This window comes from Aethalodelphis obliquidens, unplaced genomic scaffold (assembly GCF_003676395.1).
Source record: "Aethalodelphis obliquidens isolate GAN/ISIS:26980383/991018 unplaced genomic scaffold, ASM367639v1 scaffold41, whole genome shotgun sequence".
Taxonomy (NCBI): Eukaryota; Metazoa; Chordata; class Mammalia; order Artiodactyla; family Delphinidae; genus Aethalodelphis; species Aethalodelphis obliquidens.
In genome coordinates this window covers 11533592-11677770 of record NW_020837985.1, presented here as the reverse complement: position 1 = coordinate 11677770, position 144179 = coordinate 11533592, and the positions used below count along the sequence as shown (strand labels likewise).

General features: G+C 45.0%; 1 pseudogene; it reads right to left on the bottom strand.

Moving 5' to 3' along the window:
* Positions 1-42468: 42468 nt before the first annotated feature.
* On the bottom strand, positions 42469-132693 carry LOC113633692 (eukaryotic translation initiation factor 3 subunit D-like; annotated as a pseudogene).
* Positions 132694-144179: the final 11486 nt, after the last annotated feature.

Genomic DNA, 144179 nt, shown 5'->3' with positions numbered 1-144179 from the left:
TAAAATATGACACAAATGGACTTATCGGTGAAACAGAAACAGACTCACAGACGTAGAGAATAGACTTGTGGTTGCCAAGGGTTGGGGGAACAGATGGGTTGGGAGTTTCGGATTAGCAGATGCAAACTATCATACATAGAATGGATAAATAACAAGGTCCTACTGTACAGCACATGGAACTATATTCAATATCCTGTGGTAAGGGGGCCTCCCTGGTGGTGCAGTGGTTAAGAATCCGCCTGCCAATGCAGGGGACACGGGTTCGAGCCCTGGTCCGGGAAGATCCCACATGCCGCGGAGCAACTAAACCCATGCGCCACAACTACTGAGCCTGCACTCTAGAGCCTGTGAGCCACAACTACTGAGCCCACGTGCCACAACTACTGAGCCTGCACTCTAGAGCCTGTGAGCCACAACTACTGAGCCCACGTGCCACAACTACTGAGCCTGTGCTCTAGAGCCCGGGAGCCACAACAAGAGAAGCCACTGCAATGAGATGCCCACACACCACAACAAACAGTAGCCCCCGCTCACCGCAACTAGAGAGAAAGCCTGCACGCAGCAGCGAAGACCCAACGCAGCCAAAAATAAGTAAATAAATACAATTTTAAAAAACCAAAAAACAAAAAAACACATTCCTAATCATCAACCTAGCAATAACATTGGAAGAAATCTATCCTAGGAAATGCCTCCCTGCCCCCACTGGAAATAAGACAAGCTATGTGCTGGAGTTGTTACATACAAGTGCAAAAATTCTTGGAGGAACATAATGTCTAACAGAAAGAGAAGACTTCATTAAAGTCAGTGGCATGCTAGGTAGGCATTAGGAAATGTTCTTATAAAGATGCTGCAGACACATGAAAAAATTACCACGTTGAGTTTCCAGAGTGAGATGGAAAATTGTATACAGTCTGATTGCAATAGTGTAAAATTATATAGGCATTTGGACAAGCCAAGAAATGAACCTGCAAGAATGAAAATCATCATTTTAGGCTGATGAGATGGAGGGTGATTGGAGGTCTATTTTCTCTTCTGTTGTGACACTATCTTTACTGTGAAGAAAGGGAAACAAAAGTAAGCACCTTCCGCTACTCAAGTTTTGACCTCAGCTTTAGCTAAAGCGATCTCTTCTCTTGCAGGGAGATGGGGCCTGAGTGCCAGGCGATGGTAACAGTAATCAGAACTTTCCCAGGCGTAATAACCCCCTTTTGAGACAAACTCTCTTTCTTTAAACAAGATACAACAATCCTCTAAAGATGACGGTCCTCCCTCACTCTCCTCTTTGTTGCCTCCGGGCCATTTTTGTCACCGAAGCAATCGTTCTAAAGCATATGTCTGGGGCTTCCCTGGTGGCGCAGTGGTTGAGGGTCCGCCTGCCGATGCAAGGGACACGGGTTTGTGCCCCGGTCCGGGAGGATCCCACATGCCGCGGAGTGGCTGGGCCCGTGAGCCATGGCCGCTGAGCCTGCGTGTCTGGAGCCTGTGCTCCGCAACGGGAGAGGCCACAGCAGCGAGAGGCCCGCGTACCGCAAAAAAAAAAAAAGCATATGTCTGATCACTCTTCTCCGGCCACAAGACACTTAGCTGGTGTCATGGGCTTCTGATAAAGTCCAGAAGCTCTCAGGCAGCTCTGCTCCCGCCATCCCACTATGTCCAGTCCTCAACCACACCTGTGCTCTCACCTCCAGGCCTTTGCTCACGCCATTCCTTCTGCCCCAAATTCTCTCCCTCAGATGTCCTCTCTCAAGTTTCATCTTAAAAGTGAATTCTTGACATCTCAGCATGCCCTGCCTTGCCCAACACAAATACACAAGCCAGTGCATGAACCCACACACATGTCCTTTCTCAATGCTCCTGCTATCACGTTTTTCATGGCACCTAATATACACGTGGCAATTAGCTGGGTAGTGGGGTGATATTTTCTGAAACATGAAGGGACTTTCTTCTCTTTGGTATTTTCTTGAAATTATTTCCTACCTATTGAGCCAGAGGCTTCTGTATCTTTGGGGAGGTTTAGAATTGCCAGCATGTACAGGAGGAAAATCATCATGATCATGGGCTCCCACAGTGGGTACCAAGACCTCCTTTCAAAAGGCCACATGGGACCAAGCATAACAGGGTAGCCCCCAGACTGTAGGAAAGACTGTCCAACTCTGGGGCTCTGTACTGAAGTTCCAGTGCCGCTGGAACAAATTACCATAGGGTCAGCGCCCAAAACATACCCACTGATGATTTCACAGCTCTGAAGGTCAGAAGCCTGGAGACAGGGTGGCTCAGCAGGCGCCTCTGTTTAGGGGGTCACAAGGTCAAAATCAAGATGTCAGCGGGGCTGTCTTCTTTCCTAGAGGCTCTGGTGGTCAACCTCCCTCCGACCGCATTCAGGTCACTGGCCACATTCAATTCCTCACCCCCACTGCCTTGCTGAGCGTCAGCAGAGCCAGGTTTTGCTCCTAGAGGTAGCCCACAGCGCTCCACGTGCTCTCCCTGTGACCCCCCTCCGACAACAGTGGGTCGCGTCCTGCTCACACTTTGAATTTCTCTGACTTCTCCTTCTGCTGCATCTCTTTTACTGCAGCCAGAGAAAGTCCTCTGCTTTTAAGGGCTCATGCGATGAGACTGATAACCCAGGATCTCTCCTGATCGAAAGGTCCATACCCTTTACTACATCAGCAAGGTCTCATTTGCCGTGTAAAGCAACACATTCACAGGATGTGGGGGTTGGAGCAAAGACATGTCAGGGGCTGTTCTGTCTACCACGGGCTGCAAAGACCAGAAGATGTTCATGAACCCCTTTCCTAAACAACCACAAGGTCACATCAGCCTCCAACAACAAAGTCTTCTTTAAATTGGAAGCAAGGGATGTGTGTCCTCTGTAAGCCGGAGCGTTATCTGGGCTAAAGAAGCTGTTACAATGTTTCTCTGCATCAGACTCGGACTCGGTTTGCTCACAGAATTGTACCACCATTTTTTTTCTTCTACCCAACACATGCTGGCTCATGAGGAAAAAAAATGAAAACTTTAGTTAAAAGGAATATATCAGTTATAATTGATTGCCTTTAAAGCAAGGCTGATTTTATCAGGCTTCCAAGATTTTGTAAAGAACATATGAAATTATGTCCAAAATAGCCTGACACATCGAAAATAGCTATCATTTAAACTTCTGAGTGGATTTCATGGTAAAAAAGTTCACCATGACCTATAAAAGGAAGGAGGCTTGTGGAGACCCATCCTAGAATAAGAGAGGAAATGATCAGTGGAAATTCTGGGAACTACATTCCTAGAATGTACGTGTAGGGACCACGATGGTGAGTATCCTGGGAGATTTGAGGACCTTTGTCATCTCCACTCCTGGAGAGGGAGGGAAGCATGCCTTTGGTTCTTTCCTATTGATCTTGTCTCTTTACTCATTTGGATCATTAGACAGAACCTTTAAACAAAAGGAGACTCTTATCCTAGCTTTGAAAATATCAGGAAGAAGAAGAAATGGAGAATCTGGGGACCACAGCCCAGGCCAAAGCCAATGTGAGTGAAGAGAAACTCCATGTTTACAGTGGGTGGAGACAGTATCAGGAGTGGAGAATAGACTTGGTCTCCAGGTCGGAGAACTTCTATGAGACAATAAAGGCTGGAGAAGGGTTTGGGACAGGGGAGAGGGTACGGGGATCCCTGGATTTAGTCTTTATCTGACCACTGACTGGCATAAATACACCAAAGACACATACATTTTCCACACTGAAAACAAAGATATTCAGATGTATATTCATTCATTCCTTTTTACCTCATATTAATTCTGAGCGGTTCATCCTATCTCGCAGGGGTTAGAGCAAGCCCATGAAGGGCACTGGACTGGCAGGAGTCTATGGATCAGAACGATTAAGCAAAAGATAGAACACAAAAGAGACACAGTGCTCTCACCCGCCAGGCTGTGTGGAATCATTGCTGAAACCCACTACATGTTTCAAGTGCAGGGACTGCAGAGCTCAGTTCCCCTGAGGCACTATGATTTTTCTCTGTTTGTGAGGGAAAAATGAAGAGTAAGCAAAATTAGTACATTATTTTATATCCAATACATTTAGAATCGTTATGTTGATCAATGGAGGCTAAAATACACTTCAGGCTCCACTTCTGTCGCATTTGCAGGATTTGAATGATGCATAATGACATGGATTCAGGCTCAGAACAACAAAATTCAGGTCGGAGATTAACTGGGTAAATGTTTCACTGTTTGATAGAAAAAGCAGATAATTTGATTCCCAAGTTTCAGTAAAAGGAAGGCACGACAATGAGGGAAGATGGAAAACCCCAGCATGTTTTTTTCTTCTGATATGTTTACACAGCCCCTAGCTAAAAGCAGTGGGTTAACTATCAAAGTCAGCATATATTTTTGCATTATGTGTAAGAACAGAAAGTTGTTTGGGGCCATAAATTATTAACCTGAAGGGGGAAAGCGCCAGCACGCCCACCCCTTCTGCTGGTATTTGCGACGCTCAGAGATTGTGCTATGTACGAACTCTCGGTGTTCCCTCCTTTGCTGAAAGATGTCAGGCTGTGCTGTGGTGGCAAAGGCTGCTGGTTCGCAAACTGTCCCTGGTACATGGAGGGCAAGGAGAGATGGAAGAAAGAGGCAGCCACCCCAGATGAGTAGGTGGCAGGTTGAGTAAGTACAGAACTTGTAAATGAGGCTTGTCTTGAGCTGCAAGATGAGTACACCTCCACACCCACCCGCCACAGTCTTAAAAGTTTACAGAGAGGACTTAACAGGGTTCAGTCACATAGACTGTCCAGAGGGTCTCAACAAAACCTTACTGCCTCAAGGCTGTGCCCTTGAAACAGCTCCTAGTGTGGGAACAATGGGCAGAGCATACATTCCAAGGACAGGCGAGGGGCCAAGGAGCCTCCAGTTGCCCTGGTCTAGCTCATGGGTCAACCATCAGTCATGTCCTCCTCCAGCAAAGACACAGGAGTGGAAGTCCAGAGATGTGGTTTCTCAGGCCAGTTCTGCCAAGTGGCATCACCTTGGGCACATCAGGTGGGACAGGATGATCTCAGGTCACTTCCAGCCAGCCAGCCAGCCAGCTTTCTACACATCCCTTTGCAATTATTGTGCCAGATGCAATGTGAAAGACTGGAGAAACAGAAATCAACAGTCACGGTCCCTCCTTGCTTTCTAAAAACTTACCAACTAGATGAGACACAGACATGGAAACTACCGTACAGTGGGATCATCACGGTTCAGACCAGACTAGCAGTCAACCCACGGAGCTCTGCAGAAAGACTGCATTCAGACCCCAGGAATACACTTACTAGTCTCTGAGACATGAGGCAAGTTACTTAACCTCTCTGAACCTGTGTTTCCCAACTATAAAATGCATGGGAGAGCCAAATGGTCACATTACATTCCTTAGGCCTTTTATGGGGATTGGATAAAATAATACAGGTAAAGAGTTTATCCCAGATGCTGGTAGCAAATGGCAATTACTTATCCTGTTGCATCATCATCATTATTATTATTGTCATTATCATCAATAATAATAGTATCATTTAGAGTTTGAGATCTGCTCCGACTGGAAAAATTTCCTTTTACATTGGCTTCCGGCAAAAATTCTCCTTCCACAGTAAAGAGATCGTGGCTATCAGCTGTTCCTGATGCAAGCAGGCATTTCACAATAAGGTGACCCACTTCATGCTGCATCAGATTGAGGAACCCTGCTCCCTGGGGGCTCACGCTGCTCTTATTGTCCCACCCACTTGGATCATTAAGGTGAAGAAACCTCAGGATTGTTACCTGAGCAGAAGCAAGAAGAACTACAATCCTGCAGCCTGTGGAATGAAAACCACATTCACAGAAAGATAGACAAGATGAAAAGGCAGAGGGCTATGTACCAGATGAAGGAACAAGATAAAAGCCCAGAAAAACAACTGAATGAAGTGGAGATAGGCAACCTTCCAGAAAAAGAATTCAGAATAATGATAGTGAAGATGATCCAGGACCTCAGAAAAAGAATGGAGGCAAAGATGGAGAAGATGCAAGAAATGTTTAACAAAGACTTATAGAAGAATTAAAGGACAAACACCTAGAAGAATGAAAGAACAAACAAACAGAGATGAACAATACAATAACTGAAATGAAAAATACACTAAAAGGAATCAACAGCATAATAACTGAGGCAGAAGAACGGATAAGTGACCTGGAGGACAAAATGGTGGAATTCACTGCCATGGAACAGAATAAAGAAAAAAGAATGAAAAGAAATGAAGACAGCCTAAGAGACCTGTGGGACAACATTAAATGCACCAACATTTGCATTATAGGGTCCCAGAAGGAGAAGAGAGAGAGGAAGGAGCAGAGAAAATATTTGAAGAGATTATAGTTGAAAACTTCCCTAACATGGGAAAGGAAATAGCCACCCAAGTCCAGGAAGTGCAGACAGTCCCAGGCAAGATAAACCCAAGGAGAAACATGCCGAGACACATAGTAATCAAATTGACCAAAATAAAAGACAAAGAAAAATTATTAAAAGCAACAAGGGAAAAACGACAAATAACATACCAGAGAACTCCCATAAGGTTAACAGCTGATTTCCCAGCAGAAACTCTACAAGGCAGAAGGGAGTGGCATGATATATTTAAAGTGATGAAAGGGAAGAATCTACAACCAAGATTACTCTACCTGGCAAGGATCTCATTCAGATTCGACAGAGAAATTAAAACCTTTACAGACAAGCAGAAGCTAAAAGAATTCAGCACCACCAAAGGAACTTCTCTAAGTGAGAAACAAAAGAGAAGAAAAGGACCTGCAAAAACAAAACCCAAAACAATTAAGAAAATGGTAATAGGAACATACATAATGATAATTACCTTAAATGTGAATGGATTAAATGCTCCAACCAAAAGACAAAGTCTTGCTGAATGGATACAAAAACAAGACCCATATATATGCTGTCTACAAGAAACACACTTCAGACCTAGGGACACATAAAGACTGAAAGTGAGGGGAGAGAAAATGATATTCCATGCAAATGGAAATCAAAAGAAGGCTGGAGTAGCAATACTCATATCAGAGAAAATAGACTTTAAAATAAAGAATGTTACAAGAGACAAGGAAGGACACTACATAATGATCAAGGGAGCAATCCAAGAATATATAACAATTGTAAATATATATGCATCCAACATAGGAGCACCTCAATACATAAGGCAAATGCTAACAGCTATAAAAGAGGAAATTGACAGTAACACAATAATAGTGGGAGGCTTTAACACTTCACTTACACCAATGAACAGATCATCCAGACAGAGAATTAATAAGGAAACACAAGCTTTAAATGACACAATAGACCAGAGAGATTAAATTGATATTTATACGCCATTCCATCCGAAAACAGCAGATTACACCTTCTTCTCAAGTGCACACGGAACATTCTCCAGGATAGATGACATCTTGGGTCACAAATCAACCCTCGGTAAATTTAAGAAAGCTGAAATCATATCAAGCATCTTTTCTGACCACAATGCTATGAGATTAGAAATCAATTACAGGGGAAAAAATGTAAAAAACACAAACAGATGGAGGCTAAACAATACGTTACTAAATAACCAAGAGATTACAGAAGGAATCAAAGAGGAAATCAGAAAATACCGAGAGACAAATGACAACGAAAACACGATGATCCAAAACCTACGGGATGCAGCAAAACAGTTCTAAGAGGGAAGTTTATAGACATACAGTCCTACCTCAAGAAACAAGAAAAACCTCAAATAAACAATCTAACCTTACACCTAAAGGACATAGAGAAAGAAGAACAAACAAAACCCAAAGTCAGTAGAAGGAAAGAAATCATAAAGATCAGAGCAGAAATAAATGACATAGAAACAAAGAAAACAATAGAAAAGATCAACAAAACTAAAAGCTGGTTCTTTGAGAAGATAAACAAAATTGATAAACCTTTAGCCAGACTCATCAAGAAAAAGAGGGAGAGGACTCAAATCAATAAAATTAGAAATGAAAAAGGAGAAGTTACAACGGACACCGCAGAAATACAAAGCATCCTAAGAGACTACTACAAGCAACTCTATGCCAATAAAATGGACAACCTGGAAGAAATGGACAAATTCTTAGAAAGGTATAACCTTCTAAGACTGAACCAGGAAGAAACAGAAAATATGAACAGACCAATCACTAGTAATGAAATTGAAACTGTGTTTAAAAATCTTCCAACAAACAAAAGTCCAGAACCAGATGGCTTCACAGGTGAATTCTTCAAACATTTAGAGAAGAGCTAACACCCACCCTTCTCAAACTCTTCCAAAAATTGCAGAGGAAGGAACACTCACAAACTCATTCTATGAGGCCACCATCACCCTGATACCAAAACCAGACAAAGATACTGCAAAAAAGAAAATTCCAGACCAATATAAATGATGAACATAGATGCAAAAATCCTCAACAGAATACTAGCAAACAGAATCCAACAACACATTAAAAGGATCAAACACCATGATCAAGTGGGATTTATCCCAGGGATGCAACGATTCTTCAATATACGCAAATCAATCGATGTGATACACCATATTAACAAACTGAACAATAAAAACCATGGGACCATCTCAATAGATGCAGAAAAAGCTGTTGACAAAATTCAACACCCATTTATGATAAAAACTCTCCAGAAAGTGGGCACAGAGGGAACCTACCTCAACATAATAAAGGCCATATATGACAAACCCACAGCAAACATCATTCTCAATGGTGAAAAACTGAAAGCATTTCCTCTAAGGTCAGGAACAAGACAAGGTTGTCCACTCTCGCCATTATTATTCAACATAGTTTTGGAAGTCCTAGGCACGGCAATCAGAGAAGAAAAAGAAATTAAAGGAATACAAATGGGAAAAGAAGTAAAACTGTCACTGTTTGCAGATGACATGATACTATACATAAAGAATCCTAAAGATGCCACCAGAAAACTACTAGAGCTAATCAACGAATTTGGTAAAGTAGCAGGATACAAAATTAATGCACAGAAATCTCTTGCATTCCTATACACTAATGATGAAAAATCTGAAAGAGAAATTAAGGAAACACTCCCATTTACCACTGCAACAAAGAGAATAAAATACCTAGGAATAAACCTACCTAAGGAGACAAAAGACCTATTTGCAGAAAACTATAAGACAATGATGAAAGAAATTAAAGTTGATACAAACAGATGGAGAGTTATACCATGTTCTTGGATTGGAAGAATCAGTACTGTGAAAATGACTATTCTACCCAAAGCAATCTACAGATTCCATACAATCCCTTCTCTTTGCCCTCCTAGGTTCACCTGCTATACTTTACTGTGAGCATCTTAGGTGACTGCCTTTAGCCAAAGGTGGTGATTCTGGCAGTTGGCAACAGGTAAGAAACGGTGTTTGTGGTATGGTTGTGGAGGTCCAACTATAAGCCTGTTTGCTAAGGAGTGTTGTAAGAAATGAAATTGTATCCATCAGAGTTAAATCTGAATAGCAGAACCTAGAAATATATTATTCAGGGATGTCTGTCTATCTGTCTGTCTCTATCTCTCTGTCTTTCTGTCTCTCTGTGTGTGTCTCTCTCTATATATAGAATACACATATACGGAATTTATTGTATACATCTGAACTGATGCCATTGCAGGTGCTGATAACGCTACTGTTTCGCCGTCTGATTTTGGAGCTTGAGTTCTGCAGACCAGATAGTCAGGGTGAGCAGACAGAGGTAAAATGCGTGAGCACAAACTCACAAGAGCAAGCTGGCAGATCTTGCTGCTGTGAGTGTCCAGAGAAGTGATACCCTTCTTCCCAGAGCACATCTGGCCCAACCGTTGGAGACACTGAAGGAGGACGTGGGACGGTGGAGCAACCCAAGGACCTGATGCTGCTCTACACCAGCAAGGCGAGCCAGCAGGTAAGGGACAACATGTGTGAGCTGCTGCTTCACCTGCACCCTCCCCAATAGGACCAACTCTCCCTGTTTGCCCAGGACTGTCCAGGTTTTTGCACTGAAAATCCCATGACCAGGGAAAACCCTCAGTCCTGAGCAAACTGAGATGGTCAGTCACCCTGCTTTCTAATTTTGCACCAGAATCTGTGGACCACCCTCACCTGAAACATACCAGAAAGAAGATTCTGGACAATGTTATACATTTGGACCCCATTGACTCATTACAAAGGCACCAGAGAAGCTAACCAGTGGTCATCTTTTCTCTCTTTAAATACAATTCTTTATTAAAATCACAATAGAAACAATTTTATTATATACAACATAGTATATAACTAAAGATATGAGAAAAATACTATTAAAAATTAGGAGTAGCCATAAATTTTGTCCCTTACTCTATTTTCAATCTCTACTTAACCAAATTTTTGGCTGCCTCTCTACTTGCAGGAATTGTTTGTAATTTTCTCTCACCTCCTGTGCTTTGAGATTGAAGAGCTCTGGGTCCCAAGACCATTGATAGTGACTGACAGATTTGAGCAACTTGGGCACGAAAGTCCTCGTGGACATTCTTCCTGCTGTCTTTTTCACTGAGCACTGTTGCTGGAATCTTTGTCTCATGTGGATCCCTCTGTCCATTACAGACACATCCAATGACCACATCAAGCTCTACTCCTTGTCATGCACCCCCAAGGACCCCCATTGCCTATTCACCTTCCTCGGTGTGCTGGAGGGGAAGAGACTTTCCTCTCCTAGGTCAGAGTACACATGATGGAGGCAAGATAATTTTACAACTATCATCTACCATCACTACTTATGACCAGCAGGAAGTACGTGTCATACTCAACAAGGAGAACGGAAGTGTTCAATGCCAGAACTATTACAAAGACATAGACAAGGTTAAGGTCAACCAGCAAAGGATGATGAAACACTACGGTCTACTGACGACAGAGAGTAGAGACCGAAGTGGTTAGGCCTGAGAGGCAGGGTGGGGAATGGTTATGGGACCTAGAGAATGCTGTAGTTACCCTACAGCTACAGGGAAGCACCCCTGGTAGGAGCTGTGGCCTCGGGCAGGCACACTCAATGACCAACTGCAGCCCAGGGTGTATAAACCCCTCAAACTCTCTATCCAGCTCTATCTTCCATCTCCTGTCTCTGCTTCCACAGGCTGAATTCAAGCTAGAACAGGACAAAGTGAGGTTGAAGCCTCCCAGGGCACAAAGCAGGCTGGTGAGGCAGGAAGGAACTAAAGGAGAAAATCCAGCGTACACTTCTTACAGTGATGTTCAAACCAACTTTTCCTAATTTCCAATAAGTAAAGGATTATCTTCGCAACAACGTTACTAACCCAGTTGATTAAGCCCTCCAAATACTTCGTCATCCAATTAACATGGTCACATCTTTGTAAAGCCCTATAATTCCACGATGCATTCAGATCAATATGCCCTTACAGGGTTCACGGATTTATTTTCTCTAAATTTTTCTTCTCAAAAAACGCAAGTATGGCAGAACAAATGAATAGAGGCCCTTGCCCTTCCTATCTGCATTCAGAATCTATGCTTTGGGACAATATGGCAAATGAAATCATGTAAAAAGGCGTTACCAATAATTAGCCTAATTGAGCCCCTTGAGCCTAAGAGAGGCTGATGAAGCAGCACAGTGAGGATGGTGGTCGCGATGCCAGGAGTGGGAAGGGGTGTGTGTGAGCCCTGCCTTAGGAGCCTGTGACCTTGGGCAAGTCACTTCACCTCTCTCAATCCTGGTTTCCTCACCTGCTCACAGAAACAGTCAAAACCATTCTTTCATGTGTTGTTATGAATTACAAATAAGAAAACATATATGAGTGCACTTTAGACACTGAAAAATCTATATGAGGATTTATTGACTGTTGATGGACAACTGAAGTTCTTGCAACTGATTGGCAGGTTCTGGGAAGTCTCAAATTTGTGTCCCAGATACGCTTTGGAGAGAGAAAAGGTCATGACGGTAATTACCTTGCAACGTTTCTTTAAAAATTATAGGGAGTGTTCATCATTATCTTAACTTAGTAATAATAGCATGACATTTGGGCATTTGCCTTTTCATAACACTTTACTGTTTTTGCTTGGTTCTCTGAACAATTCTGGGAGGTAGACAGAGCACACTATTTTTTTTTTTCCTTTTGATGGGTTAGAAAATCCAAAGGATGGGTTGCTAATAGAAATCAGAATACAGTACAGATAGCTAAGGGCCTAGATAAATCCATGAGACGAGGTTCATCCAGAAAAACTGGTGTGAAAGCTGACCTACTCTAGAAGTCAATGTGACCCTCATACCTTCCAGGTAAAGGAACTGACTCAACCCCTACCTCTGTTCCCGACCATCTGTAAGTCTGACCATCACCATACCCACCCGACTGGACTGTTGTGAGATTCTGTATGACATTACATAGAGACGTGTACAGCACATTTTCTGGCACAAGCAGGTGATAATCTTAAATGCCATCTGAATCGGGACTCTTATTTTCACGTGAAGATTCTAGGGATCTTTCTCAGGTACCTCGGACTGAGGACCCTCGACCATGGTCTACATTTTATTTTATACTTATTTCCAAAGATAGTTCTAGCTTTAGCCCTCCTGTTCATTAGAGGGATTCCTATTATATTCTCTCATCAACACAGATAGTCTTCATTCATTCATAGTTGTATTCATGCTAAAAACATTGAATGATAAAGTTCCCGTGTACGGGTTGCTTGCCACGTGCCAAGGATGATGCTAAGTGCTATATAATCATTATCCCATTTAATTTACACAGATCTGATGTGTGTGTTGTCATTTCCATTTTAAATATGTGAAAACTGAGTCTTAGGGGTAAGGTGAAGCCGTTCAGTCACTCAGCCGTCCACCGAGCGCCCACACTGTGGCGGTGCCGTGTTCTTCAGGTGAGCAGGACCCGTCTTCATGGATACCACACTTCAGCAGTTTATCTTCTTGCCATTTACACACTGGTCAGTGGTCAAACCAGGATTAAAACTGAGTCACCTCTGGCTCCAAATCCTGTGCTCCAAACCACCGTACCTTACGGCTAATCGTTAGTGATGATGCAGCACAACGAGAGGTCCCTTCCCTTTGTGTCCTCACACACATAGTTAGCCAGGAAGAAGAAAAAGTCCAGAGTGACGTCTGCAAGGTACAATGCAGACGGAATGGCTGCAGGAATGGCTGCAGGAATCAGAAATGGTCACTTGTCCGAACATTAATAGTTTATGTATTCTGAAAACAGGATTTATGTTTACTGAGCTTACTTGCATAGCTTCTTCCTGACTTTGGCGTGAGGGGAGAAGACTGTAGCTTTGTACTTCAGCTTTTGTTATTTGTTTGTTTGTTGTTTATAAATTCTCTTCCTCTACTCAGTCACTGGGAGGCAGCAAGATGTTGTTCAAAGAGCATCCATCCTGGGCTTCAAGAGCCTGTGTTCAACCCTAGCTGTGATGAGAATGACAGTGATGACAAGGGTGATGATGACGCTGACATTCGTTGGTCTGATCAAGTGTGACCTCCTCAAAGAGACTTTCTCTGACCCACCAATCCAGGTAGGTTGTCACTCTCTAATTCCTTACCCTACTTTATTTATTACTGTAGTTATTATCACTACCTAACATTAGATCCTACACATATTTTCATATGGTCTTTTTTTGTTTATGGTCTGTCTCCTGCTGGAATATAACCTACATAGAGCCAAAGACTTTATCTGTTTTATTCTCCCTTGTACTCCCAGCACCTAGACTAGATTCTGGTTTTCCATAATTAATTCACGTTTTTTGAGAATTTACATCTGCCAGGCATTGAGCTAAGCATCCTAAGTACATTATCTTACAGAGTACAGCAACCCTATAGCAAAGCTACTTGTTCTTATATCATTTTAAAAGTTAAGAAACCGAAGCACAGGGAATTTAAGTAACTTGCTCAAAGTCACAGTCTCCAAAGGAGCCAGGGTTCCAACTTGAGCATTTAACCACTTCTCTGTACTTCCACGAAACGACCCATGTAACTTTGGGCGAGTCACATCGCTTCTCTGGGACTCAGATTTTTCATCTGTGAGATGAGGGAGGTTGGCTGTGATTATTTCCAAGTTACCGAGCTGCTCTGACTCAACTGAATTCCACCGTCTTCCACCAACTCTCGGTAATCCTCAGAGTATCTGCAGGCTATGTTTTCTACAGAAGGCTTCACGGACACTGTGAGGTTTGAGCGGATCCCTGAAGGCTACACAGAGACCATCCAAAATAAGAGGAAAACAGATTCTCATTCCAGGGAAATGAGCTTATTGCAAGGACACGGCAACTTGGGGCTGAGGGGCACAGCCTGAAGCTGGGCAGGATTTCAAGGCTCCTAGATGGCTGGGTATCTGTGGAGTTATCTATTTCTGCATAACCGAACACTCCAAAGCTTAGTGACTTCCAATAACGGCCCATTATTTCTCATAATTCCATGTGTGGATCTAGATAGAAAACTTTCTACCATGGCTACAGGTTAACTAAGGGGTAAGCCCAGAGTATGTAGGGCAAGGTACCAAGATCTATAGGCTATTACCTGGAATGGTAAATTGAAGGGTTGCCTGAAGGATGGAAAGAAAACCAAGGCAATTCCAGAAGAATATGACCCACTGTCAAGTCTTCAGCAAGAAGAAGTGAACATATTTACCTTGACAGCTCATTCACATTGGGATTTGCTGTCTGGTAGAAGGGTCAGGTCAGCAGATTTAACGGAGGTGACCTACCATTTCTAAGAAACTTAATCATCTCCGGGAACCGAACTGCCAGGGTGGAAGACAGCCACGTCTGAATCGCATCTCACTCTGGAGGGGACCCAGCTTTAGACAAAGTTTCAGGTCAAAGAAACATTTAAGCATCACCATAATTAATCACTTTGGATGGAAAGCTGGTGACCTAAATGCCGGGGTCTGTATCTTAACTCCCATCTGCAGTATCTACATTAGAGGAACTTTACAACCCTTGGAAATTCTCATCCCAAGAGGGTCCTAGTGCAGAGCAGATGTTTGCAAATCATTTAGCCTGTCGGTGATGAATTAGTTTTTAATAGCATTCTCATGTACTTGTTATAAATCATTAAGTGTCCAACAGACTGTCTCCTGTCTTCAGTCTTGGTCTGCCGGGGTTCCTAAGTAGCAAAAATTCACAGTGATGGGAACGAGGTTGCCTCACCCAGTTGAAAACAGTAATAATCCTCGCTCATCTTCTCCCTTGTCCTTGACATCTGTCCACAGCCCTTTTCTCCCCTCTCCTCCTCCCTCCCTCCCCACTTCCTCCTGTCACCGCCCAATGTCCCCTGCCCTTTTCGACCTCCTCACTCTTCCCTCCATCCTTTCCAGCCTCCCTCACAACTCTCCATTACTCTTATCTCTTTTCTCCCTCCACCCTTTTCCCTACTTCTCTTTTTACCACCCCAATCTTCCCTCGGCATTAAAAATAAAAGCTGTTTTCTTTCGATAAGCCGAGAGAGAGATTCACATGCTGACACCGTATGATTCTTAACACCAGTAATAAATTCATGGTCAGCTGTTCCTGGAAATGCAGGAAATTAGAGTTGGGGTGGGGATAGGGACAGAGAACAAGAACAAACCTGAAAAAGAGAAAAAGAGCTCCAAGTGGGTTGAAGAGCAGATATCAGCATTAACTATATGTGAGACAGCGCACTAATCACGAAAACCAACAACATAGTATTCTATACTGCAGAGTGGTCCCTCCTCTGGAAGGAACACACATGCTTCTTGGAGACACGTGAGTAATGGTTTGAACCTTGGGTGTGCCACCGACTCACCAGGTGACTCTGAGAATTTGGGACATCTCTAGTCTAAGATACCATAAATAGGGCTTCCCTGGTGGCGCAGTGGTTGAGAGTCCGCCTGTCGATGCAGGGGACACGGGTTCGTGCCCCGGTCCGGGAAGATCCCACATGCCGCCGAGCGGCTGGGCCCGTGAGCCATGGCCGCTGAGCCTGCGCGTCCGGAGCCTGTGCTCCGCAACGGGAGAGGCCACAACAGTGAGAGGCCCGCGTACCGCAAAAAAAAAAAAAAAAGATACCGTAAATAAAAGATGGTAGTGCAGAACAGTGTTTCAGAAATAATTATCTTTTCTCATTTTAGCATCTACTTGGGAGTCAGGAAAGATTAGAGAAAAGATAAGTGAAATTCAAATATTGTTAAAAGCAGACATTTATCGATGGTGTATTTACTGAATATCACCATGCGCTAGCCTTGGTCCTGGGTTCAATGCAGGTTCTATGTATTCAGCACTACCACAGGCTTCTAACCCCAATAAAACTGAAAGATAGATAAAGCTTTATTTTGTCATTGTCAAGTTAACCTAATTTGAATCCAAGGCTATTCCTCTTGGCAAAAGCTCTAGACCCTTCCTTCACTGAGATGAAGACTCTGACATTTGAGGACCTTCAATTCCCATTCCCTCCTGATAAAGAGTCTCCGCTCATCACCATCTGTCTGTTCTGCTCCCTTTGTTACCAAAGCCTGTCGGGTTATTCCTACCTGCATCCTCAATGCCAGTCTGAGTGCTCTCTGTGCCACCTGCAGTATCAATTCCTCTCTCTCACCTGTATCTGGACTCTCTTTCTCTCTTGTTAGGACTTTTTGCCTCAGCTTTAAGAAGTGCTCAGGCTTCCCTTGTCTTAAAAGATACAAGTCTCCTTTGCCTCCCCCCACCCCCATTTACTGAGTGACTCTCCTCTGTCCCTTTCACCTCACATCCAAACATCTAGAAAGAATGCACCTCACTAGCTGCCACCGTTCCTGATCAGCACCTTCCTTGAGCTCAGTGCACCTCTGTCATCGATAACATCCTTATTCTTTGTCATTGATTTTCCTTCAGCTTCCATGACCGTCTCCTACTCAGAAGACCTTCAGCACCTCATCCGAGCCTGGAGAGTTGAGTCCGGATTAAGTAGCCCAGCTCCCACATTCCTCCCGACTTTCACAATGCTTCTCCTGTTCTATCTGCCACTTCCTCTAGATCCCACTGTCCCATCACTTGTCTTCTGTCTCTACACAGTCCCGCCCTCCTTGGGAACTCTTTCCCACGCCCCATGCTTTAACATTAAACCCTCTGCTGCTTATACACAAATGTTCGGGTCCAGACAGTTCTCTCTCCTGAATCCCCAAATCTGGAGTACCTGACATCTGCCTGGTAGCTCTATTTGATCATTTTCTAAACTTCAAATGCAATATACCTAGAAATTAATCCTTTGTGTCGCCCCAAACTCGCTCTTTTTCTGAACCTTCCAATTGCCAGAAATGTCACCCTTATCCTGCGGGGCACCCAAAGTCTACAGCCGACCCACCTTAGATGCCTCCCTCCTCCTTGGCCCTGGCATCCATTAGGCTGCTTAGTTCTTTCAGCGCTGACTTCAGAGCATCTCTCATGGAGCCTCACCACTGTCAGTGCTCTTCCCATCATCACCTCTCTAGTCCTTCCTGCAGCTTCTCACCATTCACTCGGGCTATTTCAACAATCCCGTGAATGATCTCCCTGTCGGCAGTGTCTGCCCTCCCCTACCCCTCATCCTGCAGACCGCTGCCAATCTGTGCTGCTGGTACTCACACGTCAGACCGTTCCTGAAATGGTACTGAGATTAGTACCAGCTCCTAACCTCTTGTTCAAATGCCTTCATGTTCTTTCCCAACCCAGATCTTAGCATTTAAGTAGGCACTGTGTTAAGCAATATACATTTGTGCGTGTGCATGTGTGTGCGTGTGTGTGTGTGTGTGTGTGTGATTATTACACTGTCTGACAAATAGCAAGTGCTCATTCCGTTGTGAGATAAATAGTAGCTCAATAAATAGTAGTTGTTGTCATTATTACATTGAGAACCCTGAGTATTTTTCTCATATAACAAGGGAGTGATAATACATAATTCAATGAGTTATTGTGAAGATCAAATCAGAGAATATATTTATAAAGCTTAACACATTATTTACAAAGCACATGGTGATACTCCATTGATACTGGTTTCCTTCCCACCCCCATGAACCTGGGCCTGGTAGTTACTCTCTAGGGCCTTAAAATTGAACTAGAGATCCACACACTGATTAGAGTTTTTATTAGGTTACTGTCATATCAAAAATACACTGTTAAAACCCAAGGGACAGGAAGTAAATGCTATAGAGAAAAATACGGCTTAAGCATAGAAGGAACTTAAAAGTTTAGATGACAGACATGCAGATTTCACTAGAACTAGAGCATACACAAACCTTAAAGTCTTTATTCCAAATAAAACCTTTTATAACCAGAGTGGAAAGATTTTCATTTTAATCAGTCTCCACTCATTTTTGATAGGATAATGTGTTGGACCTTCTTTGCAGATAAAAATGACTAACACTTGTTGATTATTTTGAAACGATGCCATGTGCATTATATATTTGCTCCAGCCCTGTGAGACAGGTAATTTGATCCTTCCAGTTCACAAATCAGAAATGGAGAAGCTAAGAGCTCATTTCTTGCCCAAGACACACAGCTGAAAAAATATAATATTGACACATACTGAGATGACAGACTTCAAGATCTTTTGACTCTACTACAAATACTTTTTATAATATTTGGATTATTTAAACAAATACATATATGCATATGTATGTATGCATATACGTATATGTGTCACACATATATGAGATGCATAGGTATATGCATATATATATATATACATACATATATATACATACATATGCATGCATATACGTATGTTGCTCGGGACAAAAACCAGCACACAGGAAGTGCTGCCCACAAAATATTTCCAGTCCTCCCTCTTTCAGGCACATGGAAGCGCGGCACTCCCCTTAGGGGTGACCACATGACTGGCCTTGGCCAGCGAAATGTGAGTGAAATTGACAGGTCAGTTCCAGAGGGAAGCTTTTACAGTTGGTACCTCCTTCAGGATTCTTGCTTTCCTTATACCACTGACTAACAGAAACAATCCAGATGGACTTCCCTGGTGGCGCAGTGGTTCAGAATTCGCCTGCCAATGCAGAGGACACAGGTTCGATCCCTGGTCTGGGAAGATCCCACATGCTGCGGAGCAACTAAGCCCATGTGCCACAACTACTGAGCCTGTGCTCTAGAACCCAAGAGCCACAACTACTGAGCCCATGTGCTTGCAACTACTGAAGCCCGCGTGCCTAGAGCCCGTGCTCCGCAGCAAGAGAAGCCACCACAGTGAGAAGCCTGCCCACCGCAACGAAGAGTAGCCCCCGCTCGCCGCAACTCGAGAAAGCCCGTAGGCAGCAACGAAGACCCAACACAGCCAAAAAAAACAAAAAATCCACATAATGGCTGTTCCACATGCCTGGGTACTAGAGAGATGGCAACATGAGTCAGAAGCCCTAGAGAACTCTGGGTGGACAAGAAGGATGAGTGAGAAACAGACCTTTGCTGTCTGAAGCACTGCGATGTCAGGGCTGTTTGTTACTGCGCTGTAGCCTAGCCTCTCTCGGCCAGCGTTTCTGCTGTTGCTGCTTCTGCTGGTTTATGTTACTATTATTGGCAGTAGCAGTTGTAAAGTCCTCGTTATTATCATATTTTGCCATCCTCACTCGTGTCTGTGAGGAAAAAGCAGAAATGCCCCATGTGCGCCTGCAGGACTGCATAGATTAAAGCTTCATTATACAGACCGTGGCGTGTGATTCGAATTCCCTTTACCATATTCCACGTGGAGACCCCACATGGCCTCGCGTCAATCCCCAGAGGAGAAGGAGTGTCGGCAAGGCCAAGGCTACTTCATCACACTCATTAACTCTGAGGTAAAAGTTGGATTTATAGTGTTATAAAATGCAAAAGTACTCCCTTGCCTAACTCCTTAGGAGACAGGCCTGAATGTCATTCTTGGTTTATTTCTCTAGGGAATTAACTGCTTGGATTCCTTCAGAGTTTAATTAAATTGTCACATACCACATAAAATAGCAAATAAAACAGGCTTTTCCTATGTCCTGGTGTTAATTTTATGTCATCAAAATTGTTTAGCTTGTTAGCTGCCTAACTCCGGCTTCCCCGGTTGCCAATTAAGGGTTCTGTGCGAGTGCACCGTCCCCATTTGAACACCAGCTCTGGCTGCACTCTTGTTAAACTTTTCATTGCCTTGGGGTTACAGCTACTAATTTTTTAATAGGTTCTTAGTCATTTAAGTTTTATGCTGTGCAGTTTTAGATGGCAGAAGAAAATCTGGAAAGTTTGACTTGAGGAAAAAGTATCAACAAGCTGAAGTGTTGGTAAAAGGGGACTTTACAGACTGACAGCTCTAACCTGCTTGTGATGCTGACCAAGAAACCGAGGCTCAGAGTGGTGACCTGTGCGGTCGTGGTCCCATGATGAAGCAATGGCCAGGGTGAGATGATAATCCAGGAACGCAGATTCTGAGCAGGATGCTTTTACGGATGTATACAGCCACCATTTTCCCTGATAACCTCCTCTCCATTCAGTGACACTTCCTGACTGGGGGGTCTCATCATTTTTTAAGCAGGCTACTGACGTCATCATCTTTCGATTGGCCTTCCTGATTGTAGGCACACTGTAAGGAAGGAACTCTTATCCATCCCCCATCCTTCCTCTTTCTCCCCCTTCCCACAGCTCAGTTTCCATAAGAAAGATGAGGAGATGTCCATTTCGCTCCCGGGGGTGAGGGAGAAGAGTTGGCTTGAGCACCTCAGGTCATCTGACCCCACCTACCCCCCTTGTCCTCCCATGGGAAAGGGAGTGACCCTCATCTGCTTAATGCAGCTTAGAGGCATGACACACGCTGGACCACATGAGCTAAGAGCGGAGTCACTGCCCTGAAAAGCCAGGGCAGACCGGGACAGTAACTGTCTCTGCCCCTCTGCTCTACGAGACAATGGGTGTGTGAACAACAGTATGACCTGTATTCCAAGGGCTGGACCACTGTCCTCCCGGCAGATCGTGCTCTCACCATGTGTCCTCTGTCTCTGTGAGTCTGGGGAGGAAGGAGGAAGCCTCGTTTTGACTTGGGTTCAAACTGCTTTCGTGATTGTAGTTCTGTCGCGGAGCCCTGAACACTGGGGTATAACGGAAGCATCTCACCCAATAAGGGATATTGCGCTCCTATCTCCAAGTCCATTTCTTTTTATTGGAGTATAGCTGATTTTAAATGTTTTGTTAGCTTCTACTGTACAGCAAAGTGAATCAGTTATACACGTACATATCCACTCTTTCTTTAGATTCTTTTCCCATATAGGTCATGACAGAGTATTGAGAAGAGTTCCCTGTGCTATACAGTAGGTCCTTATTAGTTACCTGTTTTATACATAGTAGTGTGGATATGTCAATCCCAATCTCCCAGTTTATCCCTCCCTGACTCCTTCTCCCCGATAACCATAAAAGTTTGTTTTCTACATCTGTGACTCTATTTCTGTTCTGTAAATAAGTTTATTTGTATCATTTTTTATAGATTCCACATATAAGCAATATCATATGATACTTGTCTTTCTCTGTCTGACTTGCTTCACTCAGTATGACAATCTCTAGGTCTGTCCATGTTGCTACAAATGGCATTATTTCATTCTTTTGTATGGCTGAGTAATATTCCATTGGATATGTGTATCTCATCTTCCATTTCTTAAGTCATTAGAAACCCGTGTGAAGGAGGGGTGAGTAGTTGGCATCCTCAAATTCTTCCCATTTATCCTCCCGACTGATATCCAGATATCACGGGGTGGTTAAAACCCTTGAATATGTCCCCAAGGCTTAAACTTGGCATAAAATTAAAACTATTTAGAATAATGATAAAAGATGTTTCTTATATGGCCCTTCTCCACCTATCTACCCATCTCTCTCTCTCATCATAGCCCTCCTTTTAGCCTAAATCTCAGCTATACAAAGCCACTGAGAGATCCCTCTGAAATACTGCAGTTCTGGGCATCTCAGAAATACCCCTCTGGGCTTCCCTGGTGGTGCAGTGGTTGAGAGTCTGCCTGCCGATGCAGGGGACGCGCGTTCATGCCCCGGTCCGGGAAGATCCCACATGCCGCGGAGCGGCTGGGCCCGTGAGCCATGGCCGCTGAGCCTGCGCGTCCAGAGCCTGTGCTCCGCAACGGGAGAGGCCACTACAGTGAGAGGCCCGTGTACAGCAAAAAAAAAAAAAAGAAATACCCCTCTGCATGGATTCTGTACCCATACCTGCCCTCCTCCATCTCCACTTCCACATACACATAATTCATTGCTTGGCAAACGTCTACACTTCCCTCTAGAATATGCTAAAGCTTTACAACTTCACTGAGAAGACCAGATTCCAAGTGACTTGATTAGCCAGGATTTCAGCCAGGGTCAAGTACACAAAGGCCACTTATGAGCGATTTAACATTCTTCTTTCAGTTTCTCTATTCTTAGTTTAAATGTTTTCCTTTTTTTTCAGTTCTGGTAAGAGCACCTCACATCACATCACCCTTTCATCAGATTTTTAAGCGGCAAATAATGCTATGTGCAGTATTACGTACAGGCACGCCAGATCTCTAGACCCCTCTTGCATATCTGAAATGTTATAAATGTTGAACAGCAGCTCCCCGTTTCTTTCTCCCTTGGGCCCCTGCCAACCACCATCCTGTTCTCCGCTTCTGTGGATTCGTCTGTTTTAGCTACCTCATATAATCATGCAGTATTTGTTCTTCTGTGATTGGCTTATTTCACTTCGTACAAGTCCCCCCGGTTCATCCATGTTGTCACAAATGGCAAGATTTTCTTCTTTTATAAGGCTGAATAAAATACTCCATTGTATGTATTTACCACCTCTTCTTTACCCGTTCATTTGTGGACTGGGGTTTGGGTTGTCTCCATAGCTCGGCTATTGTGAATAATGTTACAATGAACATAGGCGTACATATACTTCTTTGAGATCCTGATTTTAATTCTTTCAGATAAATACCCAGAAGTGGGGTTGCTGGATCACACAGTAGTCCTACTTTTTAATATTTTGAGAACCTTTTATAATGCTTTCGATAGCAGCTGCACTATTTTGCATTCCCACCAGTACTGTAAAAGGGCTCCAATTTCTCCACATCCTTGCCAACACTTGTTGTCTTTTGACTTTTTTTTTTTTTTTTTTTTTTTTGCAGTACGTGGGCCTCCCACTGTTGTGGCCTCTCCCGTTGTGGAGCACAGGCTCCGGACGTGCAGGCTCAGCGGCCATGGCTCACGGGCCCAGCCGCTTTGCGGCACGTGGGATCTTCCCAGACCGGAGCACGAACCCGTGTCCCCTGCATCGGCAGGCGGACTCTCAACCACTGCGCCACCAGGGAAGCCCTGTCTTTTGACTTTTTGACAAAAGCCACTCTCATAGGTGTGAGATGATATCTCATTGTAATTTTCATTTGTATTTCTCTGATAATTAGTTATGTTAAGCATCTTCTCATCTGTATATCTTCTTTGGAGAAATGTCCATTCAAGTCTTTAGCCCCTTTTAAAATCAGGTTATTAGGTTTTTGCTACTGAATCACAGGAGTTCCTAATATTTTTTTTGGAAATTAACCAGTTATCAGATATATGGTTTGCACATATTTTCTCTCATTCCACAGGTTGCCTTTTCACTCTGCTGACTGTTTCCCTTGCTGTGCAGAAGCTTTTTAGTTGTAGTCCCATCTGTCTAATTTTGCTTTTTTTGCCTGTGCTTTTGGTGTCATATCCATTAAATACATTTCCAAGGCCAATGTCAAAAAGCTTTTCCCCTGCACTTTTTTCTAGAAGTTTTACAGTTTCAGGTCTCACATTTAGGTCTTTAATCTGTTTTGAGTTGATTTTTGTGTGTGGTATAAGAATCCAATTTTATAGTTTTGCATGTGGATATCCAGTTTTCCCAACACCGTTTGTTAAAGAAACTATCCTTTCCCATTGTGCATTCTTGCAATCCTTGTCAAATCAGCTGATCATATACGCATGGGTTTACTTCTGAGCTCTCTCTTCTGTTCCATTGGTCTATATGTCTGTCTTTGTGCCAGTACCATACTGTTTTAATTACTGTAATTTTAGAAACAAATAGCACCGTCTCCTCTCCCCTTCTATTTCCTGGAGTCAAATTACACCCTGGACCTGAATTGCTTGGCTTATCATTCTGATTTAGTCGGTACTCTATTGAGGCTGAGTAGGGATATCCCAGATTATAATAAAGTCCTTTCTCATGCCTACTTTTGAACAGTAAAGATAATAGCCTGAATGTCATAAAGATAAACTCATGTAGTAACATCATAAATTCATTCATCGATTTTGTTCAACAAATGTTTAATGAACACCTACTTTATGTCAAGCCTTCTGCTATTCCTTGAGGATTTGAGGATGATTAATACATATGCCTGTGCCTATGAAGTTCACAAATTAGAGGAGACAGAATTTAGATAAATGTAATAAAATGTAAGGGAGTGATGGATAGGATTCGATAGGGTCAGAGAGAAAAGCGAACTTCAGTCTCCTTAGGGTAGGTAGGACATTTTCAGAGAGGAACTAAAACTCAGCCTGGGCCTTGAAGGATGAGGAACAATTTGCAAAGCGGAGAGGAGAAGCTAAAGCAGTCCAGAATATGAACATGAATGAATGCTAGCAGGTAACACAATGGGGGGAATGGCTTCAAAAGAATATTCTACAATCCAGTGTCCAGAAGGTTTTGTTAACTGTTCACAGATCCGGTTCTCTACTAGCTAATACGAAGCCTTAGCAAATATCTCTATAAAATGGAAAACCTGTCCTTTTCAATAATTATTTTCAGCAATTTCTACAGTGATGGTGCTAGTAACTAATACTGGAAACAGAGTTCTTGCTGTGTGTCAAGCACTCAGCTAAGCACTTTCCATGTATTACCTAATTTAACACACAGAACCCATCTGTAGGGTAAATACTATTATTCACATAGTTATTTCTTAATTAAAATTCTTGGGTCTTAGTCAACAGCAAATGGGGAATGTCACTGATTGCTGGAGAAATAATAATCATTTGCAGGCTGGGAAGAGAAGCAGAACGGATAAGGGCGGCAGAAGAGGAGTTGCTGTGGACAGCACACCTGCTGTTCAGAAACATGTCAGTAGCTGTGAGAGGCACCTGCCAGAGTGGGCAAGGTGTGAGTATACACTGATTCCTGGGCAGTGGTTAATGGCTTAGACAAATAATCAGGAGCTTGGTAGGCATGTGATTAGAAAGTTAGAGAAAAGAAGGACTGGGAAACATACGTGAATGGATCGATAAAATGAGCTACAAATTAGGCAGATCTTTATGCCTCCAATTAACGTTCAGAGCTCACCTACCACACAGAAGGCACTAAACAGTCATGCGCATGGAATATCCTGTCCCCTCCCTTCAGGCACCCCAGTACTTGTGCAACAGACCCATGAACATGTTGTCTACGGTGGCACATATGGGGTTTATGCACAAACTTAACGGCACAGGTCTCCTCTATCTGGGATGACAGCCACTGACAATGTTGGGTGCCCAACATGCCAGCAGAGATCAGCGCAAATCTTCTCTATGGCATCATTCTTCGGGAAGATAGGTGAGCCCCTAAATGGGAGGTTGATTACATTATACGCTTTCTGTGCTGAAGGAACACTGATTTCTCCTTACTGGAATTGACGCAAACTCCAGATACTAGTTTTCCTTTCCTAACTACCGTGCTTCCTGCAGCACCATTCCCAGGATTTACAAAATGCCTGACCCATGTTATCCCACACAACACTGCCTCAGACCACGGGAGCCATTTAATATATAGAATCAACAATGGGCCCACAGCCATAAGTGTCCCTGGTCTAACTGTGTGTCCCATCATGCAGAAGTCGATTGTCTAAAAGAATCATCGCTTAAAAGCTCAAAGGCATAGCTAAGACACCACCTGGAGACAACACCTTGCGGAGTTTGACTACTGACTTCCAGGATTTGATTTACACATTAAATTAGGAGTCGGCAAACCACTGTCTGCATGCCAAATTTGACCCAACGTCTGTTATGTATATCAAGTTTTATTGAAATCGCCATTTTATTTGTTTACCTATTGTCTGTGGTTGCTTTCACACTGAAATGGCAGGTGTAAGTAGCTGAGAGAGAGAAGGTAGGGCCCACAGAGTCTAAGCTATTTACTAATATTTACTATCTGGCCCTTTCCAGAACAACTGTACCTACTCTAAATCAATGACACCCATGTGCTTCTGCATCCTCAACAGCTAGAGTAAATGGGTCTAGAAACCACAAGCTGCACAGTAGAGTGGGCCCCTCATGCCATCACTTCCAATGACCCACCTGGAAGAATGTATGCTTCCCATCCCTCAATCTTAGGCTCAACCCAGTTTAACGTCCTAGTTCCAAGGGAGAGGACTAGATAGGAAACTATGATGACCACATGTCCTCTCTGGGCTCCCCGTGCCAATAAACCAGCAAGAAAAGAAAGGAGCTATTAACTTTCTGAATGTAACTGACCCTGATTTGCAGGGTTGCTACACAATGGGGGAAGGGAAGAGTTTATTTGGATGCCAAGTATTCAGTCCAGTGTCCCTTGATGCTCTTGTGTACCATTAGTAGTCAACTGGAGTAGTCATGACCTCTCAAGGGCTGAGAATTAAAGGTTCAGATCCCTCCAGAATGAAGATCTGGGTCACTGGGCAGGCAACCTAGAATAGCCGAAGTGCTGTCCAAGGGTGAGGAAAATCTCAAATGAGTGACAGGGAGTAAGATGATGAATATCACTTATGGTTCCAGGATCAGCTGCAGCACCAGGGACTGCAGCTGGGTTTGTTAATCCCATCTTCTGAGGAGACTGCAATTGGCCACCATTTTGAAAAAGTAGATAAATAAGTTCATCTTGTCCTAGTCTCACAGTGTGCGATCCAGTGTTCTCTGACAGCGAGTCGCTCTGAGTGACACAGGAGGTAGATTTACATAACCCAGTTTATATACTTCATCAGATTCCCTTGGCCCACCTGCCGCCCAGGTTTAGATTCTAGCTCCTGCTGTCTCATCTCCTAACCCTGCTAGATGTCTCATCCTAACCTGGCTGAGGGCTGGGCTTTGATACGTCCTCTGTTGCACCTGCCACAGTCCTTCCGAAAACCAGGTCCAAGCCAGCTGGACCCACAGATGACCTGACTCTTCCCACCACTTCTGATTTCAGATGAAAGGCTTCACCATGAGACATGAGTCTGTCCTTCTCTGTGGCTTCCTGGAGAGGTGTAGCCATACCACTCAGAAGTGTAGGTGAGCTAACACTTTGTAGGGCAAACATGGACCAGTAAACCAGGAGATGGGGAGAAGCTGGGAGATAAACATTCCTCCGTCCTCCCTTGGACTGACTGCTCTGAGGTGATGTGCTACCATTTGGCCGGTCTAACAGTGTCCCTCATGCCATTCATGAGCTGTGTGTTTCTGTGACCCTATGACCAGGTTGGTAATGAACCTCCTCTTATGCTTTCCCTCCTTCCGTGTCTCACTTTCTCTCTCTCTCGCTACCCTGATATCATACCTCCCAATAAAGTCTTAACGTGCGATGCTTATTTCAGCTTTTGTTTTCTAGTGGAACAGAGCTAAAACCACCTGTTTGAACATCAATCTTGAATGAGGCTTACCCAAGGAGAATAATCACAGAGGTTATTCAAAGCTTTTCACCTTGGAAGGCATCCAAGATAGCCTTTATTCCCAACTACTGGGATCCTATTAGGCAGAAGTAAATATAAGCTTTGAGATCGGACAGATCTAATTTCAATACGTGGTTCTGCCATCTGCTTAGCCTGGACAGATCACTTATCTTCTCTGCACCTCAGTACCTTTGTCTAGAAGCTGGATACAACCATATCTGTTTAATAGGGCCATTTTTAAAAGGCAGCAAGGCAACATACAAAGAACCAGTATGTCACTTAGCACATGATAGGTAGTCAATAAGTATTACCTTTCCTAGTTTGGGGTCCTGACTCCTAGGTATTGTAAGAACTGTGGATATCCTAAAACCAGAGCTCTCTAGCTTCTTTTTGTTTAAGTTCCATACAGAGAAGCCATATATCACAAGAGACCAGTGGTGGCTGCCTGGGACAATACATTTTCAGAATGGCATCCACATGGAAAGGGACTGACATTTCTGGCACCCAGGTGGCCCATTTCCTCCCAGATGCCTGTCACATCCTAGAGACCTTATGTCATTCGTCAGAACTGTCTTGCCAGGGGACGTCTTCCACGTGTGGCTTCTACCTCTACTCTCCTTTTGGCAGAAGACAAATGAGAAAATATAACTCAGAGCCACTTTCACACAGTACAGAAAAAGCAGCTTGGTATTTCATTTGGCAATCCTGCCCAATGAACTTCTCCTGAATCTTAGGATCAAGTTCTCTGAATAAATTTCCAACCTTCTGTGTGGGATATTCTTTCCCATTCAATCCAGGAATATATCTACATAAGTACGAATATTAACATGCAAATGTATGGAAATAAGGCCCAGATGGGGCTAAATATAGGGTTGTAAAAGAAAATTAACTTGTATATGTGGGCATATAAATGTTCTATATGAAAAAGGCATTTAGTTATTGTTCTCTATGTTTACGAAATATGTTCAGGAGGAAATTGCCTACAACAAGAGAGATCTTAATTAAACACAGGGAAGAGCTTGATTTTCTCAGGGCAGGAAAATAAACAGAAATCTAGAATGAGCTGCTGAGGAAAAGTGTGGCAACTGCGTCCAGTCCGCTTTAGGCAGAACATAGAAAATGTTTAGAGGTCAATACACGTGGAGGCGTGGAGAAGAAGAGGATGGTTTTGAGTCACAAGATGTCAAGGCAGGGAGAGATCTGAACACGTATGCATCCCAGGCCCTTCACTAACCTATGTCCTATGTGAGGACACTAAGGTCCAGAGAAGCGGGTCTTTACCCCTCAGAACTTCTGCTGTCCCCAGGCTGATGGAATGTTATAAAAAAAGAGACAGAGGAAGACAAATATCCTATGATATCACTTATACGCAGAGTCTAAAATAATTTATACAAATGAACTTATTTACAAAACAGAAACAGGCTCACAGACTTAGAGAACGAACTTTTACCAGGGTAGGAGAGAAAGAGAGATTGGGAGTTTGGGATTGACATGTGCACACTGCTATATATAAAATAGATAACTAACCAGGATCTACTGTATAGCTCAGGGAACGCTGATCTATATTCTGTAATAAGCTAAATGGGAAAAGAGTTAGAAAAAGAATAGATACGTGGATATGCATAACTGAATCACTTTGCTGTACACCTGAAACCAACACAACATTGTTAACAACTATGCTCCAATAGAAAATAAAAAATTTTTAAATAAAATACAATTTTTAAAAAGAGACTTGGGAAAAAGCAAAGAGACAGATATGCGTGGGAGCAAAGGGAAGCGAGGGGTAAGGAGAACCCTGTGGGGCTGAAAGTTGTTTTGACAGTTTCACCCTCACGAGGGGAGTGATCGCCAGCCTGCACTCCAGTCTAGGGCTAATTCTTGTCAATCTGGGTCCCAGAGCTCACCTCACTAGGAGGAAATGTCCTGCTGCATCACATCTAGAGCCGGTACAACACCGTGAGGGGAAGGTCAGAGAGATATTCAGAGTGAACCTGCAAAAACACACATCTGATCTCCCCTCCTAGACGGGAAGTTACTTCTGGAGAGATGATAAGGAGCTGAGTCTTATTCATCCAAATTGGCCCCTTGGAACACCTAAAGCAGAGCTTACGAAATAGTGGACTCTTCAGCAAACGCCCCGCACATCCCATCACTAACTCACTCAGCCTTTACTGGGTTTCCCGACATGACTACCAGCCATGCAGAGCCAGCCTCTTTCAGCTGTAAACCACTCAGTATGTCTCACTAGACTTCCGGCCACCAAGGAGGAGGTGTTGTCCGAAGCTGCCCCATCCCTGTGGGCGATACCCCGTCTCCCCAGGCAGGGTCACTTTGCTTCCAGGTTCCCTTCTTTGCCATTTGTCCCGTTGCCTACCAATCAGCTAAGCATTTCCTATCTTTGTGGTCTTCCCATTTAGGAAGCAAAGCGTGGCTGAACTCATCAGAAGCTCAGATGGAGCCTCTGCCTTTTCTCTTCCAGAGTAAAAACCCCAGTCACTTAAAGGAGTGAAACAAAGGCCTAAGTAAGAGAGTGAGTGGGGACTGGAGAACACGGCCAAGTGTGCACCGAATGTGCTTGAAAACGAGGGCCTGCTCACCCCTTCTGTGTGTCAAAGAGGAAATGCTTCTGCTACTTTCAAGTTTTCTGGATGGACTCTGAAGAGTGAGTAGAGTTTGTTAGGAAGACACTAGGGAGGAGAATGGAGGCAGGGGCCCTGAGGTGTGCAGGAGGGGGAGCTGTTTGGGGAGCTCAGCGTGGCGCCCTGTTAATTCTGCTAGGTACCCAGATGGGGTCCTTCAGACGACTTCTCAGAACTGTGGTATTTGAGGCCGACAGGCAAAGAGAGACGGCTGGGTAACAGGAGGGGCCCGAGGCCTCTCTCTCTCCCTCATTTACAAGGGACCAGGAAGAGAGAGCATCTTTCCCATACCTTGGCCCAGAGAAACAGGCCCTGCCCAGCCCTGCTTACTTTCCACGTGGGCACAAGAGGGAGGAAGAACAAGAAAGAGGAACACATGGGCTCCTGCCCCTGCGGCAAAGGAGACCTGCCCCCTGGCCCATGGCCGCCCAGTGTTTGTCTTGGGTTCGGGACCAATCCGATTCTTCCTCCTCTTGCCCAGCGTGGTTGCCAAGAAGTGAGTGGGCAGCTAGCAGGAGCGGACGGCTGGGAGGCCACCTCCGCCGCACTTGGCATCTAGAGGCGGGCAACAGTAGACAATTTCGTACATAGAAATTAGGAAACAAAACAATAGAAATAATAGCTAACATTTATTGCAGCAGCCTCGAAAACTACCTAGCACATTTGACCGATTTCGCATCTATTATTTGTTTCAACCTTCCCCAAAAGTCCGTGATGTCTGCGTGATTAATATCATCTCTGTTTGACAGGTAAGGAAACTGAGACACAGGGAGCCCTTCTAGTCTGTGATTCAGAGACTTACAGAATGTTCTGGAAGCCCATGAAGGTGTGTACGTGTGTGTATGCGTGTGCAGAGGGTCATGTGACCCGATTTAACGGGGACACAGATATACAAGAGAAATAGTGATCGGGGCGTCGTCCTTGACTCCCCCCTTTCTTTCATTTCCCACACGCTATCTCCGAGAAAACACTCAGGTCTACCCTGAACACATGTCCGTGTTCTGACCACCTCTCAGGACTTTCCCTGCTACTGCTCTGGCCCAAGTCCTCGTCATCACCCATCTGGCTCAGAGGCAGCCTCCTAACTGGTCTCTCTGCTTCCACTCTTTTCCTCTTCAGCCTACTCTCAACACAGCAGTCAGAGCCAGCCTGTTAGAATGGAAGCAAGTTCAGATCGCTCTTCTGCTGAGAACCATCTGACAACCGTTGGAAGACGGTGAAGTAGGACCAAAATCCTCAAAACGGTCAAAAGTTCTACAAAACCTGACCTCCAGTTTCCTGTCTGACTGCGTCTTCTATTTCTCTGTGCTTTCTTTTGCCACCTTCCAGATGTACCGGTCTCCTCCCCACTCCTGGAATAGGCCAGGCACGCCCTTTCCTCAGAGCCTTTGCATGGCCTGCCCCCCTCCCTGGAATGCTCCTCCCACAGATATCCGTAAGTCTTGCTGCCTTCCAGTCTTTTCTCGAAAGCGGTATATCACTGAGGCTTTTCCTGAACACCCTGCTAATTTTACCCCTCAGCACCAAGTACTAACACTTACCATGCTTTGGCATTTCTAAGATGATTTTTTTTTTTTTTGGTTTTAACATCTCTGAGATCAGGATGTATTATACAATTGATGGTGAGCCTTGGCATAGGTTCCCCTAAGGAACAGGACTGGGCTTGAGGTGCTACATGCCCACACCCAGACCCGCATGTCATTAACTTCCCCCAATTCAGGGGTATGTCTGTGGTCTCGGCTAAGCAGCGTTTTGTGGCATCCTAAAATCACCATGGTGCTCATAGAAGGTAGGCCTCTGACCAGTACAGGTGTGACCTGCCACAGTTGCACAGAAATCAGGTGACAGCTGGGATCACAGGTGTCAACTACAGCTCATCTTAACTTCTGGGGTATCACTCCTTTCTTACTGGCCCATAAAATGGCAATGCAAATTACAATCAGTATTCAATAATGTCTTTGACCTGATGAAAGGTGGTAATTTTCTTACCTGTTGTGTATCTCTGCCACTAGAAGCCAGTCTCCGTGAGAGCACTGATGCCCCAAGATGGGTAAAAGAAGAACAAGCTGCCCTTTTTGGATATGCCTGGCACACAGTCTTATTTAATAAATTATTATTGAATGAACAAAGCAACTGAATAAATTCTATATGCAAATGCAACTAAATGAACTGTCCACAGGGATCCTCTGTTAAAACTGCAACCACAGAAAAATCTAAAATTATTTAGCAGGATTGTCGAAGTTACTCTGTGACCAGAGGTGGTCTCCTTGACATGGTTAGTGACACTGGTCTCCAAGGAAGTTCCAACACCCCTTACCCAACGTCTGCCAGAGAAGGAGTCTGGATATGGATAAAGTCAAGGATGCTATCTGGCTACCTGGGGAGTGGGCGTGGCTGGCTGGATGTGGAGGGTGGGGCCGGAGGAGAGACTTTGGAGTGAGGAACAAAAGTTTGGTGAAGGCTCTTACCTGTGGGTGGTACAATCTTCCCTCTGGGATGTCTTTTGTTCCTTTAGGATGTATTTTTTCTCTGTTCCTACACTGGGATCTGCTGTAGCATAAGGGGCCAGAAGAAGGACCCTCACCCGTTCCCTGCAATGCCTAGCAGGAAGTGGCCCCGGGGGCGGCAAGCAGCCCTCAACAGGTGTCTGTGGCCGAAGGGAGAAATGGTCTCTTTCCTTCAGGATCCGGGTTAGACCACATGCAATTCGCAGGTATTCCTTTGGACCCAATCCAACTCTGTGTGCTGAAATTCCCTACAGGGAACAGTCACCAGTGGTGATTTTTTCTCAGAGAGCCTCCTCCACCTGCTTCCCATGTGACACTACATCCATTGACCGCTGAGGGGAGAGGCAGGGGTTTGATACGGCTTGAATATATTTTCTTGCATTCCAAGGAAACGATACAAATTCAGAATCCACAAAGGGGCAGACCAGCGAAGGCGCCTCTGAAGGACTCTCACCATCTATACTTCTGTATGTCCAGAATCTATTATGGTGCCCCACAAATAACAGCTATTCACTAAAGTTGCAAGAAAGAGAGTCAAGGGAAAGCTTCATAATGATAAATAAATCAGCACTCACTGGTATTTTGCCTTAAATGTTTCTTTCTGTTTTACATGGGAAAATTAATACACAAAACATGGCTCTGCTTAACACTGGACAAGTCACGTCCCCTTCCGGGTTTCCATTTTCCCATCTATAGAAATAGGGCACGATCCACATTACCCCTAAGGCCTTGGGCTTCCCTGGTGGCGCAGTGGTTGAGAGTCTGCCTGCTGATGCAGGGGACACGGGTTCATGCCCCGGTCCGGGAAGATCCCACATGCTGCCGCAGAGCGGCTGGGCCCGTGAGCCATGGCCGCTGAGCCTGCGCGTCCGGAGCCTGTGCTCCGCAGCAGGAGAGGCCACAACAGTGAGAGGCCCGCGTACCGCTAAAAAAAAAAAAAAATGAAGGCCTTGCTCTGCAACTGACCGGATGTGAGAGGTTAAGGGGATCGGAGGATAAAATCAGCTCCTGAAGATGAGGCTACATGAGCACAGCATCACTACCTGTGCAACATTCCTCACGGGCAAGAAAGTTAACCTCAGAGAATAACACATTACCCCTGGAAATGTGATAAACTAAGCAGCCACTTTATGTGGAACACACTGAAATAACTATGTTAAGGCCACACAACTCGTTAAGCAGGTCTAACTCCCATGTGTCACGCCATTGGCCTTGCTCTTTTCCCTGCATGGCATGTCGTCCAGAAATACCAACTTCAAGTAGGGTCCACGTGAAACAGACTGAGCAGCGGTAGATCAAAGAACCACCCCAGAGGTTTAAAGTACCACCCCAGCATCTGAAACGTTAACACCATTGTTCATCCCTCATTGGCATTTCTCAAGATCAATTGTATTTTTCCCATTTACCAGAGGAGCAAATCCAGACAAGCCTGGAGTGATCATTGATTTGCTCCAATCAGCAGACCATTTTTGTTTATTTAAGCATAACATAACAGCTGTGACCTAATTGATTCCATATGTATCCCCTAGGAATGCTTTTGTCTGCAGGGAACAGGAAACCCAACATAGAATGGCTCTTGGCTCTGAGCAAAGACATTAAATTATCTCATGGAACCAGAAGACCAAAGCTTTTGTTCTGGGGCTTAACTGGGTTAGCAAAGACTCAGACTCTTCCTAATCTTCCTGGCCAACTATCCTTAAGGCCTTGACCTTTTCTTTTTCTTTGTTTATTGCCTTAGGGTCTCAAGAAGACTTCCACAACTCCAGATATCACATCCTTTCAATGATATTTCTCTCAGGAAAAAGTAAGGCGATGCTACATGCTTTCTCTCTTAAGGCTCTGTCTTTCTATTTGGAAATTAAGCCCTTAGCAGACTTCCTCATATGTCTCATTGGACAGAATTGGGTTATACAATAGACCAAACACTAGCAGAGAATATGAGATTTCCACAGCAGCTTTAGATCAATGAAGACTGATTCTCCAGGGACTAGGGTGGGACCTCCTTTCCTAAAAATCACTTCACAAATTCTGCCAGTCAGGCCAAGAGTAGAACTTGGGTCCCCCAAGTCCTCCCAGCAGTGACCACAGCATTGGCTCCAGGAACCTAAGTCTGACCGTAAAACACCACCAGCAAACCGACAGCTCAACTTTAATAGCTGTTTTCATTATTCACTAAATTTTTTTTGAGGCCCATGTTTTACCGTACAAATAGGAATAAAGTGTTCATCTCGGTATGCTTCCGGAAGCCAAACATATCAACAGATCCTCACTCCAGATGAAGGGAAAACAATGGTTTGGAGCATGGCTCTTGGCCTCAGTACCATTTCACAGGGGTCTGACTCCATCCTGAGATTCTCAGCCCCACTCACCATCCAAACCAGACCAACCGTCCCCAAGCACAAGCTGTGCTTTCTGAATGAATCCAGGCTGAGTATCAACAGAAGGACGTCTGAAGAGCCTGAATCTGGAGTCCAGACTGGCTCAATGCCAGGCTGTGCCACTTATAACCTCTGTGAACTGCAGCTGTTTTGCATAAAGACAGGGAACTCCTTCGGGGCAGGGGCTGTGCCATGTTCACCCCTAGCTTCGGGTCATACCAAATGCCTAGTATACGGTTGGGACTCAATAGATGCATTCGTTCATTTGTCCATTCATTCATTCATCAGTGTTAGGTCCTATCTAGACAGCAGAGATTAACAGTGAATAAAACAGATGGATCCCATGTCCTCAGAGCATACAGTACAGCTAGCAGTGATACAGACAAGGAAATAAACAGTTACAATGGAGGGCTATAGGTATCTCTATGAGAGGAGGGCGTCCTGCAGGAGCACATAGGAGGGATAGTAGTTAAAAGGCCAAGAAATCCTCATGTATGAGGGGATGTATAATCTGGGGTCCGAGGCATGAGTTGAAGTTAGCTGGGTGAAGAGGACAGGGAAAGAAAGTGCACCCTGAGGGATGGAATGAAGACTTGAGAGCAAAGGAGAACATAATGCTTTTGAAGAAGCAGAAGTAATTCAAAGTGACTAGAATATAAAGTGCACAGGCATTTAGGGTTCAGAATACAGTGGGGAGGTGGCAACTGGTGTTAGAAGTGTTAGGATAGCAAGACACGGAACTAGAGAAGCAGACAAAAACCAGATCGTAAAGGTCCTTAGAAGCCCTGCAAAAATGCTTGCCCAGTATCCCAAAGGAAAGGAAGGGCTTTCAGCAGGGGAATAACATGATCATATTTGCATCTTTTAAAATATCCGTTTGGTTGCTGTGTAAAGAATGGATTAGAGGAGCCAAGACAGGTGATATGAAGATGAATTAAAAGGCTATTGAAGTTGTCCAGGCTAGAAATGCTGGAATAAAACTATAATATGGAAATGATATTAACTGACCCATCTATTTCATGTGCGTGTTTATTCATTCATTCTCCTTCATTGCCTAGCTCACTCATTCAACCGTGGTTTACTAAATCCCTCCTCAAATGCACCTAATGCCCTACGACAAGGATGGAGAGGCCCCCGTCCTGCCGTCAAGGGTTATCGTCCAGTGGAGGAGAGACCAGTAACCAACCATTGCGTTCACGTGATAAGCGTTGAGGGGAGGGTGGTAATGTGAATGTTTGGCTTGCTGGTTTGTTTTTGGTCATCTAGGTTGCCTTTCCCCTTTTCTCTGGAGAACAGAAGCTTTCTTTCCTGTGGGAAACCCATCCTGCGTGGTCTGGGTGAAAATAAGCAAGCAAACCTGTTCCCTGACTGCCAAGGTTACTGAAGTTTGGACGTATAAACCTACCAGGGACAACCGAGTCCCCATGAGATTCAGTGTATATACACTGAAAGAGAGAGGGTTTCTCTTCTTCAGGGTTGTGACTTGCAAAGACAATGAAGACCCAGCATTGCCAAGGGCCAACTTGCCTCCACCTCAAAGGTCTGGTGAGACTGAAGTTGGGGTAAGCAGAGCTAAAAGGTAGAGAGAGAGGAAGAACATTAACGCCCTAATTGTAACATTTAAGCCATAAAATCATCTCCATCATCTCCTTATCCTAGTTACATAAGCCAACATTTTCCTCCTTCTGACTATACAAATTTGAGCCAGGTTTCTGTCACTTACATCCGGAAGGATCCTAATATAAATAGATTCATGAAAACACAGAGCAAGAGGGGTATACAATTGCTTGTAGAAAAATAAGTTTCCGAGAACTCAATCTTGACCTGGTAAGAGTGATAAGAGTACGTCAACCAGGTGGAAGGAGTAGAAGAAGACGACACTGCAGGCAGAGAGGAATGGACAGAACCTGAAGGCATGAAAGCACAGGGAATATCCAGGGAACCACACAAGTGTCTATGGGCAAGTGCACAAGTGTCACAGGTTGGTGGGGAGGGGAGGATGGAGCCTTAGGGAAGGTCCAGAGATGCTTCCTCCTTCTCCTGCATCCACACCTCCCAAAACTCACATATACCCGGACTGGGGAAATGTTTGCTCTAAGCTGTTCTTATTTGATATGTACTTTAGGATCATCTGGGTGTATTGTCCTCTCATCCTTCTACCCACAATCTGTTTTTACGTCCTGAAGCCTTGCTTATGGCATCCCCTAGATTTTCAACTTTCCTTACTTCTCCTATTCTCTGAAATCCTTTAGGACTTAACTTTGAGAAGCCCCTCTTGATTTTACCAGGTGGAATTTGTGCCTCTTCCCCCGAGCTCCCACACCCTTGGCGTGTGCCTCTTTTAAGCACTTAGTTCATCCTACATCCTATGGAACTAATTTTTGAATAGCCCCAGTCTGGTGAGTTCTTTGAGAGCAAGGACCTTTACTTATTCATCTTTGAGGAACCTAGCACAGTGCCTGGCCACAAGAGTTGTCAAATACATGTTTTGGAAAATGTTATAAGTGCCAGCAATACAACCTTAATCAGTTAAAAGTGTTTTGGCGTGAGCTCAATAGCAACACCAACGATGAAAATCCAACGCCGAAGAACATATTTGAATTTTCTAGGTTGGGAAATAGTTACAAATCTTCAACTTCTGAAGCTTTTCATTAAACAAGAGGAAAGAAGTGTGAGACCAGTTCTGCTTACAATATTTTAGCTTGACAGTTTCTGGGCTCAGTTGGACTCCATGAAGGAATTTAAATAATGGAAAAAGCCCACCCACAACATCTCTTGGAGCAAGAAGAGAAGTGGGGGAGCCTGCCCATCTCACTTCTGGGATTTGGGGACGATTTTTAAAGTGTCAAACAGTCAGGTTGAAAGGGAGAAAATCCAGTCATCCTGCTTCAGATGTGCAATAGCACCTCTGGGTCCTTGGCATCATAAAGACCATCATTCGAAAGCTCAGGTGATTTTTCATCTTTCATACAGATGTTATAGTATCAAGCAGACTGAATTTATGGAAGATACTTCTGCCAACATGGCTATTCGCTGACCATTCAGAAGGAAGAAAACATGAACTGGATTCCTTGAGCGTAGAGGAGTTTGAAAACGCACATCTTTAAGCCAAAGCACAAGACCTTATGAACTAGAACTCGGGCTTCACAAATAATGTCCAAAAAACTTTCATACCAATATAGACGATGCTCAGTACGGCAAATTGAAGTTTAAAATAATGATTCTAGTGCATCTGGCATCGGAGACCAGCTACACGTGCACACATACACACACGTGTGCATGTATGTGTGTGCGTATGTGTTTATGTACCTTTTTTTTGCAGGAGAATAACAACGTATTAAGTCACAGTAAAGACTGCATTTTAGCAAACAGAATCCTTATGTTTCTTACCCAGGACATTCTTGAGATACAGGGCAAGCCACTATAATAATAAGATTTATGACCCAAGACTCTTTCAGTTGCAAATGGCAGAAATCCTGAGCCAAAATGACTTAAGTGAGTGTGTCATGTAACTGATTCTCCAAAAGATTAGTTTCAGGAATGGCGTGATCCAGGGACTCCTAGGACCGGGTCACCTTCTCTTCACCTCTCAGCCCTGCCACCCTCCACGTCGGTCGGTCCCTTCCTCTGACAAGGGCTCCCCTGTAGACACAGGAAGGCGACGGCAGCTTCAGATCTGGCAAGCTCTCAAATGAAGTCCTGCAGATAAACAGTGATTTCCTTTTCCAGAAATCTATGCAAAATTTTGTTGTCTCTGACTGTATCATGTGCTCATCCTTGAGTCTGACAAAGTGACCAGGGAAAAGTACTGCCCAGCTGTGCTTGGGCCCCAGAGCTAGGGAGTCAAGCCCCACCCACTCCACTGGAATCAAGGATCCTGGGTGACCAAAGTCAATGCCTGCCGAGGTCATTGTGACAGAGCGTGGAATCAGCGTAAGTAGAGGCGGGGGCTCCTTGACACTTGTCTGCAACGCTGACCGCCCCTCCTGCCGATAGGCTCACTCTGTGATTAGATAAATATCATGAATTAGCCATGAACCAATGACTGTTCTGTAAGCGACATTCAACTCCATGTTGAACGGAGAGATCTAGAAAGATCTTAGGGGGTGCTCTACCGACTGTGCCCCACCCCCATAATACATAACGCTGGCATTAAGCGAGGCAAAAATAAACACTGGGGGAAAAGGAAATCCTTTTTTACTTCATTAATATTTGTTAAATGCATGCCACATTACAGACACTGATGATACAGAAGTGAAGAATAAAACTGCCATCATAACGTTGTATATAATTTAGAACAGGCGTAGGCAAGAGTAACAGTATTTGTTGTGGGAAGAGCAATGAGCAAAGGCAGGGAGGCTTCTCTGTCTTCTCCTCCCCCCTTTACCTTACTTCTCCACAACCTAAACTTCTCATTCTTCCCCAGTTCAAAAGTAGAATACTTTACTTATATGAATGGCTATCAATAGATACTAAAGGAAAAAGAGAAAGGGACTGTGGAAGAGCCAGATGGCTGCCTGACCCCAGCCCACCCAGCCAAAGGGCTCTGCTTTGTGTTAATGGAATAGCAGCCACCCTGTACTACCCACCCGTTAGTCTGGTTGTGCTTATGAAAAGTTTAATTTCTTATCCTTATGAAGCTTTGATGTCAACATGCAAAAAAAAAAAAAAATCCTCAAAACAGGGGGAAAAAAGGCTACCCTAAAGGCAAAAGTCACGTTACCTAATCGCCATGTGGTAGAACAATTAAACAAATGTACAGAGATTGAGAGCAAAAAATACACTGACGCACACACACACACACACACACACTTATCCACTACAAAAACATGTCATTTTGCACACGCTATGTGCAGGCGCTGGCTGAGGCAACGTTGACAAGCAGCACACTTGTCAATTAGGACAGCGTAAGTCAGAGCTACTTGTCATCGACGTCGAAAGTACTGAATAGAAGTATGTTTAGGGTACCCAAGAGTTTGGGGGGGCAGGCAGCAGCTTCTTGGGGAGAGGAGACTGAGAGATTTTCAGGGGAAAAGATGCCTGGGTTGGGTTTCCAAGGATGATCCCAAACCTCACCCCGAGAAGTGGGAGGAAGAGCACCGTAGGTATAAGTGTGTGAAACAGAAGAATGCGGTGTCCGTGGCAAGGGACTCCGTGTTAACTGATCACCTCCGTTGACAGCATGCAAGTGAAGCGGACAGAGAATTACACATACTGAATGCCTGGGCTCTTATTAAGGGCTGAGCCGGCCAGTCAGTGCCTGGTAACAATCTACAGGGGCAGTGACTGTCACTGTTAATACACTGTTTATCAACATGCTGGGGAAAGAGGTATTTTTTTTTTAATTAATTAATTAATTTATTTTTGGCTGTGTTGGGTTTTCATTTCTGTGCGAGGGCTTTCTCTAGTTGCAGCGAGCGGGGGCCGCTCTTCATCACGTGGCGGGCCTCTCACTATCACGGCCTCTCTTGTTGCGGAGCACGGACTCTAGGCACGTGGGCTTCAGTAGCTGTGGCTCACGGGCCTAGATGCTCTGCGGCATGTGGGATCCTCCCATACCAGGGCTCGAACCCGTGTCCCCTGCATTGGCAGGCAGATTCTCAACCACTGCACCACCAGGGAAGCCCTGAGAGAGGTATTTTGATACGGCATTTAGGGGACCAATAGAGGGTGAACCCTCCCCAGAGATCCTGAAACCCCAGATGGCCACTAAATAGTCTTCCCAGGAGAATAAAATCAGGTCCCTGTAGAGAGTGCAAGTCGGGTTGGGCTGAATTTTCAGTGCCTGAGCCAGACAGTCTGAGTGCAGCACCTGGTAGGCTGGCCTCCTTCTCCACCTTTCCTGGATACAAGACTCAGCCTTTTGCCAATATTGCTCAACAATAAGAAGAATGAGTAGTAGTAGTAGTAAGCAACTCTATTGCTTCATGATTGTGAAGCATATATTCAATAAATATCAACTTGGACTGGGCACCAAGTTACAAATCTGCACGTAGGCGGACCTGGTCTTGGTCTAGCCTTTCTGCTTTCACCTCACGGACTGGTCCATCCTCACGAGTCACCGCTAGGAGGTGCGTCAAATAGACTAGTTTTTCAAAATGAGGAAACTGAGGTCCCGAGACAGGAAGTGACTTTCCCACGTTACAAAGCTAAAAGCATCAGCGCTAACACTTGGATTCTTCTTTGCCGATCCAGTCGAGACACTTCTCGCGCTCTCACCCACAGCCCCTCACCCCATGCCTCATTCTTCCTCGTCAAAAGGCACAAATTATCCTGAGTTTTCCTTCCTTGTAGAGCAACTGTGAGCATTCCACGTGGCAGCCTGGTGGACAATCCCTAAGTTCCTGTGCTAACAATTAGCCATGAGGCTGCCTGAAAACTGCATTTATTAAAGGACACGCAAACCAGCATCAGCATTTGCATTGCCGGTTGGCTTTCTCCTTGGGGATTTGCAACGCTGCTGCTGCTTATGGTGATGAATGAGTTAATAATGAAGATGAAGGTTTCTGGGTGCCTGAGCAGAGGGTAGCTGTCCACTAAAATGGATTAGCCTTGGCCAGCGGGGGTGGCCCTGAGGGGAACCCTGCTTTATGCTCCTCCGGGGACCTCGTTTAGCACCGACCACCTCGTCATAAGGATCTGTTGCTAAAGGGAAAGCAATTTTGGCCACCTGCTTGGAAACACTGACCACTCTGGCTGCCTGGTGATTTCGAGTTTGCAGGGCGGGTCCGGCCCCAGAGGAGGGAGAACAGAGGGGAGACAGAAGTCTGGCTTCTCTGCTTCCTCCGGAGCCAACGGGGTGTGTGACCTGGAGAAATCACCTCCCTCTAAGCCTCAGTTTCCTCACATACCAATCAGAGTACAGGACTAGGTGATCCTTCTAGAAAGACCATCTGTGATCCTCTTACTTAAGCCACTATGTAAACTGTCAGTAACGACAACTCACCATCGCCTCCACGAGTATTTGCTGTTAAAATGGAGCCAAAGCCAATAAAACACAAAAAACAAAACAAAAAAAATGGAGCCAAAGCCTTCAGCAAAATGCTGAGTTTCCCAGTTTGACACAGTGAGAATCACCTGAGTTCAGAATGTTAAAATCTCCAAGTCTCAGGGACTGAAACTTTCTCTCTCTCTCTCTTTTTTTTTTTTTTTTTTTTTTTTTTTTTGTGGTACGCGGGCCTCTCACTGTTGTGGCCTCTCCCATTGCGGAGCACAGGCTCCGGACGCGCAGGCTCAGCGGCCATGGCTCACGGGCCCAGCCTCTCCGCGGCATGTGGGATCCTCCCGGACCGGGGCACGAACCCGTGTCCCCTGCATCGGCAGGCGGACTCTCAACCACTGCGCCACCAGGGAAGCCCTCTGTTTTTTTTTTAAGAGACGAAATAGACTTATCCTTTATTCCAACTGACAAGCTGCAGAGAGCGGCAATCAGACAAACATTCCACCAGGTATCCAAGGCCCTCCCCGGCTCGGCAGAATCCCAGACCCCAGCTCCACCTCACTGTCTGGTTTAGGTTTCTTCCTCCTCCTCCTCCTCCTCCTCCTCGTCGTCCTCATCCCAGCTGAAGGTGCCGTCGGGCAGGCTATAGACACGGACGACCTGCTTGCTGGGTCCCTGAGGCTGAGGTACTTGCCCTCCTCCAGCTTCATGCAGGTGTCGATGACGCAGCACAGGATGCCCCAGGTGGTCTCCACGTTCGGGTTGATCTGGCTGGCAAACTCATTGGGCTTGAACTGCTGGGCGCCCAGGATGACGTGGCATGAGGAGTCTTTCACGTAGTACCAGGACGCATAACCAAGCTTGAGGTACTCGGATCCGGCCAGCAAAGCACAGCAGGTCCAGCGGGCCAACTTGTAACTGTTGTTCTTCAGCTCGGCGGCAATGACGGCCCCTCACTGAAAATCCAGCTTCTGACGCCAGTCAACGCCATTAGGGTGCCTGGAGTCCCACTCGTTGAGGGTCTTGATGTTGATGAAGGACACAACCCCACTGGCGCCGGTCATGACGCCATCGTGCTCACAGTGGACGATGAGGTCAGTGTCAACTCCGAGCTTCCACCTGTGGTAACGGCGTGCCACAGAGGCGACCCCATTCTTATCCATGTCGTCCTCCGCAAACGGGTTTGGGGTGGGGAAGTTGTAACTTTCCTTCCCCATCCTCAAGTACTGTGGGCAGAAGTGGTGGTTGATGTAGGTTTGCTTCCATGGCCAGGTTGCGGGGCGAGTTGAAGGAGTTACCTTCATCTTGAGGGGACTCGTTGGCTGCCTCACTCACTGTCAGGAGGTCGAAGTCACAGTTTTGTCCCTCTTGTCAAAGAAGAGCTTGGACCCGACTCTCTGGACAACCATGTCCCAGGAATACACAGAGCGGGTGCAGCTCGTCAGTGTGGGCAGAATGGCGTCAGTGGCAAACACGTTCCCCTGAGTCTTTGCCAGCTTCCAGATGACGGGGTCGTCCCTGGTGGCACAGTGGTTAAGAATATGCCTGCCAATGCAGGGGACACGGGTTCAAGCCCTGGTCTGGGGAGATCCCACATGCCGCAGAGCAACTAAACCCGTGTGCCACAACTACTGAGCCTGCACTCTAGAGCCTGCGAGCCACAACTACTGAAGCCCGCGTGCCTAGAGCCTGTGCTCCGCAACAAGAGAAGCCACCGCAATGACAAGCCCGCGCACCGAAACGAAGAGTGGCCCCCGCTCGCCGCAACTAGAGAAAGCCCGCACGCAGCGACAAAGACTCAATGCAGCCAAAAATAAAAAAATAAATACATTTTTTTTTTTTTTTTAAATCTCTAAGTTTCAGGGGCCACCCCAGATGGAAAGAACTATAATCTACAGGAAGAGGCCTGGGGGACCCTTAACAAACAAACACCTTAGGGGATTCTCCTGATCACGCAAGTCGGGAAGCAGTGGGATAGAGGAATGTAGCCTTGATGGTGGTGTGTGGAATCTGCAGGTTCCAGACCCACGGTTCTCGAGCTTGGGAGCATGGGAAGCACCAGGAGCTTTACCTTCCCTGCCACTCTGATGCCATTTCCAGAAATTCGGATTAAGTTGGAATGGGATTTTGTTTTGGGGGTGTTGGGGGTCTTAAGGACTCCCCAAGCGATGTTCATATGCAGCCAGGGTCAAGAACCTCCGCCCCAAACTCAAACTGGCTGTTAATCCTACGTCCTCAATGTTCCTCCTCCACCACCAAGGGGGTAAGTGGAAATCCAACCAAGTTCTGATGCTCCTGCCAGGGCTCTGCTGAGCCATCTGGCGCCTGGTAGGGACAAGGGAGGCCAGAGGACCAAGTTCCACCACACAGCAGCACGGGAGCAAGAGATGGGAGGTTCCTTGTGCATAATGGGGGCATCGACTGCTCCATGTTGCTGGGAGATGGGACTCACATTATGTCTGTTCACGTCATAAGTACTCAGTGGAGGCTGGTTGGATTGAAACCTGGGAAGAACCAGGGCATCTTTTAGGAGATCACAGGAATCCTTCAGTCCTCAGATACTTGGCAAATACTGTCAAGAGCATGTTGATCATTTTATTCAATTTTTGAAAGCAGAAATCGTGGTAACTATAGCTATTTTTTGAGCTCCGACTATGCCCTCTGCACTGGGTTAGACCCAACAATGAGCACCACCAACCCTCACACCATCCGCAGAAATTAGGAGTCTGACCCCATGCGTCTTAGGCAAGGACACTCAAGGTCAAAGACGCGAAGGCTGCACAGCCAGCACAGAACAGAGGTCCAAATCCACGTCTACTCCCTTCCCCGGTACACGCCAGCCCCACAGTTTATTCAGTAGATTGTCTGATCTCTGTGTAACGAAGCGTCTCCCTCTGCCCATCACCTAATTCCATGTAATCTCCATGAGCGCTGTCTCTGGAGCACTGTCTCTGTAGGAGAGAGCCACCCTTCTCAGCCGTCTGAAATGTCTAGACAAGGAGCGGGGGCCCGTCTGTAGGAGGTGGTGTGGCAGTTAAGCGGCCAACGTAAGTCTATTACGGGAGGAGCGTCCATTCTGAGGGTGACCTGACATTTTTTAAATGTCTATTTGCCACCAACAATATCCTTTCAAACTTTTCAAAATCCTCTAAAACCAACAAAGTCAGCCACAGTGTGAATCAGCCTACCTTCCCTGTCACTGCCTGAGTAGTGCTATTTCAGCAATGAAAGGAGATGTGTTTCTGTGTGTATACGCATGTGTGGGCGTGTGTATGTGTGTATGTGCATCTGTGTGTATGCATGTGTGGGCACATAAGTGTGGGCACATGTGTGTGCATGTATTTGAATATATGCATCTGTCTATGTGTATGTGCATGTGTCTATGCATGGGTGGGCACATATGTGAGTGCATATGTGCGTATCTATGTTTGTATGTGTGTGAGTTTGCGTGCATGCGGAAACACGTGTGTATATATGTGTGTGGTTTAAATCCTATGGATTTAGAAGCCATAGGGACTAGGACGTGTAGACAAGACAGAAAAGTCCCCAACAACAAAGTGGACACAGGACAGAATAGAAGGACCTGATTCCGTTCATTCCTTTCACGATGCAGAAGGAGAGAAAAGAGCACAGATCTGAAGACACAATCAGGCCTCGAATCCCAGCTCGCCTCTGGTAATTTATCAAATGGGTTAGAGGACTCAGAATCCTCAACTATTATACAGAAGGAGAAAATAGCTGTATATGCAACTGATGCCCACCTTGATCACTTGCAGATCTCAGCAGATCATTTAACTTCTCTGTGCCTCAGTTTCCCCATAGGATTATTATGATGATTAAATGAGCTAATAAATGTAAAACAAAACATATGGCATGTAATAAGTGTCACTGTTACTCCTAACTCAAAAATATTATTGCTTTGTTCCACTTCACTATCCTGGGAAAGACATCAAAGACATATTTCCTTTAATATTCAAGTTAGGGAAACTGCCACCCCCATGACTGTGAATCGACAGAGCATCCGGTCTTTCTCCTGGGGCTGCCCCCTCTCCGAAATGACTATGGCTCTCCAAGCATTGCTTAATGGTTCTACTAACCCGCTCTGGTTGCAGATATTTCTTCTTTCTCCAGCCATTCACGGTCCAAGTTGTCATTACTCCACAATTTCTTTTACAGAAAGTATCCTGGTTTGTTCTAAGCTTGGGCACAATCTTCTCTGTTCACTTCTCCGCACCCGCTACCCCGCCGGTTTCTAACATTGCCTGGGGTTTGGCAAACCTTACTCCATGCTAGAGGAATAGCAAACAAGAAAGCAACGAGTGGCGTATGTTTCTCCCGAGGTTGTTCCTGGGTCTCACACAACTGTTAACTCAAACTTGGGATTTCATTTCACAGCTGGCAGCCTTCCTGGTGGAGGAGGCATCCAACCCTCATTGATGAGACCCCCCTACCAATCTCTCCTTCAGAGACCAGACAGTCGTTCCTTGGTGCACAGAAAGAAGGTCCCCTCCAGCTCCCTGCCCACATCTGGCTCAGGCTGGCTTCTTTTCTGACCCAGAATGTGAGAAAGCAGGGAGCACCCATTTCTTCAGGACACGCCCTGTTCTTCCTTCCACCTACGGGATGGAATCTGATTGCCCAGGACAGACAGGGCAGTCGTCGTTGTTGCCATTTGTTTCTCAACTTAAATAGAGCAGGTTGAGAACACCAAGAGTCCAGCACAAATCCACATTTAGGAGGAGTAATTCTCCAAGGGCTGGGTCAGGAGAAAGACACGCTCAACTTACATCAAAAGGCCAAGTGGTGCTTCCCTGGTGGTGCAGTGGTTGAGAGTCCGCCTGCCAATGCAGGGGACACGGGTTCGTGTCCCGGTCTGGGAAGATCCCACATGCCGCGGAGCGGCTGGGCCCCGTGAGCCATGGCCGCTGAGCCTGCGCGTCCGGAGCCTGTGCTCCGCAATGGGAGAGGCCACAACAGTGAGAGGCCCGCGCGTACCGCAAAAAAAAAAAAAAGGCCAAGTGCTCCGTTCAGCAGAACAATAGGTGGTGGGTTTTCCTGATATGAAACCAAAGAGCTTCAGTAGTAATTTTCCGACAGATAATTAATGCTCCCCAACTGTAGGAAGCAAATGTTATCCATGACCCCAAAATGTCCACATTCCAGGCCCTATTCCTTGGGCACCTCATCAACAGAGATGTGGTGAAGACAAAGTGAAATGTGCTTTGTGAATTTTAGAACTTTTAGCAAATTAGAGCACAGGGAGACCTTGAGAGGAAGACACCAATTCTTCAAATCTGGTAGTTAAATCCTAGAGCAATGACTCAAAAAACTTAAGAAACATCAATGTGTTTTTGCCCCAAGCTGGTGCCGCCAGCCAGACGGGGAGCATGAGGGGAGTTGCCTACCTTGCAAGCTGTTGTGAGGATTAAATGAACAAACAGATGTGAAATCTCAGTGTAAATGGTTGTTCTACCCCCATCACCTTTCTTATTTCCACAGTGCCCAGAACTGCACCTTATACACTGCAAAGTCTGAGATGAGTTCTGTACAGTAAGTGATGATATAAAGCTGGAGTCTGAACAAGAGATGAATGGCACGCTGCTGCCCCAAGGTCAAAGGAAGCGAGGGCTCCCAGGGGCCTCAGAGGTCATGCCGCCCAGTCCCCCTGCTCTGCAGGAGAGGGAACCTGTCCTGAGCGGCCAAGGAGCCTTCCCACGGCCACACGACGACCCTCCTCATTCTCAGACGGGAGGTCACGCCGCCTCCTCTTCTGCTCCAGAGCTCCCTGTGGGATCAGGCCGAGGCCGGGACTCCTCCTGAAATTTCAGCCTTGCCTCCCTCCTACCCCTTCCCTATCTTGCACCCTCCACCCTCCACCAATGCTTTTACTTGTCGGCTCTCCTTCGAAAATCCCTTGCACTCAGATCCTTGGCTTGAAGTGTCTTTCTTGGAAGAAACTGACCTAAGACAGACCCTATCACTCTAGCACCCCTTCTACTGGATGTCTTTTTTTTTTTTTTAACTGAAAAATGTTATTTTATTTTGAATCCCAGTTTTAATCTTTTCATGCTTAACTTTTTTGTTTGTTTTAATTAATTTTTATTGGAGTATAGCTGCTTTACAGTGTTGTGTTAGCTTCGACGGTACAGCAAAGTGAATCAGCTATACGTATACATATAACCCCTCTTTTTTGGATTTCCTTCCCATTGAGGTCACCACAGAGCACTGAGTAGAGTTCCGTGTGCTATACAGTCGGTCCTCATTAGTTATCTAATGCTTTTTGTAGGTTCAGGAAGTGTCTGCAGGGTCTCAAAGCTGCTCTAGGTATTCTGGACAAAATTGGTAGTTTTCAAACTGTCTTCAGAAGCAGTAACCATTTTTCAGATGAAGCAAAACCTTCCTTGGAGCCACAATGTAGAAAATAGATACGAGCCCCTTGCTCAGTCCACAGATGGTGGGACTTGGAGACCCTTCTGTCGGTGTTCTCTTTACCCCCATCATCCCCAAGTCACCTCTTGAAGATGTGAATACTCAGTGAAACCCTACTGGCAAACAAGCAAATTGAGGTGTTTGCTGTGATGCCTCCTGATTTCACTCCGGTGCTCTGGAATGCAGTTCTCAGGTCAATTTCTATTTTTATAGAAGAAAAGCAAACGGGTCCCATTCCTCGTTTCAGCAGGTGACCACTGCTTCTGTTCCTGGCACCATTCCCAGACCCCTGGCTGCTCTCGCCCCACCCCCTTGCCAAGCTCCACTATCAACCTCAGGTGACCAGGCGAGCTGCAATCTACTTTCCTTTTATTGCAGCTTGGGGTCTCACGCATCACGCTGCCAGATGTGACCAGAAGCCTTAGCAGTCAAATGCCCGCTGCCGTTTACAGTCTGAATTCAGAAGTGGCGAGCACCTCTTTCCCAGGGCAAGCCTCCCTTTCTGCAAGAACTCACCATCCGTCATTTCACTGACCAGCCCTCTCCCAAAAATACATTAAAAGGCTCAAAGAAAAGTAATGTAGCCCAGCAGTGCACTATAACAGAACAACATTTGCAGGGAAGTGTAAATGACCTGACTCCCTGTCCTCCAGAGCAATGGCAACTTGATACCATCCGCTTCATTTATAAACTACTTTCACACTCATGAAATCATTCCTATTTTCCGGCAGAAATATTTATGCCTGAGGTTCTTTGAAAACCCATATATATACTTCAAAACCCAAATGTGCCAGGGAGACTTGGGATGTGCCAGGGAGAAAGTGACCCAGAATGGCCGTCATGGGGAACAGCGGTTGGGTACTGGGACAGTAACGGGTTGCCCTGACTGAGAGAAATTCTTTTACCTCAAAGGCCAGGGATATTGAAAAACTTTTCACACTTCGTCAGCTCGGAGGAGGAGGCAGATTGTGGCTTCAACAGAGGCAGCTGCTGAAGGCATCGCGGCAAAAACAAAAAAATACGACCTCCCCAGCATCCGTGCAGAGCTGCAGTGTCACAAACAGCAACAGACCTAGAACCTTTGAAAGACGGCAAAAAGACGCAGCCACAAAACGTGCAGTTTGAACTTTCTACACCATTCCGAGAAGAAGAATTTTACATTCTTGGGGCATCAGCCCAGTTAGGAGAAAGCCCACGTTTGATATACACTGACAGAGGCAATGCGAGCTTCACATCCCAGAAGGGAGTATGGGAATGGCAGAAGGCGGGACCAACCTTCAACACACACCCATAACCTGTCAGAGCCAGCGACTCCTCTCTCAAGACTTCTTTAGGACTCTTGTGAGGCGGGATTATGATTTAACACCTGTATGACACCTCAAAGAATCTGTGATCTGAGAGGCAGAGGTTTAGGGGATCTGACAAAGCTGAGTTTGCCCCCATTACTTGCTAGTGTGACCCAGGGGAAGTTGATTACTGTTTCTAAGTATTCGCTTCATTTGGAAACGGGAATAATGTCTAATTCACAGGCTGGCTGCAAGAATAAAATGATGCCTGTAACTTTCCTGACATAATGTATGAAATAAAACAGGTGGTTGAAAATGTCAGTTCCTCTCTTCCTTCTTCTTGCACATTGTGCGACTGATAAACATATATACAATCCATCACATAAAAAAAAATCATCTGCTCGGAGCCTTCTTTCTGATGGTGGATGACACCAAATTATACCTTGATCTAATTGAACACCATTGTCATCGTCATTTAGTGAAGACCCACTGGGTTGACTAAGTTTTGAATGGCTGGGTCTGTTCACTTGCATCTTTATGCTCAGCTCTGCTGTTAACAGCCTGTGGGATTTTAGGCAAGTTAATTAAAAAGTCAAAGTCTCATTTTGCTACTGTGAAATGAACATTTATAGCTGAGTAATATTCCATTGTATAAAAAAAGAATGGAATAATGCCATCTGCAGCAACATGGATGGACCTAGAGATTACATACTAAGTGAAGTAAGTCAGAGAAAGACAAGTGTCATGTAACATGGCTTATATGTAGAATCTAAAAAAATGATACAAATGAACTTATATATAAAACAGAAATAGACCCACAGACATAGAAAACAAACTTACAGTTACCAAAGGGAAAAGAGGGAGGAGGATAAATTAGGAGTTTAGGATTAACACATACACACTATTAGATATAAAATAGATAACCAGCAAGGACCTACTGTACAGCACAGGGAACTATACTCAATATTTTGTAATAACCTACAAGGGAAAAGAATCTGAAAAAAATATATATATGTATGTATATATCTATACATATAGATCACTTTGCTGTACACTTGAAATCACTTTGAAATCACTTTGCTGTACACTTGAAATCACTGAATCACTTTGCTGTACACTTGAAACTAACACAACATTGTAAATCAACTATATTCCAATTTTCTTAAAATGAACATTTAGCCCAGTGATCTCTCCTTTCCCTTCCAGACCATTTCCAGAGAACGTGTTACAGACACAAAGTGTAAAGGGAGTTCTGACAGAGATGAAGATACGGTGGGATGCTTCTTCTTGGAGGTGAGTGTTTGGGTATCACCACTGCTCGAGGTGGAAACTAACCCAGAAAAGAAAAGAGCTGCTTGCAAAAGTGAAGCACATCTGACAATAAGTGACGGGGAAAATATTACATATGCAGATTCATCACCTATGAGGATGTGCTCAATCGTGTTGAAAAGAAAGATCACCAGTTATTAAGGTAAACTGGTTTTGGCTTACTCTGATCAAGAAATCCAAGCAAAATTCCATTCTGCTCTCAGGTTGGCTCACCTTCATGAGTTCTCTATGATTAACCCTAGCGATAAGTGACACACCGTCTCACCACTCCTCACCCCAGAGACACCATCACTGCCCTCTCCTCTAGACAACTCATCCTATACCTCTTCCACTTCCTCTCTCATAGAAGTGGTACCAAATTGTTCAAGACGTCTTTCAAAAATATGCAAAACCTTTGCTGTTTCATAATTGCCTACTGAATGCAAGATCAACTCTGTCATGGTCTTCCTTAGAGTCCTTGAGCACCAGCCTTGTGCCGGGAACTACGCCAGTTAGAGAATAAAGGGGTGAGTGGAGCCTGGTCCTTGCCCCCAGAAGCAAAAATTCTGAGTGAGATGCAGAAGACAAGTCAACGGAGCATGTTAATATTGGGGAGAGATGCCTTATGGAAGAAAGTGCTGTTGCAGGCGGAGGAGGAAAGATTCCTCCTGACACTGTCATTGGGGATGACCTTGAGGACAAAGCACAGTAACCGACGGCCGTGTTGAGCACACCCCATAGTTTCCTGCCTTCCTGCCTCTGTTCACGGTGTTTCCTCTGCCCACATTCCACCCCATTCCCTCCTTCCAGATAAAACCTTCCTAACATGGGTCAAGCAACAGCTCCTTCCGGGAATTTTCCCCAACACACCCAGCTGGAATTACAGATTTCCTCCTGAGGGATTGCTCACAGTGGGCTGCTGGGCGCTCTATTTAGCTGTCATTTTATTTTCTGTTCTTGTTAGAGCCACTTGTTTACATGTGTCCCCCAGCTCAGCTGTGGGCTCTTAGAGAGCAGACTCCATGCTTTATTCATCTTAGTTCCCATAGCCCTAAGTACAATGCATTGCATCTAGTAGGCAATGGATAAACAGCGGCTAAAGTGAATTGTATTCATAGTCAATCCTTGTTTAAAGAGAGCAGCTGAGGTTCATCCTTAGCGTGTAGAGAGGGAAGTACAGGATAATGCCTTATCCTGGGCACTCCCAAACCTCAGACTTTCTGCTCAGGTCCAGGTGTACTTCCTTTCATCTTTCTTCCATGTATCAGCTCGTCTGCAGGCTCCACTCATTCGTACCTTTGAAATGTATACAACTGGGATTCTCTTTGTTCCATGTGTGGATTCTGTTCCCTACTTTGCTTGTAACTATTCTACACTTGGATTTTCTCTTGTTTTTTCAAGCATCACTATAAGTTATTTCTGTGTCTTGCCCATTTCTTTTCTTACCTGTGTCAGGCTCCTCTCGTTGAGGACTGGGTTTGTTTCCCCTCTACAAAATAAAACTTTTCTTCCCCCAAACTGTACTTTGTCTTCTTTTCCCCTGGAAGCTAATCAGAGGAAGCAATATAACCCTCATCAATGCTCTTATCAGGGAGTTGATGATCCTCTGAAAAGGTTCTCTCCACGTGGTCCAGGGTGACCACTCAAAACTCCCCCTCTTCCTCCCCAGAATCTTTGGTCCATGCATCTCACCTCGGACAGCCAAAGGATCCTTGCTGACCAGTCTTAACACATAGATTCTGTCTGTGATCAGCTAACCCTCTATCTGCTCACAGATAAGATTTTTGCCTTAGTCTGTACCTTCTATCTAGACTCACAGTCTGGTTTCTACAAAAGAGCTGCCGTTTGTCACATTTCCCTGTAATTTGCTCTCATGAGTCAACCTCCTTAACATTCTTTGAAACTTCACCGTTATCTTCATTTCCATTTCAAGTGCCTCACCTGGAGGAACCGACAGCACCTCACCTCACTCAAGCCTTAACCTCTCTCCAACCCATTCACTATGGTAACGGTCTCCTTTTGGACTATATTTGATTGCACTCCAAAAGTAAAAACTATTTCAGCATGCTCTCTCACCCTCAATCTCTATCTATCTACCTACCTATCCATCCATCTACCTAGCTACTACCTATAATTTATGAGTTGTATAATATAGATTTATCATTACCATTACTTAATATCTCAACACAAAACATACATTTCCACGAGGCTCACCATTAATGATTATGAATAGAATTCACATTCTGCTTTTCTCTTATTCAGCAGAGTCACTTACCCTTCCTGTGTATCAGGCAGTGGACTCTTGCACGGGGCAGGGGCTGAACTGGGTCCGATGACTAACTCAGAGCTGGTGGTAAGTCAGGCGCATTCACACACCTCCACCCCCGAGTCCTCCAGGCAGCGGATTAGAGCTGTTTCTCGCTTCCCGGGCATCTTCCTCCCCACATGATCCCAGCAAAATGCAGCTGTGCTCCAGGGCTCCGCGTAACCTACACAGGGAGACACTCGCTTAGACAACAACCCAGGAGGCCCACGGTCCTCAATTCACGGATTTCCACTTCCTGGGGAAGCTACAAACCAGTGGGATTGGATGTGGACACAGGACTCTGTTAAAGCAGGATCCGCTCTGCGTTTTACTGTCGTTGTTTCACTGACCCTGAGAATAAGGGATCTGGAAGAAGCCCTGGCATCACTGTATGGAGGAGGCGACTGGGCTGCTTCTCCTCGGGCCCCTTCCTGAGGCTTTCTGCTCTTCCTCACCTCTCAGCCTTGGGGAGCCCCTGGGCTCTGACCCACTCGCTTCTCGTCACCCTCCCTCGTTAGCGGACCTCCTATATTCCCATGACTTCAAATGACATCTGTTTTTCAAGTTTTTTTTTTTAATTAAGGTGAGTGACATAAAGTGAAACGCACATATCTTAAGTGTACCGTTAGATGATTTTTGACAAACATATGGACTTGCATATCCAATATCCCAACCCCAAACAAGATACAAAATATTTCCGTCACATCAGAAACTTCTTTTATATTCTCTTCCTCAATTCCTGACCCTCCCCCAGAGACAGCCACTCCTCTGATTTCTGTCCTCCTAGGTTAGTTTTGCCTATTTGTAAACTTCATACAAGTGGAATCATACAACACATCCTCTCTCCTGTCTGTCTTATTTTGATAAGCATAAAGTTTTCAAGATTCATCCTGTGTTGATGAGTGAATTAGCAGTTCCTTATTTTTCATTACGGACACGTGTTCCACTGTGCAAATATAGCACAATTGGGTTGCAGCTCAACTTGAAGGGAACTTAGAGGTTGTCACTCCCATCTTTACAACAGGAAAAAAACTGAACCATGAGAATCAGTGATTTCTGTTAGACCCATCAGAGAACTGAGGTTACGGGGAAACTACGGCCCTAAGATCTGGAGACAGAGGTGAATGCAGAGTCTCATCTGAGAACAGAAGCATCTGAAGCCAGAAACTGGTGGGAACACTTGCATTGTAATTTTGACAAATCGGTGGAGGCTGAGGGGGAGTAGCCTGTGTCTTAGGGAGGCCACCACACCTTTGCAGATTTTAGCTCCAGCAATCCTAGTGGGTCCTCACACTGCAGAGCTGAGAGAGGTTCCCTTGTGGCCCTGGCAGGTGGAAGAGAAGAGTAATCCTTGTGAAATGCCCCCAGCCCCTTATTCACAACAGAGTCCAACCCTCCAGGGGAAAATATTTCACCAGCATTCTATCCCACCTTGGAGAAAAGCATTTGCAACCAAACATTTCTGGTACTAACTTCTGTAAGGCTGAGGTGCAAGGCCAGGCTGACCCTTCTCCAAAAAGACCTCTCTGAACCCCCATGGTGGGCACTAAGAACTCTTTCTCCAGCCCCTGGCCCAGCCCTGTCTTTGCAGATATGACACTATATTAAAAATATCTGCCCATCTATTTGTCTTCTCTATCAGAATATGATCCTCAAGGCAGAGGCAGTGCCTTGTCCATCTTGGTGTCTCCAGGACCACAGCAGGACTTGCACTTGCAGAGCCCGCAGATCATTCAAGTGCGAGTGTGTGATAATTTGAGTTAAAACATTGTCTTTGTAGTGAGGGGGAAATGAGCTCAAAATTCTTCTTCAATTTAGGAACTCATGATATTTCACAGAAATCCGGTTCTGTAACTTGGTCCCGTGTGTATAAGTCTCCTCACCACCTAAAGGTATGAGTCTTCATGCTTCCTTCCTTCTGTCCCATTTATTTCGTATTATCTATCACTCTCCTAGGCATGGCAATGACTTCTAAAGCTTGAGCTTTCAGGTGCCGAGGGCAAGAGCAGGAAGTTCACAAAGCAAAAATACAAATGGATAATAATTATATAAAAATATTTAACCGCACTAATTATAAAAAGCTGCACTCGTACAGTAACACTAAAATATCACTTTTTCCTTCAATTATCAAAGTCTTTTTAAGTGAATGTTCCCAGCTGCTGATATTCAGCAAAACACAATCTCCAAAGTACTAATACGTCAGTGCCCGCAATGACCCCGTTACATACATGTGACCTCTATTTCATATTCAGGGAAATGAGTCTCCAAGAAGATAAAGCCTCTGACTGTTTAAATTGTCCATCCCCAATCCCAAATCCTCTTCATCTCTTAAGACTATTTCCAGGTATTATCTCTTTCAGGAAACCTTCTAGGATAGAGAATCTTAAGCTGGCACACTCCATAATCTCCTGTGTATATCCCCCCATCTCCGAACTTGCACAGCATTTCACATGCATTTGTTTAACGATCTTCCTCTCCTTTCATGATCATCATGAAAATACTGACTGCTTCGGTTAATCTCTGTACACCCTCCTCCCATCCTCTGCCGCCGCCATACCATGAACTAGCCAGCCTCAGTGAACGTGTGTTAAATTAAAGACTGAAAGATGGTGAGCCACATCTGAACCTTTACCTTTCTGACCTCAAAATCCAGGCTCTTTCTATTATAAGACATAATGCAGCCTTGCTGAATTTATTGATGTCTAGCTGCTGATGGGCTTGGAAATACAGCCTACAGGGCAGGCGAGCCAAGACTCCTCTCCTTTGCCTGGTATGTATGATACACCCTGCCTGAAAAACAGCTTGCTTCACCTTTCTTTGGTAGACAAAATTTCAGCAATAAACATCGTATTCTGTAGGGAATGAGCATCCTCCTGGAAACCCACCTGCCCTTTAACTGCCAGGCAACGAGAGAGAGAGGCTTTTCTTTTTTTTTTTTTTTTAAATCTTTATTGGGGTATAATTGCTTTACAATGGTGTGTTAGTTTCACGAAGTGAATCAGCTATACACGTATACATATACCCCCATATCCCCTCACTCTTGCATCTCCCTCCCACCCTCCCTATCCCACCCCTCTAGGTGGTCACAAAGCACCGAGCTGAGCTCCCTGTGCTATGCAGCTGCTTCCCACTAGGTATCTATTTAACATTTGGTAGTGTATATATGTCCATGCCACTCTCTCACTTCGTTCCAGCTTACCCTTCCCCCTCCTTGTGTCCTCAAGTCCATTCTCTACATCTGTGTCTTTATTCCTGTCCTGCCCTGAGGTTCTTCAGAAAAAAAAAAACCAGTTTTTGTTTTGTTTTGTTTTTTTAGATTCCATATACACGTGTTAGCATACGGTATTTGTTTTTCTCTTTCTGACTTACTTCACTCTGTATGACAGACTCTAGGTCCATCCACCTCACTACAAATAACTCAATTTCGTTTCTTTTTATGGCTGAGTAATATTCCATTGTATATATGTGCCACATCTTCTTTATCCATTCCTCTGTCGATGGACACTTAGGTTGCTTTCATGTCCTGGCTATTGTAAATAAGGCTGCAATGAACATTGTGGTACATGACACTTTTTGACTTATGGTTTTTTCAGGGTATATGCCCAGTAGTGGGATTGCTGGGTCATTTGGTAGTTCTATTTTTACTTTTTTAAGGAACCTCTATACTGTTCTCCATAGTGGCTGTATCAATTTACATTCCCACCAACAGCACAAGAGCGTTCCCTTTTCTCCACACCCTCTCCAGCATTTATTATTTTTAGACATTTTGATGAGGCCATTCTGACTGGTGAGAGGTGATACCTCATTATAGTTTTGATTTTCATTTCTCTAATGATTAGTGATGTTGAGCATCCTCTCGTGTGTTTGTTGGCAATCTGTATATCTTCTTTGGAGAAATGTCTATTTAGGTCTTCTGCCCATTTTTGGATGGGGTTGTTTGTTTTTTGATATTGAGCTGCATGAGCTGCTTGTATATTCTGGAGATTAATCGTTTGTCAGTTGCTTCATTTGCAAATATTTTCTCCCATTCTGAGGGTTGTCTTTTCATCTTGTTGATGGTTTCCTTTGCTGTGCAAGAGCTTTTAAGTTTCATTAGGTCCCATTTGTTTATTTTTGTTTTTATTTCCCTTTCTCTAGGAGGTGGGTCAGAAAGGATCTTGCTGTGATTTATGTCATACAGCGTTCTGCTTATGTTCTCCTCTAAGAGTTTTATAGTGTCTGGCCTTACATTTAGGTCTTTAATCCATTCTGAGTTTATTTTTGTGTATGGTGTTAGTGAGTGCTCTAATTTCATTCTTTTACATGTAGCTGCCCAGTTTTCCCAGCACCACTTATTGAAGAGGCTGTCTTTTCTCCATTGCATATTCTTGCCTCCTTTATAAAAGATAAGGTGACCATATGTGCATGGGTTTATCTCTGTGCTTTCTATCCTGTTCCATTGATCTCTATTTCTGTTTTTGTGCCAGAACCATACTGTCTTGATGACTGTAGCTTTGTAGTATAGTCTGAAGTCAGGGAGCCTGATTCCTCCAGCTCCATTTTTCTTTCTCAAGATTGCTTTGGCTATTTGGGGTCTTTTGTGTTTCCATACAAATTGTAAATTTTTTGTTCTAGTTCTGTGAAAAATGCCATTCGTAGTTTGATAGGCATTGCATTGAATCTGTAGATTGCTTTGGGCAGTAGAGTCATTTTCACAATGTTGATTTTTCCAACCCAAGAACATGGCATATCTCTCCATTTGTTTGTATCATCTTTAATCTTTTTCATCAGTGTCTTATAGTTTTCTACATATAGGTCTTTTTGTCTCCTTAGGTAGGTTTATTCCTAGGTATTTTATTCTTTTTGTTGCAATGGTTAATGGAAGCGTTTCCTTAAGTTCTCTTTCAGATTTCATCGTTAGTGTATAGGAATGCAAGAGATTTCTGTGCATTAATTTTGTATCCTGCTACTTTACCAAATTCATTGATTAGCTCTAGTAGTTTTCTGGTAGCATCTTTAGGATTCTCTATGTACAGTATCATGTCATCTGCAAACAGTGACAGCTTTACTTCTTCTTTTCCAATTTGGTTCCTTTTATTTCTTTTTCTTCTCTGATTGCTATGGCTAAAACATCCAAAACTATGTTGAATAATAGTGGTGAGGAGAGTGGGCAACTTTGTCTTGTTCCTGATCTTAGTGGAAATGGTTTAAGTTTGTCACCATTGAGAACGATGTTGGCTGTGGGTTTGTCATATATGGTGTTTATCATGTTGAGGTAAGTTCCCTGTATTCCTACTTTCTGGAGGGATTTTATCATAAATGGATGTTGAATTTTGTCGAAAGCTTTTTCTGCGTCTATTGAGATTAATAAATGGTTTTTATTCTTCAATTTGTTAATATGGTGTATCACACTGATTGCTTTGTGTATATTGAAGAATCCTTGCATTTCTGGGATAAACCCCACTTGATCATGGTGTATGATCCTTTTACTGTGCTGTTGGATTCTGTTTGCTTGTATTTTGTTGTGGATTTCTACATCTATGTTCATCAGTAATATTGGCCTGTAGTTTTCTTTTTTTGTGGCATCTTTGTGTGGTTTTGGTATCAGGGTGGTGGTGGCTTCATAGAATGAGTTGGGGAGTGTTCCTCACTCTGCTATCTTTTGGAAGAGTTTGAGAAGGCTAGGTGTTAACTCTTCTCTAAATGTTTGATAGAATTCGCCTGGGAAGCCATCTGGTCCTGGGCTTTTGTTTGTTGGAAGATTTTTAATCACAGTCGCAATTTCAGTGCTTGTGATTGGTCTGCTTATATTTTCTATTTCTTCCTGGTTCAGTCTCAGAAGGTTGTGCTTTTCTAAGAATTTGTCCATTTCTTCCAGGTTGTCCATTTTATTGGCATAGAGTTGCTTGTAGTAATCTCTCATGATCCTTTGTATTTCTGCAGTGTCAGTTGTTACTTCTCCTTTTCCATTTCTAATTCTATTGATCTGAGTCTTTTCCCTTTTTTTCTTGATGAGTCTGGCTAATGGTTTATCAACTTTGTTTATCTTCACAGTGCACCAGCTTTTAGTTTTATTGAACTTTGCTATTGTTTCCTCCATTTCTTTTTCAATTATTTCTGACCTGATCTTTATGATTTCTTTCCTTCTGCTAACTTTGGGGTTTTTTGGTTCTTCTTTCTCTAACTGCTTTAGGTGCAAGGTTAGGTTGTTTATTTGAGATGTTTCTTGTTTCTTGAGGTAGGATTGTGTTGCTATAAACTTCCCTCTTAGAACTCCTTTTGCTACATCCCATAGTTTTGGGTTGTTGTGTTTTCATTGTCATTTGTTTCTAGGTGTTTTTTGATTTCCTCTTTAATTTCTTCAGTGATCTCTTGGTTATTTAGTAGTGTACTGTTTAGCGTCCATGTGTTTGTATTTTTTACAGTTTTTTTTTCCTGTAATTGATATCTAGTCTTAGAGTGTTGTGGTCAGAAAAGATTCTTGATATGATTTCAATTTTCTTAAATTTACCAAGGCTTGATTTGTGACTCAAGATATGATCTATCCTGGAGAATGTTCCATGAGCACTTGAGAAGAAAGTGTATTCTGTTGTTTTTGGATGGAATGTCCTTTAAATATCAATTAAGTCCATCTTGTTTAATGTGTCATTTAAAGCTTGTGTTTCCTTATTTATTTTCATTTTGGATGATCTGTCCATTGGTGAAAGTGGGGTGCTAAAGTCCCCTACTTTGATTGTGTTACTGTCAATTTCCGCTTTTATGGCTGTTAGCATTTGCCTTATGTATTGAGGTGCTCGTATGTTGGGTGCATAAATATTTACAATTGTTATATCTTCTTCTTGGATTGATCCCTTGATCATTATGTAGTGTCCTTCTTTGTCTCTTGTTTTAGTCTTTATTTTAAAGTCTATTCTGTCTGATATGAGAATTGCTACTCCAGCTTTCTTTTGATTTCCATTAGCATGGAATATCATCGTCCATCCCCTCACTTTCAGTCTGTATGTGTCCCTAGGTCTAAAGGGGGTCTCTTGTAGGCAGCATATATATGGGTCTTATTTTTGTATACATTCAGCCAGTCTATGTCTTTTGGTTGGAGCATTTAATCCATTTACATTTAAGGTAATTATCAATATGTATGCTCCTATTACCATTTTCTTAATTGTTTTGGGTTTCTTATCGTAGGTCTTTTCCTTCTCTTGTGTTTCCTTCCTAAAGAAGTTCCTTTAGCATTTGTTGTAAAGCTGGTGTGGTGTTGCTGAATTCTCTTAGCTTTTGCTTGTCTGTAAAGGTTTTAACTTCTCTGTCAAATCTGAATGAGATCCTTACTGGGTAGAGTCATCTTGGTTGTAGGTTTTTCCCTTTCATCACTTTAAATATGTCCTGTCACACCCTTCTGGCTTGTAGAGTTTCTGCTGAAAGATTAGCTGCTCACCTTATGGGGATTCCCTTGTATGCTATTTGTTGTTTTTCCCGGCTGCTTTTAATATTTTTTCTTTGTATTTGACTTTTGATAGTTTGATTAATATGTGTCTTGGCATGCTTCTCCTTGGATTTATCCTGTATGGGACTGTCTGCAGTTCCTGGATTTGACTATTTCCTTTCCCATATTAGGGAAGTTTTCAACTATAATCTCTTCAAATATTTTCTCAGTCCCTTTCTTTTTCTCTTCTTCTTCTGGGACCCCTATAATTCGAATGTTGGTGCATTTAATGTTGTCCCAGAGGTCTCTGAGACTGTCCTCAATTCTTTTCATTCTTTTTTCTTATTCTGCTCTGCGGTAGTTATTTCCACTATTTTATCTTCCAGGTCACTTACCCTTTCTTCTGCCTCAGTTATTCTGCTATTGATTCCTTCTGGAGAATTTTTCATTTCATTTATTGTGTTGTTCATCATTGTTCGTTTGCTCTTTAGTTCTTCTAGGTCCTCGTTAAACGTTTCTCGTATTTTCTCCCTTCTATTTCCAAGATTTTGGAACATCTTTACTATCTTTACTCTGAATTCTTTTTCAGGTAGACTGCCTATTTCCTATTCATTTGTTTGGTCTGGTGGGTTTTTACCTTGCTCCTTCATCTGCTGTGTATTTCTCTGTCTTCTCATTTTGCTTAACTTACTGTTTGTGGTCTCCTTTTCGCAGCCTGCAGGTTCGTAGTTCCCACTGTTTTTGGTGTCTGCCCCCAGTGGCAAAGGTAGTTCAGTGGGTTGTTTAGGCTTCCTGGTGGAGGGGACTGGTGCCTGTGTTCTGACAGATGAGGCTGGATCTTGTCTTTCTGGTGGGCAGGACCACTTCCGGTGGTGTGTTTTTTTGGGTGTCTGTGAACTTATTATGATTTTACGCAGCCTCTCTGCTAATGGGTGGGGTTGTGTTCCTGTCTTGCTAGTTGTTTGGCCTGGGGTGTCCAGCACTGGAGCTTGCTGGTCGTTGAGTGGAGCTGGGTCTTAGTGTTAAGATGGAGATCTCTAGGAGAGCTCTCACCAACTGATATTACTAAGGGCCAGGAGGTCTCTGGTGCACCAATGTCCTGATCTCGGTTCTCCACCTCAGAGGCTCAGGCCTGACACCTGGCCAGAGCACCAAGACCCTGTCAGCCACATGGCCAGGTATGCAGGGAGTTTCTTGCCTTTTGGGAAGTCTGAGGTCTTCTGCCAGCGTTCAGTAGGTGTTCTGTAGGAGTTGTTCCACATGTCGATGTATTTTTGATGTATTTGTGGGGAGGAAGGTGATCTCCACGTCTTACTCCTCTGCCATCTTGAAGGTTCTCCCCAAGAGAGGCTGTTTCTTAACACACACCTCAGTCACCATAATTGGCACCTTACTCCTATTCTCTCCTTCTTTCTGCAGAGTCCAGGCTCCCCTGATAAGTGAACTCTAAAATGAACAATCTCTTGAGTCTTTTTAATGCTCCAGGCAAATACGCTATTTTACCTGCTTTATCACTTTGAACCTCAAACTAATTCTGCAAGGCAGACTTTAGAATATTATTGAATATTTTTTTTCAGCTGAGAAAATTGTGGTTCAGAGGTGTGAGAAACTTGGTTCAGGGTCATCCAGAGAGGAAGAGACTCGGAGTTTTAATGGGGTCTGTCTGACTCCTATCCACAATGCCATATTCCGGTCTAGGCCTCCTGCCTTTCCCTTTATGCTTTGTGACTCCATCCTGCCACTGGTGGCCCGACCCACTGACACTGTGGATCTGCAGTGAAAATGTTGTATGCCCCCACTTCCAAATCCAGTCACTCATTCCGTTCTGCTGCCGAGTGACAGCGACCTCTGCCCCCTTGGAACAGCACCCCACTCCCTGTCCACCCAGTTACAACTTTTCTGGGCCTCTTCTTTCTCCAGATTCAGCACAATCAAATTTTTCCATTATATTAGCCGGCTACAGGTCAGCACCTCTCTCAAATTGAAATTTATTATAGATAGCCCGCACACCACTTTATTTTTCTTCCTCTGTGTGCACCTTTCCGAAAATAGAGATGCTTTATTTCTCTACCTTCTCATCTTCTCGAGCAGCTCAGGTGGACGAGTGGAACCACGGCCATGATTTCTCCTACAGTTTCTTCCAGCCAGTGTCTTCCTCACGATGATTGTTATTCAGCTGAATTTTAAAATCCCAGATGGAAGTAAATACATGCCAGGCGGCAGGCAATTTCCCGGGAAGAAAGAAAGGGAGGCTGCCAGGCAGATGAGACAGTTATACTAAATTTAATTCCCTAGGACACCTACAGGGGAAGGAGGGAAGGAAAGACGAGGAATTGTTTACGGAGCACCTACTATGTGTCTGGCCAGTGCTCGGTTCTTCACAACCCACCGTGAGATATTTTCTACACCTTTAAAACTGAGGGATATGTGGGGTAGACAGGGATTTATCAGAAACTAAGCTCATTACAGATCATGCATACCCTTTAGGGAAATCTGAAATGCTTTCTGCAGTCCTGGGGAGCCAACCAGCCACCAACACCAATAGGTCCCACCCTAAGACTTGAGTCTCCAAATCTCAAGACAGCACCGGGAAGTGCATCAACAGCCTGCGGCCAGAGGCAGGAGTGTCTGAAGAGCGTGGGTCTTGGACTTGGGGACCATTCAGCTCCACCCTGCCCTTTTGGCTCAGCCTCTAAGGTTAGGTGCCATCTCCTGTCCTAGGGGACCAGTTTGGCTCCCTGTTTAGAATTTGAACCCACTGCTTACTAATCTGACTTCCCCTGAAAACTCCCATGTTTCACTGCAAAATATAAATGGGTCTGATTATAGGATTCTGCCCCAGACACCACTCAGTGATGCATACTACCCAGTATGTGCACAGCGTTACCTCTCTAAGATCCAGAAAACTGAATTCTTAAAGATGCCCCCCTCAAAGGACACAGGTAAGAGACTGCAGAAAAACAAGGTAATCGCCCCAGACCTGCTGGGGTGAGGAGTTGAAGGAGGGACGTGCAGGCTGACCGGCCTCTGGTTTAGCCCTTCATACCCCCATCTCCAAACTCCCAGGGCTGAGGGGTTACCACCTAGGAGACCATCCCCAACTGCTTCTTCTCGCAGGTCTAGAATGAAACTCTGACCTGAAAAGTGCCTGAGGGAGGGAGGAGGGAAAACCGAAGTGCTTGTGGTCCTGGTAATCATGCCAATTATATAATCCTTCCATGCGATTGCCTAACTTATTCTCTTCAACTGTGTTTTACACTAGTTTCCTTGTTTCCTTCTCTTCTCTTCTCTGTTTCCTTCCCACCATCACACAATGTCCCAAACACTTCATCATGCTTTTCCCACATTGTATTCCTGAGACTACCGCAGGTAACACAGGACACATTCAAATTAGGAGAATTTTAGGGGAGTTTAATAACAGGTCTATTTACAGAAGTGAAGGCAGGACATGGGCAGACCACAAGGGCAGTGCATTGCTCTGGGCTTGTAACCACCCACTGGCCTGCAGGGGTTAGGGAAAGGAAGGATTATCGACATCCAGAAGGAGAAAGTCTAATGGAAAAGGACCCCTTGGCCTTCCTTCTAGAGATACAGCCTGAGTGAGGAGCGAACCTCCAGCGAGAATGAAGATATACCCTGACTCGACTTTCATTCCTCCCATGTCCTACTGGGGTTCCCACTGGCTGAACCCACTACGTGTTATTTGATCTAATCCCTACAGGTCAGCTTCCAGGGGGCAGCAAGGAAATTAGTAAGCAAGACTGGAGAACGATGACATTACCCAGAAGCCTGGTCCTCACCCAAATCACTGAGGAAGGAAAGAGGTGGCTCACTGGAGGCAGTGCAGGGCAGAAGACATTTAAAGATAATTAAACGCACTTGTAATCACCGGTTTTACTTGTTGGTTTCTGGCAGCTCCAGAGGAGCAAAGAGTGTTTCTGCTCCTCTTCTCATCAGTAGGGCCCAGCCCCAAACCTGGGATGTAGCCCGTGCTCAGCAACTTGTAGAAGAAAAAGAGTAAAGGTACAGGGTGACTGAAGCGAGCCACAGGTCCTTTCAGGTCTAATGGTTATGTTTTGGTTTTGGTTTTGGTGTTTTTTTATTCTGAGCATTTGGACTGGATGAGCTCTAAATCCCACAAGAACACAGGGCATCCTTGTGGCCATGACAGTAACGTCGTTTCATTCATCTTTGTCAACGAACTTGAAAAATGCTTGTTGTTGTTATTCAGGCCCTGGGTATTCCGGTTGGCCTACAAAGACCCCTAACAGGAACTGGAGAATCAGGCGAAGTTAACAAGTGAGCCCAGATCTTCCACTGCCGAAAGCCCTCCCAGTTGAATAGGTCATTCATGCCTTTGTTAATTCACGGCTCCCTTATCCCATCTGTCCTGCTATGGCCTCCATGGCCAAATTTCCAGCTATTCAGAAAACCACAGCTGCCTCGGCTGCCTGAGCATGATGATTTCTCGAGAAGCCAAGCATATTATATGAGAAAGAGACTGTTGGATTCATCTCATCTGGGGCTTTCTCAAAAGATGCTCAAAAAATGCTCTGTGCATACACCTAGTACGGAGGAAGGAACTAGCATTTATTAAGCACCTGTTCTGCTGTCTCATTTAATCCCTGCAAGAGCCCTTAGACCATGAATCCCCTGCTGTGTAAGGAGGAGAGGAGACATGCCCGGTCTAGATGGGACCCCAAGCAAGGAGGTCACTGTCACTGTCTCCCAGAAAATCAGTGGCAGAGCAAGGGGATAAGAAGTCCAGCCTTCCTGATCCCAATCTAGCATTGTTTCTGGAAGCATTTGTCAAATGATTACTATATTCAGCTTCCACACATTTTTTTTTTTTTTTTTTGCGGTACGCGGGCCTCACTGTTGTGGCCTCTCCCGTTGTGGAGCACAGGCTCCGGATGCGCAGGCTCAGCGGCCATGGCTAACGGGCCCAGCCGCTCCGCGGCATGTGGGATCTTTCCGGCGAGGCACGAACCTGTGTCCCCTGCATCGGCAGGCGGACTCTCAACCACTGTGCCACCAGGGAAGCCCTCCACACATCTTTTGGGCCAATTTCAGTGTGTTGAGCATGGCTCCTTGAACCAAAGACAGCTCAGAAACCTCCGTTCTTGCTGCTTGGTAGCTAATAAAGTCTATTACACATGCTATAATAGTGATGATGATAATAATATTAGTATTGGTAATTTAATTTAATAGTAATAATAATAATAATAGGAGGCAATATTCTGGCACAGTTACTCTGTGCTTGGCCCTGTAGTAAGAACTTTACGTTAATCAACTCCTTTACATCTTATGATAACCTTCTGCCTTAGGGATTAATATTATCCTTGTTTTACCAATGAGGAAACTAAGACATCAGAGAAGTTAAATCACTTGGTTGATGTGGGACAGGGAGTAAGTGGGGAAACTGAGATTCAACAGACTCTGATTCCAGAGTCCCCGTACTTTCCCAGTCTTATCTGCAAATACCAGCAGGGAATGTAGGGCAGTGTTTTAATAGGAGTATTTTATAGGCAAGGATCATGAGGCTGGAGAGTGGCAGTGACTTGCTGATAAACGGTGTACTGTGTCAGTGGTTAATGAAAGGGCCTAACCTATCTGCAGAGTCAGGATTCTTTCCCAGGTCCAGCATCCTGAGAATATATGTCCATATGGGTACTTGCAGAAATTAAATGAGATAACGGACATGGAAGCATAGAGTAAGGAACAGTTCCTCAGCTATTACTGGTTCTTTGCATTTTTAAAATTCTGTCCTTCAATGCCTGAAGTCCTTTTAGAAGGTGGTAGAGCCAGGACTCAAACATAGTTTTCCTGACTCAGTCCTAATGCTCTGATATCTATATATCTATAGACCTCTGGCTTGGCCATATGACTTTTGGGAGTAATGAAAATGTAAGCGGAAGTAACAAGTATAACTTCTAATAAGTAGGAGTTCTAACGTAAGAGGGGAGTTGCCTCAAGACCAGAGTATTAGTCTACTTGGGCTGCCATCACAAAATACCATAGACTAGGTGACTTCACAACAGAAATGTGTTTTCTCCCACTTCTAGAGGCTGGAGGTCCAAGATCAAGGTGCCAGCATGGTAGAGTTCTGTTGAGACCTCTCTTCCTGGCTTGCAAAGTGCCACTTTCTCCTTGTGTCCACACATGGCAGAGAAAAAGAGAGAGAAAAAGCTCTCTGGTGTATCTTCTTATAAGGGCACTAATTTCATCATGAGGGCCCCACCCACATGACCTCATCTAAACCTAATTATCTCCCAAATACCACTACATTGGGGCTTAGGGCTTTAGTATATGAATTTGGAAGGAACAGAATTCAGTCCATAGCAGCCAACAATTGTCCAGAAAGAGGCTCTCCCTAAGCCTGGGACCAGAAGCGAAGACCTTGTGGAACAGTGACACAGCTGACTCATGACGGACAAGTATCTTGGTACTTGTAAGCCACTGAAGCTTTTGGGCCATTTGTTACTGCAGCATGCCCTGGCCCATCCTGACTAAAAGACCACCCTACTCCCTAACATCTACTCAGATGAGTTTGCTCCATGGATGAATAGAAAATTCACCCTTTGTCTAGACAGACAGATTTTAAAGAGGGGAGAGAAGAGACTGAGTTGGACAAGTTCAGTATTTTTTCCCCAGATTTGCTCATCAGTTAAGTTACTTCTGCTTCAGTCTTGAATTGTTCATATTCAGTATTTTCCTCTTTGGGGAAGAGGAGTAAAAGTTCCCTTCTTACTATGAAAATCTATTCAGTGGCAAATAAAGTTAACCTATTTCCACACAGGTCTGGGCTGTGCAGGACATTAATACTAAGCACAGGAGTGACAGGAGATTTTTAAAGAGCCACACAACAGCTGTGATTTTTGTATTCCAATTTGGAACCCAGAGTTTAGAGTGTTCTAAAACATATCCTATCCTCAGCATTGATTCCCTCTGCTCCATATTTGTTCACTTCTTGGTTGACTCTGCCATAAGGTCCTTTAAAGGATGGTAGCAGGTCTAATTCAGATGGTGTTTCTCACATGACCTTCTACAGTTCCAGCCAAGGTCAGCTCTTGGCAATAGTAGGTCCTCAGTAAATCATTGTTTGTAATGTCTTTGCAACTGGAGATGTGCCCCCAGCCCCTTCCCTCCACACTTTGTGCTTCTCTGAAACAAATTCCAAGTCCTAGGGAATGCCTACCAAGAGCCCCAGGGCCCATGAAAAGGCATCATCCAACCCCTTTGCTATGGCATTGTTCATTTATGACAATTCTGAATCTCTTCTCGTCTTTCTCCCTCATGGCTAGGGATCCACCTGCTCACTGTCGCATCTGCTCCTGCCAAATCCCATCCCCAGGGAATGCGCTTGGCTCTTTGGCAGTACTAGCTCTAATCCTCCTGCCAAGAACAGAGGAAGGTAAATGACACAGTGCACAGATGAAATAAAGCCGAACTACAGAAATCACGCTGTATTTTTTTAGACGCAGATTTTTAAAATTAGGCAAGTCAGGAAAGATCTTACGTAACATTTGGCCCAACCTTCTAACTTTCCACACTGAGAAAAATAAGACTGAAAGACTTTGTGGGATTGGGTCATGGTTACCCTATGAGGAGAGTCATGTCTCTTTCAACTTTGCCCTGCTGAGCACTGATTAATTAGAGCGCTGTGCGTCTCAGACATGTTCTCATGCTATAAAGATGTAAGTAAATATCTGAATTCACCTCAACAGTGAGCATTCTGAACATCTCAGTTAACGAATATTTCCCTTAATGTCAGGTCACCTAGTCAAGCAGAGAGAAGCCTCCATAATCATATTGGCCTGTTCCTTTGTCTCTCTCTTCCTCTCTCTCCCCTCCCCCCATTGATTCTATTGATTCTGTTTCCCTGGAGAAGCCAAACTAGTACCATACCTCAATTAATGAGGTAATGGTGTAGCCTGACACCCAGTTAATGAGGTTGTCATCAAGTGATACCTTCCTCTCCTCCATCCCTATGGCCTCTGTCAAACTTTAGATCTTCGTTTTCTCTGCCCTGGATACCTGCGACTACTTATTAGTGTTCTCCCTGCTTCCTTTCCTATCCTTTTCAAAACCGTCTTCCTCATTATTATAAGAGTCACTTGGCGAGAAGACCATCTGCCTAACTTCTTTTCCTTCTAAAAACCCATGAATGATGATAATACGGCCACACTAGGTTAAAAGCACAATTCTAAATGTTTTATGTAATTCAACTCATTACATTCTCCCAGCCACACTATGACGTGGATACTTTCAGCATTCCCATGCAGATGAGGAAATCAAGGCAGAGAGTGGTTAAGCAACGTGTCCAAAAACACACAGTGGCGGAATGAGGCTACAAGCCCTGGTAGCACAGTGCCCGAGGCCATGTTCTTAACCTCCATATTGTAATACATCTCACTTCCCTTTGCCATCAGGAAAAACCCCATATTCCTTGGGATGCAGGTCTTCATGACATTGCCTTAGGGCTGCCACAATGAACAATTCCAAGAGTGTCATTCACAGCCTAGCGCACCTTGCCAGCCTCTGGAATTCTCATGATTCAGTAACTGAAACTCCTGCATATTATACATACCATTCTCATGAAAGGACTTAAAATTCCCAATCATACCATGCAAGTTCCAACCTCACTTCCTTTGCACAGGCACCTGACACCATCTGGAATGTCATCTCCATCCCCCCGGGCCGCTTGGAAAACTCCCTCTTTTGAGCCTCCACTCTTCTTACCTCTTTTGTAATTCCTCCTCTGAGACCCCTGGGCCCTGGGCAAAGCCTCCATGTGGCCCTAGAGGCCTGAGCTCTCTCTATCATAGAGCTATCCAACTGAACTGGAGTGATGCATTTCATACTTCTTCCTCTCTTAGGGCTATAGCTTGTATAGAATCTTGTAGACCCTAATATTTACTAACTCAATAAACTGAATATATGGCTAAATGAGTGACTTACTGGGTTTATTGAAACAAAGAGAGTGTTAGAGGATCCAGAAGATTCACAAGAACCACAGGGGCAAGAGTGGCCTCCTTCGTGAATACAGACACAGGGCGAAGTCCTCAGGAGTACGAGCCTATTGATCAGTTAAAGCCTACAGTTCCACCATCAGCGTTTGACTCTTTTAGCTTGAAGTCATAACCGACCTAAGAAGCAAGTCCAGGAAGGGGTCAGAATCAGCAGAGAGACCAGAGGGCTAGGACACTGGATTAGTGAGTCATTTTTCTGAGTGCGTCAGATGAAGACCTGGAGGGAGCAGCCCCAGCCCAACAGCCGATGATTTTCTGATGACCTCCCTTCCCGCAGACACAGCCCTCCCCCATGCGCTCCCCCCAGGCCATCTCAATCTTTTACTTTGTGAGGCTAACAGAGGTAGTGAGTCGAAGACTCCAACACAAGCCCTGGTTGGGCCATTGCCAAGCTGTGCATGTGTCCCTGGGCGAGTTGCTTTCACTGCCGTGTATCATGTTCTTCCTCCAGGCCAGGCCCTCTGCTCAGGACTTCGAAGCTAGTGTTTCTGGTTTCCTTAACTCTGTGAAGGAGGTAGGTCTTTACCATTTTACACGTGAGGATACAGGGGTCCAGGACCACAGAAGGACACGGCCAAGGCCACAGGACCAGCAAGTGGACAGATGGAAACCCCAACGTGGGTCAGCTCACCCCGACTCCCTGCTCTGCCTGGGCTCCCGTGAGCCTCAGTTTGTTCATCTGTAACATGAAGGGGGTGGGATGATTGCCTTGCCAGCTCTTCCGTTTTATGACTTGATATTCAGTCATGATTGGGGCAGGTTTCAAATTATTTCAGAGACCTAGCGCCTGCCAAATCATAATCAAACTGGCTGCCTCGTCGGAAGTCCAATGAACAATACTGTGTCCATGCTTGAGGACAAGCTCTACGTCCAAGCCCTGCTTGAGGATGGCGACGGCGTGTTTCCAGGGATTTCGGGAGCCCATCGGGGGACTGGTCCCAAGTCATGTCATTCCTCACGCTGCACGCAAGGAGACACCAGCCTTTCAAAACACATCAGCACGTTCCTTTTGGCTGCCATCAAATCCTCTGCTCGATGACTCAATCACGGTGATTTATTTTAATTGAGAAGTCTACCAGTCACCCTTTGCCAAAGCATCTGGCCATCTCCTATTTGATTTCCTACCAGAAAATGCCCAGCTAGCCAGCAACAATTAAACGGGCCGCCGAAAGGGAGGGGGAGGGTTGTAAAAGGCCATTTGGCTTCAGTCTGACATTTAAGAAGATCCTCAAATTTAGATTTTAAACTTTTTTTTCCCAAATGACAATATAAAAAGCGTTGCATGGATTTTTGTAGCAGTTTTTAAAGTGTTTATAATAAGTAGGACCCAATATTTCACCTTATTTTTATATTTTTCTCTTAAAATTCAGTCAATGCATCAAACAAATTAGAGAAGCCAGGATTTCCTTAGTTCCTGAGATAGTGGGGGCGGTCCAGGTTTCACGCCTGTCTTTCCTGCCCTGTGTCTTCAGACACGTTGTTTAATTTCTCTTGATCTTGGTTTCCTCACCTGTAAAGTTGAGCTCCTACCACATACACATGAATGGTCTGGGCTTTCTTTCTTCTTTCATCCTTTTTTTTCTTTCTTTCTACCCTCCACTCTGAAAACTTGTTCACTTTTCAGTGAGGACTAACTGACAAAGCATCGGAACACATATTTACAAATTTAAAAGGACCAGGCAAAATTAAGAGATTCCTATTAGGGAAAGTGGAGGGGAAAATACACACACAGAAAAAATGAGGGAGAAAAGTAGGAGGCGGGGGCAAGAAGAAAGGGAAGATGCAATTGGGAAAAGGAGGTGCAAGAACTATCTGCGTACGAGGTTCTCTCATATTTTTCCAATTGGTCTGCATTTGATTTTCAAAAAAAGCCCATGATAAACAACTTGTAATTCTTATTTTACAGATGAGGAAAGCCAGGCTTGAAGAGTTTGCAAAACTTGTCCCCGGTAACTCTCCTGTGAGCAGAGCGGTCGAGATCTAAATGTAGCCTCCCCACTTCAGTGCCAGGCTGTCCCCCAAAACTGCAGTCAGGGAAGCATCCCTGGAGTGTCCTCTCTGGGTGGCCTCCAGAGTCACAGGGGACACCAGGACTTTATCAGGCTCCTGTGGGTGAGGCTGCACCACAATGCAAGGTGCCAGAAACAGACTTATCGCACGTGTGATATTGGAACAAAGCAGGTGTGGGGGCGTGGCAGTTTCCAGGAAGTGGCAAAGGAAAAAAAAATTCCATCCTGATAGTTCATGAACACACAGCACCGCAGGGGATGGAAGGGAGCTCGTCCACCTTCCACTCAGTGCAGGAATTCTCCCTACAAGTTCACAGTCAAGTGGGTTCCTTCCCCCGGCTTGATGGCAACAAGGAGCTCTCTCCTCACCGGCTGCATCCTCTGCGGGGCATCCTTTCCCAGACTGAACTGACAAAGTCTGTGCACTGGGGGTAGCTCTGCCTTCTAACCTTAATCTCCCTCCATTGAACATGAGAGACCTTAAGATACAGGCTCACATTTCTCCTAAAGACTCCTATTCATAAAAGTATCACTTCTTAAGGCAATTCCTCCCGCAACACGGTCATTGCGTGATTAAGCTAATATTCATTACCCACTACGTGGTAGATAACAGCAAGGACCTTTGACGTCTTGCTTGTCAGAGGACCTGGCTGTCAGGCTCCCCTCCCTCACTTTCTCTGTATAATATTGATTGGGTTTTCTTCTGATTAAGGAAGTAATACCTATTAATTGTAGACACCTTAGAAAATAACATGGATAAACAGATCATTATTAACTTCTAATTCCGAACCAGGCACTGTGCAACATACACTTGAACATACATTATCTCATTAAAAATTCACAACAGCCTTGCAAGGTCATCTTTATTCCCATTTTAGAAAGAAAGTTTAGGGGATTCAGGTCATGTTCTCAAGGTCACACCCATGAAAAGAGAATTCAAACCCAGGAATCTGCCACAGACCAATAAAGACAATGACAACCACCTCCAGTAACCTGGAGGAATTATGCCGGCATATTTAAATGCATCTCCCCTGCACTTATTCTACTCACAGATATCCATACTTTCGTTTTGTTTTGTTTTCCTTCAAACTGGAAACATGCTGTATGGACTGGAAAAGGTGAATATAAAGTACCATTCAGTGGATACGCTGCCGATGTACTTAAACTTTTCCCTCTTGATCTACATTTAGGTAGATCTCCACTGTTTGCTAACATAAATAATGTTGTGAGAAGCATCTTTATAAATAGATACTTGTGCAATCTGCAATTTTTTAAAGATAAATTCTTAGGAGCAGAATTCTCTTTTAAAATTATCTGGAGCTGAGTACAATCTCCCCAGTAGGGGTACTACAGCACGGACGATAAAAACAACTATGCCCAGGAAATTCTTCATCGTTTTCCAGGTAAGTCTATGAGGGCAGCAGCCTGGACTGACTCATTACGCCTGGTATCCCAGGGCCCAGAGCAATGTCAGGCATACCCTGGGTACTCAATAAATACTTGGATAATGACTGAATGAATGAATGAAATGAAAGTGACTTCATTGAGCCTCTTTCAGGGGAAGGTTCTCGTATTCCCTGAGGTTCCCAGGAAATGAATAACTATGTATGAAACAAGGACTGCTAAGTTTACCCCATTGTTTGACCCAAGGATGCTTTGTCCCTCCCTGTTCTCCCCAGATTTCCTGTTCCAGCACATAGGGAAAACCACAGGATTTAGACTCCAGAAGACTTAGGATACAAGCCCATATACCAGCTGTTCGTGTACTAGCTGTGCATGCGCCAGGCTCTGTGTGTACACGTACGCGCACATACAGGAGTGCTGTGCATACACAGCTGGAACAGACAGGGTGGTGGACAAACCTCTAGGTGGCAGCTCCTCATTACCACGGCTGGTTAGATCAGATGATCTCTGCGTAAAACCCTCTAACTTCATCTAAGTTAATGAGACGATAACTGGTATGTCTCTAAAGGTTAGGATTTGGATTACAAAAAAAGAGAAAGGAATCTAATGCTTCTTAACTGTTGGGTAAAGGCTCAGCTAGTTAATGATCTGATTTCCATTTCTACAGCACTTTACAGTTCATATACAACTTTTACACACATGGGTCATATAATAACCTCATAAGATACACCTTATCATTTCCATTTTGCAGATCAGGAAAGTAGAGTCTGAAATTCATTCTCTTAACTAACTCAAGACCACATAGCAAGTAACTGGCAGCATCAGAATCTGCAGCCGTGCCTGTCTGAGACCCGACCGGGTGTTCTCTCCACTACAGCATCCTCCTGTAGACGCTGCTGCTGCCTCCCCCCCCCTCACTTTCCCCTTCTGCTCCCCCCACTTCTGCACTCCCCCGAGGTCTCCAGTCACATATGGATATGCTCAGACCCCCCAATCAAAGATCCCAGGCCTCCTCTCCAAATGGCCACCTCCTGCCATCTGCCTCAGGGACCAGGCCCACACAGAAGAAAGGCACAGGCCTGGTGTAGAGTCTGTCCCTGTGATAAGAACAAGAAACAATGACTCACTAGGGCCTGGCCTGAAAGCACACCGTGTCTCAGACACACTGCAGCCCAGCTGTCCAACACAAGCACTTCTTATCACCAGGAGTCTGGGCCATTTGCAAACCAGTGACCTCAAGGTAAAAATATTCGGCCAAGCAGCTCATTAGCAAGCCACAAAGCCTTGGAAGCCAGCCATTCTGCCCCAGCGGGCTTGCCCAAGTGTGGAATCATCTAGGAGGACGCGGTGAAGGGTGCCGTCTGCAGCGGTGAATCTAACTGGTGTCATCTTTATTTCCCAGGGGGAGCTTTGCGCATTCCAAGTAGGAGATAGAGGCTTCCTGGCCCAGCCTTGGAATAAATCAAAGACGGCAGCAGACGCCTCGGCTTTCACGGAAATGGCGTCATTTTAAAGCCAGGGACCCTCCCTCGATCGCTCAGAAATTCGGAATGGCCAGTGACATTCTGAAGTTCTTAGGAGGGGCCAGTCCCCGGTATGGCTGAAATGATGGTCATGGACACAGCCTGAGAACTCGGGTGTCCAGCAAGGAGGCTGGCAGGCAGACACAACTGTGGGAGGACTGCCGGGCAGAAATGAGCCAACAGGTAAGAAAGGACAGTTGCACAAATTGAGTTCAAGAGTAAAAGCTGAACAGAAGTGGATCCACCTCAGGAAGTTCATTCATCCACTCATGTATTCATTCATTTCCCAACTATCTACTGCAATGCTGTTCTGGGTCATTAAAGTCTATCACTGAACAAAATCCACAAAGATCCCTGTCGTCATGCAGGTTGTATTCTGTTGCGGGAAGACAGATGAAAGACAACTAACTTACAACGTAAATAAATTACATAGCACATTACCATAGACACGAGAGCGAAATCTCAAGGAAGGGTTTTATCCTAAGATAGAATAAAAGGTAAAGGCAGGTGCAGCTACGAAAGGGACGCATTCAGAGGTGAGACTAGATGGCCCAAGGCAGGGGGAGGAGGAGGCCACATGGGGCAGACATGGAGAGTCGGTTTGTTCCCATGCCACTCAGGGCACTGTCATTCATTCACCCACTCATCCAGCCAGTGAGCGTACACTGTCCACCTCTGTATATGAGTCACTCTGCTAAGCACACAACGTTTACAAGAGATGCCCAGCCTCAAGGAACTCACAATCCAGAGAAGCGGTTTTGAACACACCTGACATCATCCGGGGAAGATATTAAAATTCAAACTTTCAGACCTCACTCCTGAAAGGTCTGATCCTATATCACTGGTGTTTTCAACGAGATCTCCAGGTGGCTCTTCAGAGATGGGTTCGACATATAAATAGTTAATTATAAACAGGAAGACCAGAGATAGACATAATGCAGACTGAAGGAGTGATCAATGAGGGCTTCCTAGAGAAAGACTATTGATATAATTCCTCAAGGTGAAGTCGGAGTTGGCCAGGCAGGTTTGAAGTAGGGCAGTATAGGGGCCAGGGGGGAGAGCACAGGCAATGCCACTAAGACGAGGTGGGTTACCCAGAAAATGGTTAGCATTTGGTGTTGCTGGAAGCCAACGGGATGAGAGATAGTGAGGGAAAGTTAGCCAGGCGAAGTCTTACTGAACAGAGCAGCTACGTGATCTGTTGGTTCTCCATTCCACAAGCTCACCTTTCTTCTTGAAGAAGACAGTAGGCAGGACTTCTAATGTGGACTTGACCAACCCTTGGCCATGATTCTGAGCCCTCACTTCCTTTGTTTCAGCTTAGTGTCCACCCACCGTCAAGCGCTGGTAAGAGCTGCCTCAGGACAGAATAGCTAACCTGCACGTGTTTGTTAGTAAATTCATTTCACAAGCAGTTGCGGGGCTTGGGAGATGCTGCACGGAGGTGACACTTAAGCTGGATCTTAAAAGTCTGCCAAGGGTACTCTTAAAATATATACAGGGCGTAAGAATGCAAAGCTGTCTGGGAAGCTGTAGTGGCTGCAATACAATGATTCAGTAATTGTCAGGGGAAAGTAGGACATGAGGCTGATTAAAAAAAAAAAGAAAATAAAAGAAAAAAACGGTTAAAGCCAGACTTTGAAGTGTCTTGAATGACATGCAAAGGAACCTAAACTTTATTCTGAAGATAAAGGGGCCTTTGGTTATTCTGAAAAACATGCGTTGAACACCTGTTTTATGCTGGTCGTTGTGACAGGTACTGAGGACATGACGATGCTTAAGAAGAAGGCAATTCTGTCTTCTCGGGACTTAAGGTCCAGAGGAAAAGGGGGACAGCTGGCAGTGCATCAGGGTGAGTGTCTAGCACGGCCCCAGCTGGATGAGGGACCCTAAGCTGGCCACCCTGATGATATCTGAAGGTCATCCCTTTATGTCACCACTGACCCTCCAGTGGTCTCGGTCCTGCCTTCTATTCCTGGGGAATCACAAATGTGCTGGAAAGCCGAAGACGTTGACAACACAAGCAGGCCAGATTGAGGACAGAACAGGGTATGGGATACAGACAAGCCTCACTTCTGGCTGCAAGTTCAGTAGGCAATGTATTGGAGTCAGTAACAGGAAAAAGGGGGCACTGCCTTCCACATTCCTCTGCCTCCCTGGTGCTGGTTGGCTCCCTGCTGGTCAATGAGCAGGGTGTTCCTGAAGACTGACTCTTGGCACCTCTCTGCCTTACACTGGAAACAGTGTTTTTTAAATCTCAGTAGTGAACTACACCAAACAAATGCAATCACAAATGCCAAGAAGCAAAACCCACATGAATAAATGATCATTTTCCTTCTCACCGCTTTTGGAAAGCTCATTATATCTGAACTCACTAAACAAGATTTCAGAGACTATTTGTCTAGCTTGTAATTAAAGCACTAGTTTTCCCCAGTCTGAAGTCAAATAAGGGGGGAAAACTTCAGCAAATTGTTCTCAAAATGGCATTCTTTCTAAATTACTTGGAAAATTTACATTGCAATCAGCTCCCCATTAATAGAGTGTATATTTTAAATTTGTGTTATTCTAGCTTAGTTAGCTACTTGCTACTCAAAAAAAAAAATAATCGGGAAGGCAGGGGATGGAGAATGCACAATGTCTGTGTTCAATAACCGCTTAATGATTACACTGGAAGGTTCGTATTTAAACAACTCCAGCACTCCAAAATCCAAGAGTGCCAGCTTTTCTCTACTGGAGGATCAGCCTACAGATTAGTATCCTGGATTTCTTAGAAGGGAAACTGGGAGTAGAATTGTGAACTTTGCCTGAAAGCTGTTACATGGTGCAATAGAACAAGATGAAAACTGCAGTTAGAAGAAGTTATGTCAGTTAAGATAAGGTCCATTTGAGAACAATGGGGTATCCAAAGTAAAACGTAGTAAGACACAAATATATTTCTCTCACCCATAAAAGAGGTATGAAGACTGGCAATACAGAGCAGGCAGCTTCTTGAATTTTTCAGCACCAAAGTTTCTTCTATCTCGCTACTCTGGCAACCTCAGCATACAGCCTTTGCCTCAGAGTGCAAGATGGCTGCTCAAGTACCAGCCATCACAACTCCCAGCAGGATGGAAGAGGGTGAACAAACATATGCTCCCTTTGGAAACATCTTCTCGAAATCCCACATGACACTTCAAGAACACAGTCATTTTGATATACTGGACTGCAAGGGAAATAGAAAATGTAATTCTATTCAGGGCAAGCACACATTCAGCTGAAATTTGCTGGTTGGAGAGGTTTGCAAATAAAGAATTAAAAAATAAAGATTTGGAGTCAGAAATCAGTCTCTACTGGGGACAGGAAGTGGTGTACAATTTCTCAGCTCAAGGGGTGCACCCATCCAAAGGACTGGGGAAGAACTAACTTGAGCACTTGTTGGGCACAGAAAGCCTTAGTGCTTCTAGAACACACTAACTGCTTTCTCAGATGTCTTGGGGTCCTCTAACCTCATTTCCATTCCTCGTGCTGAAAAAGAGGAGAAGCACAAACACTGTTTGCACATCTGTGAGGGAAATTTTGGCTCCTTTCCGCCCCAATACTAGCTGGTGAAATCTTCCCTTGTTCAATGAGGAGTTTAAATCATTTCACATTTCAGATGGAATTTTCATATACATATATTCACTTTGATCTGATGAAGAGACATGCCTGGTACAGTTTTTCATGTTCTTTCAAATGACACTGGCAGGCTGTGGGCAGGCGAGAAAAAAAGAAGTTACTGTCGGTGGTGAGACACCAGGCATTTGCCAGGAGAGGAAATGCAGACATGCCAGAAATCCAGCATCTGGGAAACCACCCAAAGATCCAGTGCCCGCTCATCCCTGCTGTTCAGAGGAAACCGCCCCTCTTTTTACAGAAGTTCTATCCTTTGTTCCTATAAATTCTTCAAATACATATTCTTGAGAGAAGGAAAAAAGCAACAACACAATGTCAAATCTCATCTCAGATTCATGGGGTGGAAATGAGGGGGAAAATCACAGTCAAGTGTGGCTCTGTTTAAAAATACAAACCCAAGTGCTATTAAGGGGTGGTGTTAGAATGAGAAATCATGGGTGGAAACACTGCATCTCCCGATCACATGGGTATCACCCTTTGCCCTGTGTTTGTGTTTATTACGCTAAATCAGCTTTTATCATTTCAAAAACAATCCTTGTTCATTTCAGATGATATGGAAAATACAGCAGTAGAAAAATATAAATGAAGAAGTTAAAATTCCCTATTGTTATGGAAGGTTCTAATTAAACTACCCTCTACGGGGCCTATCTGACCACCAAGTAATATTTTCCATTACTTTTCAGGTGGGATTTGCAGACTGGCATCATTTCCTACTGTTCTTAAGCAAAATATTCCAAGGTCTACATGAGTACAGTGTGTAATCCCTGGAACTATACTAAATATAAAGGATACTTCTAGCAACCTGGGCAGTCTAAGGTGATAGAGATAAGCCCACTCCTGTTACAAAATCATATATATGCTGAAAAATTATAACAAACTGACACAGAAATGAACTCAAAAGAATGAAAGGGAATTACAGGGTTTTAGTAATAAAAGAGAAATAAAACCAGCACAATAAACCTGGACTGATGCTGGGAGGGCCCTCAGGGTTTCGGACTAAGATCTGTGTCATAGATGATGAGAACAAATGTTCTGCTACCCAGAAAGATAGAAAAGATGTGTCTTTAAGTCCATGAAAACTATGAACTGGAACTAAGTCCTCGCATAAATTCCAGATTCCTAAAGAGTATTTCCTTCCATGAAAACTCTGCTGACTGCTCTGGGAAATAACTCTGTCAAGGGTATTAGATGTGGTTTAAAAACACCAATGAGGGGCTTCCCTGGTGGCGCAGTAGTTGAGAGTCTGCCTGCCGATGCAGGGGACACAGGTTCGTGCCCCAGTCCGGGAAGATCCCACATGCTGCGGAGCGGCTGGGCCCGTGAGCCATGGCCGCTGAGCCTGCGTGTCCAGAGCCTGTGCTCTGCAACAGGAGAAGCTGCAACAGGAGAGGCCACAACAGTGAGAGGCCCGCGTACCGCCAAAAAAAAAAAAAAAAAAAAAAAAAACACCAATGAAAAAACAAAACCCAGGCCTCTGTCATAAGATCATAAATTAACATTAAAAACTAGTCTGGGGGCTTCCCTGGTGGTGCAGTGGTTAAGAATCTGCCTGCCAATGCAGGGGACACGGGTTCAAGCTCTGATCCGGGAAGATCTCACATGCTGCGGAGCAACTAAGTCTGTGCACCGCAACTACTGAGCCTGTGCTCTAGAGCCTATGAGCCACAACTACTGAGCCTGCGTTCCACAACTACTGAAGCCCACACGCCTAGAGCCCGTGCTCTGCAACAAGAGAAGCCACCGGGATGAGAAGCCTGCACACCGCAACGAAGAGTAGCCCCCGCTCACCACAACTAGAGGAAGCCCACATGCAGCAACTGAAGGCCCAACGCAGCCAAAAAAAAAAAAGTCTGATAACGATGGATACATGTCTTTACACAGTTGTCCAAACTCATAGAATGTACAACACCAAGAGTGACGCCTACTGTAAACTGCGGTATTTAAGTGGTTACAATGTGTCAATGTAGGCTCGTCAACTGGAACAAACGCACCCCTCTAGCCAGGATGCTGGTAATGGGGAGGCGGTGCATGCGTAAGGACCGGGCTGTAGGGGAAATCTCTGCGCCTTCCTCTCGATTTTGCTGGGAACCTAAAACTGTTGCAAAACAAAACAAACGAAAACCTAATCTGGTCCATTAAAAACCCAAGGCCCCTCCAGAATCAATGAGGAAACCCCACACAGTACTCCAGTGAGAAAAACTCAAAACATTAACAGCCCCATAAAGATTATCAGGTGTAATGAATTTAAGAATTAATGTCTCAATAACTGGCTATTCTTAGAAAACAAATTTAAGGGGAAAGGTGGGGGGGGGATAAATTAGGAAGTTGGGATTAACATATACACGTTACTATATATAGAATAATCAACAAGGACCTACTGGATAGCCCAGGAAACTCTACTCAGTACTCTGTAATAACTTATATGGGAAAAGAGTCTGAAAAAGAATAGATATACGTATAACTCAATCACTCTGCTATACACCTAAAACTAACACAGCATTGTAAATCAACTATAATATAAAATAAAAATTTAGAAAAATAAATAAAAATAAAAATGTAAAAAAAGAACTAGCTATAATAGCAACAAAATGAAAAAAAGAGTATTAACTAACTATATTAAAGACACAAAGGAGATTAAAGCATAAATGTAAAAAATAAATTAAATAGAAATACAGTGTGAAAAAAGCAAGCAAATTTGAAAATGTCCAAAATAAGACTTTTGCTAATAAACAAAGATTTAAGTAGAATAACTTTGCCTGAAATTAGATATGATTGAAGTAACATTTAGTAAACTGACAGATCTGATGGAAGCATCATGAATGTAAGAGAGAGAAGGAAAATCAGTAGCAAAGAGAGATAGAGGTGGAGACTGAGAAAGTCCAGCATACATCTAAGAGGAGTTAAAAGTATAGAGAGAATGAGAGGGGCTCATATTTGAGGAAACATAATGAGAAGTTTCTCAACATTGAAGAAAGATGAGTCTCCAGCTCGATAAATAAGTTCTCAGCAAGATAAACACAAAGACATTGTAGTTTTACTACAAAAAACAAAATAGAACATCAAAGGAAAACAACTGGAAAAAATACTGGAAAGGGAAAACAAACAGACTGTCAGCAGACTTTTCATCAGCAACAACAGATGCCCCCAAACCGTGAAATAACCTCTTCAAAGGACTGAGGAAAATAGCTATCAACTCATAATTCCAGAGCCAGATAAATTACCCTTCCAAAGTGAGGACAACATAAAGACATTTTTAGATCAATTCTCAGAAGCTCTTACTGAAAAATGCCACCTTAAAAATGCATTGCAGGGACTTCCCTGTGGCGCGGTAGTTAAGAATCTGCCTACCAATGAAGGGGACGAGGATTCGATCCCTGGTCTGGGAAGATCCCACATGCCGCAGAGCAACTAAGCACGTGCGCCAGTAGTACTGAGCCTGCGCTCTAGAGCCCACGAGCCACAACTACTGAGCCCACGGGCCACAACTACTGAAGCCCGCGTACCTAGAGCCCGTGCTCTGCAACAAGAGAAGCCACTGCAATGAGAAGCCCATGCACCGCAACGAAGAGTAGCCCCCACTTGCGGCAACTAGAGAAAGCCCGTGTGCAGCAAGGAAGACCCAATGTAGCCCCAAAAAAAACAAAAACAAAACAACAACTAAGAAAGCTTTAAATAAAAAGAAATGCACTGCAAAGTAAAGGAATTTGAGGGCAGAACAAAAGCATGAAGTTCAATAAGTACAGGTGAACAAATTAAATATCTAAGTTTGTGGGCTTAAAAGAATTGCTTTGGACTAGGCTACCACACATATTTCTTCCTGTTAACGGGATGTACTCCAAATTTATTATTAATTTTATGAAAGTATTTGAGGCTTGGTTTGAATTTGTTGGCCTAGCAATGTTTTGTTTTCCAGGCAGTTATAATCCTTTAAAACCCCAGTGTCCCATTTCAGATAAAGTAAATTTATTTATTTATTTATTTTTTTACAGAGACATCAGTGGTTTAATGGATGAGGGAGCTTACACATCTGAAACAAGGTCCTGGAGCGACACCCCACTGTGGGAGGCACTTGGCAGGCAGGACGTGTTGGTAGCCTTCTTCCAGGGTGGGGGGAAGGGGAGATTACCAGTTACAGGGGAATTGACATCAGGTGGGCTCATTAGTTACCAGGGAAACCAGTCGAGGGGCACACCCCTCACCGCCCCTCTGATAAGCTGTCACCAGCTGGGGCCAGGGACAAGTAGGTAGGAAGAGCAGTCAACGTGAGCAGGTGTGGGTGCAGCGGGCACTGGTCAGGCAGGCGATGGACAGGAAGCAAGAGCGCAGCCATCCTGACCACACTCTCCACCCCTACATACCCTGCACAACCCTGACATCTTGGTCCTCCCCTCTTCTGCGGGGTCAGGCATGTAGGGGGCACTGCAACCAGATGCCACAAACTCAATACAGACAGCAGCAGCCAGAGTATGAAGAATAAGACACCTACTATGTTCAGGACAGTCATTTGCCCGGATGTGGGCAAATCTGGGAGCTTACCGAGTCAATGGAGAGGGCGTCAACAGCGGCAGTGCCCTGCCCAGTTATAAGGAAGGTAAGGCCACCTCTGTTTTTCACAAACCCAGAGCCACCCCCATGAGAAGGAGAAGGCCTGGCTTTAAAAGAAATATTCTGGTGGCCTAGCCACCAGACAGACTGTGTTGGTCACAGTACAGATCTTTGCAAACAAAAAGCAGTTAATCTCACTAGCTGGACTTGTGTGTCCAGAAGCCAGCCTATTCCACTCCACCCAGCATAGTCTGGGGGGGCTCAAGGGCAGTCAGTTGTACAGTAATGTCTACCGACGGGGGTCCTTCTGAGGTACTGGCTTGTGGGACAGGAAGATGGTGAGAGTCTTTCTCCCCCATGGTCAGTAGTCCCCACAGTCACAGTAGCCGGGTCGATTTTTCATGGAAGTCCGGAGGAGGGCGACAACGGCATCTCGCTGGGGACCCAGCACTTGGTCATTCTACAGGGAGGGCGGTGTTGCTACTCAGTCCTTGAATAGATTTCCTCCCTCAGGTTAGGGAGGGAATGTAAGACATCTAACAGGCACAACACAGGGAAGATGATGACAACTGAGCAAAATACAAGCAGTAACCACATTCTGAGATAGTACCACACCCACCGATGGTTTTTTTGTCCTTGTCTGCAATACAGTTCAGAAAACTCAAGTTTTCAGTAATACAGGAATGTGCCCCAAATCATGTATACAATGGCCACCTAGTTTTACCTTGGATGTCTGAACCACAGCTCCTCCATTTTGACTTTCAAATCCATCCCCTTCCTCAATGGCCAAAGCAGATGTACAACGCATGTCTGAAAGGCCACAAAACAGGCTGCTCTGATCAGTAAAATTTAAGTTAAACCACGTATAAACCTTCTGACTTCCTCAGACCTCAATATGTGAAGATTTTTCCATCATTTCCCCCTTTGACTGCAAATCTTTCAATAGAAAGCACTGATGATCAAAATATCCATCCCTCGGTGCTGGGGTGCTGACTGCTACCCTCGGTTCAGATCATGTCCCTCCGTGCTAGGCCTCCTTTATGTTTGCCTAGTCATTCACTTTGGGGGAAAACTAACCAGATCTCATGAACAGGCTCAGAGGTACGTTAATGGGGAAACACTTTATAGGCTGTACATTTTATCACTTATACCTCATTGTGACGGAAGCATTGTACATGTGCTTTTAGCTGCAGACTTAAAGCAAGCAATGTCACAGTTCATGAGTAGTTACACTCTGTGATAATTTCACTAGATAATTTTCTTTCCATCGAGAACATCAGGGCAAAAGTATGGATAACATAATAACTTTCATAAATACAGACCTCAATGAACAGAACTAGAATTTAACATCCACTGAAACATAATATTGTTCTCTCTAAAATTACCCTCATCTCCACCAAATACGGCCAAGTCAAGACTAATTTGTTTGCAAAACAAGTCTGGTCAGTTGATCATATAGGCTCCTCCAAACTGGCTGAGGTAGAACTCCCCAGAAGGAGTTCTCAGACTGAATTCCCAACAGACTTCTCAAGGCCAGGAAAGTCAAGCCCAAGGCCTGCCATCAGGCTCTGCCTCAGTGGATTTCTCAGTCCCCAAAACACTGAGATTCTTGCACGTGCCAGAAATACATGCCAGTCCATCCCATTCACCTGACTAGGCTGCTCAGAACTGGAGTTCCCAATTTCTGGGGGGACCAGTCAAAGAGAAAAGAAAAATGTTTCAATTCTACCCACAGGAGTAATTTCCCAAATTGCTATAAATCATAACCAACTTGAGGTGAAGGGCTTCCCTCTATCCTGTTCAGCAGTGTAATCTGACATTTATCGGGGACGTGTTATTGTCAAAAGGTTCTTCCTACGGATCTTCTTGAAGATGAAGCACTTACATTTGAAGCCAGGTCCTAGAGCGACACCTTCTAGAGTAAATTTAAATAAGAATTAATTGGAAGAATAAAAACTATGAGGATGATAATCTGGATTGATTTAAAAACAAGGTGGAACTTATGTATTTGGCTGTATTAAGTGCTGATTAACTTTAGACTTTGTAAGAACGCCTAATACAACTGCAGAGAGCCACGAAATAATTGCAATAATTATGTTTAACTTCCAAACAAGAGATGTGAAATAGATTTAGATAAAACTCAATCTTTTATCAGAAGGTGAAAAAGAGAGGGAAACAAAACTAGAAAAAGTTAAATATAAAATGCAAAAATAAGATGTAGAAATAAGTCCAAATATCTGCCTAATCACAATAAATACTAGATTCTCAGATTTTACTTTAAAAATATGTTGTTTACACTTATTCACAACTAAAAAGAAATTCTAGTTTCAACAGATATTGATGATCCATCCACGAGGCGCTGTGGATATATCAATGAACAGAACAGATAACGCTTTATCTTTAAGGAATTAATATTTTAGAAGGATGAACTCATAGCAAACAAACAAACAAAACAAATACTGAATATCAAATATAAATAAGTCTGTAGTGGGTTGAAGAGTGTATCCCAAAATTCATGTCTACTCAGAACCTCAGAATGTGACCTTATTTGGAAATAGGGTTTCTGCACATATAATGAGGTAAGTTAACATGAATCATATTGAATTAGAATGAGGCCTAAATCTAATGACTGGTATCCTTATAAGAAGAGAAGAGCATCTCCAGAGACACACACAGGGAGAAGGTGTGTGAAGATGCAGGCGGAAACTGGAAGGATGTGTCAACAAGCCAAGGAACCCCAAGGATTGCCAGCAACCACCAGATGTGGGAAGGGACAAGGAAGGATTCTTCCTTAGAGCCTTCAGAGGGAGCATGGGCCTTCTGACAGCTCCATTTCAGATTCCCAGCTTCCAGAGCTGTGAGCGAATACATTTCCTGTTGTTTTAAGCCACTCAGTTGTGGTACTTTGTTACAGCGGCCCTTGGGATCAAACATCATGAAAGCTTCCTCGTGTAGGTATGATTAATGATTAACACCATTTCTAGCCTTTCCCCCTCCCTGGAGGATGCGGTGGGGAGCTAGAGCTGAAAACTCCAACCTTCTGATCATGGCTTGGTCTTTCTGGTGACCAGCACCTCCATCCAGAAGCCATCCAGGAATCCAACCAGAGTCGCCTCATTAAAACAAAAGATGGTCCTACTGCTCTTACCTCGGGAATTTACAAGGGTTTTAGGAGCCCTGTGTCAGGCACTGGGCACAAAGACGAAAATATATATTTTCTATTTTCTCACAGACATCAAATGAGTAATTAATTTCCTCTTCGTTTCCTCACCTGTAAAATGGGTTTAATAATAGTATCAGTTTCAGGGAGGGATGGACTGGGAGTTGGGGGTTAGTAGATATAAACTATTACATATAGACTGGATAAACAACAAAGTCCTACTGTATAGCACAGGGAAGTATATTCAATAGCCTGAGATAAACCACAGTGGAAAAGAATATAAAAAATAAAGTGTATATATGTATAACTGAATCATTTCGCTGTACAGCAGAAATTAACACAACACTGTAAATACTTCAATAAAAAATAATAGTATCCGCTTCAAAAGTTTGTTATAAGAGTTAAATGAATTAATGCATGTAATACATTTACACCACACTGGGACTCGTGATAATTACCTATTAGGTGTTACCCTTTACTATGATAAATGCCCATGCTCCCAGGGTACCATGATCCCCTTTATTTTCATTACACGCTACCTTGGGCAATTTTGGGTTTTTTAAATTTTTTTAATTGAAGCATAGTTGATTTATAATGTTGTGTGAGCTCCTCCTCATTCCTGCTACTCTCTATATACTGATGATGTCCACCTTCCCCTGGATCACCACACTAGAGACCACAAAGCTTTGCCAAGCCCCCACCATTTACTTCTGATTTACCTCTCAGTCCTGCCTGACCATTCCATTTCTTTAAACTATCTCTTCGTTTAAGATCATTTTAATTATTGGAGGTCAAGGGCCTCACATCAAAGATATTTACTGATCTATTCCCTTCTACATTGCCCTCACTGCTGCTGGCCTCTTCGATCACTCAGTATTCTCCATACCAACTCTTTCAATATCCTTTCAGAAAGTCCCTTGTACCTTCAGCCAGTGCCCTCCCATTCTCCCACAAATAGAATTGACTTTTCCAAATAATTATCAAGTTTTCCATAATAATATTAGTTCATTTAATAGTTTTCATACTTTAATTCAATAATATTTCTCTAGTTTACCTATTCAGTAGTTCTGGAAAGACTTCTCTTAGTGGAATGTAAATTTAATCACATCACTTCACTTATTGCAAATGTATCAGCCATTCCCCATTGCTACCAAATGAACCCAAGCCCCTTGGAATGATGCACGTGGTCCCCCAACAGGATCACAGGAGCCACAGAGAATTACTCTGAGTTTTTTAAAGAGAGTTTGCTGCGTCATGTTTCCATGCCTTTGTAGACAGTTCTCACTCTACCTAAAAGGCTTCTCCCTCTCTTATCTGAAGATCACCTACCTACAGATAAAAGGACAAAAATGACAATACAAATACTGTACTTCTCAGTGTATCTTTTCTACTGACTTGTGTCTTTCTTATTGCAAAATATTCTATCAACGTGGTTTTTAAAAAGTATAATTAAATGTCTCATAAGTTTATATTTTTGTGACTTTTATTATAAAAAGATCCACAAATCATAAAATAATTAGTTGGCAAATCTCATATCTCAATGTGGGGTTTGCACAACCTGGTGAATGGTGAGTTTGAGATCTTTCTGGGAGGCACAGGGCAATTATTTAAGCTCTAGAGGAACAGGCAGGGAGTTCTGCATTGTTTTTTTCAAATCCAAACCTCAAGGACTCTGATTTTGCTATTTGAATTTTGTCTACGACCACATAATTTAATGTACTAGCCTGGATGAAAGGATTGATTATCCAACCACCTTTTTCTCAAACTAAATTTGGTGAGTCAATGAACAAATCAAAGACCGGGATTACCTTTCCCTAGTAGTGTCTGAAAACACTAAAGTGATTTTATAAAAGAGAGAGTAAAAGAATAAAAGTAAAAAAGTAAGCTCTTATACCTAGTGCTTGGGATAATAATGAACCCGCTATGTGTTCAGGAAACACAAAATAATTATACTTGTCTAATACATACCAGTCTTGTTCATCTAGAGTAAACCTACCCAAAAGATTCAAATAGCATAGATCTTCCTTTCCATACAGCACAATCTAAGTGAACCAGAATCACGCCTCGTCTTACGTATTATCAGGGCAGAGAAAAAGGTATGTGTAAGAGGCTGTAGTCACTATGGCCTAGTCAGTCCTAGGTACCAGACACCACTCAATACACTGTACGTGGACCAACCCTGCTAGGATGGCTGTGCTATGCCCATTTCAGCAAGAAGGATACTGGTCTTCAGAGAAGTTAGGAAACCTGACTGAAGCCACACAGTGTGTAAACCAGGTGTTGCTGTTAAAATTATATGTGCTAATGCATATAAGGTGTTTAGAAAAATGACGAGCACACAGCATGCATTCAATAATAGTATTAATATTACATATAACATAATGGGTAAAACTTGACAGTTTGCAAGCTATATGTAGTCATGCCCATTAAATCAAGTTTCAAAATAACAACGAAGAAGAAAAATTATGGAAAGATAAGCAAGAACCTGCTAGTGAGAAAGGATATTAGAGGTTTGGTGAGGAAGGAAGACTTAATCATTTTAGCATATGCACATATGCTTTTATTTAAGAAACTATAATGTTCTTTATCTGCTATAAATTAAGATCAGAATATAGATTTCAGTTTTAGCTAGAATTGTCTCAGTAGAAAAGGATGACACGATGAATTACAATTTAGGTTGGGGGGAGGCTGTGGTCTCGGGGAAAAAGGTCACACAATGACTAATCTTAAAGTAATTCATCATCTGTTCCCATCTCTGTCCTCAAATCCCATACTATATCCCGATGTCAGGCAGGCAGGAATCCTGTCCTCCAAGTTCTCAGTCTCAAAATAAATCTGCCCACAGATCCACTCAAGTAAAAAATGGTTACACTGAACTTCTGCTTTGCAAGTATTCATTAAATCTTAGTCCTGTGTACACAGGAAGTTTTATTGGATTATTCCCTTATTTTGCTTCAAATATGAACTGCTTCATCATACTCAATAAACTTTTATCTATGTTTTATGTTGCAAATTTTTAAAGCTTTATGGAGGCTTAATTGATATACAGTGAATTGCACATATTAAAAGTGTACATTTGGGACCTAATGAAACTTAAAAGCTTTTGCACAGCAAAGGAAACCATAAACAAGACCAAAAGACAACCCTCAGAATGGGAGAAAATATTTGCAAATGAAGCAACTGACAAACGATTAATCTCCAAAATTTACAAGCAGCTCATGCAGCTCAATATCAAAAAATAAACAACCCAATCCCAAAATGGGTAGAAGACCTAAACAGACATTTCTCCAAAGAAGATATACAGATTGCCAACAAACACATGAAAGGATGCTCAACATCACTAATCATTAGAGAAATGAAAATCAAAACTACAATGAGATATCATCTCACACCAGTCAGAATGGCCATCATCAAAAAATCTACAAACAATAAATGCTGGAGAGGGTGTGGAGAAAAGGGAACCCTCTTGCACTGTTGGTGGGAATGTAAATTGATACAGCCACTGTGGAGAACAGTATGGAGGTTCCTTAAAAAATTAAAAATAGAACTACCATAGGACCCAGCAATCCCACTACTGGGCATATACCCTGAGAAAACCATAATTCAAAAAGAGTCATGCACCAAAATGTTCATTGCAGCTGTATTTACAATAACCAGGACACGGAAGCAACCTAAGGGTCCATCGACAGAGGAATGGATAAAAAAGATGTGGCACATATATACAATGGAATATTACTCAGCCATAAAAAGAAACGAAATTGAGTTATTTGTAGTGAGGTGGATGGACCTAGAGTCTGTCATACAGAGTGAAGTAAGTCAGAAAGAGAAAAACAAATACTGTATGCTAACACATATATATGTAATCTAAAAAAAAAAAAAATGGTTCTGAAGAACCTAGGGGTAAGACGGGAATAAAGACGCAGACGTAAAGAATGGACTTGAGGACACGGGGAGGGGGAAGGGTAAACTGGGACGAAGTGAGAGTGTGGCATGGACTTATATATACTACCAATGGTAAAACAGATAGCTAGTCGGAAGCAGCCACACAGCACAGGGAGTTCAGCTCGGTGCTTTGTGACCACTTCGAGGAGTGGGATAGGGAGGGTGGGAGGGAGACGCAATAGGGAAGAGAGATGGGGATATATGTATATGTATAGCTGGTTTACTCTGTTTTAAAGCAGAAACTAACACACCATTGTAAAGCAATTATACTCCAATAAAGATGTTACAAAAAAAAATAAAGTGTACATTTGATGAGTTTGGACACAGGCAAATACCCATGATACCATCACCACAATCAAGGTAATAGACATAGTACCTATAGTTTAAAATATGGTGCTTTGTACTTCAAAGTTTATTAAGAGGGTATATCTCACATTAAGTATTGTTACCACACATAAATAAAGGACACCAGGCACGGCTTCCCTGGTGGCGCAGTGGTTGAGAGTCCGCCTGCCAATGCAGGGGACACGGGTTCGTGCCCTGGTCTGGGAAGATCCCACCTGCCGCGGAGCTGCTGGGCCCGTGAGCCATGGCCGCTGAGCCTGCACGTCCGGAGCCTGTGCTCCGCAACGGGAGAGGCCAAGACAGTGAGAGGCCTGCGTATCGCAAAAAAAAAAAGGACACCAGGCAATTCTGGAAGATGTTGGTTTATCAATAAACTTCTATTGAATAAGAGATATTGACACTTACTGTGTATTTTCTAACCTGTGAGGTTAAATACCATTATTGCTCTCAATTTGATCATCTGAAATGGAAGTTTAGGGTGACACATTGAAGATCACACGGGGAGCAGAGGCAAGACCCAAACCCAATCTGACTGATCTCCAAGGCCGAGAGCTCAACATTACACAATGCTGCCCCAATAAATAAAAGTTATTCCTGCTTTTAGCTCTTACCTCCATTTTTAGCTCTTGACTCCATTTTTAGAGTCACTGAATTCTCTCATACCTGTGAAAAATGTTTTAAATGTCCTACCAACCACTGAAACAACTACTTTATTTTTTTTAGTCCTTAAATGTTTGACCATTACCTGTAAACAGTGCATGGCCTGCTGATCTTTCAACCCATCCAGTCATGTTGCAGTGAGCACCCAGTTTAGACATAGACTCAGACAACCTCTGGACTGTCTTCCTTCCTGCGTCCTTTAGGGCATCTCTGGGTAATACGTTCTATGCTTTGAGTTGAAATGATGAAGGGTACTTACCCTGAAATGAGCTGAAAACATGTTTTCACCTTTCCCTGTTGTATCCCTGAAATTCAAAACTCTCACATCGTCTGACTTAGTCTGAAGCCCGGTGAGGTTTTTTTTCTTTTTCTATGTCCACACAGAAGCTTAAAGCCTGGCTCTGGGCCCAAATTGTATCATATTTCCTTTCAGTTGGAGTTTTGCTTTATTCCATCCCCTCTGCTGTGAGAGTGATTCCCTCCCAGAGCTGTGGAGCTTGGGTCCCATATAAATTAAAGTTTAATGTGTGTTATTATGATCACTATTATCATTACTGTTATTAATATTGTTCTTTTCAGCAGCTTTTGGGAGCCACTCCATCAGTGACATTTGGCTCCCAGCATAAGGGATCTTTTTATGTACAGGCTTGTGGACCTGATGCCTGCTGTTTTCACTTCAGGGAGGGCAATTTCCTGACATCAGGAGGCTTGTGGGAGCCGGAAACTGTGAGCCTTAGTTGTATTTTCCAACATGAACCAAAGCTCTCTGGGTGACCAAGATGGAAAGACTCTGCCACAGTCACCGATGAAAACATCGAACCCACGTGACTATTTATTCATTCATTTATCGAATAAAAGTTTGCTGTTCACTTGTGGACCATTTACTTTATTCTTTTTATAGTAAAGTGTGGGCCAAACTCTGCCGTAAATGCCGGAGATAATACGGTGAGCAAAGTCAATTACTCTTCCCGCCATCTGGAGCTAAGTGCCTTGCAATAATGTGTAAAACGCCGCAAAGACAAGTGCAGAGAGTCAGACCCATGAGAGTGATGGGGGCAGAATCTGCAGGTGTTGGAGATGACGTCTTTGAGTAAAAGTGATGATGGGTCTAGAATCTGAAGGATGAGTGGAAGTTGACCAAATACAGGAAGAGAAGAACATTCCAGAGAGACAAAACAGCATGATGCGCAAGAGCCCTGTGTACGAAAATGAGATGAGGTACTAGTCCTCATCTATCAGAGGAGGCTGTGCTAGCAAAGGCATCTGATGAGGGCTGCCATCTACAAACCGGCAGGGAAGAGACACACGCACGCGGCTATATTTAAAATGGATAACCAACCAGGACCTCCTGCATAGCACAGGGAACTCTGCTCAAAATTATGTAATGATCTAAATGGGAAAAGCATCTGAAAAAGAATAGGTCCATGTGTATGTATAACTGAATCGCTTTGCTGTACACCTGAAACTAGCACACTGGTAATCAACTAGACTTCAATATAAAATAAAAAGTTAAAAGAATAATAATAAAAATGAGTCACCCATGGATACGCATCCTACCTTGCTCCCAATCTAGTAGGGATATAAGACATGCCTGATAGCTTGGTAAGTCCCACACACTACATCAGTGAGAAAGTGTGATTAGATTTCAGAGAACAGTGAGACAGTTAACGGCTGTAGGCTATTGGAAAGTTCCCCGAAGTGCTGTAGAATTTGAACATGAAGATGCCCGTCCAGCTCCCTGATCAATGCTGGGCCTGGGCGGCATGGAACTGGGAGCCACCACCAACAGTTCAGCGTGGGCATCAGGGCAGAACAGGAGTTGGGAGGCTGCAGGGTATAAAGTGAGGAAGGGCAATCAGGGGACAGCATTTGGGGAGAAAAGGACCCCAAAAGTGAGGCAGATCATCTAGGTAAGTTGTGGTCCGGACAGAGGAGCCCTTTTGTGGGTCGGTGGGATAGAATCTGGGCCACAGGGAAAAGGGAACATGCAAAGTGGAAGGTGGAAGATGATGCTTGGAAAAACTGCTTGGTCAGCAGGAAGCAGCCCAACCCTTTTTTGTCAGGCTTTGCAGGCCCTGGCATGAGAGAAGAGGAAGCCACAAAAGGGCCCACCAGCCCGGACGGCTGCCCCCAAGCCCAGGCACAAGGCCACACTGCTTTGGCAGGCAGAGCTGAGTCAAGCATCTACAACACCTGACTTTCAACCCAATGTTACTTTCTTGCCTTGTCTTATTTTTATTTATTTTTCTTGTTTTTACCAAACACAACTCTCTTGGCTGAGAACAACTCAGCTTTTCCAACCCTGAGGGATTGAGCAAAGCAGCAGCTACGGAGAGAGAAGTCTCTGAGGTCCAATATGCAAATGGCCCCATTTTTCATGAGCCTGAGGGTTCTCGGATGGTAACTCCCGGTAGTTAAATATCCTCCAGAAAGTAGCAGAACGGAAAATTACTTGTTTTCTTTGAGTGTTTAACCTAATTTATAGAGAATGAATTCCCTTAACCATTTGAAAGATTTTTCTGGTTTAGACTCACTGCGAAGTTACTTTGGAAGTTAAACTCAAAATTGTTCTCCCCTATTTTCCTGATGACTAGGAATCCCGAGAAGACTGACCCGGTATGTCTTAATGCCGCCCTATCTGCTCTCAGAACGTACTGAGCAGCCTCTTCTATTCTCGTTTTCTTTGTATAGTTTGAAAATGGTTCCATAGCACCTTCATGTGTATTTTGTCATTTGTCACCACAGTTCTGTTGTCAAGGAGCTGTTTCTAGTCACATTCTACAGGTAAGGAAACTGAAGTGCTGTGTGATTGAGGAAACCTCGTAAGTTCCCGGAGACACTCAGGTGTCTGATCCCAAGTCCTGCGCTCTTTCTGCTTCCTCTACAGTTTGATCACCGGAAACCCCACCTCCTCTTGGTAGTCACAGCCTTCCTAGGGTGTCAGAACAATGTGGAGATAGGCACTCTGAGGTGTGTCAGGTGTACCAAGTCAGACTCACCTGCTCCTTCGCTCTGCATGACAAAGGGAATCAACTGTTTGTGACAAAATCACTTGGAACGTGGAACTGTGAGGCCCTGAAACTCTAGAGGCTTAGTTTTGGTAATGATCAGAATCTGGCTGCAGCCATTCAGTTGTTCATTCAAAAAATGCATTTATTTATTGCATGCCTTTTCTTAAGTAGGCACTTGTCTGTCAATGTCTTTATTTTCTCAAGACCCAGCCTAATTTAACTAGATTAATCTCTCTCAACTGGACCTCTAGAGGTACATTTAGTACACGCAGACTTACTCCTGTATGCACTTTACACAGGGCGTTTACTGATGCACTAAATGTGAAGTCCAAATTGGTGAAGTAGTAGTTCAGTCTCCAGGTATCTTTCTTGCTCTCAGTAAGACAGACCTAATATGTGCCTCCTCCATCCTCATTCTTCTAGCTGGAGCTCGCATTCCTTCTAAGATTCAGCAAAATGCATTCCTTTTTCTCTCTCTTGTTATATGAACTTCCAATGTGGTTAAATACCAAAGAATAGAATCCTGGATGCCACTCTTCATATAATCGCAAAATCTGATACAAATCGCAACACTATACCATGTGAATCCTCATCCTACCAAAAAGCAGATGACTGTAGGAAATAAATCAATGTCCATTTTTTGTCACTTTCATAAGCTAAGTGCTTTAACAGACCCTCAACCCCTGCCCCTAACATAAACCATCCTGAAGAGGACATACCTCTTAAAGCATTATCCTTCTCACAGAAGATAATGTACATCTTCAATTATTTTCCCATCCCAAGTAGCAAAGGGGAAAAAAGAATCAGAGCTAAAGAATGGTGCACATGAAGTCAGTATTTTGGCAGGAAATTGGGAGGTTCCCTAACTGGGAGCTGTGGGACAAAGCTGAGATGGGAGATGAAAGCCTTGGGCTCCAGCACTGAGCCAAGACTTTTGAGGAGCATTAAAGTGGTCTCTGGCTGGTAAGAAACCCCTGAAAGCCAGAAGAAACATCTGTGCTTCAGAGGAAAGTTTCCCCAATGATGTTCTCACCGATTCTGATAAATTAAGATCAAGGAATGACCTCAAAATCAAAGCTCAGAGAGTACCCTGGATACCAAACCACCACGGATGAGAGTCAGCAGAAAGTAGAAAGAACACATTTATGTCTCTATGGATTGCAGTTATTGGAATTGGGAGATACAGAATATTAAATCACCATGTATAAAATGTTTAAAGAAATAAAGACATCACCACAAAGATGAGCAAAACAGGGCTTCCCTGGTGGCGCGGTGGTTGAGAGTCTGCCTGCCGATGCAGGGGACATGGGTTCGTGCCCTGGTCCGGGAGGATCCCACATGCCGCGGAGCGGCTAGGCCCGTGGGCCATGGCTGCTGGGCCTGCGCATCCGGAGCCTGTGCTCCGCAACGGGAGAGGCCACAACAGTGAGAGGCCCGCATACGGCAAAAAAAAAAAAAAAAAAAAAAAATTCAATGGGTAGTGACTTCATCATGGCCACATGAGAGATATTATTACCAGACTTATCTTACTACCCTAAGCAACAATAATATGTATCATCATCATCAACAAAAACGAGGCATGTTTTTATTTTTTTTTAATTAATTTTTTTATTTTTGGCTGCATTGGGTCTTCATTGTTGCATGCAGGCTTTCTCTAGTTGTGGCGAAAGGGGGCTACTCTTCCTTGCAGTGAGCGGGCTTCTCATGGCGGTGGCTTCTCTTGTTGCAGAGCACAGGCTCCAGGTGCACGGGCTCAGTAGTTGTGGCTCGCGGGCTCTAGAGTGCAGGCTCAGTAGTTGTGGTGCACGGGCTTAGCTGCTCCATGGCAGGTGGGATCTTCCCAGACCAGGGCTCAAACCCGTGTCCCCTGCACTGGCAGGCGGATTCTTAACCACTGTGCCACCAGGGAAGTCTGAGGCATGTTTTTAGGAACTGGAGAAGAGCCAGAGGAAGACTGTGGTCTTAATAAGAAGAGAAGCATCTGATGTGAGACTATGACAGCCCCCCATCTCCTGAGCCACCTCCTGAGTGCATGTTCCTAACCACGGAGCTGCACCCAAGCAGAATGCCTGAGTTCAGCTGAACTGAGGTGGGTTTATAACGGTGTTTGTAGTTGCTGGAATTTGTGGGGAAGGCAACCAGAGAGGAGGAAATTGTGCACAGAGGTGGCCCCAGAAGTTTGCATGAGAGTCATTGCAGCTCTTAGCAGAAAGTCAGGATGGACATTTACAGGAAGAAACTCATCATGCTTAGTAAAGAGTGGCTGCTGCAGGGCTGAAGGCTGAAAGGCAATCTAGAGATTACCCAGTGCTGGAAGACACTGCCGTTCCAAGTTAGCAGAATGGAGAGACTTCACTGAGCATTCCTGCATGCAGCTGAGACCCCAGAAAGACCTCACTGTAAGAATAGGGTCTTCTTTTTTTTTTTGCGGTACGTGGGCCTTTCACTGCTGTGGCCTCCCCCACTGCGGAGCACAGGCTCCAGACGCGCAGGCTCAGCGGCCATGGCTCACGGGCCCAGCCGCTCCGCAGCATGTGGGATCTTCCCGGACCAGGGCACAAACCCGTGTCCCCTGCATTGGCAGGCGGACTCTCAACCACTGTGCCACCAGGGAAGCCCCAAGAATAAGGTCTTCTTTAGTGAGAGCAATTTTTTTATTAATAAGGGGAAAATAATAGGCACTTCTATCATAAAAGGTATAAAAACCAATACGACAGGATAGAGAGGATACAACCAATAATTTAACTGTCTTCCCTCTAAAGGAAGACCACATGATCTATAATTCCTACAACCTATCACCCACAAGAGCCACCATGTAACAAAAACTTTTAGACATGTGAGGAAGCAGGAAAATGCAGCAAATCATTTAAGAAAAAGAAGTTAATAGTAACAACCATGAAATAACACAGAAGGAGAAAATAGCAGAGAAGAACTCTGAAAGAACTATAAAATATGTGTAAGGATTTAAAAGAAAATATGGGTATAATGAGTGAACAGATGAGAGATTTCAACAATGAACTGGAAACTACCAAAACAATGGAAAGTCTATGAATAAAAAAGTAAAATATTTTAGAAATAGAAATTTCACTGGATGGGCTTAACAGCAGATTGGAGAGAACAGAAGAATCAGTGAAACTGAAGACAAATCAGTACAATGTTGAATCTGATGAACAAAGTGGAAAACATTTTTCAACGATCAGGGCCCTGATGAGATTTAAGATAATTTCAAACAGTCTACCATATGTGAAGTCACACCCCTTAGAAAATACAGGAGAATGAATGAGCCATAAAAATATACCTGGAAATTAAATCATGGCCAAAACATCCCCAAATTCAGTTAATAATGATAATAATAATGACTTTAACTTAAAGATCCAGGAATTCACTTGGTAAATTTGCTGAGTAAAATGAAACACAAACGTAGACATATCATAATCAAATGTCTGAAAATCTAAGATGAAGAGAAAATCTTTAAAAAAAAAAACAACAGAAAACAAACGAAACCTATACATTGAGAGGAACAACGAAGTCAGGAAGATTGCTTAATGGAAACAACAGAAGTCAGGTGAAAGCAGAATGACATCTTTAAAATGCTGAATAAAACAACAGTCAACCCAAAATTGTATACACATTTAAAACATCTTTCAAAAATAAGGACAGGGGCTTCCCTGGTGGCGCAGTGGTTGAGAATCTGCCTGCTAATGCAGGGGACACGGGTTCGAGCCCTGGTCTGGGAGGATCCCACATGCCGCGGAGCAACTAGGCCCGTGAGCCACAACTACTGAGCCTGCGCATCTGGAGCCTGTGCTCCGCAATAAGAGAGGCCGCGATAGTGAGAGGCCCGCGCACCGCGATGAAGAGTGGCCCCCGCTTGCCACAACTAGAGAAAGCCCTCGCACAGAAACAAAGACGCAACACAGCAAAAATAAATAAATTAATTAATAAACTCCTACCCCCAACATCTAAAAAATAAATAAATAAATAAGGACAAAAGTAAGACCTTTACAGAGAAACAAAATCTGAAGAAAATTATGGACAACTGACCTACACTGCAAGAAATGTTACAAGAAGTTATTTACGCTAAAGAGAAATGGTACAGCTAGAAACTGAGATCTATCACACAGAAAAATAACCACCTGAAATATGTATATATGTAAGTAAATACAAACGTTATTTTTTTTCTTTTATAGTTTTATTGTTTTAGCTCTTATGTTTAGGTCTTTTATCCACGTTGACTTAATTTTTATATGTTGTGAGCTATTTGTTGAAGTCTATTTTTTCTTCATTGAATGGTTTGGCACTCTTGCTGAAAGTTAGTTGACCAAAGATATACAGGTTTATTTCTGAACTCTCTATTCTATCTCCATTGATCTATACATCTAGCCTTGTGTCAGTACCATGCTGTCTTGATTACCACTGCTTTGTAGCAAGTTTTGAAATCAGAATGTGTGGGTTTTCCTAGTTTATTCTTGTTTTTCAGGATTGTTTTGATATTCTGAGTCCTTTGCAATTCCATATGAATTTTTTAATCAGCTTGTTGATTTCTACAAAGAAGGCATCTGGGATTCTGACAGGGATTACACTGAGTCTGCAGTTTAGTTTGGGGAAAATTGCCATTAAAATTGCCAACTGTTAAGTCTTTCAAACCATGAATGTGGGATGTTTTTGCATTTATTTAGAGCTTCTGTAATTACTTTCAGCAATTTTTTAATAGTTTTCACAGTGTAGGTTTTTCACTTTTGTTTTTTGTTACTTGTTATTATGAATGAAATTGTTTTCTTAGTTTTGTTTTTGTATTGTTCATTGTGAGTGTATACAAACACAATTGATTTTTGTATGTTGATTTTGCATGCCACAACCTTACTGAACTCATTAATTCTAATAGCTTTTAGTTGATGTTTTAGGATTTTCCATATGCACGCTCCTGTCAGCTGTGAATAGAGATTTACTTCTTCCTTTCCAATCTGGATGCCTTTTATTTCCTTTTCTTGCCTAATCTCCCTGGCTAGAACCTCCAGTAGACGTTGAATAGAAGTGGTGAAAGCAGACATGCTTGTCTTTATCCTGATCGTAGAGAGGAAGCATCCAGTCTTTTACTACCTTCTTCCCTTTTACACGAGCTTCTGATATAGCCTTCTTTCTCTCTCAAACGCATCTTCTCACATACCAAAAATTATGCAAAGACCAAGGGCACACTAATTTTTATCAAAACTACTTCCTTGGCTTCCCTGGTGGCACAGTGGTTAGGAATCCGCCTGCCAATGCAGGGGACGTGGGTTCAAGCCCTGATCCAGGAAGATCCCACATGCCGTGGAGCAACTAAGCCCGTGAGCCACAACTACTGAGCCTGCGCTCTAGAGCCCACGAGCCACAACTACTAAGCCCACATGCCGCATCTACTGAAGCCTGCGTGCTCTAGAGCCTGTGCTCCACAACAAGAGAAGCCACCACAATAAGCCTGTGCACCACAACGAAGAGTAGCGCCCGCTCACTGCAACTAGAGAAAGCCCGTGCACAGCAACGAAGACCCAAAACAGCCAAAAATAATAAATAAATAAAAATAAATTTATTAAAAAAAAAAAAAAAACTACTTCCTATTCCCAAAATAATCCAAGTTTATTCAGTTATCCGTGGTTGGAGAAAAATGGATGTATGAGAAAAAGTGGGTCGTGTGAGGGGAAGAGAGGTCATTAGGCATCCCGCTTAGGCATTTAAGGAAAAAATAACTTGTTTGTTCCAAGAAAAGACAGTTGTGTTCCGAGTGGCCCTAAGCTTTGCTTTTCTTCTGGGTGCCCATTAGCCTCAGATTTACTGCGGGGAGCAGATGTACTGGCCCCAAATCAGCAAAGATAAGAGGCTTCTTGGCGAGAAATAGACAAAGAGGACTGGAAGCAACAGAGGGGGCCAGAGAAAGAGCAGGAGAAAATGCTGTCCAGGCAGCAGTAAATAAATCATTTTGCTGAAAAGGATTCTGGCTAAATTGCCTCCCAGTGTCTATTCCCACTGGGCACTTTTGATCAGAAAATGCAGAGCATCGTGAAAAGGGTTCAGAGATGAGAACTGTGTTTCACTGAAAACATATCGGCGGTTGCAGAGGAGGGAGCCACATCGCTAAACGTGCATGGGGGCTCCAGTCACACTCTCTGATGTACCACCTAAGTGATCTTGCACTAGAAATAAATACACGAGTCTCTCTTTATCGTCTGTAATACAGAGACTATAACCTCTTGTTTCGCAGAGATGAAGGGTTAAATCACGTGATGCCTGGCTCATGATAGGTGCCCAAATTAGGTTAGCTTCTTTCACCCTTTCTTCTGATAGCATTTTAAAAAACAGCAAGTTTTAGGGAAATCCCTGGTGGTCCAGTGGGTAAGACTCTGTGCCCCCAATGCAGGGGGCCTGGGTTCGATCCCTGGTCAGGGAACTAGATCCTGCATGCATACCGCAGCTAAGAGTCCGCATGCCACAGCTAAGACCCGGCGCAGCCAAAATAATAAATAAATAAATATATTTTTTAAAAAGTTTAAAGAAAAATAGCAAGTTTTTTTTTTCAGCATGGTCCATAATATTTTCATAAAAATCCTACCAATTATCAACAATCTCCAAGACTTACATTTAAGTCCTACCTCCTGAATCTAGTAAACTGTCAGCTCGCTCCCATTGCTTCTCTCTCTCTGAATCTCAGTTTCCTAATCTGTCACCTGGGGAAGGGGCTGGCCATTTTAAAAGATCCCTGTGATTAACTCTCAGTTTTATCCCCAGTGCCTGGTCCACAGCTCGTCCATACAAGACGTTCAGTCAATACTGGCTGAATGAATGAGGCATTGGCTGAACCTTGAAATAATCCTACCAATAGACGGGATCTGGCCACCAGACTATCAGGTATCGATGCTGAGATCTTGGACCAGACACTAGAAGAAACGGGCAAAATACTCACTGCCTTGGCTAAGGGTGTTGCAAAGTGTTGGCATCTGGGGATTCGGACAAAACACACAGAAATCCTTCATCCTGTTCAAATTCTGACTCTATTTCATTTCTCTTTTACCTTCAGAGTTTAGAAAGGATTGTCGCTTACAAAGCAGAGGGCACAGAGAGCTTAAATAAAAAGTTCTACTTGCTTCAATGTACCCCTGGGTCTCCTCTTCCTGAGACTTCTTACTTTTTTCTTTCCTCCTTTCCCCTTCGTCACATCTTCCTTCTCTCACATCTGCTTACCTTCTCCCTGTCCTCATTTTGACTCTCTTTCTCATCTGTAAAATGGGAATAACTGAGATTTTGCCTACTGAGGATACTAGGATTCTTTGAGGATTAGATTATTTGTGTGATGAGCTTATTGTAACACACATAATAAGTATCATGGCACGTAGTAAGTAAGAGCTCAAGAAGTGATGTCATTATTTCTATCACATTTAGCCCGTCCAAGAACCTTAGCAGGTGAAAAGTGACCCACCAGGGCCAACGAGAAAAATCTAGATCTGGATACAGAGGTCTTCTGATCCTACAGCCCATGGTGATCCATCTTCCCAAGCTGGAAGAGAAAACGGAGAGGTGCCTGGAATTGCATTTGCCCACTGAGACAGATGGCAAAGGAGCGGGGAGGAACCAACCCAATCATGTAAAATGCAGCCCAGTGCCACAGGAAAGGCACAGTACAAGCACCACAGATATATTTGTAATAAACGTGGGCAATGGAGCACAGGGAGCCAGATTAAGCAAGGTTTCCAATTTGTAGGGGGCGCCTGTAACGGGCTATAATCAAGTCCAGGTAGACAGGCAAGTCCAGGAGACACGTCCAGGCTTGAACGTTCAGAGACACAGCTCTGTAACACAGGAGAGGCTAAAGCCAGGCGGGACTACACTGACAGGAATCACGGCCAATGACTTGGGATGAGACCAAGGCTACAGCCTATTAAAAAGACAAAGGCTCTCCAAGAATGATGATTGGGAGGAAGGGACTGAAGTGACTTAATAATGAAAGATATATTTTACTGACCATCTGTCATTTTCCAGGTGTCTTACACTGTGGTTTATTTCTGACATCAACTCTTTACAGTAGGTATGATTATCTCTAACAGGCAAAGAATAACGAGGCTCAGAGAAGGCAAACAATGTCTCCTAAATTATATAAAACTTACTTGTCAGCAAGTAAATAAGAGCTAGAAAATCAGTCAGTTCTATTCAGTGCCAAAATAAGTGCTCTTTCCACTTTATCACTGATGTTATAAATTATATTCAAGGTATTCAGAGCCTCATTTCTTAGAGAGTTCTGGGGGCAGGTCTGTGACCTCAGATGCGGCAGACATCTAATAGTCACAGCCATGAGGAAGAGCTGAAGTCCAGAGCTTTTCTGGGTCTGCAGTTCCCTTTTGAGGTCCTTCCCTCCCTCCTTTCCTCCCTCCCTCCTTCCCTCCCTCCCTCCCTCCCTTCTTTCCTTCCATTCTGGCTCTGCACAGTCTTCTTCCCTTGAACAAAATTAACTGTGCAAAGGTGCCAATGTGCTTTCCTTATCCCTGCAAAGCGCATAACCTTGTCCTTCAGCCCATCTCACCTCCCACCTTGATTTTCTGCCCTCCCCTTCTGTGGAAGGCAAGTCCTGGTGCCACCTGAGCGCTTCTCTCTGAAGACACACCCCCGGACTGTGTTTCATCAAACAAAGTCATCCAAGCAGAATAAAGGAGCGATGTGCTCTCAGGGGAATGTTCCCACGCAGATGGTGTCAGGGCAACCCATCACCAAGAGGCAGGAACGATGGCAAGACAACCTACCTCATACATGTAACCTGCACTGCAATCTCCTGAAGCAGCCCTGATACCCACTGATAAAGCCTCCTCTCTATAATCAGCTGGATCTTTTCCAGACACAGGTAATCACGTGCAGGAAAAGAGCTAGATATTTACTCCATGTGTTGGCTATGTAGTCCGATGAATATGGTACAAATAAACTTCTATATCAAAATAAAGCCGAGTCTTTCAGACCAAAGTCTTCACTTAGGATTAGTTTAGATGAAACAGTAAGAGAAATTAATCTCATCTAAGCCTCACAGTAACCCCCTGAACTCAATATCAATATGTCCATTTTACTGCTGGAAACACTGAGGCAGAGAAGCTTGTGAAACTTGGTCAAAGTCCCAATGGTTTTAAGTGACAGAAAAGGGTCATGAAACAGGCTTAACAGGCACTTGTCAATTGTCTTCCACTCCATCATGTTTCATCCAAAGAAGCTCATTCATAAAATTAACAGAAAATAGTATTATTTTGAGAGGAAGGGAGTTCCTTAGATAGTATCTAGTCCACTTCCACAAACATACGGCTTCTCCCCTATGGCTGAAGAAACTGAGGTCCAGAGAGGCAAAGCCCATGGCAGATCTGGAACAGGATTCACGGCATGTGAGAGTTACTGTGATGTGCTTCCCAGACCCCACTTCCAGGACCGAGGCCCCTGGGTCCTGCCTTGGGAGTGCAGAATGGTAACCTCTAATGGCTGATGACTGAGAGGACCCTCCCGGCCCAAGGCCAAGTGCCCTCCCTTGGGAGTGACCTGCATCCAGTGACCTGACTGTTGGACAAGTGGCCACAGAGTCCTGGCCCCCTTGCCTCAGATCCCAGCTCCAGAACCCCATCCCCTGCGGGATCTGCTGAACCACGGGAGCAACGGCATCACAGTCCAACCTCTTCCTCCACCTAATTCCCACTCCCTTCCAGGCTTTATTCTTGAAAGCAGAGCGCTTCTCAGTAAACTTCCTGCACACAGATCTCACTGTCTCGGACTCTGTTTCCAGTGAATTTGATCGAAGACAGCTGAGGCCTGAAGTGGTGCTAGGAAACCAATGCTAAAATGGGCTTGGGAGCATATTCACTGTTAAATGAGGAGCCCACTGCTGGTGGCTGGTGAAGTGCCCATTACTGTTTGCATTCCGTTAACAGTGTAACCGTTCAAATTTCTCCAGTGGAACTGGGGTGGGGTAACTGCGGAAGGGGGTGTGCTGGCTGGTACAGTTGCTCAGGTGTTTGAGAGTTTCCAGAGAAAGCAGTCACTGTAAGGAGTACGGCAGGCGATGGCTGTTGCCGAGGGATATTTACTGATGCCTTGAAACAAGACAGCGAGAGGCTGAGGATGACTCATCACCAGTTTCTTAAACTGTGGAAGTCAGAGCATCATCTTGGCTTGGCAGCATATCTGGGGACATCCACCTCCTCCAGGAGGAGGACTTAATTAGGAGGGTTCAGGAGCTCCAGAGAAGGTTGAATTCCTCAGCCCAGAGAGGGTACTATGCCTAGGGATTTTGAGATTTGGGATTGGAATCTCAGTCAATGATCATGAAAGTCTCGAATTCCTAGACTCTGCTGAATTCCACAGCTGGCACCTTCCTCTTTCTTGAACAAGATGGAGAGGCCTTTGATTTGCAAAAAACATGAGCCTGCCCAGGATCTGCCCCCATCTCTTCTCTTGGTCAACAGATCAGTAACAAGTCAAGTAATAATATAATGTGGCCGGGGGAGTGTAGGGGTGCTGAGGGAGCAAAGGCATTGCGTGCTTAAGGAGAAGCGAGAGTAGCCAACATTTGGGAGAATCCGTACATATGCAGAGACCGGTTCCTGCAGGTGCTGGATCAAGGTGGGAGCGCGCAGACCATAAAGCTGGATAAGGTCCAAACATATGTTAAATATTGTGATACAACATGGCAATAAACTGGCAAGGAAATAACACCCACACACTGATAAAATGGCTTTTAGAAATGTGGAAATAAATGGTGAATTCTACATGAAGTAGAAATGCCAGAAGTGCTGTGGTCGATGGTGAAGAGAAGGATCAAAAGACTCAGTGGAGTGAGGCTTCCAGAGTTAAGAGACCACATAAGAGTAAGAAGCCCACCGGCTAGCTCTGTCTGTTCTATGTTCCAATGGAGAGACCCCCTCACCAGAGGGATAATGAACGCACTGATGAGATAGGCACCATTGGGATGCTCAGCGGTGGCCCCCCTCTGTATCCCAGGCCCGAAAATAGGACATGCCACTACAAACGACGGCAAGGGGTACATCAGGGTCCAGATATAACCGGGGCCGAATGGAGACGCTTAACCCTTTGAAACGAGATGGGCACGAGTGCTATAAGGAGAGGCGATGTCAGAATAGCACCCAGGGTGGCCCCACCTGCAGAGTTATGGTGATGATGGTTACAGGACAAGACAGTCCCCCAAGTATAAGGAACTGAATTCTGTCAACAATCAAATCAAGTTGGAAGCAGATTCCTCCCTAGAACTTTCAGGCAAGAGCCCAGCCTGCGAACACCTGGATTCCAGCCTTGTGAGACCCTAAGCGGAACCCAGCTGAATCCACCCAGACTTATGAACCATAGCACTGCAAGATAAGAGATGGGTGTTGTTTTATGCCACCAGATATGTGATAATTTGGTATGCAGCAAAAGAAAACTGATGCGACCACTGTATACTATAATGTCCCCAATTTGTAGAATACAGGGTCTAGGAGCCAAAGGGCAGAAATAGGACAGTGCTTCTTAACCATAACGCTCAGTGATGCACTGTTTCCTGTCCCCAAAACATAAGGCTCTGTAGTCTAGAGGGTCTAGTTCACATAGGAGAAATGCTTGCATCAGGAATACAATGACATTCCCATTCGATCTTCAGCCAAGGCTACAGACCAGTCACTGCAGGTTCCCTGTGCCAAGAGCCCAGCAGGCAAGGAGATGAGTCACCATCCTGACAGGGGCCACTGGCCCTGATCGTCCACAAGACAGCGGGCTTGTCCAACACATGGGAGGAGGTGGAAAAAAGGTTTGGCACCTAAGTGACCTACTAGGGTGCCTCTTGGTACTCCCATGCCAAACGGTGACAGTGAATGCACGAGCACAGCATTCACAGCCCCCAAAAAGGTTCGTCAACAAGGACATCAGGGATGAGAGACACACCACCAGGGAAGTCCCTTAGGCCCGCAGATGTGCTAAGAGTGAAGGAACCTAGGGTCAGCAGTGGAGAAAGGAGACAATGGGTATCAGTTGTATTCTCACGACCTGATGGAGCAGATCTCAGGGGAGAAGAGTTTGTACTATTAACATTCCTACTATAACTTTCCCGAGGCAGAGAGACCAGCAAGAATCTTGGAGGAGCTGTTCCCAGATGGGATCAACAATTGTACAAAGCAAATGGACCCAAGTGCTGCAAAAGATGGGCTGTAGTGGCCGGTGTGGCACAAATCCTACCCCCACCTCCTCAGCACACGAATACTCACTCTTCCAGCTGCAGGAAGTATTGGCTGCTGGGCTCTCAGAGCTGAGCACCTCTCGAAGAATGAACTGCCCTTGGCAAAGAAAACTGCCTCATCTTCCCCAAGGGTAGCCTACAACCAAAAAACTGGTTAAAAATTCAATCCTTCTGCCTCAATTCTGCGCAGGTCTAAGGGTCATCCTGCCTCCAGAACGCCCTATAGGACCGGTGTTGCAGCTGCGTCACAGCGCAACCTGTCCTCTGCTCAGTTCTGCTCCCCTCACCCCCTTAGGGAAGTGACTCTCAAGAGCATTTCCCAACAAACTTCCCACACACAAATCTCACAGTGCCTGAAACCCAACCTATCATGTCATATGTTTGAATGGAAAAAAAGTCAGGCTTTGGAAACAGGTCTAGGTTCAAACTAACTCCAAGTTTTATAACTTTGGGGACATGACTGAACTTGTCTGAGCCTCCAGACCCTCAGCAAAAATGGGGGGGGGGAACAAGTCATTCAAATGAAGGTGTGATCATATCGTCAGCTATTATTCTTGCCATTTGTCATTACTGTGAGTCTCTTTCATCTCAGAGCATTAACAAAGAACCTCAAGGAGCTCAAGGTTTCACCATTTCATCTCAAGAGAGTAGACACAGAGAGAGAGTAAAGGCAGGGGTGGGAGATGTCACGTGTTGAGCTTCGATGTTTGGATTTTTGATGAAGTGGAATTTGTATCTTCCTACTGCTGCTGCTGACATATTCTAACCAGCATAACGGATCTCAAATTAATCCATCACATCTTTATAAAAATGATCATGTGATTTTTCAAAAGACTGTAAATTGACTGCAAGGAAGCCCCTTTTGGACTGTCATCCCATCCTTTGGAAGGTAAAGCCATGAGAATAAAAGGCCCAGGACAAATGCCATTCCCACCCCGCAGCCGCACTGGAACACTCCTTCTCAGCCAGCTGTACCCAAGCCTTCCAGGCTGCCTGTTTTTTACATCCTCATCCTTCCCCCACCTCCTGGAGATTATTTTTGGAGACCGAGCAAGTTGTTTCAACATTGCAATAATTAAAGAGCAATCGCTGAGAAAAAGCAAACATATTAAATCCAAATGCATGTGGGATGTGGCACATTAGAAGGCTGTTGCTAGTTGGCAGACAAGAATTTATTTTTAAAGTTCCAAGACTGTGCTTCCAAACTTGGTTCCCTCACTACCCAAAGACCTGGGAGGCTTTTCAGTGAGGGCTGCATTTACCCTTTTGCAGGAGATCCCTGGCACTGATGCTGGCTGCAAACTTCAAACAGACTCATCAACTTAATTGTGCCACGTGGCCAGGAGTTAAGTACAAGTGCAAAGACATTGCTGTGTGCTCAAGAAGTCAGACTCAGCTCAAATATGCAAGAGGGGTCATGCTATCCACAGGGAAGGAATGCAGCCAGAAAGTCAAGAAAGCTGCAGGCAGCACAGTGGAGCATATAGAATCCAGAGGCAGGAAGGCTCCGAGCTTGAAACAACTTTACTTCCTGTAAAACCTTTTCTGTGTGTGTGCTAAGCCTTTCGCTGTAGCTGACACTTAATATTTGCCTAGAGAGAAACTGACAAAAGATGCTAAACCATGATTTATAAATCTTGTGAGTTGAATATCATAACAGAGGAGCAACCAAACGAATAATTATTGGTTAATAATAAAAATTGTTTTCTGCTCGTGCTGGTTTCAATTCACAGTGTCCAACTATTTTTAAAACATGAAAATGAAAAGTAAAAAAAAAAAAATTAAAGTTTATGGCACTTAAATCTTCCTCCATTACTTGAATGGATTTAAAGAGAAAGAAGAACTTCCAGCTGATGTTAGTTGAAACTCTAACGGACCATAATTTTAAAATTTCTTCCTCTATTTAAAATGGAAATGACTGTTCCAGTGCTGAAGGAAAAATTTTTTTCTGGTTATTGGTAACCAGAGAAGTAACTTTCTCCAGTAATAAGTAACTTTCTTCTCAATGTCATGTTAATGCACCGGTTTCTCTTTCTCTCTCTGTCTCCCCAGAACAGCATGAACAAACATTAATTATAACAGTGATAGATACAACCTTGGCTAAGGAGACTAAGCATAATCATTATGACCATGTAAAAAGGGAAAAGAACCCTACTTTTTGTTTAAAAAAATCAGTGAAGGAAAACTCTTCATTTTGGGCAGAGTATCTAGAACAGGTCATTGTGTTTAGTGGCTTATATTTCTCCTCCACCAGCATACTGTATCCCGTTAAAAATCGGAGAATTCAGCAAAGGCAGAACTATATCTTCAGTGGCTAAATCAAACTCTTAACAGGGAGCAAGCAGAGGCTTAATAATAATAAGTTAAAGTATTCATAAAATGTATAAGGTAAATGTTTCATTATGATAGGATTTATTGACCAAAAAAATTAATAATAATAAACAACTCTATGCTAGGCCTTGGACTGAGGCATCTTTTTGTCCTTTGAACCTTGTGAACAAATCCAAATGAGGTAAGTAAAAAAGAATTATCATCTTTATTCTACAAATAAAAATAATGGCACAGGGCTTCCCTGGTGGCGCAGTGGGTGAAAGTCCGCCTGCCGATGCAGGGGACGCGGGTTCATGCCTCGATCCGGGAAGATCCCACGTGCTGCGGAGCGGCTGGGCCCGTGAGCCATAGCCGCTGAGCCTGCGTGTCTGGAGCCTGTGCTCCACAACGGGAGAGGCCGCAACAGTGAGAGGCCCGAGTACCACAAAAAATAATAATAATAATAATGGCACAAAGAATGATTAGGTAATTTACATGAGCTCTCCCAGCTCGTAAATGATGGAGCAGGTATTCAGACCTACGCAGGCTGACAACCTGCTGACAAGATTAGTCTGAAGGTTTTCTGGTGAGTGTGACTGTGGGATGTTGCTTTGCAGCTGAACTGCTGGCTGCACCTCAGTTTGCATCCTCCCATTCTTCCCTTTGTTTAAGAATCCCTGACTTTAGCTGGGCCCATAACCACCCCCAGAAAATGTCTGACTTCACCTGCAGCCAGGTGTGGCTGAGAGATGAGTTTCTGGGCACAGACAGTCCTGGAGAGGATGTGCCACACGCTCCGGTGAGGTTGTGCCTTTAGAAAGGATGGGGGACCCCAGGCCCCGCACCTGTGTTTCTCTCTCTGCCTGTCCCCCGACACCACGGCAGAGTAGGGATTTCAGTAAGTCTCAGTCTGATCAGGGAGATGGAGCTCCTTCCCTCACCCGCTGTGGTGAAGTGCTTTCACTGAGGCCGTGGATGGTCGATGTTCCTACTTGCTAAGACCCAGCCCGAGCCTCTGGAGCACCGGAAACTGTTAGCTACATCCTCCTTCCAGAAATCATTTCCCTCTTGGGTTCTGGGAAGGCTCTCTCTCCTGCAGCTCTCCTTCCGGTCCCCAACTGCTCCATTCTGGCCCTTGCCCCATCTGCCTCAATACTGGGTATCTGGCCAGAGTCCATTCTGGGCCTTCTTTGACACTCTATTTGGACTTCCTAACCATTCCACAAATGCGGTTCACTTCAGTGCCGTCTAAATACCCATCTCTTAAATGGCCCCCTTCGGTCTCTACCTCTCCTCTAAGCTGCAAACTTCTAGCTATAATGGCTTATCTTGGCTGCTGGAAGCCTCTGTCTGTATGTCCTACATGCAAATCTAACTTTAACCTACCCTAAATCCACTTACGAGAAGGGCATCTATCCACCTGGCCTGTCTTCCCTCTGTTGTCCTCCCATCTGAAAGCATCCCTTTTTGAGATACCCTTGACTTTCAGTCCTGGAATAAGACAAGGCAGGAAGCCTTGTACATATTATACTATAGAAATAGAGATATATATATATAATCTATATTACCTTATATACCTGCATACAAGATAATGGCTGTGCAAGTGGAAGGAATGGTATGATATGCAAACTTTCCACATACAAAATTGGCCTGAGAATCCCAAGTGTCAAGCAGGCGGCACTCGTAATAACGGGGATGGGCTACCTGCTCGAGGTCAGTCCCAGCTCCTGGAGGGCGTGCAAGTCACTGGATTCCCCATCTGTCCCATCTATCACCTTTGGAGGCTGACTCTCCCCAACTGCAAGCGACCCCAGCCACTGACCTCGGCCAACAAAATCTCTCATATTTGCAAAGTGCTTTAACATTTTAAAATACCACTTTCAGATCTGTCTTTTGTTTGCGCCTTTGTCTTAAGCTCCAAATCTGTCTTGGGCCCATCAATGATATCCTTTGGTGGCATGAACCTTCTAGTCATCAGACATGAGTAATGGAGTCACATCCACTTAACATTTCACTTCCCTTGCACAAGGAAAAAAATGTATTCTAGTTTAGATCAAAGTTCTTTGAGCTGATACCTTCAGGTGTGCCCCATCCATCAGAGGAGTGGACACTGTTAACACAGATATTAACAAGAAACAAACAAGCAAAACTCGCAGAAATATCTCATTGACACATGACATTAGACCCTAGAAATCCCTCAGAATTATGTTTCTTGCCCACAGTCTTCTCTTTTTATTCTCAACCTTCTTCTACAACACTTGCTTCCTTTACTTGTTAGAAAAGCATTTTCTCCTATTGTTCTTTCATCTGGATCTTAATGCCTTCAAACCGAGAGTCCACAGACCAGCTCCTCTCTACCAAAGAGGACATCATCTGAATAGTTTAAGAGATGGGAGAGTGGCCAAAGCAAGATGGGCCAAGGTCTTCAGGGAGAAACAATACAGGGTTGGAGGAGACAGCATTTTAATCCCGTGTCTGGGACCAGAATTTCTCATGCTCTAAATGCATGAGAAGATGGAGCCCAGAGAGGAATGAGGAAGTGTCCCGGGGATGCCACTGGCTTCCCCAGGTCCAGCCATGCCTGATGAAGATATAGGCCCGAACTTTCCAATTACATCAGTCATTGCACGCTTTCCCCGACTGAGACCAGTGTATCAAGAACGTCTCCTTGCACCCTTACACGTGTGATGCTCTGTTCCACCGAGATCTCAAATATCCTAATTCTGCACTAATTTGCTTAAGCGGTTTATGTTCATTTCTCTCAAGACCCATTTCCTCATCTGTACAAAAATGTGATGGTCATTAGAAACCTAGGTATAGGGGATGTGGAGGCAGTTCTGGGTGCTGTTACCACCCACACTGAGAGGTGACCTCTAACACGTGGAGTGAGGGCTCAGATGGCAGCCCCACACCCGGGGTTTCAACCCACCGTGCCACAGTCTAGCTATGTGACCTGAAACATGTTCCTAATGTAGCTGAGCATCATTTTCCTCCTGTGTAAAACAGGAATAATAAAAAAATAGTAACTTACACAGGCGTTCTAAGGACGAAGTGAGCCAGTCTTTGCAAAGCACTTAATGCACTGCTCAGAATATAGTCAGTGCTAATTAACAGTAGCTATTCTCAATATGATGAATCCTAAAATTATTTCATGCTTTCCTAAAGTAGAGATTCCAGCAAAAACCCTAGCTCTGAATAATACTTCAGGGCAAATATATATATATATATATACACACACACACACACACATACATATACACTATATGTCATATACATATATAGTCTATATATATATACACTTATATACATGCATACATACACATTACATATATAAAAATACATTCACATGTATATATAATGATCCTCCAATTTTTCTGCTATGAGGTATTACTACTGTCCTCTTTGATCCTCACAACTTTACGGTAGAGGCAAATATACTGTCCTTCTTGACTGACAGATTAGGAAACTGAGGCCTGACAAAATTGAATTTCCAGCTATTTCCACAGCTGATGGCAGCAAGACTCTGGCACGCTTCCCAATTTACTGTCACACAACCCAGTTTTTTTCCTCCCAGCAGACAACAGTGCCTAGACAAATTTTCAGGAGCAGTAATTCATTCGTTCACTCATGGCTTCTGCGGGGGGTGTTTTGCGGGGGGTGTTTTGCGGGCGGGGGTTTTGTTTGTTTTTTTTAAGTAGCAGCAGCTTAGCTTGCCTTCTTCTGAAATGGGAGAACTGGACACGCAAACCTCTTCACGGCTAGACGTGCTGGAGATTAAAGAGGTAACTGTCCTTCATAATTCACACTCACAAGTGGTGCAAAATAATCAGTTATTATCGAGAGGAAAGAAAGAGAGTAATTTATAGCCAACCGTGAATACTTAATCATTAGGCCCAGTGACGTTGCCCATATTAACTCAGCCAAAATAAATCAGCCGTAAATCCGCCGCTGACTTCAACATGGCATCGGGAAGATAAATCAAGGGGGCCTGGCGTGAAAGAGTCTGTTTAAGTGGGAAACAGAATTATTTATAAGTGGTAACCCGCGACCCTGCCCTTCCCCTGGCACCCAGGCCAAAACCGCCATCAGCCCAGCAACGAAAGTAACAAGACTGCAGATTTTTATAACCAGCAATTAGAGTACCACAGCAATTCCAAACACATTAATTACTCCTAAAAGGCCCCAGGTTGTCTTTCTGTTAATTTTCCAGTGGATAAATTTGCTACCAGGTGACAAGTTGAGTAAAACTTCATTACTGAGACTGCCCAGGGACCGCAGTCTGAGTTAGTGAAAAGTGCAAATTTCACATTTATAATCAAGGAAATGTGTTGTCTGTGCCTCTGAGAACACGGGGTAATTGGAAGTAGATTAGCAAAAGTTTTATTTGCGTCACTGTGTATATCTGAAAGCAAAAGGAAAAAAATACTGATTTGTACCCAAAAATTATTTTTCCATAGAGATTCTTAGATCCGTTTTAATAAAAAGATAAGATTTTTGTTTATAATTAGCAGAGCGATTATTTACAAATGGCACTACAGATAATCGGGAAATTTTTTTAAAAACTCTTTAAATGTTTCTCTTCTCTTTCACTTCTGAAGTCTTTCAACGTTATATAATCTGGTTAACAACCTTCTGTGTCTTGGGTAACCTTTAGGCTAGTATTTTTCCAAATTAGTTCTTATCAGTACACTAAAATTAATGTGGTCACGTAACACATCTCTCCCCTATCTGCCTTTCTTCGCCCTGGCCTGCACTAACTCATTTGATGAATTACCGCAGATTCTGCCACGGTTGCTTCCTCTAAGGATCTGTTAAAACATAAAACAAAAAGATCCCCTTCTTCTCACCTACTCGTGCTGCATATGAAGCTGACTCTAAGTGACTACAGCGTCAACTGCCTGCTGCCTTTTCTTTCAACATTTGTCACCCGAACATATCACATGTCATAAGGCGGCACAGAGATCACGCTCCAGATCTCCCATTTATCCTCTACTTTTGCAAGCATGGGTGGCAGCATCTCTATTTCAACCACAACAAGAGTGTCGGGAGGCCACCTGGTCCCCTTCGTCAAGACTGTGCAGCCCTCAAACAATTGGGCAAATCTCAATGAACCAGCCTGGAGCATGGGCACAGAGGAGGGAACCAGTGCATCAGAACACGTACACCTCAAAACAACCTTCTGAGCCGGGTATTTCCACCACTTGGCAGATGAATAATTGAGAATTGCAATGACGACCCAATTTCTCAAGATGTCCCAGTTAATACCTGACTGAGTTGAGATTCAGACCCAAGTCCATTTGAATCTAAACGCCATGAGGAGAGAGAGATTTAGCTCGCTGGGTGTCCCTCAGAAACCCAATTTAATTTCAATCCTCATTGGAAATCTTTCTGCAGGACATCAAACAACACCCTGCCGAGGACGAACGGAGAACAAAGGTGGCCCTCTTCACAGGCTGAGGAGCCACTGAGTGCGAAGGACGCATGACCGGAGTCAGTAGAAGAAGGAGGTACAGGAGATTGGGCAGATGCAGGCTGGATCCAAGAAAAATACATGGAGATGACGACTTTAAAATAAATTCCTGAAATCAGCTTCCTATGTTTTAACTTTTTTTCCTTATGGTAAAACTTCAGCCGAAATGAACGGAGACTTCCCAGAGTATTCTATATAAGGACCTAGTCCTTTAAATAAGGAATGAGGAGACAAAATCATATACGCTAAAGAACACAGACTTTGGAATAAAACAGTTTTGATTCCACAATATGTATCGCTTACATTTGAGACAAGAGCTCTCTGTCTCAGTAACTTCTCAGTGAAACTCTGAGTTGATAATACCTATTCTGTGTGACGCTGTTGGGTAGATTAAAAGAGATAACACATAGGGAAAGTTTCCCTCTCTAGCTGGCATGGAGTTTATGCTTAGCATAGATACCCATTGTTCCCCCCCCCCTTCCTTTTATTTCCCTGCATCTAAAAAATCATATGTGTCAATAGACCCAGGTTCAATTATTCAGTCTAAAAGGGAAGGAAACATGTTACTGTGGAAAGATCTTGGTTCTTAACAATCGCTGTCATTTGGGACATCCATCCTCAAGAAAAAAAAAACAGGAATGATAATTCCTATCATAAAGGATTGTACATATAGAGTGCCCAGGGCAGTGGCTGGCAGGCAATTTTCTATCTTTTTGACTTGAACAAATGATGTTAATAAATTATGTTCATTTTTAGGACCTCAATTTTCTTACATTTATTTATTCTACAAATTATCATGAAGCACCTTCTATGTGACAATGCTGGCGATACAGCCACAAGCAGGTGGATAAGGTTCACGGTCTCATGAAATCACATTCTAGTGGGAGAAGCCACAAGAAATAAGTAAATAGTCAAAATAATGTGAGACAGTGATTCAAGCTGGGAATAAAATAGCCAGGATGATGTGAAAGAGAGGCACCATACGGAGAGTAACGTTGCTTTGAGGATCCTTCTGATTCTAATATCCTGGCACTGTACCTTCCACTAGAACTTAGACTCCAGGCTCCTGATGCTGTGTGGGTGTTTTCTGCTCTAACCCACTGCCTATACACGCCCTGGGTTCTGGGCAGTTTTCTGACCTGGACAGAGGGGCAGCAAGCTGTAATGAAAAGAGCTCAAAGTTTGGGGGGAGAAGTTCAGGGTCTCATTTTACGCCATCATCTCCCAAAACAGTAGGAAATGAAGCACATAATTGCCCTGCTATTATGCCTCAATTCTCTTGTCCATGAGGCAAATATTTTTGAAACCCCAGTTTTATTTATAGATTTTTAGTTGTATTCTCACCATTTACCAGCCCCCAGCCAGACAGCCGGAGAAGTGCTTCTCAAATTTTGTGTTTAAGATTCTCCAAGGAATCTTGTCAAAATGCAGATTCTGCTTCAGTAGGTCTGGGATGGGGTCTGAGATTCTGTTTCTAACATGCCTTTCGATGATGGTAATCTACTATTCCAAAGACCAAACCTTGAATAACAAAGAGTCAGACCACTCTTCATGTGTATTGCTTCTAGGAAGGGATGATGGACAGAGAGCAAAAGGGTAAAGGAAAAAAAAAATCTCTTCCTGTTGGTTTTAAACTCCTAAAGATCAAGTTTTCTCACCCTCTGCCCTAGCTGAGAAGATGATCCCCCCAGAGGGGTTAGGGAAAAAAATAGACAATTGACAAGCAACCACAACCATTAAGTTGGTGGGAAATGGAATCCAGGAAGAGGCAGGTGGGGAAAGGAGCTGAGTCTGAGTATGTAGACAGCTCAGCCTCCCCTCCTAAGGGCACCTCTATGCCAACACCCGGGAGTGGCATGGGCACTGAGACTCCCCTTAGGTGCGTATGCATCATTGCACAAGGAGCTATTGGTAGTGGGGATGATGGGGGTATTTACTGTGGTGACGGTTAGCCGTAATGATGGCACTGGCGGTGGTGGAGATGACGGTGATGTGGGTGGTGGTGGTGGTGATGGCGACATTAATGTCGAGAGTGGCAGTGGTCGAAATGGTGGTAGCGGTAGGGGTGGGGACGGGGATGGTAAGGGTTGTGGTGGTGGTATTGATGGTATTTATTTACGGTCATGGTTTCAAAGGGAAAGCCTCTGAACCATCCTTGCACAGCCCTGACGAGAACCAGTGTTAAGATTCCCATTCGGCCAGAACATCGCAAGTCACAGCTCAGTTGCATCCATAAAATGGGCACAACGAACCCTAACTCACAGGCTTGTTTTGCACAAGATGTGAGCTCACGTCTACTGCAGAGCTTGAAGAAATAAAAGACCACCTATATACATTTTATCATTATAAATCTACACAGCAAAATCACAGAGAATGTCTGCCTGTTTATGTCACTCATATTTGCCTAGAAACAGGTAGCCTCTGGAGTTATAACTCTTCAACGCAGAACTTTCTGAGAACAGGTTCTCTGACACTTGGTTTTTCCAAGGGAGGTATTTTTGGCCCAGGGCCCTGTTCAGAACATCTTCAGATCACACAGCTCAGGTCACTGCCTACTCTTCCCACGGCCAAGTCTGCATAAATTTCAAACCCTATTACTCTGTGCCATGGACAGTAAAAAAAAAAAAAAAAAAAAGCTCTCCTCAAAGTTTCCTCAATAAATGTTCAGTGAACAGAGGTCAAGAAGTGTGAGGAATTAATTATAAACACTCTGCAGCTTGCCTTTCCAGAATGAGAGGAAAAAAACCGAATTTTTAAAATAAATTTTAGAAAAAACAAATGAAACTTTTTTATTTCAAATGGAACATTTTTCATGAAAAGCTATTTTGACACAGTCCCCAGAAGGAGATACATGCTTCAGATTAAAGCCATGAGGAACGGCATCGTCTAGAGGGAGCTCCCGCTGGATTTGGGGGTAGCTGTGAGTTCCTCAAGCTGCTAAGCTGTTTATTCAGAGGCAGTGGTTGACCATAAAACATGGCGGGGCCCTGCCGCCATCACCATCATCCACTGAAACAACTCCTGCCTCAGTGTAACTGACGTTAAAGTCAGAGAGAAGGGACGAGACCTATGGTGGCGTGCTCTTCATTCATCCTGGTCCCCCTTCCATCTCCCATTATACCCTCCAATTATTTTCTCAGATACAATTTCATCATTCTTCTTCCTTTATTTCATTTATCCATCTACCTTATTATTTCATTTATTTGATATATATTTATAATGATCTGGAAGATTTAGAAAATGTTTAAAAGGTACAGATATTCCTCTGCAGTGATGTTCAGAGAGATTATATAATACTAGAAATGTTTGTTCTCACTTATCTTAAATTGCTGCGAAAAGACACCAGAAATCTTGAGTATCCACCCTAGAGGGGAGAACCAAGAGATTTCCTCACCCTACTGGAAAGGCAAATCACATTTTTCAGTTAGGATAGAACAGGTTATAGTGAAGCAACAAATACACTCCCAAATCTCATTGTGTTGACACAATAAAAGTTTTCTCACTCATGTCAAAGTCCTATAAGGGTCATGCAGCTCTCGGTGACATTCCTAGTGGTGACTGGGGCACAGGCTGCTTCCGTCCTTTACCTATAACCTCCAAGACACATGTCTTCCAAGGAGACTGTAGACAAGAGAGTGAGGGCTGAAGGATCTGCAGAATGAGTTTAAGGGCCAACCTCAGACCTTGCTTATACTATATCTGCCTACGTCTAACCAGCGAGAGCCTAGACATATTGCCCCAGTGCAACCATAAGTGTGGCGGGGAGATAGAGATATACTCATGGGTATTCAGGGAATGTCGAGTCTCGCCACATCCATGGTCCAGGAGTCTGACCCAAACCTTTCCCTCATCCTCTGACTTTTGTAACAGTAGCCCCACCCTTGGCACCCTCTGTGTGAACTACACTTGCACAGAAGGCTTCCGTGAGAAGGCGCTGGCGCAAACCCGACCTCTAACACTTCACGTCGCATCTCTGAAAAGAGGCAGCACGAAGTGGTTAAGTGCTGGCCTGGGACTACCACCAATCTCCCCCACCTGTCCATGACATACCCTTGAGCATGCCTCTCGATTTCTTTGAGGATCATTTTTGTCCTCTACAAAATAGCAATGATCATGTCTCCTTCGAAGGCGTTACTAAGGATAATTGAGACAATACAAGTAAATGGCTCCTTGAGGAGTTTTACACCGATTGCTAATGATGTTTGTTGTTACCTGTGACAGGTTCCTACTCTTCTACATGGATCTCACCCTCACCGTCTTCACACACCAAGAGTGAACGCCCAAAGCAAAGAGAGGTTTTGCCATTGCTCCCTTGGTTGACAGAATGATACACTTTCATCGTATGTATCCATCAGCAGCACAGCAGTGAGCTTTCATTCTCAGGTCCAGGTCGCAGAATGGTTGGAAATACTCTACTATAAATGTGTTCACGCTGGGGTCTCGACTGAAGGGGTGGTAGTTCTGTCCAAGAGCATGTTCTCTCCAGGGCGGAGGCTGGAAGCACTAGACCGTCCTCCTTATGGTCTAGGCTTGGAACTGGCCCACCGTCCATCCACCCACATCTCGGATGCCAAGGCAAACAGCAGGGTCATGCCCGTCACCGACGGGGTCGGGGGATGGAAGTGCAGGGTTGTAAGGCAAAGGCACAGGAAGAAAAATCAGAAATAATAACACAATCTACCACATACTATCATCTATTTCACCCCCAATTCCTCCTAAAAATCATTCCCAAATTTGGGAAACAATGGAAAAGCTGGAAATAATTTTAACTAAAAACTCCGTTTTATAGATAAGCAATTAAAGGCCCAGAGAAGGCATCGACCCACTCAGTCCAGTGTCTGGTCGAAAATGCCAGCTCTTGATTGTGAAAGGGCCCTAGAAGGGACAAGATGGTTGAAATCATTCCATGAAGTCTCCGAGACCATCTGTGCCAGGTGTATTGTGATCTGACAGAACAACTTTGCCATATAAGTCTTATTTTCTCCACTTTACAAACAAGGCAGGGGAGTCAAATTACATGAAAAAAGTATCTGAAAGCCACTCTTTTTTTGAAAGAGAAATTGTGTTCAAATTGTATTTGCTAGTTTGCAGCACTTGGATTACAGGTTTATCTCAAATGTGTAGAATAATATATTTAATTAACACATAAAAGTGAAGTGAAACGTGGGAGAATGACCAATAGGGACTCCTGCGGCAGGAGCCAGGCTTGGGAAGGCGTTGACAAGAAGGAAGGCAAAATGCTTTTTCCACTAACATAACAATTGGAGAGCATTTAATTATGGCTTGATTTTGGTGACTGCAATTAAAACACTTTCTCTGTTTGGGGAACAGCATGTCAGAATCCCAATCTAGGTTAAGTAGACACTGTCTTTAATAAGAAGTCTGATGAAAGATAAGAATAAGATAAGAACCACCCCTACATTATAAGGAGAAGAGGCTGGAGCGGGGCGGGGGGGGGGGGCAGTGCTATATAATCTCCTTGAGACAAAAGCTAAACCGTCTCAGTCAGCAGACTTCAATGAACAAATCTTCCCCGCTGGACAGATGAAGAAACGGGAGACCCAGAGAGGCTAAATAACTAGAATTCAGGTCACTTGAGCTCAATGCTCATTCCTTTGTTGAACAATTACTCCTTGGAATTTATCTGTGCCAAGCAGTTCACTTGTCTCTAGGGCAGAGAGAAATAAACCAGAAGTCTCTGCACTCAAGGAGTTCATGGTTCCAAGAAACAAACCATCAAAATGATAGATGGTCAAAAAATGCATACACACACACATAATATTATATATAATATGTTAATATATTATATGTAATATACAAATGTTCTTTCCACTAGTATAAATATCACACGGCTGTGAAGTCAGACACTCTGGCTACACAGGTGTATACGCTAAGCCACAGGAATCTCATGCCTACATAGACCCACAGACGCCAGGACAGACTCAACAAAAGGCATGCTCACAGCAGCATGATTCACAGCAGCTCCAAATATAAAACTGTCCAAATACCTTGAGCCAAAAGATACGTAAGTAAATTATAGCACCTTCACCCAACGGAACGCAACACAGCAGGAAGAGTGGACAAATTACAGCACACGCAGCAACGTGGTTGAACCTCTCAAAGCACGCTGAGTGAAAGAAGCCAGGCACAAAAGTGTGGAGGCTGCACAATGCCATTCAGAGGAAGCAGGGGACACCAACCTCTGCTGGGAGAAGCCAGGACCGCAATTACCCCTGGGGTGGCGAGAAAAGGGAAGGATGGAAAGTAAGCATTAGGATTCTGGACAGGCGGTAATGCTTGTTTTCTTGATCTGATGGTGCTGGTGACAAGGGTGACTGTAGTTTATGGAAATTTATGAAGCCAGGCCCTTAGGATATGTGTGCTTTTCAGTGTGCATATTGTAAATTACTTGGAAGTATTTTTAGAAATGCAGTAAACGATGGCCCCATCCACTTCATCTCTTTAGTAATTCTCTGATTTGCTTTCTTTGTCCTGGGCACAGCCAGAGCTTGGATTGCTATAATATACAGTATCCTGGGTTAACAGAGCAAGTAGACATCTTTATTCCCGTAACACATCAGCAGACTGATAAACAAGTGTATTATCAAATGTGTGTCTGTTTTTCTGACTCTTTGATTTTTCACTCCTTTAGCATAAAGACCAACACACCCTGGGTCTTCAGATTCTGCTCCAAAGAAAGCCATCAAGTTCTGATTAGCTGCAATCCAGAATGAATCTTTTCAATGAATGAAAATGAGGTAAGATTTTATGGGCCTATTACCCGAGGGCTTCTAGTGGTATTTTTATTCTCCATATTTGACCTTAAAAATGTTTTGTAGTTTGCCAAGGATATAATTCTCACCCAGTCAGGCTGCAGGGACAGCTAATTAAGTGGTGTTTAATGACATTTGTTCCTTAAACGAGGCCTGATTAAATGTACCATGTAATTTTTTACCAAATCAAGCAATTCACCCAATTTCCAAATGTGCTTAATAATCCAGGCCCAAGTCATTACAGCCCGCCGGCTGGGTGACTGATGTGCTCTGGCTGGAAGGACTCTCAAACGTATTTTAACTTCCTCCCTCCTTGCCTCTGTCCAGGCCATTCCTTCCACGCGGACATCCTTCTCCATTCCCCCTTACCTCTGCCAGTCTGACTCATTCTGGAGACTCCAACTGAAACCTGGCTCTTTCCCTTGGAATTTTCTCCGTCTGGAATTCTCTCCAGTGTAGCTGAGATCAGCTCTCCCTCTTCCCAACTCCTGTACCTCGTGGTATTTGCCCCTTATCTTTGAATTTGTGCCCACATCTCACACTGTTTGGTCCTCTTTCATCCATGTGCCTCTAACGCCCCCAATTAAATTATAACCAATGTGAGTTCAGAATCCATTATTCTACTTCTTCCAAGTCTCAGAGCTTTACCCGGTCCTAAGGACACAGTCAGCTCAAATTTGGGAAGAGCAGGGCAGCTGCTTTAGGAGGACATGCAGATGTCACAATCTGGCCACTGTGTGTCTGTGTGGCCTTGGGCAGTTAAAGATTCTCCTCTCCCAGTCTGAGTTCCCTCACCTGTAAAAGAATATACATAAATCTCCCTAGTGCGACTCAAGTGGGAGTTAAATAAGAAAAGGCAGTGGCTCTCGGGACTTCCCTGGTGGCGCAGTGGTTAAGAACCCGTCTGCCAATGCAGGGGCACGGGTTTGAGCCCTGGTCCGGGAAGATCCCACATGCCGCGGAGCAACTAAGCCGGTGCACCACAACTACTGAACCTGCGCTCTAGAGCCCACGAGCCACAACTACTGAGCCCGTGTGCCACAACTACCGAGCCCACGCACCTAGAGCCCGTGCTCTGCAACAAGAGAAGCCACTGCAATGAGAAGCCCATGCACCGCAACGAAGAGTAGCCCCCGCTCACCGCAACAAGAGAAAGCCCGTATGCAGTAACAAAGACCCAACGCAGTCAAAAATAAATAAATTACTTACTTGCTTAATTTTTTTTTAAAAAGGCAGCGGCTTTCAAACTCTGCTTGGCCTAAGAATTATCAGAGTGGTTGTTAAAAATGAAAAATCCTAGGCCACTCTCCTTTTCCCCCCCAGAAATTCTCACTAGGGCTAGAAAAATGCTCAGGAATCTGTAAGCACCGTACATGCCGCTAGTGCAGGTGTTCAGAGGTATCGGCCTTTGAGAAACACTGAGATGTGAAATAATAGTAACAGTAACAATAATAATATTTACTATTATTATTATAAAGCAAGTTAATGTCAAAATTTAAAGAGCTAATCAACAGCTCTTCAACTCTCCACCCAATTTAAGGACAAATTAAGAGATAAAGAAGCAATAAATTCCTCATATAAGTGATATCATATGAGTATTTGTCCGACTTAGTTCACTCAGTGTGACAATCTCTAGGTCCATCCATGTTGCTGCAAATGGCATTATTTCATTCTCTTTTATGGCTGAGTGACATTCCATTGTATACAATGTACCACATCTGCTTCATCCATTCCTCTGCTGATGGACATTTGGGTTGCTTCCATGTCCCGACTAATAAGGACCTACTGTAGAGCACACGGAACTCTTACTCAATACTCTGTAATGGCCTATACAGGAAAAGAAGTGAAAACAAAAGAGTGGATATATGTATATGTATAACAGATTCACTTTGCTGTACACCTGAAACTAACACAACATTGTAAATCAACTAAATTCCAATACAAATTTTAAAAAAGAAGCAATAAAATGGATAGAGACTGCAATGCCACCCACATTTTGTGGCTTCTATCTGTGAGCAAGTGGACTAAGACTAAAGTCAGGGCTTAGAAAGTTCCTGCTTTGCCACTTTGGTTGGGCTTCTTTGGTTGCAACAGAAAAAGCCCTTGAGAAACAGCACCTTTCCAGCCCTCTCTGCCATTCACATCCCACCCTAGCACACAGGCATGACCCACCTGCCCCGTCCTGTCCTTGGCCACTATTGGCACTTGGTGCAGCCCAGCTCATCGTGCACGTGCTGTAAGCCTTAGAAATACAACAGGGAACAAGAAAGAGCCAGGCCCCAGGCCCTGCCTTGGAGCTGTCAGAGTCTGGGAGGGCTCAGAGGAGGAAGCAGTTCATGGAGGGACGTGCTCAGGGCTATGGCAGAGGCCTATACACGCCCCCTTGATGCCGCAGTGTGTCAGCCTAGGCCCCGAAAGGCCTTTGTCCACTTTCATCAGAGTCTGCACGTTCAGTGCTGCTGAGGCCCCTTCCCCGGTCTGTCCTGTTCTTTGCATCCATCTCTCCTCTCCCTTTTACCCAGGATTGCACGTCCTCCTCCAGGCAACACCCTATTTTTTGTGTTTAAGGGACATGTGAGGCAGAAGCTAAAGTTTAAAAAAAAAAAAACTTAATGTTTGTTTGTTTGCTGAACAAAAGGTAAGAAAGGTGCCCCCACCTAAGACTGGGAAAGTGAAACCACCAGGACCTGGAAAGGCCTTTTGTCACGTTATCAAAAAAGCCCAGACCAAGGCCTGTCTCTGCAGGGACCCCTCTGAGCTCTCAGATCTCCCAATCCTTTCCACCCTTCATATGGGGGCAGGAGCCTGGAACAGCTCTTTCCTTTACTGAGCAAGAAAGAGTCAAGAAAGGAAAGGGGAACACGGTGAAGGGGCGCCCTGAGCCACCCTAACCTGATGGAGGCTTGAATTTCCCACTTACTAGCTGGTAACTTAGAACAAGTCACTAACTTTTCTAAGCCTCAGTTTGCAAAGCAGGAACAATGGTCATGCGTTTAATTCAGACAAAACCATTAAAACAGGCGCTGGTATGCAGCAGGGGCTTTAAATGTGAGTTCTTGCTGCACGAGGCTTGTACCCAACTCTTTCTGAAGATGGGAGGACAGGGTGTGCCCAGGCAGACAGGCTAGGGCTTTTTGAAGTGGCTCATGGGCTCGTAGCAGAAATCAAAAAACTTTTAAGACACCATTGCATCCCTGGATGCAGAATAAAAGCTAGCCAAGCAAGAAGACATACTCGCTTCGGCGGCTCAAACACCCACTGTCGCTTTGCTTTTTACTTTTAAGAAAAAAAAAAAATCAACCAAACAGAACCTTTCTTCTCATTTCTTTTTTTTCATGCCTGGGTCTTTGTTCCATGCCTCCCACACCCTAAATCTCTCTCCCTCAAGATCTGTTTTCATCACCACTTGCCCCAAGAAGTACCCTCACTGGAGCGGCCGCTGGCTTCCTGACTATGACACAGAAGTGCAGCTTCCCAGCTCAGCCAGGACCACCGTGTGGGACCACCGTGTGGGAGAGCCCTGGAGGGCAGGGACTTTCTTGGGGGCAGGTGATGCCTGAGTGGACGGCTGGCAGAGGACTAAGCATTAACCAGGTCAAAGGCGGTGATGCAAGGGGGCACTCACCAGCCTGTCGTGTTCATGGCAGGCTTCCTAGAAGAGGTGTCCATGCTTGTTAGTGAGCAGTAGCAGTGAATCAGGAGGTATTTATTGAGCACCGACTTTGTGCCAAGCCCTAGGTTCTCAAGAAGAGTTGAACATGTGAGCCTACAGCAACTGGAAGAGTGCAGGTGCGGGGGACTAAGTGACAGGTGCGGGGAGCACAAGTCACTGCTAGAGCACTGCAGGCAAAAGGGGAGAAAACATGGGAGACGTGGCTGGACCAGAGCACAGAGGGCCTAGAGGTCAAGCTCGTGTCCTAAAAGAACTCAGTCCCTGTACGTACAGAGAGCCCAGGGTCACACACCCTGGATGGCAGAGCTGGGATTGAAACCCAGGTGGCCCAGCTCCCCAGCCAGAGCTTCCGGCACAGCGCACGATGGCTTCCCCGACCACTTCTTTCCGTCCTGGCAAATAACACCAACAATAATAATAAGAACAGCACCAATTAAATATTCTGTAATAACCTAAACAGGAAAAGCATTTGGAAAAGAATAGATACATGTATATGTATAACTGAGTCGCTCTGCTGTACACCTGAAACTAACACACACTGTAAATCAGTTATACTCCAACATAAAATAAAAATTAAAAAGGAACAACAACACTTAATGTTTACTGGGTATTCACTGTATGCCAAGTGCTATTCTAAGCGCCTTACATGTTTTTATGTCTTGCAACAATCCTGTGAAATAGATGTTACCATTAACCCTCATTTCACAGAGGAGTCTCTGGAGGCACAGAAAGGTTAAGTAACTCAGTCAAAGCCGCACAGTTAGTAAGAGGTAGTGCTGGATTCAAACCCCAGCATTCTGGCTCCCAAATCCATGTGCTGACTGCCTATGCTCTGCCAGCAGGCGAAGCCCATGGTCCCATGGCTGCACTGATCTCAGGGCGGCTGGGGGCCATCCTGGCTCCAGACCGATCTCTGAACTTCCCATCCGCCCTTTCCTTCAAAGCCATCAGGGACACCGACTTGAGACTGGTAGCTCTGACCTCCTCCAAGACACAAGGACGATGCTCACTACAGACCTGGCCCCATGCCTGGGCAGGCCAGTTGGAAGTGATGCTCGGCTCTGGGCTGGGGGCCGCCACCTTTTGACCCCTGCATGCCTACACCATGCACCTTTCTCTCTACTGTAATCCCCAGCCGGAAACTCCTAGGCCGGTAGAAAACCATGCAAGCCATGGTGTGGGAGCGAAGGGAGAAATGGCAGGAAGATGAAAAAATCTCATGGAAAGGCAGTAGGGGCCCAAACAGCAGTCTGAGCTGTCTGTCTAGGGGCAGCACGCTGTCCTGTTATTTTGCAGGACAGACAGTACATTAGTTTCTTAAATGTGTTAATAAGCCTTTGCTTCCTGGCCTTCACAGGGGAAGAACTGAACTAAATCCCTTCCTTTCAAAGAAGGCTGTGTAAAATGTCTGTGCCGGCCAGTCCAAGTGCTGAGGATGGAGAACAGGGAGTGAAAAGGGGCGCTTGCTGAGCGGGTACTGCGTGCCAGGCACCTCTCGAAGGGTCTCATGTACATTATCTTTTTTCCATCTTCTGACGTGGGTGCAATGAGTGTGCCTATTTCACAGACGAGGAAGCCAAGGCACAGGATGGTTCGGGAACTAGTGCCAGGGCACACGCTCACAGAGGTGGTGTCAGGTCGGCCCCAGAGCCCTGCTCCTACCCGCCACACCCCAGCTCTGAGCCAAGCAGGGCTTGGGTCCAGAATCTGAGAAGCTTCACTACTGTCGTGTTCTGTGACTCTGAGCCTCGTGCAGAGGTGGCCCATCTGTGTGTTCAGCACCCGTGGAGCGATGGTGGAGCACATGCCCGGGCTTGGAAATAGACAAGCGAGAGGCCCGGTTCCCACCGCAAGGAAATCACGCCAGTGGGACTACAACACAGACGTGGACAAGGGCAGCTCAGAGCAACACGTGCTGGCCAAGTCCACCCGGGCATCCCACTGACCCCCTGATGAGGCATGTCTCAGTTTACTGTCATCCCCTCCCCTGGATTCCATATTTCCAATAAATCACGACTAAACACTGAGACCAAAAAGCCAGAAAGCTAACAGCCACTCACCTCTCCCTGGACCCTCCTCTCTCAGGTGCCACCAGGGCTGCTGTTTCCAGAGCTTCCACATCTCTGCAGGGCGACCTGGCCACGCACAGAGGTGGCACCCCCACCTCTGCAGGCCCCCCACCTGCACCAATGAACTTTCCTCCACTCTGACCCAGCTTCCCTCCTACCGCCAGGACCCCTGCATCGCCCTCTGTAAAGCCCTTGGCTGGTTCTCCATCACCTACCACAGGAGGTCCACTATGATGGCAGATGTGAGACCCCTCCTTACCTCTCCGGACTCCCTCCAGGCGTCTGCCCCCGACCACCCCAGGCTGTCCACAGACAGCGCCGTCTTCCTGAAATAACGACGATACAGGTAATATCAGTAGCCGCAAAGAGTGGCTACTGACTCTGCACTGCATGCTGCAAAGGAATTACCTTGTTTAATCCTCCCCGCCACCCGACAAGGTGCATTATGCTTTGAGACCTATTCTACAGTCAAAAACGAAAGGCTCCGAGAAGTCAAATAACGTTAAGTCCACAGAGCTGTGAGAGGTGATGATGGGTCTGACCCCAGATGGTCTGCCTACAGAGCCGTGTTCCTAACACAGCGACACACCCACCCAGTACTTTCTGAGCCAAGCCCGCCTCATCCTGCAGCCTCAGCTTCAATACTGCCTCTGTTTAGGAGGATCCTCTGAGCCCAAGGGAACACGCACCTTCTCCACGATGGTCCTGTGCTCCATCACAGTGTCCATGAGGGAACCGAATACTCCACGGAACTTAACTCTGTGCACAGCTCTTCCTGGAGCCAGTCCCCACTAGTCTCTGAGCTCCTCGGGGACCACCCTTCTCCCACGTGCCTCATCCAATGCCAGCCAGGGCCCCAGGACCAAATTAATTCATATTTGACGAAGGCATACATGAGCCGGGACGCCCTCTGCGCTGGTGGGGTTTGGGGGAATTCATTGCTTGCTCTCTCTCTTTCTCCTTTCTGGTTTTAGTTGTGGGTGCTTTTTCTTTGGCGGAGGGAGCAGGGACGTTAGTTAAGAGGTGACCCAGAGCAAAGGAAACAGAGAAGCCGCTGCTGAGCCCTGTATGGGGCTCTGGGCTTTAAGAGAGAGAGGGAGATTCATCAAACAAGGAGACCCCTACAGCGCAGGCTGCACCGTAGCGTGGGACCCAGACTCAGAAGCCAGACTGCCTGCTTTCAGGAGGCTTGGCCACGCTCACCAGCTGTGTGATCTGAAGCAGGGCATCTAACCTCAACAAGCCTCCTTTCCTGATGCATGGAACAGGGGCAGTAAAAGTACTGCCCTCATTAGGGTTGCTGCGAGGATAAGATGAGTTAATATATGAAGCAGTCTTAGAAATATGTCTAGCTTTATTATTATTTTGAAAGTGTAGTCTCAACTCTCAAGGGCTGTAGAAAATTTGATAGAGTTTTCTCCATCCATTTAAAATAATTTCTCTACATTTTAAATAATGCAGGATGGTTTATAATAAAATAGTCATTCAGCTGGATGGATGTAACTCATATAACAGAATAACAAAGTAGGAATCAGGAGAACCGGATTTTCAACCCAATTCTGCCTGTAACCAGCCATATAACTTTAGGGCGAGTTTCTTAACCTCTCCATCTGCATCTTCTTCAACTGTAACATAGAGATCATGGTAATGGCTGGGATGCTTTTGGTAAGAATTAGAATAAAGATAGCTTAGTCGATTTTTTAGTACTTAACCCAGTTGAAGAGTGCCAAGATTATTCAACAGAGAAAAAACAGACTTCTCAACAAATGATGCTGAGACAGCTGGATACTGACGTGCAAAAAATAAAGATGAACTCTTACCTTACAACATATACAGAAAATTAACTCAACTACCATATGACCCAGCAATTCCACTACTGGGTACAAATCCAAAAAAACCAAAACACTAATTTGAAAAGATACATGTGCGACTTCCCTGGTGACACAGTGGTTAAGAATCTGCCTGCCATTGCAGGGGACACGGGTTCAATCCCTGGTCCGGGAAGATCCCACATGCCGTGGAGCAACTAAGCCCGTGTGCCACAACTCCTGAGCCTGCACTCTAGAGCCTGTGAGCCACAACTACTGAGCCCATGTGCCACAACTACTGAGCCCACGCACCTACAGCCCGTGCTCTGCAACAAGAGAAGCCACCACAATGAGAAGCCTGCACACTGCAACGAAGAGTAGCCCCTGCTCACCACAACTAGAGAAAGCCCGCACACAGCAACAAAGACCCAACACAGCCAAAAATAAATAAATAAATAAATTTATTTTTTAAAAAAAGAAAAGATACATTTCTATGTGTTGATTTGATACATTTACGTATTTCAATACGATCAGCACTGTAGCGTTTCCCTAACACCTCTATCATGTCATATAACTACAATTTCTTTTCTGTGGTAAGAAAATGTAAGGTCTAGTCTCTGAGCAACTCCAAAGTATAAAATACAGAATTGTTGATTATAACCACTGTTCTGTGCACTCCATCTCCAGAACCTATTTTTCTTCTAACTGCAAGTTTGTACCCTGTGACCGACACCTCCCCAGGTCTCCTCCAGACCCCTGGTAACCACCATTCTATCTATTCTCTGTTTCTCCGAGATTGTCTTTGTTAGATTCCACATATAAGTGATATCGGACAGTATTTGTCTATCTCTGTCTGACTTATCTTACTTAGCATCATTTCCTCAAGGTCCAGGCACACTGTCACATGCAGCAGGATTTCCTTCTTTCTCATGGCTGAATAATAGTCCAGTGTGTACGTGTGTGTGTGTGTGTGTGTGTGTGTGTGTGTGTGTGTGTGTGTGTGTCCTACATCTTATTTATCCATTGGTCCATTCATCCATTGACAGACTTTTAGGTTGTTTCCATCTTCTGGCTTGTGAGTGATGCAATTTTAAACCTAAGGGGCCACTGCTGATAGAAGGAGAAAGGCATTCACTGTTAGGGATGCCCTGGGGATCCAGTAAGGGAGTTTTCGGATGAAAGTAACACAGTACGGTACATGCTTTCTCAATAAAGGTCACTGTGGTGGAGGGTGGAAAATAGGACGCAGGCTGATTGACTGTAAGCCAGGAGGCCACCGAGCAGGAGCCTACCAGCAGAGTCCAAAGGCAAGCAAGAGTGAATTAAATCAGAGGCACGGCGGAGGAAGTGGACAAACACAGATGGATTCAGAAACCCAAGCGGCCAAGGACCCTTGGATGGCATTTGTGAGTCTGCCACGTGCCAGCTGCGGGATTCTAGGACAATCATCACTTCAACTCTCTGCTCAGTATCAACTGTTGGATCCACTACCAAGGTGAGGTCAGGATTAAATGAGAGAGTGGATACCTCCCTGCTTTATTTTAATTGGGGTAAAATTCACCGAACATAAAATTCACCATGCCAAGGTATACAATTCAGTGTCTTCTGGTATACTCATAACGCCGTGCAAGCATTGGCACTATCTAATTCCAGAACATTCTCACTGCCCTGAACTGAAACTTTGTTCCCATAACCATCACTGCCCCTTCCTTTATGCCCCTCCCCCCCAGCCCCTGGCAACCACTAAGCCACTCTCCGTCTCTACGGACTTGCCTATTCTGGACATTTCATTTGAACGTAAACATCCGACATGTGGCCTTTTATGTCTGACTTCTATCACCTAGCATGATGTTTTCAAGGTTCCTCCACATTGCAGCGTGTATCACGACTTCATTCCTTTTCGTGTCTTGATAACATGCCATCGTGTGCCTATCCTACATGCTGTTTAGCCATGCATCAGTTGATGGACATTTTGGCTTGTTTCCACTTTGGGGCTATTAGGCATAATGCTGCGATGAACATTTGTGTACAAGTTTTTGTTCCAATGCCTCTTTTTGAGCTAAAAGACTGCGTTCACTTCACTTAATTATTCACTCAGCACGGTTCATGTGCCAGAGGGTGTGCTAGGCTCTGGGGTTTAGAACCATGCACAGGACAGGTAAGGTGCCTGACGTTGGGGTATGTACACTTTCTTGGGGGAGAGAAGCAGTAAATGAGGAGGCAAATAAACAAGATAACTGCAGGTGGTGACAAGCCTTCTGAATGGAAACAGGGCAACGATAAAGCAGAGCAACCTGCGGAGGAAGGAGACGCGAGACCCTGGGCGGGATGATCGGGGTATCAGTCAGGGCTCTCCAGAGAAAGAAGACCAGGAGGATGTGAATAGAGAGAGAGAGAGATTTATTTTAAGAAATTGGTTCATGCCATTGTCATGCTTGGCAAGTCCAAAATCTTCAGGGAGGGCCAGCAGGCTGAAGACCCAGGGAAGAGCCCATGTTGCAGTTCAGCTCTGAAGGTTATCTACTGGCAAAACACCCCCTTGCTTTGGGAGGCCAGTCTTTGTTCCAGCAAGACCTTCGACGAATTAGATGAGGCCCACCCACGTTACGGAGGCCAATCTGCTTCACTCAAAGTTCACCCATTTACGTGTTACTCTCATCCACAGAAACACCATCACAGAAACATCCAGGATAATGTTTACCGCATCATCTGGGCCCCACGGCCCCACCAAGTTGACCCAGGAAATCAGCTGTCATAATCAAGAAAGGTGTCCACGGTCAATTCCGGCTGTGATGTGAGAACGAGCAGGTGCCTTCTGTGCAAAAACCTAGGGGAAAAGCGTGCCAAGAAGAGGAGCAGCAAGGGCCTCGGGCAGGCAAAGCGTGCACATTAGCTGAGGCTCGAGGGGAATCGGAGAGGTGACGCCCAGAGGTGAGCAGGGCAGGTGTAAATGCTAGGACATTCTTTTTAGAGAAGGAGAAAAGCCACTTTCTACTCATGGCCCCCTCCTCCATACCCCACTGCCCCTGGCAACCAAGCCACAAAGCCTCGTTCTGCTGTGGGAGATGGGCTGGAAACAATATCCCCAGGCAGCCACACGAAAAGAAATCATCAGGACTTTTGAAAGAAAACCCAGGGAAAGGTAACATCTAACATAAATATCATTTCTCATGGCTCTCTCCCGTGCTTCCAGAAACAGACAAATTTACTTCTAAGTTGTCCTGCTGAGCCGGCCTTTATTACCCGCCTTAGGAAGGCTGCATCTGGGCCAGCTGGGATGTGGGCCGCCTTCAGTAACGCTCGCGCCTCTCAGCTTACATGGCGCCAAGGCCAGCGGAAGCTTGATTTCCCCACAGATCCCAGCAGCAGCCCCGTCGCCTTGATTGCTTCTGATCAAGGCAAACTGAGAAAAACGAAACAGGGACATCTGTTCTCTTTCTGTCACTTGAAGCCGGCAAAAACCTGCAGTCAATGCGGCCACTCAAAACCAACGCAAAAGCGAATTCCCAATACAAGAAGCCCTGGTCGCAGCATTAGGAATTAAAACTTTGCTCCATCCTCTATTCAGAGGGAAAACCACAGGCTGCTTTTAGTCAGAATCCAATGCCTAGGACTTCCCTGGTGGCACAGTGGTTAAGAATCCGCCTGCCAGTGCAGGGGACACGGGTTCGAGCCCTGGTCCGGGAAGACCCCACGTGCCGCGGAGCAACTAAGCCCGCGAGCCACAACTACTGAGCGCACGTGCCACAACTACTGAAGTCCATGCGCCTAGAGCCCGTGCTCCACAACAAGAGAAGCCACCACAATGAGAAGCCCGCGCACCGCAACGAAGAGCAGCCCCCGCTCGCCACAACTAGAGAAAGCCCGTGCACAGCAATGAAGACCTAACACAGCCAAAAATAAATCAATAAAAATAAATAAATTTAAAAAAACCCCACAGAATCCGATGCCTATGTGTCTTAGTCACACCCGTCTGCCAGGAGAAGCACCGGCTTGTCCTACATCCTGACCTCGTCTTTAACACCTGGCACCTGCTAACACCTTTGACAAACGCGTATCAACACAGTCTGAGCTCAGAAGCACTCTGTGCCATCACCTGTCAGCCGAGCCGCCGCAGAGCCTCCTGACGGGCTCCCTGGGTGTCCCCCGGCCCCTCCATCCACTCCCCATGCTGCCCGCAGCTGTGGTCCTCTCCCGCCTCCTTTCTCTGCAGACTCCACCTCAAACACGAGGTCAATGAGGTCAAGCCTCGGGGCTGCTTTCTCTTCTTCCAGCAGGTCATACTCCCCTTCACCTCTGCACCTTTGCACAGGTGTTCCTTCTACCTGGAACATCCCTCCTCTTCAGCCCCCTACCCTAAGGGCATCGACGAGCTAACCCTGATCCCTCATCTGGTCTCAGCTTTGGGAAACCTTCCCCGACCACGCTGCCTGCATTGGAACCAAAGTCCCAGCTACGCTTTACCAGACACGAGTCCCAGGATGCTGTGACCTTCGTGTGTGTCCCCACCCCACTGCTCACCACAGACCCCCGGGGCCCAGGAAGGTACCTAGTGAAGGCAGGTGCGTCCCGTTACTTGTTGAATGAATGAATGAATGGCACAGTGACAGACTCTGAGTGTACAAGGTTAAAGCCAAGAAAGCTGGCGCCTTCCGGAAGCCTCCAGACAAAAGGGAAGAAACAAGAGGCAACCACAGGAAGCGATGCCACCAGAGTGGGGATACGCGTGGGGAGGAGGGACGTTATCTGGTCCCTGCCAGAGGCTCAGGAGGCGTCCAGGAGGAGCCGACGCCTGACCTGAGTCTTGAAGGATGAGTACTGATGAGCAAGTGTGGGGAGACAGCCTAGGCTTTGGCATGAATCGGAGGCAGAGGGAACCCCGGCACCCTGGCGTTTGCGGGAAGCCAGTTCTGTACAAACAGAACTTCGCGTGCGTGGGGAGTGTCAGGGGATGAGGCTGGCATGGTCGGTGCACAGAGATCAGGGCTAGAAACACAGCTCTGACGGTCACCTGCTCATGATGAAGGCTAAATCCAGGAGAGAAGATGAGCGTGTTCAGCCAGGACATATGGCAGGAAGGACAGACTCAGAGGAACATCGACATTTCATTAAGAGACAGAATGGGAAAAGGAGGACAAACAGGGGAGAGAGAAGAGTCAATCAGAGGAAAGGAGGAGAACAAGGGCGAGGGTGTTGATGTGGACGCCAAGAGCAAAAGAAGCTGCAGGAAGAAGTGGGCGCGGTTAACCGGGTCACTTGCAGCACAGAAGCCTTGCCCTGGGCGTCAGCGAAGTGCAGAGGTGAGCGGGATGGGAAGTCAGCAGATCAGACCTCAATGCACCAAAGAAGAGATGGGAGATGAGGACACAGAAGCAGAGAGAATCCACCACTCATTCAAGCACCACCATTGAGAAGGTCAAGAGGGAGAGAGAAACTCAAAGCAAAACCTGGAAAATGTAGGGGCAAGAGAGAACATGTTTTTAGAATTGGAAATGCTTACTCATCTTCGCAATCTAAAAAGAAAAAGGTAGGGCTTCCCTGGTGGCGCAGTGGTTGAGAGTCCGCCTGCCGATGCAGGGGACATGGGTTCGTGCCCCGGTCCGGGAAGATCCCACATGCTGCGGAGCGGCTGGGCCCATGAGCCATGGCCGCTGAGCCTGCGCGTCCGGAGCCTGTGCTCCGCAACGGGAGAGGCCACAACAGTGAGAGGTCCGCGTACCGCAAAAAAAAAATAAAAAAGAAAATAAAAAAAGAAAAAGGTCAGGAGGAAGCAAAAGGTCAAGGACAAGGGGAGGAAGTGATTGATGAGTGATGCTGAGAACAGGCAGAACGGGCTGGGGTCAAGCCCACTGGTGAGTGGCTGGCCTTGTACAGGAGGAAAAGTGACTCAGGCTTGAAAAGAGAAAGCGTGCAGGGGTAGACAGAGGTAAGCTTTCAGGAAGGAACCGAGGTCGTTCATTCCCACCTCAAGCCCTGGCTACTAATCTCCTTTGGCTCTGATTTATCTTCTCCTTTGCCAAGTGCAGAGGACGTATTCCCAGCTTGCAGTGGGTCCGGGACGGAAGAGCACCATGGGATCCTTGAGGCTCTCCTTTGCCGTGAGGATGTGAGATGCTAGTCTGTGAAGCTCGAACACGCCTAGAGAAATTCCGACGCTTCACATTAACTCAAGGAAATGGGGAGACTCCATGAGACTTAATGTGTTGTGTTTTTCTGCGGTACGCGGGCCTCTCACTGCTGTGGCCTCTCCCGTTGCGGAGCACAGGCTCCGGACGCGCAGGCTCAGCGGCCATGGCTCACGGGCCCAGCCGCTCCGCAGCATGTGGGATCTTCCCGGACCGGGGCACGAACCCGTGTCCCCTGCATCGGCAGGCGGACTCTCAACCACTGCGCCACCAGGGAAGCCCCCATAATGGTTTTTAAGTCAAAAAAACCCACATTCCGTGAATCAAGTGAGTGTGAACAGGAACTCCTTCAAAGATGAAGCTCTGGCAGCACTGGGCTGCTTATAACAGGTCAGTCCTAATGAAAGTGGCATTTTTGCAAATTGAAACGTGTCAACTAGCAGCAATGTTTGACCGTTCTACCTAATGGGCCCCCTTACCACCCTGGCCTTTTCTTGCCCCAAACCTTCATCCATGCTGTGTCCCCGCTCCTTTCAATATCCTTCTCCCCAGGGCACCCCACTCACTCCTCCCTATGGGGATGGTCCCCAACATTCGATGGTTCGACGGAGGGTTTTTCGACTTTACAGTGGTGTGACGACAATTCGCATTCAGTAGAAACCAGACTTCAAATTTTGCATTTTGAGCTTTTCCCAGGCTAACTATGCAGTAAGCTCCTCTCTCGTGACGCTGAGCAGTGGCAGGGAGCCACAGCTCCCAGGCAGCCCTGCGATCACACGGGTAAAAGACCAGCACACTGGCGACCATTCCGTACCCGGACAGCCGTCCTGTTTTCACTTTCAGTACAGTGTTCAACTGCATGCAGCAGTCAACATTGTATCATAAAACAGACTTTGGGTCAGATGATTATGCCCTACGGTAGCCTAATGTATGTGTTCTGAGCACGTTTAAGGTGGGCTGGGCTAAGCGCGATGTTGCGTGGGTCAGGGGTAGCAGATGCATTTTTACTTTTTTTTTTTTTAAAGAGAGGAAAGTTGCTTTAATCAGAAAAGCCGGCAATCTGGGGAGAAGGAGCATTTACGCCCTGAGACCAACCTGGAAGATTCTGCGCAGCCGTGACGATTTTTAAAGGGAATAAGGGAAAGAAGCTCGGTGAAGCATCAGGCGGGAGGGTGGGTTCTGTATCACTGTCCCCTGCACGCAGCCTGGCTGACTCTTCCTTCACATGTCATCTTGCCCGTGTGACGGGAGGAGGGTGGGTTCTGTATCACTGTGCCCTGCACGCAGCCTGGCTGACTCTTCCTTCACATGTTATCTTGCCCGTGTGACGGGCCTGCGGATGGCTAAGGAAGCTGCTGCAGGTGGAGAGCTAGTCATTCGTAACTGATCAGGACCTGACCCCACCGTCAGCCAGGGGAGATCTGAGGCACCTGGCTGACTCCTACTCACCCTTCAAGGCACAGTTCAGGCGTCACTTCCTGCAGGAAGTTTTCCTCAAACACTGTGTCAGTTATCTATTGCTACATAATGGTATTACCACAACCTTAGGGCGTTAAACCGGTACACACTGTATTGCCTTACAGCTCCTGCGGGTCAGGAGCCCAGCCACAGCTTAGCTGTCTTCTACGAGGCTGCAAGTGAAGTACCTGTCGGGGCTGAGTTCTCATGCCAGCCATTCATGTGGTTGCTGGCAGAAATTCCTGACTCTGTAGGTCCATCCGCAGGGCAGTTCACATGGCCACTTCCTTCATCAAAGCCAGCAAAGGCCAGGAAGGCAGCACGATGGGCATTATACTCTTGTTTAACCTAATCAAGTGGCATCAGTCACCTTTGCTGTTTTCTACCGGATAGATGGAAATCACAGGTCCTTTGGGGGAAGGTAACTCCATAAGGACGGACACACCAGAAGGCGGGGATGAGGGGGGCCATCTCAGAGTTTATCTACTACAGCCGGTAAGACTTAATCATGGATCCTCTTCTGAGCACCCCCTGCCTCAGGCATGTCTATACCTTTAGCTTTGCTACATAAACACGATGATTTTCTGTTCGTGAGCCTCCCCCGCCCCCGATAACTTGGGAGCTTTTTGCTGGACGGCATTGTGTCCTGCTTATTACATCCCTGTAAGCAGCACAACGCCTGGCGCACAGCAGACACTCAGTACACATGTGACAAACTCACGAATTGATGCTAAACTGACAAGTCGCTGGACAACCCAGGCCAAAAGTATACTCTAGGCTGTATCCATTTTCAGTCAAGACTGGATACGCTAAACCCAGTTCTTGAATTCCGCAGTTACGTTACAAAATTAAAATTGGATGAATGAAATCATTAAAGGAAATTGCAGTACGCTAACGAGCAGAGACACTAAATGAGATTGCATGACGCCACATCGAAGACTCGTTCTGGCTGCACCTGAGGTGAGCACTGCAGAACTACATGACCCAGCAACAAGCCACTCCTCAGATGCGAGTTCTGGAGTCGGTACTTCTTTGTCATGATCATTGAAACAGAGAAAGAGCAAACACCAGGAGAAAGAGGGGATGGAAAGGGAGAACAAGAGAGGGCATAAGGGCAAGAACAAGGGAGAGAGATAGAAAAAGATTAAGATATTTAGTGTGCAGACGCCCAAGATACTCCAAAGAAATGGGTGGGGCTTACGGAGGTAAGAAGATGGGGGAGTGTCAAAGCCTGTAAAACAAAGTGACTAAACCAGGGAGAAGCTGAAACTCACATCTCTGCCTGGGATCCAGGGTGTCCAGACCTACGATCATTAAAACTTCTTGTTTACAGAATACCAGTAACAGGGCAGGCTCAGGCTTAGGGGCTATGGATAGAGTGGTCGGTCCCTGCACTCCTAGGGCGTACACGCCCCCACTGGGGAAGCCTGGTCAGAGATAACAAATGAGTGAATGACCACAACAATTTCAGCCTGGGATCTTCTACCCAATAAATGGGTATGGTGAGAAGGATAAAGGCTATTCGTTATAATCACTAGTTTTACTATCTCAGCTAGTTAGTTAATCCTCGTGACCATCAATGTTTTCATCGATAAGTTGTGGCTACCAATCCTACCTGCCAAGTAAGGACTGGGACTAAGTCAGTTAATGAAGATACAAACAGCACCGCACATGGCACTGAGAAGACCTTTAATGCCACTGCTATTACCATCCAAGTGCATCGTCCACCTGCATTTCCAATTTAAGTCCTACCGTTACGCTGGACTATTAGCGGGTGCTCAGTTTACATGGGCTGAGCTCTGAGGCTGGGCTTTTTGACAGAGGATGCAGGCAGCACTGCTATTTAAACACAGGTGCATGCTCCCATGAAGAAAACCATCATATTTTTTTATTTTACAAGCCTGGGTGGGGGGAGGAGTCATTCAATTAAATAGTTCCCTTGCTGACAGTCGACCATGGTATCACTACCCACCAGCCAGCCAAGCTAAAATTAGTAACAACCTGACTGATTCAGAAACCCAAACGAGTGTATGGATAAATCAATAAAATAACATGTCTTCATGATATTATGGTCCAAAAAGGAAAAACCAAAATCGTGTCAGCAGACCTGGTTTCTAGTAATAATAACGTGCCGTTGACTCAGTGTACGATCTTGAGAAAATCACTTTCCCTAATCAGGTCAAAGTTTGCTCCTTTTATTTATTTTATCTTTTGCTCCTTTTAAATTAAGTAAATTGGAAGACAGGATTAGATAACTTCTTTTCTTTAACAGAAGGTTTATAGAATTCTTCCCTCTCTGGAAAGAGAAAGAAAGCTGGTGTGGTAAGAATCGCTAGGGTGTCTACCAAGTATTCCTGGCTCTTTGCGTGCAGACCTGTAGTGGGATTGCTATTCCCACCCCTGATGAAGTTAGATACATCCGTGTGCCTTGCTTTGGTCCATGAGGAGTGAGAAGTGACATGTGTCACCACTAGTCGTAAGGTTCAATGACTCACACGATTCACCCCAGTCTCTTTTTCCCTCTGACAGCAACTAGCAATATTTGAGATGGTGGCTGTTCCGTCTGCCTGGCCCCTGAACGCCCACAGTGAGCAGAACCCTCCCTGCTGACCAATGAGATTGTGGAGCTGTTGTTACTGCAGCACGACCCAGCCTATCCTGACCGATAGAGGGGACTCTAATGAGGGAGGGAAGGATAATCCAATTCCAAAGCAAAGGATTCTGGTCAGAGGAGGAACCAACAAAATCAAGAGCTGAAACTGTCCTTGAATTGCATGCAGGGCCAGCTTTCAGAGCAGGTCACCAGAGAATTACCAAGGGGCCGTGGAATATCTCTAGAACATACACGAAGACCCTCATTCCCCAGGAACTTCCAGACCTGGAATATTCGGTGATGTGGTTGGTGTTTGGGGGGAATCTGGGAAGAGCTGGTAATTACCAAGGACAGGGGCTGTGGAGTATCTAATCACGTGTGTCTCTAGTATACGCGGCAGCTGTATGTGCTCCTGGCTACACCACGCAAAGGAACAGACAGAGCTGACCGGTGGCATCTTGGTTCGTTAGAGGGAGGCCAAGACCATCTGGACTGGGGGTCCTGGTACACTTTTCGAATTCTGGCAGCCTATGAACCTGAGATTCAGTTGTGCTTGGAAAAGACAATGCAAAAAAAGCCACATGTCTGGACATCTCTCTAAACAACAAACACCACCAGGCAGAAAGGTGACTTTTTAACAAAGGAGAGGGTGACTGTGAGCGAGTTATTCATCTTTCCTCGAATGAGGCTGGTGCCGTGAGCCTGGAGGGAGTGGGCTTAACAAATGGCAGTGGGTGGAATGTAGGTTAACCCGAGAAGGAGAGCATGTCGGCAAGGGTTACGAAACACCAGAAGGAGTGACGGATGAGGTCGTGTCATCTGCTCTCCTTGAAGATGCCCGGGAAGGAGATGGAAGGCTCTCCTCCAAGTCAGATGTTGACGAACAAGCCCAGGCCCAGGCTAGTGGGAACTGGGGTTGGAGGCCTCTGACGGGGGCAGGGCACATGGTGGTTGCGAGGGGGGCATGTGGTACTAAGTCGCACTCCTGTTTCCTACCCAGGTCCTCAACAAACTGAGAAATCGGATGAATAGCAAGGCAGATGGAGGTTAGCATATCACCTGGGAGTCAGGGCCTAAGGGGCCTGTGCGATGAGCCGCAGAGGCGGCCAGCCAGTGGAGGCCCAGGCAGCCCTCGTGCCGCGCACCGGGACAGAGCCCTGGACGGGCCCTCAGCCTTGTGTCTCTGCGTGCACAGCGCCTCTAAAGGAGAGTAAGGTCCAAGCTGAGCTGAGCATGCCCAGTGTGACCTGGTCGGTCCTCCAGTCAGAGAGGCCACTCCTGTGCCTGGGACGGAGGAAGGAAAGAAGCAAAGGGATCACGTCCAGTGGGCTCCCCAGCAAGGAAGGGGGCCCCTAGGGGAACAGGGATACCCCTTCCTGGCACCAGTCACTCCCTGCCTCTCTCCACCTCATGACGTCCAAGTGGTGTCCAAGACCTTCATGTTCCTGATTGCATTTAGTCTCCTGGAAACCCTGGGAGGAAGGTATCAACACCACACACAACTCACAGACGAGGAGACTGAAGCTCTGAGAGGGTATCAGCCAGTGGAGACAGGCCGGGAGCTGTACCAAAGGCTTGTGATCCCACTTCCTCTGTGATCTGTATTTTTTTTAATGCATAAGTCCCAGCAAAGAGCAGTCCTTTACTCTGGGAAAATCTTACCAATAACTGGTCAGAACGTAGGCATCCATAATGATGTTAAATTTCTCTTCACCCCTAAAAGCCACCCTAACCATGAGACCCCGCCATGGTTTTATGGGGAATGGTACACAAAAGTGTCAGAGAGAGACAAGAGGAGAGGAGAGGAAAGAATCTCGGATGCCCACAGTTCGGACCCCATCACTTTACAGACCAAAGACCTGCTGCTGAGAAAGGGGAAGAGACCGGCTCAGGGCCATCCAGCTGGTGAGTCTCAAGAGCTGGGAGCTGGGAATCCCAGTCCTCGCTGGCTTCCTCTGCCAGCACACAGGCATCCGTGGACCCAACATGCACTCAAACGCACAAGGATGTGGTCTGAGCCACAGCTTATGGGCCCGTCACCACGTGACTTCAGGCAGATCACCTAAACCCTTTGAGTCTCGTTTCTTATACCAAAGCAAGAAACCATCCTAATACCGGGTCCACCTGCTCACGAATTCCCTTGTGAGTCAACAGCCATGAGAGGGTGTTATACAAGTAACTAAAAGATGGAAAGTAAAATTTTAAACTTGGGACTGGCTCCTGCAGAGTGGAGCAGGACCAAGGGGCTGGCATTGATTCTGCATATAGTTCTATCATCCGCGCTCTAGACCAGGGCTGAAGTGGACCAGGCCTTTGTTCCCTGTGGCCGTGTTCAGGGTTAGGGCTTGACAGCTTCTTTCCAGTTCCTTTTACTTAAAATCCCTTCTACTTTGTGACAAGGTGACTTAAGCTTTAAACCCAGGCCGAGGGCTCTGGAGAGCACCTCCTCCACCTGCCTGCGGGAAAGGCCCCAGGGCCAACGAAATAGAGACAAGCGATGAAGCCCGGTGATGACTGACCTACCCTCCGCAGTCCACATGTTTTGAAAACATGACTAAATACTTTTCACAGGGGGAGGGTTTCCATTTTAAGTTAATAAATCCCCCCAAGGAAGGAAATGTAGCGAAGCATACAAACAGCTCACAACTGAAACATTTTCTTCCAGAATATTTTTTTCCCCCGAACTTGGTGATAATGCAGCAGGAGGAAAAGAAAGTGTTTTTAAAGTTTATGTCACTTCTGTGAGTGGAAGATTCTATATAACACTTTCAGGCATCATCACTGGTGCTTGAAAATTTTGTAGATTCCCCCCAAGCCAGCAAATGTCCACCTACTGTGTGCATAACACCATGGGGGAAAAAGGACAATGGGAAACACAGGAATGGATAAAGAGGTAGGGAGGTCAGTGATGCTGCCAGGTGGGCAGCCTGGGTATCTGACAGAAGAAATCAACCAGTCGTAAATATTTATGAAGACCCGTGAGAGGCAATGACCTCATCCGAGAGCTCACGCGTGACCCAAAGAACGAGCCCCTGCTCTCACGGAGCACGTGGTCCATCTCATTCCACAAGGATGTGCTCCTCTCATTATCTGAGTTGTGTAAACAAGGAAAACTGAGGATCAAAGAAGTTAATCAACTTGTCTAACAGCTTAGAAGAAAGGGAGCCAGGACCCAATCCAGACAGTCTAACAAAAATACTACTCTCTCCACTGCACAAGACTCCCTGTGCTTTGACTGGACCCCAAAGTAAAGCTCATCCTCAAGGTTAGACTGTTTCTCACCCTTAGGCCAGATCACTTCTCTTAACATGACAGACCAGCTTCTTTGGTTTCTACAAATCCAGTTAATCTCTCATCACACAACACTGTCCTAAAGAGATTTCAAGGGAATGCTTCAAATTAAAAACAAGCTCCGCGCTTCCAGTGCAGGGGGCACAGGTTCAGTCCTGGCGGGGGAACTAAGATCCCACATACCTCGCAGCACAGCAAAAAACAAAAACAAACAAACAAAAACAATTTAAAAAGAAATCAAACTCACAGAAACAGAGAGCAGAAAAGTGGCTGGTTGCCAGGAACTGAGGAGTGGGGGAAATAGAGAGAGGTTGGTAAAAGGGTGCATCTTTCAGCTGGAAGATGAATAAGATCAGAGGATCTAACGTATAACATGGGGACCAGGGTTGGTAACACTGTATCGTGTAACTGAGATTCACCAGGAAAGGAGAACTTAAATGTTCTCACTAAAAAAAAAAAAAAAAAAACAATTTAAGTAAATCAATATGTGAGGTGATGGATGTGAAAATTAACTAGATGGAGGGAATCCTTTCACAATGTAAGAAGATATCAAATCATCATGACGTACACTTTAAATATCTTCTAATATATACCTCAATGACATTAAAGAAAAAAAAAGAACCAAGCAAACCTTGGAGAATAGTAGCAAGGGAAAAATATTAAGTCAACCACCGGGAAGCCGCATCTTCCCTCTGTGTCAGCAACTCGGCATCCCTAACACATCTGCAGGGCGAGCTCATTAACCATGCCTGGAGATGAGCGCGCTCCTGGCACGGAGCATAATTTATTTCACTTCGGTTTCTTGTCTCCTGCAGATTGAGGCTTTCTTTACATATTATATTTTGCAGTTAAAAAAAAATATGCAAGATGATGATGGCTTTTGTGAGACTTTTTTTTTTTTTTTTCATCAGGCTAATGTTGAGAAAACCAATCTGACTCCCTGGCCCTCTCCTCCACGGCTGTGAAATCACAAATCAGGCATAATAATAGTGTTCTCCTTAAGGATTCACCCAAGCGTTGCCGCCAGCTCGGTGTACCAATAATGAAATTTGCATTGTGCTTACAGGACTGTTTTATTGATACAAATGGACTTTTGTACCCAAATGACTGAACAGCTGGTTCCTGTGCCTTGGTGTGTATGGGATCTCTTGTTCTCTTCCTGGATCCCTGGAAGAGGCCAGTCGTGAGTGACCGTGAGAGCATGAGAGGACAGAGGCGGTGGGTGATGCTGTCCGTTCCAGCGAGAAAGTCATCTGGCTCCAGCCATGTCCTTCTTCTCTATCCTCTCTGCCTGCCCCTTTCCTTGGAGTCCACAGGCCTCAAGACATGAATTTATCCATGCTTCCCAGAGGCCTGCAATGGCTGAGCAAGTGCGAAGATGGGCCCCTGGGCACGTGGCCAGCCACGGGGGCTGGGTGGGGATACGGTGTAGCCACAGCATATGTGGTCAAATATTCCGATGTTTCGGTCAACGGGAAGCTCAAAATTGTAAAGTCTAAAAATTCCATGTGCAGCTGCCTTGACATCTTTGAGCCCCACAGAGCCCCAAAGACCTAACCACGAGCACCCCTGCTCTCCCCAGACATGCTCCCACCCGGCAGGAAGGCTCCCTACCCAGCGAGTCCCCCTTACTAGCCGGACCAGCTGCACCCCACCCAGTCCTCAGCACAGCAGCTCTCCCCTCCCTGCCAGCCCACGGAATCATTCCAACAAGCCGGCCACATCCTCCCTCGGGGACGAGGGGCCGGCCACCCCACCCTCTTGTCACTACAAAGCCTGTCTCCCACTGCCCCTGCCAGTTCACCTTGTCCCCAAGGTGTCCCCAAGGACAACCTCTGGGTGGCCCTGTGTGGCTCGAGGTATGCTCCTCTGCTGGCCTCTGAGTACACGACTCATAAACTGCTGTCAATCTCATCCGTACGGCGTCCTGTGTTTGACCATCATGTACTATTTAGGGCAGGAAATCCATCCCTCCCCAGTGGTGTGAAGAGGAGACAATCAAAACATCTTTTCCCAAATTAAAAAAAAAAAAAAACACCCACAATTCCATTTTAGTTGCATTAACGGATGGAGAGGAAGTGGGATTATTCTGCCCTGAAGTCAACCTGATCAAAGGGCATCCCGAGCCCTCTTCAGCCCTAGGAAGCATGTGTTTAGGGAAAGCCATGAGCAAACTGGCGCATGCTCAGAGCACCCTGATCAGCTGGATGAGAGGGGACCAGGGGCCAGACTCAGACTGGACTCCTTTGCTCAGCAGTGAGACAGGCAGGATGAGGCCAGGCTGCAGATTAGGAAACTGAGGCACATTCCACAGAGGAGCTGTAGCAGAGGCTGCCAGCACTCTGCCCAGCCC